The sequence below is a fragment of the Haemaphysalis longicornis genome, unplaced genomic scaffold (assembly GCF_048455015.1).
Source record: "Haemaphysalis longicornis isolate Haplotype H1 unplaced genomic scaffold, Haemaphysalis longicornis Haplotype H1 scaffold_4, whole genome shotgun sequence".
NCBI classification, from domain to species: domain Eukaryota; kingdom Metazoa; phylum Arthropoda; class Arachnida; order Ixodida; family Ixodidae; genus Haemaphysalis; species Haemaphysalis longicornis.
The window spans coordinates 33,871,893-34,016,071 of NW_027526361.1; the positions used below are offsets into that span (position 1 = coordinate 33,871,893).

A 144,179-nucleotide genomic window follows, 5' to 3' on the forward strand; every position below is an offset into this window, starting at 1 on the left:
AGAGCAAACATTGATGGCGCTAAGCTAACACAGACGAAGTAGTTAAACTCAAGACCACTGAACTGCGCTTCAATCATTTGGTGTTTAACTTCTTCGTCCGGGTAAGCTTAGTGTCGTCAATGTTTAAGTTAAAAACCAACTAATCCTATTCCGCCGTTTGGTGATCTACAAAATCAGCGTAACGAACAGGAGGTGGCGCCAACAACGCTTGTCGCAGTACAGCACTCTACGGTGGTGGCTAAATTCTTTTCTCCTCAAAACCATATCCAGGATCAAGACCACTTTTAATTATACGCCGACAGTTCTGACGGTGATGCGTTCAAAGGACGTGCGCAGCGATGTTTTTTTTTTTTTTCACATCGTAGCTTGAACGAGCTTGTGTGGCTTTAGGTAAGCCACTGCGAAATGCTGCTCAACTAAACGAAGTGCCCTTAACAATAAAACCGGGTCCAGGCCAGGTTCCAGGCAAATACACCTGCCGAGAATGTATATGCAGGTGGTTGCAAGACATGTGGGAAGTGTTATGGGGTGTCAATGCCATCTGGCGTGAAACAAATAGAGATTATTCTTGCCAACGCACCCACACCGACGCGGTCGTTTATTATTGTATGTCATCTACACTGGCGCGCGTAGAAAGGAGGCGCTGATGTGGCCATGCCTCTCCTCCATCCCCCCATACCTAGCAATGGTCTGCTTCGTCGTGTAGGAGAATTGTACATGTCGTAACACTGCCTACCATCGAATTTACAACTACCGAGAAACATTTCTTTGTCCCGAGCAACCCATAAAGCTGGTGGCGCTTGGGAATCAGCCCTCATAAGGACGATCAGCAGTATTTATGCTCCTACAAAAATACAGGCGGAAAGCCATGTAAAGTATGCCCACAGCAACCCTAAATTGCTCATTTTCATTTTGTTTGGCTTTTTAGTGTTATTTTGCTGCTTTTATTTACATTTCCCCTTCTTTCAATGTTCGCTCTGCCCGTGTTCTCGGGCTCCGTTCGCTCCTCCTCTTTCGAAAAAAATGAAATCCCGGGACACCACTGCGATCTACACCTAAGGGTGCCATGGCAACCTCTTCTCACGGAACACGCCAAACTTGCGTGCCTTCACGCCCGCTCATATCATGTTGCATCCTGTTGCTTTTTATACTCCTACTCGCCGCCCTGCAAAGCCCTCAGGCAAGGAAACGAGAAGCGAGACGTATCGATCAGAAGGCTGATTTAATTAGCGTGCCAGCAGGTCGCGGCCCGTGTCATGAGGCTCAAAAGCGCGAGAGCACCGAAAGAGGGTCCCGTAAACAATGTTTCTGGCAGCGCACAGTTGTTGCCAGCTGGGCTTCCTCTCCAGAAAAACGCAGTCCGAGGAGGGAGAGTTTATTGGTAGTGGACGGCGAGCGTAGATGTGAAAGGGGCCACCAGAGGTGAACAGTTCAGGGCGAGAGTTCAGCCGTACAGATAAACAGAACCGACGAAATAATGAAGCTCACCGGCTAAGATATATAGGGGAAAACTTGTCACTGGTGGGTACGTTTTCAAGAGAATGTCAAGTGCCGTTTGTGCCGAAAATGCCGTTCATAAACGCAGGTCTCTTCGGGGAATGAATGAGTAAATTGGCTTCGTTAGCAAGGATGCAAAGAGCCTGAAGACAAGGTAGCAAGGGGAAGTAAGGAGATACGACTAAGGTTCATTATAGAATATTAATGGAAGACGACGTCAGGCCCGCTCTATACTATACTTAATGGAAACCACGCTGTCGTTGCTATTGGCCTAGTGATCCTGTTAATGTTGGGTTACTATAAAGTAACACTAGGTGAGCGTGCATGTCTGATGAACGCCGCCATTTATCAAGCATGGCGGCTCGGCCTTTTTCAAGGGTCGGGCAGAGCATGATTGGAGGAAGTTAGCTTGCCCACAAAGGGTGCTCGTTGGTGGCGAGGGGAGTGAGGTGTCATCCTTCTACCACATGCGATGACATCGGTGTATATGGCGCGTCGGCGTAGGTCTTATAATTGGCAACTTCTTGTGGTAATGGGGGTTATTCAACAGCTACGAAGCCCTTGAAGGTAATCTATTTTAGTGGTTTTCGGCTTTCTTGCTTTAAGCGTTGACGATACCAATAACAACAGGCCTGTGGAGTAGGCGTAGCCCGAGAAGTGGAAATCAGGGAAGTGAAGTGACGAGACACTTCCTCGCGGTGTCGGGCCCTCACTGAATTCCATCTTCTCGACTGTGATCGAGGCGAAAAGCAATAAAAGCCCGTGTGTTCGAAATTTTGGTGCACGCTGTAGATCTCCAGGTAGTCAAAAATAATCCGGAGCCCTCAACTACGGCGCTCCTCATCGCCTGTGTAGCGTCGCTGCGTTAAACCACATAGTCAATCAATCGCTTGTGATCACGGTGTTTAGAGCGATTTTTTCGTTTCCCGCATGGGGGTAGAGCGAACAAAGTTGCCAGTATGGAGAAACATGGGCGGCGTCAGTGACGGTTCAAGTACACTTGCCTTATCGGCTCTTTACCTGCTGTCTATCCAATTAAGCCGAAAAGCTGCTGCCATATGGATGCAGCGCTGACTCACGGTTGACGCCACGGATCTTGTGATAGTATCATGGCGTTTCCGCTACCGAAATTGCAACTGGACACACAGGCTATGTTCGGACTACCAACGCAAAAGCCATATTGTGATCTATGGAAACGGCATCTCATGCAGTTCGGTTGCCTGAGACGTGAAATGACGTCATTCTCTAACGTTATTACGACAGTTGCGGCAACAGTCTGAACCCAGCCTTAGCTGGCAAACGCGCTTATTACTCCCTTTAACGTTGCGTTACTGCCGCCGCCATTGCCACCGTGTTCCTGCATTGCTCGGGGTTGTATATGCTTTTGTTGAACTCAGTGCTACTGTATGCTTCGGAAGCCCGCGCCACGGCAAACACATGCCAGTCCTGCGATTATCCCCTGCCGAATGCCGGACGGGTTCTGAAGCGCAGCGAATGTGAGTCCTGTTGCCATTTTGATAGTTCTTCTGGCTGGTCGGAGTCAACATTTAAGACTAAAGGGGACAGCGGCCGTAGGGCACGGCGATGGGTAGCCTGTCGTCCACTTAAACCTAAAGGTGGGGACAGAACGAACATGGACTCCGAGCTAACTGTTTGTCTGCCAGGAATAACTAGGAGGCATGATGCTTTAGCTGGGCTGCCTGCTCAGGTAGGGGAGATTAAGGAGTCCTCTCAGATTTCAGAGAAATGTGACGAAATCTTAAATTAGCAAGTAAAGAGGAAGAAACGCTTGTGTTCCTCAAATAAGCGTATAGGCTGCCTGCGCTTCTGATGAGATTCCGCAATCGAGAGCCACTGTGAACGACCTGGAGTTTCCTAGCAGGAAGCTGGCATCCCAGCTACGCCAAACGACCACTTGCTGAGTAAGCTAAACTATGTGGCCAAGTCTGTTAACCTTCCACGGCTGACCGTTAATGACATCGAAGCAATTCATAGGCTTCTATCAAAGCCAAACAAGACACCTAGAAATATTGCCCGATTTAAGTGTCTGGAAAAGGCAGAAAGCATTCATAAATGATTCATCGACTGTCTCTATCACTGAAAACATGACCGAACAAAAGTTAAAGCTGCTTCAACGTGCAAAGAATGGCCAGAAAACGACCACCGTTTTTTTTTCTGTCATTGTAACCGCAATATGTTATTAGGAAGGGAGAGCGCGAAAACGCAATGGTCATTTGTTGAGCGGCTGAACTTGACAGGGTGAATATGGCTTAACTTCGCAGTATCCCTAACACTTCTTTTTGCTTTCATTTTGCCATGCTTTCTGAAAATGCGCAGATAGACGTTACAACCCTTGAAAACATCTATGATACTGGTGGCGGGAGAAGTTTTTGTGTGTTCATTTTAACCGTATATCAGGTAGAAATAAGGGAGGGAAACTCGATTACTTTAGTCAGGCACAAGTACGGTTTGATGTTGGGATGTTTTCAGAGTGTGGTTTGGCTCGCGAGAGGATGTGTTCATTTCCGGTGTACAACTCGTACTACATGAGTCCCACGGACACAAGAGGTGGTCGCGTAGAAATATTAATTTCAAACTCAACGGATTCTGAACTTATATCTGAGTAATACTGTATCACTTCTTTCAATGAAACGCTTAGTGTTAATGCGCGACCTATGTTTTCTGTGTTTCTTACCGCCCTCCTTCAAACAATGTCCGTATGTTTTTTTTTCCTTCTTAGACTCTCCTTTAGAGTATGTTTGTAAATGGAATTCCAAAATAATACTTGGTCGTGACTTCAACATCAATATGTCAGCGGAAAGAACTGCTAAATTGGACCTAAAATCGTTAAACTCTGTTTCATTCCTGTCAATCATTTATAACGTTCCCCGCGCGACTCACTGCCAATAACAGCTTTAGACCGGCTTATAACAAATCTTGACCCTGTCTTGTAACCGCTTGCATGTATTTGTGAGCCGATTCAACACACCTATACCGCGTTCCCAGTTTTTATTTAGAGTCGTTACTCCTCGAACACTCCCCGCTTTTAGAGGCCGCCTAAGCAGAGCAACTTGGGACGATGTATTCGCAGAGAGCCATCCTAACTTACCATATGACTCACTCGTCAAAAAAATTCCCTAAACCGCACTTGGTGTGTTTTCCCTCCAAGACTTCGGGTAAATAAAGAATGTCATACGTTTATCAGTAAATGGAACCAATTATTCAAGGCCTTTATAGTGAGTTAATGCCCTGAAGCCCTCCAATTTTTAGGGAGTATAGAAATTTTGTCACTAAATACCTTCGGGATGTAACAGAAGAATATTATTCTAATTAATTGAGCTCACCACAAGGACGCACACAAAAAATTTGGAAGGTATTTAAAATTGTATTCAGCAATGCTTCAGAGGCTGTAACCAAAAACGTTAATAATGGTGTGGAACTTTTTTTTTAATTACAATATTATGCCCGTTGGCAATAAGTCCAAAGGTAGAAGTTGGCAAACGTTTCCCTGAGAAAGTCCAGAAGACAGCGGTGGTGGGGCCCCCACGGCCATCGCTGGAGTTCGGGTGGTCTCCTAGGATGCAGGCCTGTGCCGCGAAGGTGTCGGGATCTCGCTTCACTTCAGAGCCATTAATTAGCTAAGGCACTGAACGACTTCTTTTTAGCAGTTGGTGAGGATACCGCCAGCCGCTGTGACGTAAGATATATGACCGATCGAATTAACCCAACCATATTTTTAGAGCCAGTCTCTAAGAGCGAGCTTGTAGCTACCTTTCAGGCCATCAGCAATAGTGGAGCTGTGGACGCTGGCGATATCCAAATGCAACCTCTGAAATTCCTCACTGATATGCTGGCACCCTGCCTGTCTTAAATTTTGATTGCGTGTTTACTACATGTAGAATTTTCCCGCGAAGCATGAAAAAAGCCAAATTAACAGTTGTGTATGAAAGGGGTAACAGAAATAAGGTGTCTAACTGCCATCCGGTATCCGTTCGGTCAGTATTTTCCAGAGGCTTGGAGAAAATCATTTTGACATGCCTAACCTCTTTCACTGATCGCTTCAACTTGATAAATTCTACGCAGTATGGTTTTCGTAGGAATAAGTCTACAGAACTCGCGATTCTGAAATGACCTTAACCGCTCCAAAATGACCTTAACCGTGTACAGCAATGGTGCGACCTGTGGTTAATGGAGCTTAATCCCACTAAATGCAAACTCGTTTCTTTTCAACGCCAGCGTAATCCCTTGTATTTTTCTTACGTTATAGCTAACTCGACTCTTGAACAAGTTCAATCCTATAAATACCTAGGCGTCACCTTAACCAGTGATCTTTCATGGCGCACGCATATCACGAACGTCATATCATCAGCAAACCGATCTTTGGGTTTCTTAAAGCGCCATCTGCGTCATGCCCCACTGGACGTCAAACTTCTCGCCTATAAATCTTTAATCCGAACTAAACTAGAATATGCGGCTCCCATATGGAGTCCGCACCAGGTATACTTGATCAATGAATTAGAATCTGTGCAAAACCGCGCCACTAGGTTCATTCATTCCTCATATTCATATGACATAAGCATATCATCCCTTAAACGCGAAACTGGTCTTTCAAATCTTTCAGTGCGCCGCCGCATCACCAGCCTTTGTTTGCTACACAAGTTTTTCTACAGCCCTCTTAATCAAGCACCCTACATCGTACCACCGACGCGCATATCTCACCGCACTGCCCACCCGTATCAAATTGCGCGTCCACATGCTCGCACTACTACTTTTTCTGCCTCTTTTTTCCCCCGTGTAGCAGTGGACTGGAATGGCCTTCCCTGTGACGTTCCGGCCATCACGTGTTCATCAACATTTAAAGAGAAGGTCACCACGCACATTTCCATTTGACGACCTGTGAACATTTATCTGTTACCCACCCCTTATGTAATACCCCCTACAGGGGGTCTTTAAGGTATTAAAGTGATGTGATGTGATGATGTGATTCTGACCCAGAAGGTTATCATTCTAGACAATTTAGAACGTTAGACTAAGGTATGTGAGTTGTTTCGTACTTTCCAAAATCTTTTGACCTCATTATTATGTAATTCTGCTTGAAAACGGGATCATTATGGCATAGGCTGTTTTGCGCAAACGTTGATTTTATCCTAGTACTATACTGCGCCCAATTTGTAGTCATCAAACGGATGCATTCTACAATCAAATCTATTAAATCAGGTGTCCCACAGGGAAGCATCCTGGAACCATTTTTATTTGTGCTTTGAATCAATGAAGTAGTCCGAACTGATGAAACAGTACATTATATAATCTACGCTTATGGTACCAGTTTACTCTTTTCTGTCAAATCGTGCGTTGATTTAGGTAATAGAGGGAATAGTCTTCTGACTGAAATTAATGCGTAGGCTCAGATTTACTGCCTATAACGATACATTAATAAAACGAAGGCTGTTTTATTTCACCCATGCCACACACATGTCAAGTTGCCACCATTCTGTTAAATAACTCTGACATTGAAATGGCAAAAAGCTTCAAAGCAAAGCTTCAAAGCAAAATGCGGCTTAGGGTTATCACGTGAGCTATGCTATTAGTAAACTATTTACGACAATTGGTGCCATGCGTCGCCACTGCTACGACTTACCTAGCTCTGTTGACATACTCATATATATCTCCTTATTTTCTTCTACGTTATATCATGATTTTTCGTATGGTCATCAACGGTAAACATTAGCAGGCTTACAGTCTTTTAAAAAAAGAGCTTTAAGCTTAGCTTGTGGAGTCCCATATCGCAGCCGCTCTGCAGGCTTATTCAAGAAGCATCACAAAGTTCAGGTTCTGTGAATGTATGCCTATGAACTATGGCATTCATATACACTAGGTTTGTTGAAAAATTATGATCACTTAACAAGCATAGCAGGACCAGAGATAGACATTCCGCCTTACAATGTACGTTACCTTGCAATGTGGTATGTTGCTAACTGCAAGATCGCGATCACAAATTATGGAAATCAAATGTTGAAATTTCAATCGCCCACAGTTCTAAACCGCATAATAATTGCAACCAACATGAACATATCCTGTATATCATCAAAAGAACTCTGCGCAATATTTGTATAGTAATGTGATACGGACACTTCGTTTTTATGTGCTTGTCTATGTTCAAGCGGCAATGTATAGCCTCAATGTCTACCCCTGAGTAGGTTTTTTGACGCATGCTTCTATGGCGCCCCGTGTTCGAGTTAGTCAGGGCTCCTCAAGCTGTTTCGACAGTTTTCACCTGTCCTCCGAGTAAAATTTTAGTCTGCTCAATATATTTCAATTGCAAGACGAGTAAAATTACAGGTGGCGTCTGGCAAATTTTATGAAGTGGTGGGAATAATGCGGGGCTTTGCTAAGACAGAAAGAGCGTGACTGGAATTTTTGGAAGGCCTTCCTCTGGGTCTGAAATCTGGTGGTTGGTGTGGGACATATCAATCTCAGAACAAACAAACAAACAAACAAATAAACAAACAAACAAACAAACAAACAAACAAACAAACAAACAAACAAACAAACAAACAAACAAACAAACAAACAAACAAACAAACAAACAAACAAACAAACAAACAAACAAAGAAACAAAGAAACAAGCAAACAAGCAAGCAAACCAACAATCAAGGAAATAAACAAACAAGCAAACAAACAAGCAAGCAAACAAACAAACGAGCAAGCATACAAGCAAAGAAGCAAACAAGCAAGCAAACAAGCAAGAAAACAAGCAAACAAACAAGCAATCAAGCAATCAAGCAGGCAAACAAGCAAACAAGCAAACAAACAAATAAAGAAATGCGCTATGCAGGGCTCCTGGAAAGTTAGGGTTGTTAGTCACGGATATCGGCCATACAGGTTTAGAGCCTAATTGTCTGCGCAGTGCAACCACAGCGGAGAAGCGATTTGCTGGTGCGATGTCCGGAGTATGCCGTCTCTATTTCTGTGGGGTGAACGCTGGTCGTGTGATATTGAATAAAGAAGACGATAGGTAACCGCTGAAAGGCAGGTCTGTCGGTCTGTGCGTCTTTTGGTCTCTCACGCAAACCGGCAGGCAAAATTAGTGGCAGGTGTGCTCACTAGTGGGCTGACTCACTCTCAGTCGGTGGCCACCAATTAATCACTTATGGACTACCACCTGTGATCTTTGCATGGCGCTACTGGGTTGTCCCCCACGGCAACTGTCGATTTTGAGTGCTTAACGCCTCCGAGCTACATATGAGCCATGAGGCACATTGTAGAAGAAGGGTACAGGGTAATTCAGACCACCTGGGGATCTTCAACAGGCGCCAAAATCTCGACACTCAGTAATTTAAAGGCCGCTTGCCAGATCGGAAATCAGGTGTAACTAAGAAAAGCAAGACAAAGCGGCTGGCGGGGCAACTAAAATATATATTAAGGAGCTCACTCGAAAAGAAAATGGCATAAATTTTGGTCTCGATGAAAACCGGGTGCCGCAGAAAGCATAGACCAGCAGGCGTCCGCAACGGAACTGCACGGTTCAATGGCTCCAGCGGAATAAAGGTAACGCCGTGGAGGCAGAGTGGCCTTCGAGATAGGCAATTGAGCTACAAGGGTGGAAGAATGCCAACCTTGTGTTTTTTAAGCACACTTATTTCAGAGCGCCTTGTTCGGAAGCTGTGAATAGGACGTACACCACTCACACGTCAGGAGAAGCTATATACGTACTGCTGAGGCGTAAATAAGTAGTTTAAACACACTGTTTCCAGAAGTAGCAATTAAGTGAACAGCAGGGTACGTTGCCCTTGACACTAAACGTTCATTTTTCTTCGCTATGCCACTGTGGCATTGTGCTTACCTGACGTTACTAACTCTATCCTGCGGAATTTACCCGCATTTACCACGATGACTGCGTCATTTACTGAATCCTGCGTACGGTCCTGCCTCATCGGATTGCGCGCGAACAGGGGGGACGCGGGCGTGTGCCGTTCTGACCTTAGGCCTAGTATAATTTCAGTTCTAAAAATTTCAACCAGTACTCTCAGCTTCGCGTACAGTGAGTTTGTCGTGGCTCGGTACATGAAGGCTCCGATTTACGTCTGCGTAAGGTTAAGCTAGATATAGGCCTAACAGGGTCCATGGGCCGATAATCTCAGTCATACTACCGAAGAAAATAAAAAAAAATGTAACGAAAGAAAGTGATCATGATGATAAGAGGACACGTTGTGCAAAAAGGCACAAAACATTTCGCATTCCTTACATCTTAAAAGTGCTTAGTTGTCATTGTAACTTTCAATTGCTGTTCATTCATAACACAATAAAATTAACACTCTTATGTACATTCGAGAGCGAAACATAAGATCGTTGGCACGGAAGTGTCTATTTATAAAGCACGCACCGGGACATCGTAGAGATCAGCATCGAAAAGCTGATGTCATCGCTTTTTTTTATTCCAGGTGAAGGCCTGCAGTCATTCTCAAGACGTATGAAAATATATTCATTCACAGGATACCTTCAAGGTTTATTAACTGGCTCTATTCTGGCATGTTTCCCCAAACATGGGAAATGCCTCGTGCATGTCTTCGCAAGGCGGACACAAAGTCTGCACTCGCTAACCACAGTGTATTCTCCATGCTTTGTTCCGCATCTAAAATCTGTGAAACAGAGGCCTTGTCTTGCTCAGTTATCCAAATCCCCATTCGCAATCAACGTGGCTGTGTTGGTGGTCGTTCAACTTCAATGCTAGGTATGTTTCATTGCTTATTCTTGTGTGCGTTTTTTCTGCAATGTTGTCTTGATCATGGAACTTTAACGAACCATTCCTTTTATTACGCAAGCTGTCCCTGCAATCGTTGGCAGAAAACAGGTAGATGATGTGTTGGGGCGTGGTCGAGGCCTTTGAGGTCTCAACATTTCGTTAATGCTTGCCCACCTTCTTCTATCACATGTTGACACTTCCACTGTGGCTTCTAAACGTAGCGACCTTCAGGGCAACAATTTCTAAGTCAGGTCAGGGTTAACGGATACACATTCTTTAGGCCCAAGGTGAGCGGTGGTGTGCTCCAAGGAGCTGTTCTGCAACCCCATCTTTTTTCTGCTTCCATCGATAATCTTCCTGACGCCATTCAAACTTCTTCGTTATCCCTTTATGAATATGCTATTGAAACATATATGGAAGTTCGCAAAACTTGTGGCTGTAACTCTTCCCATGCTGACATGTCATTCTATTACTGGTGCACCAAGAACAATCTAATTTTGAATACCTCGAAGAAGAAAGTTGTCTCCTATAGCCGAAACACGCAACAGGAAAAAAACACGCAAAACACAACAGAGCACAGGACAGCGCTCGTCCTGAGCGTTTCTGTTTCTATATACAAAAAAAAAGAAGAAACACCCACGAAGAGTGCTGTCCTGAGTTCTGTTTTGTGTTCAAAGCTACGCTGTTTTGCCCCCATGTATTCCAACAAGACTTGAAGAGTAGGACTAGTGGAGTGGCCGAAATTCAATACATGGGAGTACTCTTCGATTTATCTCTGCGTTTTGCGTTCCGCGTTACAAATATTACCCCGCAGTTGTTCAATGCCTTCGTGCTGTTTGCCGACATTCTATGGGGTTCTGAGGCACATTTCATTTTCCAAAGTTGTACTCAGCTCTCTATCTATACCTCTTCTCGAGTACGGATCAATTGTATTTTATGAAGACTGCAAGTCTAACAGCGTCGTTGTCGAAACAGTTCGAAACTTGTTCACTTCGATCATGAAGCACAGTTTGCGTCTTGCACCATCCGACGCAAGTTGCAGCTTCTGCTTTCTTCGAAGTTTTAGAATACTTCGATGCCAACGAATGCGAGCAGGTGTCTTTCTTCTTTGTAGATTCACCCATGGTGATATTTTGTGTGGCCACCTGGTTGCAATTGCAATGCCAACGGAACGAACAGGAACATGCCGTTCTTTCAAAACAGATGCCTTACGAAGTGGACGCTCGCCCACTAACAGAATACAGTCTTCAGAAGAGGCCTGCTTCAAAGGTCTAGATATCTTCAAAGCTATTTTTTTGTTCTCTAATGATTTGTAACTATGATGCTTTAATCGCCTTTACGTACCCATTGAAACTCTGCCTACGGTCTTATACAGCCTTTCTTATATGTGCACAATATGTTTTTGTTCGCTTGTTTTTCGGTTTTTTGTGTCTCGATCTTTCTCGACTTGAGTGTTCTTGCTAAATGGTGCTTTTTTTGCCCTACATTGACACTTTGCTTAATTATTTTTGTTCCAATATATTTTTTTTTTCTGATATGTGGTATCCCTTAATTTTGCATCGTCTTGTTTTGTTTTGTTTATTCCCAGAAGCTTATTTTATAGACGGTGTACCGGTAGAAAGCCCATAGGATGGTTCCTAGGCTCATCAAATAGATTTAACATATATTATTGCTATTATTTATTAGTGCCAATACGTGTGGTCTATACTGTTTCAACACATTAGCGCATATAGAGCTCTGCGCAGATCTCTTGGTTTCAAATGCACGTCAGAGCACTGCTGTCGCAAACAAAAACGTGTAATTCACTCAAACCTGTGACGCGCTTCTTCCAGCACCTTGTCGGGGATAACCAATGGTAGCTCAAGAATGGTTTTAGAGCGACAGCTCTACTACGCTACTTTCTCAAAGGCATTCATGGCGTCGAAAGTGCCCTGCAGCCGCCACCGCGCCAACTGCCCCTTTATTGCCACTTCGCTCGTTCGGATGCTCTCCAACGTCAATACCACATGATTAGGTGAGGTTCAAACGGCTGCTTCGCCTGCGCTTGATCACTCAGGGCCGGAGATGCCTCCTGTTCGAGCGCTTCAGCTCAAGCGAACAACGTGACTCGGCGATGATTTTACAGCTCCTTCTCCGACGCTTGGTGCCTCAGTCGCGCCATTGATGGCGCGCCCACAGGGTTATCGTGCTTGATCTTGCGAGCAAGTTAAAGGATGAATATAATCATCAAGTACGTATAACTAGACCGTAAGCTGCGAAATCTCGAACAAAAGCAAATTTTCACGAAACATGGTGGGCATAGTCTTTGCTTCGGGTCATGATAACTACATTGCAATGTCTTATTCTGACCCATTTTCTTGAGAAGCGTAAGGTGTGCCCAACATTCCAGAAGGTACAGGAAATTCCTTTAAAAATTGGCTGCTAGAAGCGTTTATTCATTATTGATGTTGCTGACCATCGTTATTTCCTGCCTGGCAAATACAAACGCTGTTCAATGTTGGACCAATGAACCCATGATAGGTTAAGTAACAACAACAAAAAAGCACTCGCTACCACCCTAAACCTTATCCACCCGTCTATTCTGAACGAACATATATTCTATTCGTTGAAAGATGATAGGGATACCAAAATTAATTAAGCTTTGCGCGTTCATAAAGACCATTGCTACTTCATTTTCAATACGCCAACGAGCAGGGGGAATATTTTTTCCACGTTCAATTGAGAGCAATAGCCATCAAGCTTCGGAGCCTAACGAAATATCCTTGTCTTTTACTTTCGATACGTCGTTGATGGTGCGATCGTCATCAGGGCTGCGATCCTTACTGCCAATGCGGTGGTAATTAAACCACGCGCGCACAATTGTGAAATTTTCGCCGCGCTCATTACAAAGTTCATTAGACGAAACAAAATTTCCTTCCTTCCGCTTTTGCGCGCGTCTTATTCTTCCCCGCCCAGACAGACCATCACGGCACGGGGCGCCGGTAAAGGCAGACTCGTTGGCGCCTTCAGCTAGTCGCCTTCATTTTCCCCTGGAAGAGCGCTCCGCTGCCTCGCGCCAAATGAATATTCGTCTAAAATTGGAGCCAGCCCGCTAAAACGCCGAGGCCGAAAATCAGTAGAGGATGGTGCAGTCACGATTATGTAAATACTTCCTGCGGAGCGAAATCTCGGTCGGCGGATAAGTTGAAAACAAGCAGATGGTTCGGCCGTCGGCGCGTCGCCATCTTAACGCTATACGTATTCGGGATAAAACGGCGAAAGCTCCGCTAATGCACCCCCGCTTGCCTCCCCTCTCTCTCCCCCATCTTCTTCGTTTCCCCAATGCCCTCTCCTTCTCTCTCGGCCACAACTTTTATCCTTTACTAGTGCCTCCGCTCTCTTCCTTCCGCCACATCACCATTCTGCTCTTTCTACCGCTTCCGGCCGGCCGGCCGGAGTATTCTTAATTCGAGAACCACCCATTCCTCCTCGGAACCGCCGCAGCGCGATCATTTTCACTTGATAATCAATTCATACGACCCTTATTAAGAACTTCTCTGCCATCTGTCGTTTCCCTGCATCTCTGCGAGAACTAATGACCGTAACCTCCACTGTCGCACACAAACACGGCCGGGAGCGCGTGCGAGCGCACTGCCGGCCCTGCCTTACTTTGTGCCGGAATTCTCAAATTCCTTCTTCCCCCCTTCCCGCGTCAGCGCTCTCGCCCGTCCGACGCACACACAGACAGGCACCCCATGGTCGCGCACAATTGCTCCAATGGGCCTCTGGCGGCTGCCAGCAGCGCTCGGCCTCGCCGCACCACGAGCGACAGTGGTAGCAGCAGCAGCAGTGGCAGATTGCGTGCACGATCCTTCCCGAAAACTGGCAACTGATCGCCGGATACTTACGCAGATCGCCCGACTCCTTCGTTCCGCAGGTCGCTCTCGCAGTTGTGCGCGCGGCCGCCGCCCGGTTTTCACTTGCGACCACGTTGCGATTAGCTCATGAGGACATAAGCATCTCGCTTTTTCCCTCACTCTCCTCCTTCGTTTTTCTCTCTCACTCTCTTATTCGCTTTCGCTTCTCCATTCCTCGGTTCCACGGACCAGAAAAGGAGGCAGAGAACTGGGAATCGGTCAGCCAGCACAGCCAGGGAGAGTTGCAGGTTTTCTGCCGGCGCCTGCATCGCATGTCATTGTTTAGCTATTTCAGCAGAGAGAGACTCTTCGCACTCGTTCGCCTACCGTCGCCTGCCTGTACCGAAGCCCTCTCCGCCGCAGTAGCCCAGTTTCCCCATTGCTCTATTTCCCTCGGCATTTATTTTTCGTCTGCCTCCCCTCTTTCTGCGTCCGTCGTTGTCCTCTCATTTACGTGCCGACGTCGTCGCCGACGAGGTGGTGGTGCCTGCGGTTCGCTTGGTGGTGGTCCACTTGAGTGCCGTCGCCGGTCGAGTGCGGAGCGCAGCGCGTCCCGTCTCGTCGCAGCAGCCAGACTGTCGCACGGCGTCTTCGGCCAGCGCCGATGCTGCTACGCTACCGAACCTTCTGGCTGCTTCTCTGGCGTCTCGGCTTTCACGGCGTCAGCTCGTTCTCCTCGTCGGCCTCTTCCTCGTGCTGCGCTCTCGGACACAGCCCACTCGAGGTCCAAATGGGTGAGCAAACACTCCCTTATCCAAACCTCCTTTCTTTGTCTGCCCCTTTCTCCCACTCTTCCCCTCACCCATCCCCGCCGCCTGTTTTACACTTACTCGGAGAGTCGCCCAATAAGTGGAACCTATGCGCCTGCCGGAAGAGCTGCCTAACGCGAGCTTAATGCCCTTTGGCTTCGGGAATAGATCCCGGCTCGGCGCCACATCAGTCTAGTGCTGACGAGCTCGTTTAGACCGCTTTTGTGCGCAGTTCCGCCGCCGGCGCGCATTTCGCTTGCGCACATGTGTACGCCGCGCGAGGCATAAGGCTTTTAGCTTATTGACGGAGTGCTCTGTGTCAACTTGTGCAGCCGCCGCCGTCTCGACCTCGCGGCGAGGCTTAACGAACGGGACTTTGCGCTCTTTGCTGAAAGACGCGTATTGAAATTGGGGGTCGCCGTTGCGTCTCGTTGACCACAAATGCTGGGCCGTCGCTTCTGCGTTCCGCCACGGCAAGCGTAGGTGGTTTAAGCGAGGGCACGTGGCTGTCGACGCATGCATGGGTGAACTCCTGTAGTGCGTTAACCCGTAGTCGTTTTGCTGACTTCTCGAAGCACCTTGTTTGTTTTTTACAAACAAAATCCCCGACTGGCATGCGAAAAAACGGGCATGTTATTCGTTCTGTTTAATGTTACGGTGTCAGGCTAACATCAAAAGAAATGGGAATTGGATTGTTAGGGCTGAAGAACGGCTCAAAACTCAGGTACAGAGGACCCCTTGTAAAAGACGTTCCGCGCTTCGTTCGTGACGATAGTAGATGAACTGAAACATTAGGCTGCAGGAAGAAAGAATAAATAAACTTCTTCCTACTCTTCGCTCGAAGTATTAGATTAGTATAAAGAATTAATTAAGAAGCAGCATCCTCTAAATAATTTTTTGTGTCATCCCGAGAAATTACACACCATGCATAAAGGCAAAATTTGCTGTGCTGCGCTGAAATTTTCATAATCTTGGGACGTAATAGTTAATTGAAGACAGCTCTTTGCAGCTCCAATATCTGCCCCAGAACGAAGAAGGGGCCATATAAAACCATCCAGTTAAATGCTTCGCAATCGAGTTAACCGTGGCTCACTCCATAGAGTGTCCGTCTTGGCGAATGTCAGTAGTATCTTGAGATTTTACATGTGATGCAGTGCTATCGCGTAATTCTCGCCACCAAAAGCCCCAGATAAATTGGAAAATTCCACGGGCTCTAAACATAGCTAGACGTTTCTGATCTGCGTTTTTGCAGTTTTTGGCAATTTTGGGAAGAACAATTCAGATGAGCTTATTTTATTTTATCGCCACATCATAAGAAGAGAAATTCATACTTACATTTTTGACTCATTGTCGTCAGCAGATGTAAAGGCAACCTCTCTTGTGTGACGTGAAAAGACCTTAAGAAGAATGAGAACACAACCGGAAGAACGTTTCTTACGATCCACATTTAAATATTCTGTGTGTTCTTCGGCTCTGCAACGGAAGCAAAATGCTCGTGTTGTGAGGTTGGTTCCCCGTTGCTTAATTCACACTAGGCGTAGGAAACTCAAAAGAACTGAGCAGCGCTTCTATAACAGAATAAAACAGTCCCGGAGGGTTAACTGCTGCGCATACGTAGAGCCGCGTATGCAAAGCAACTTTGCTTTTCTACATTCTTTACAACTTTCGTAATAACTTCCTCCGAATAATTTTCAGGTTCAACACAGCGTGCAGACGTCGTTTTGTGTAATAATATTTTGAAAATTAACAAGGAAACAGCCATGCAAACGCGCTTCTTTCGAACCGGAATGGTGACGCTCAATTCACGAACAAAGCAAGTTCCAAATTAAGGTAGTCTGGGAGGCCCGTGCAAGCGCATAATTCTGTCTCATAGTAAAAGGCGGGCCCACTGAAGCTTGCAGATTTTTGCTGACATGTTTGTTACGTGAAACTTGGTGAAAGAAACCGTAGTAGCTCCGTTTTTCAAATGCTGCTTTGGTTTTTGTCTTCGTTTTTGTTATATAATCCTGAAGGGTAACAAATGGAACGTAGATAAATCATCAAGCACAGGACTGAATAGGACTAGAATATTTCACAACCTCGTCACTAGAGCGGAAGAAAGCGTTAAAATTGAGAAATCGACGTAAAGAAAGTAAGATATTCTAGTCCGCATTTATTTGTTGTGTTGCGAACTGTGTACTGAGTTGTTCAAGAAGGAGAAAAGTATCATTGGGAAGCCTTTAATTTTGTTTTTGTCGAAATCTGTTTCGAGGCCGCTTTTCTTGCGCGTGTTTTGCTGGGTGTGGCATATGTTAACGCAAAATTATATCCGCGGGTATGCAGCAGAACCAATGCAAAAAGAATAAGAGCTATACAAGACAGCTTTATCTTTGGTTGTTTTTGCGTGATCTATTTTATTCGGGTTGCATTTTAGAGCTCCGGACACTCAGATAAAATTAACTATCGTACAAGACATGTTTAAATCGCGCTTTTGCTATGTGAAAGTGAAAAGACGTGGAGAACGCCGTACGTATTTCCAGAACACGCTGCCATTAAATAAATGCCTAACGAAGCCATGAAGACGAAATACAAGTTGGTTTTAAGAAAAAAGAGTGCGTTGTCTCGATGGCGATGGAAATATTTTTATCGCAAACGTCAAAGAAATAATCGAGATATAAAATAAGCTTATGTATCAGTAGCGACTTCCTTGCCACATTCTGGTGGTTTGTCCGTGACGTCACTGAAGAAGGGCGATTGACGCCCACCAACCCAGGTATTCTCCCACGAACAATGACTGAGTGGATGTAGTGGGGCTGCACTTCCGTTTGATCTTACCCCTTCAATGCTAAGGGACAGTTAACACAGTAAATATAATTTTAGTGATGGCACATATAACGACACCAAAGCGCGAAATTTCAAAGATGAACATTTTTTGCGTTTTAACAGCGGAGGTGTCTTAGCTGGCCGTAATGTGTGGCGCGCGACGTGTAACACGTTAAAAATACCAGGAAAATGCCGAGCGCTCGCTCTTGAGCGCGTGTTACGTGGTGACCCTCCAGCGTCCCTGGCACGCGCAGTGACTTTAATTGATTGATTCAAGCCTTTATTGGAGGAAAGGGGAGGCCCGGAGGCCGTGCATGGGGGAATGGGAAGTGAAGGGAAGGGGGTAGCAAAAGGTCTTCTTCGCAATATTGAACGTCCCTTCTTTGAGCACTCATTTTGCGTCCATGATATTAAGGCTCTTCGCAGGATGGGAAGTCACCCCCAGGCTACACTAATCTCGCAAGGCCACTCTGTATGCCATAATTGCCTAGTGCTTGCAGAAAACCGATTTCGTGATTTGGAGGGTGCAGAGTGTCCGTGTCTGGAGGGACGTGAAGGAGCAAGTCCTGTCTTTGGAGTGCGAAATGGCTGCACACCCACGTGAGGTGGTGAAGGTCAGATGATACGTTCTCTTGGCAATAAGGGCAATACGGGGGTGGTTGCCCATTTGGATGGTACAATTTCCTCGTAACAGAGGGCGTGTAGGCACTGTTGGCGATGCTTTTATTGATGAATATCTCGGCAACCCTGGGTATTTGAAGGCTCTGCCTCGCGGCGACCGCCCAGCGTCCCCAGCTCGCACAGTGGCTTTAGAAAAACAACAACAAATATAGAAGCTCACACTAATGCGTAAAAGCTGAAAATAGCGAAGGTGTGTACGCTACCTTTACGACCATCACGACGGTTGTGGCTCACTATTGCAGCCGATCGATTTGCTTCTTCTTCGCTGCCGCAACGACTTTTACTTCATCATTGTTACTATAAATGTGCGCTTCTATCATTTTTTGGGAAGTGATAATTATTAGCCACCCCCTTGAGGGGTTGGGGGGTGGGAGGGGGGGGGGGGGTGGCGTACGCTATCACGTGTCTTTCGCGTTCCAAGCGAGTGTTTCCATGATTAGGGTAGCACGGCAGCGCTGTCGTCCAGCACTACCACGCATGCAATGCTTGGCATGAGTAACACACGAAATCGATGCATATGACGATTACTACTACTAGCACAGTGCAAAGCGACGACGGAAAAACGTGAATAAACAATTTCAGATGTGTAAGAATGCGCAGAGGTATGTCCTTCAGTGCTCAAAATAAAACCTGCTGCATCGCTATGCTTCAAGCCTTGGGCGACTTAGCGCAAGCTTCGCAATTTTTTTTTTTTGGGTTAAAGGAGCGCCTTTCGTGGCTGAAATAGAACTTGACCGAGTGGAAAGAGTCTAGTTCTTTCAATGTGAAAAATGTTGTATTTTGTACTCATAGCCTTTTAAGCCGCTGGAATTTACCTGTTTAATTCACTGTTACGCGCAATTACATTGCTTAAAAGACATCGTAAGACGTAATCTAAGCAGGCTGATATCAATTTAGGTAAACACTAGGTCTCTTAAGAAATACATCCGTAAGAACCCATGCACCCCAATAAAACGCTATATACTAATCTCGTTAAAAGTCGCTTCACGACTGCACATGCTTGCATTGCTCAGAAGGCAATTTCCAACGGCAAAGAAGGAGCACGAAGGCCCTGGAGACTTTTATAAGTAGCCTTTCGTATGCACATGAATTACAGCACTTAAAGTGTTACAGAAGGATACGCGGGTTTTCCTGTCTAGTTCAAATATAAATACTTAAGAATTTGTAGAACCATGCCAGCCTGTTTCGGTAGCGCATCGTAAGTGACGGTGGTCCGCCATCTCGTGGTTCAACTGTAGCTCCCTTTGTTTATACGTAGAGGAAACCCGTCGCGTTAACCACGTCGGCACATGTTACACGCCCCTTCCATTGGCTTTTAAAAATATGTTTCGATTTTGACACTCGTACGCGTGGACGTCGTTTGTAGTGAGCTTTTGCGTTACTTTCTGGAAACCCGTCGTGGATCCTGTTGGTGAGCCGCTTTATGGCCCCGTGGAAACTCGTGGCGGGGTCAGTCTCAAAGCCAAGCCCAAACGGTTCCGTGGACTTCAGGGCATCAATAATGGGAACCAGCAGGCAAGCGCACTAGCCCGAGACTGCAATACGCCGGGCATTCTCAATGAGCGACCAGAGGACTATGGCCTCCTGGTGACGATTGCTTCATACAACAAAGGGGGACAAGGACGCCTTCGATCAATAAAGTCTAACGACCGACAATTCCCATACCATCATAAATGCTCCCAAATAATGCACCCAAGATATTCATGTACACACAACACACTCACATTCGTGCTCCCCATACGGGCACCCAATACACCAGTTGCCAGGCAGACCCAAGGGCCAAGTTTGTGTAGAGCATTTCACAGTTCAACACACCTACTGGGAATTCCTTAGGGCACAGAGCTCTGGATATCAAGACCTGCATTCCTCCAACCCTCTTCCTTCTTAGAAAACGTTTGCAATTAGCTGTGAGGTTTCAATTACATGTTTTAAAGGAAGACATTAGGTGTACATTCGGCGAAAAAGTGTCGTTGTCGCCGTCGGCGTTGGTGTCGTTGTCCACTCGAGAATATGACCGACGTTGTAATGAGTAAATAAAAAAACACCTGTGATCTGATGGGAATATAACTGTTGTCTGCACAGCAGCAGCGCAATTCTCTACTAGCTGTGGAATTCCCGCACTTTTTTTTATTGCCAGTCTTCAACACAAAGCAAGTTATGTGCATGAACAAATCAAGAAAAATCCACCAAACCGTTGTGGGCTGGTGTTGTCTGTAAAATTCCCGAAGTGGTGTGATGGATTATATCTTGGAAAGCCACTCAGGAACACATGCCTTCGTATTATGCTCTTCAGAATACTGGGATATGGATTCGTGGAAACATTGTCGCGTTTGGCACGCGTCCACATCACCACAGGGCCAGGCCTTGCGCGACCACCATCTGCAATGTAGGACAACAGCTTAACAAAGTCGAACAGTGCTACCTTCTCGTTGCCTACAAAAACAGAGCGTATGCCGTGAAGGCCCAGCGGCAGCTTTTTATGAAAGATACTCTGCAGAGCAACCAACAGAAATACCCCAGGCCAGCAATGCAGAAAACCGTGCTAAATCATTTCTGGCTGCTTGGAAATGGGACAGCGAGTTCCCCATGGCACACACAATTCATCTATCCTGCCTCCAGCTTCCAGATGAAAATGTGCCTGCGTGTAACTTCAAGAAGAACGACTTCATTTCACGGTAAACTTCTATTCTTTTGACGCACAGCATTGGGCTCCATTGAGTTCCAATGTTTTGCGTGTTGCAAAGACCTGGTACTCGCCAGAAAAACCGCGAATAGGAAACGGGCCTACATGACCATTTCCCTAAAATAGCCGTACTCGTTACCTGGCATACCCCATGTAGATACGACAAATTCGATCCTAGAACGCGCAAGCCATACAGGCATAACATTCCGCGAGTACGGGTCGTGAGCATCGCGCAAAAAAAAAGAAAAAAAAAACGGTTCACCAGCTTTCGCTCACACAAGCGCACCAGCCCCGAGTCGCCATACATACAGATCTGTGCTATATGACATGTTACCAGCACGTTTAATTAAATCAAGAGTTTTTGAAAACCTAAGTTAATTAGAGATTTCTAGAAAGCAAACTTTTTAATTGCGGTATTACGTGATGAAATAAAAATGTAAGCAAACATTCATCAAATGTAAGCAAACATTCATGTCTGCTATCATATGTGGATGCCTTCAATAATATGGGAGGTCGGCAGCTGTGTCATTTATAGTGAATAAAGTGTTTTAGAGAATTCCAGTAGTTTCTTATTTTTAACATTATGCATCACTTAAACAAGTCGAGAGGATGAGCGATTCGAATAGAGCAGCACTGAAGACACATAACCAAGAGTGCATACTGAATCCAGCAGAGTTTGTCAGTGTTGCTATTGTGTTATTGCAAGGGATCGCTGATCCGGGACTTTTTATCACACGATAATTCTGTTTCTAACTTATCACTTTTATGGACCGAACCTTGTTCTCGTGGAAACTGATCAAGGGCAACCATTTGGGCTATTTGCGATGCACATTTGCGATGTATGTGTGTACATACATACATACATACATACATACATACATACATACATACATACATACATACATACATACATACATACATACATACATACATACATACATACATACATACATACATACATACATACATACATACATACATACATACATACAATATGAGATGTGCTGCCTTCGGTTGCATCAAGAAGGGAAAAAAGGGCGTAAGCCTGCACCAAAACCGTTTATTCCTCGACATTTTTCTTGGTTTTCTTAGTGGCCCCGCAGAGGACGCGTATCACGAACCGAGGCCAGCTGTTCGAGGGCGAGTCCGTGGAGCTGGAGTGCATCAGCTCCGGGTCGAGGCCCCCGGCCGAGATCAGCTGGCGGCTAGACGGCTCGCTCCTCCTGGACGCCTACCTGTTCGTGTCGCCGGACGAAAACTCGACCACGTCGGCCGTCAGCTTCACGCCTCGCCGGGAGCACGACGGAAAGTTGTTGACGTGCGAAGCGTCCAACCCGCTCCTCGAGAACAGCTCGCAGTTCGACGAATGGAGGCTGCTCGTCTATTGTAAGGATATTTTCATTCCTCGAGTGCTGCTGAATAGGAAAAGCCGGCCTGGGGTGTCCTTGGGTCGTTGTGCAAACCCCTTGCTCTGTGGCCCACACGAGATGCTTTCTAGAAAAGCTTTTTTCTTAGTGCAACAAAACTCCCTTTCTCTGCTGCTCGTGTGGATTGGATTGGATGCGAGTCATCTAGAAAGTTCTCCTGCATCACGAATGGGGAATGAAATGAGACGGCCTTGCAAAGGTCTCGTGGGCGGACGCTACTTCTGAAAAATAGGGTTTCAAATCGAAACCCAAGGCAAGGCTTACGTCGTACGCATGCTAAGGGGAGACTAAGTAAGACATTTTCGTTTGCAGAGTGTTTTATTTCCCTAACGTAGAACTGTCTTGAAGCTCTTTGTCATCTAACTACCGTGTTGCGAAACGTTTCTGCCTAGAGAGTGGAATAGATTAGGGTCTGAGTAACTGGCCAGAAAATATCTACAGCATTCACGACGCAGTGTTTCAGATAAAACGGAGAAAATATTACCACTGTCCTCATTTTTCTAGTCTTCTCGCGAGGCCTAACGTCCCGGGGCTGGATTTTACACCCGGTAATAATTTCGACTCGCTGGCCTCTTTCACCGCTTCTTCGAATAACGCATGTGATGAGGCGGACAGAATTTATTAAATTATCGATGTTTAAACTGCAAACAAATTTTCCTACCACTGTTTATTGACGAAATGCTTCAATATTCGTAGGCGAAGCAAATCTTTTACCTGGCTGCGTGTGCGAGCTCAGAATTGGAACGAGAATTGTAACTTTTTCCGCGCTAATCCTGATCTGATTATTTCTGTAGAGGCGTCTTATTGGTGCTTGGGTAAAATTGTACATTTTTTAAACTTAGATACTAAATTTAAAATCTGGAGTAGGACTCGACGTCATGGGTCGGCACATTAACGGCGGATGTTGGAAGCGTGGGGAGAATAATTTTGCCTATATTAAATCCGCAGTGCTAGACCAAGCTCATATAATGCATGTAGTAACAGGAGGGGAACTCCTCATTATCATCATCAACAGCCTATTTGGGTCCACTGCAGGACGAAGGCCTCCCCCATTGACCTCCACCCATTTCTGTCCTGTGCTGCCCGCATCCATTCCTTGCCTCCGAATTTTCTTATTTCATCTCTCCATCGAGTTAATGGCCTTCCTCTTCTTCTAGTCCAGTCTCGTGGTGTCCATTCTGTTGTCCTTGCGGTCCACCTGTGGTCCGTTCGTCGTACCACATGGCCATCCCAAGTCCATTTCTTTGTCTTAACCTGGACCATGATATCATTTATCTTAATTTGCTCCCTAATCCAGGTAGCTCGTTTTCTGTCTCGAAGCGTTACTCCTAACATTATTCTCTCCATGGCACGTTGAGTGGACCTAAGCTTGCTTTCTAACTGTTTAGTAAGTCGCCAAGTTTTTGCTCCATATGTCATCACCGGCAGGACGCACTGGTTGAACACTTGTATTTTTAGAGATAGAGGCATCTTACTTTTCATTATTGGCGAGTGCTTGCCGAATGCACCCCACCCCAGTCCTATTCTGCGCCTGATTTCTTTCTCGTTGTTTGAGTCCGCACTGACCATCTGGCCAAGGTAGATTTATTCTTGTACTTGTTCAAGTGTTTCATCTCCTAGTCTAAAAAAGGTGCGTTCAGCAAGTTTATTTATCATCACTGTAGTTTTATTCATGTTTGTCTTTAGCCCCACAACGAAAGTCTGTGATTTTAGTTCCTCAATCATGCTTTGGAGTTACTCTGCAGATTCACTGATCAAGGCTATGTCATCTGGAAACCTTAAATGGCTCAAGCATTCGCCGTTTATCCGTAAGCCTAAGATTTCCCAGTCAAGCCTCCTGAATACACTCACCAGACATGCTGTGAACAATTTTGGTGAGATGGTATCTCCTTGTCGCACTCCCCTTCGGAACGGTAATTTATCACTTTGCTTGTGAAGTGTATTTCTGCCGGTGCATTCCTCATATATGTCGTCTAGGAGTTATAGGCAGGTCTTCTCTATTCCTTGGTCCTTTAAAGCGTCCATCACTGCGACGGTGCTTACTGAATCGAACACTTATTCATAGTCTATAAATATCATATAAAGTGGTTTATTGTACTCTGCGCATTTTTCTATTACTTGGTTGATGACATGGATGTGATCCATTGTATAAGATGCTTTTATGAACCCAGCTTGTTCCCTGGGCAGTTGGGAGTCTAGGCTGGCGGTTATGCGGCTAAGTATTATCTTGATAAATAGCTTGTATACAACCGACAGAAGGCTGATGGGTCTGTAGTTCTTAAGATCTTATCTCAATTCCTGTGAATTAAAACTGTGGTAACGTTTTTCTATGCTTTGAAAGTCCTTAAACATACTTAAAGACCTTAAACCTTAAGCTTTCCCTTTTTTCATACCCTTAAGTGCCTTTTCTACTTCCTCGTTCATTACTGGTGGAACATCGCAAGCAACGCTTGTAGGCTGGGTAATTTGTCTCGCTCCAGCGTCGCTGCCGTATTGCCTGGTGTAGAACCGTTCTGCGATCTTTATTATCTCTTTTATATTGTGCGTAACGTTGCCCTGTTCATCCCTAAGTGCGTACATTCTGTCTCTGTCAATAGCCTGCTTCCTTCTTGTTGCCTTCAAGCTTTCTCCTCTTTTTAAAGTTTCCTCGATGGCTGCAATGTTGTACGCACGAATGTCATTTGTTTTACTTTTGTTTAATAATTTTGACATCTTCGCTCGTTCAGTTTGATCCACCGTACTTGACAATATCATCTTCTGGCGCTGCGAAGTAAGTTCTTTTGTTTTCCTAGTCAATTTTCCAGCTTGCTTCCTACATGCTGCTTTTCCAGTGCCCGTTGTTGACTCCATGATTTCTATTGTTAGGTTAACATTTAGAGTCTCCACACTGTCCTCGTTCTGACCGTCTAGAAGTGCGAACCTGTTCTGAAGGGTTGTTTTAAACTGTCTCTTACTGACCGGACGTTGGGCTTCTTACTTTTTACGAGCTTCCTTCTTTTTTTTTTGAGATTTAGCCTTATTTTGCATCTAACCATCCTATGATCACTGCACCGAATCTTGCTTGGTACCTCCACATCTTGCACAATACCTGGGTTGTCACTCAGAACGAAGTCAATTTCGTTTTTTGTAAACCTGCCAGAACTTTTCCAAGTCCGAGAACTGGGCCAGTTGGTATACATTCATTCTGAGGGGAGCAGCGCAAACTAGACAGGACAAAGGGAAGGACACAACACGAGCGCTAGTTTGCGCTGCTCCCCTCAGAATTTTCCAAGTCCATTTCCTACTCTAGCGTTTCCGGAAGAATGTGTTCAGTAGTTTAAGGTTATTTCTCTCTGCAAATCCAACCAGTGTGTCACCTGGACAGTTGCTAGTGCCTATTCCAAACTTTCCACTCATTTTTCTCCTACTCTCCTTGCACCTAATTTTGCGTTAAAGTCTCCCATTACAATTGGGTACTGCGCGGTTCCCTTATTCATTGCTGACTCGACCTCTTCGTAGAAGCTATCTACGGCCTCGTCCTCGTAGGTAGCTGTTGGCGCATACGCTTGTATTATCTTTAACCTGTACCGCTTGGTCAGCTTGATCACAACTACTCCGACCCTTTCGTTAACACTGAAAAATTCTTCCACATTTCCTGCTATTGCCCTGTTGATCAAAAATCCTCTCCCATGCTCTTTCTTTTCGTGAGAACCGGTAGCACAGAATATGCCCGCTAGTCAGTTCTATGCAGCTTTCTCCTGTTCTTCTAACCTCACTTAGCCCAATAATATCCCACTTAACGTCTTTGAGCTCCTCTAGTAGTACGTACAGCTAAGCTACCCTCGCTAGAGAGGGCCCATGGGTTGAACGTTGCCAAGTTGAAGTTCCATAGGCGGCCGGTCCGGATCCAGGGATTCTTAGCACCCTCCCTTTTATCACTTGCCTGACCGCCGCCATGGCCAGGTGTTCTGCAGCTGCTAGGGGCTGAGGGCCGAGATTTGGGTTGGTCATTCATGAGGGGGTTGGGCCCACTACTACGCCAGGGTGGCCAGATTCTTCTCTGGTGAGGGAGTGCTGTTTGTCTCCCCAAGAGCCTTCCTAGCATGGTTGAACCTTTAAAGTGTAGCTTCCCAGGTATCCGGGATGGCGTTTTACTTCCGGACGAGGCAGCACTCCATACCTGGGATATTCTGGCATAAAACAGAAAACAAAGAAAAAAAAACCGTCGTGCGCGTGTTTTCAAATAAGTGTGCTCCTAAGCGACACGTTAAATTCTCAAACGGTGCTACGGAAAACATTCTGCGTCTATCTAGAAAAGTCGCAGGTGTTGTTTGGTCGTTGTAGCTTTTAGGGTCTTACATGGTGTCGGGCGATTCTTAGTAAAGTTGAGCGAGTGTGCAAATAAGAAGCGGCAGGAGCTATTGTCCGCAGAAAAAACAGCCATGCGTGTCACGCTTTGATAAGGTAATCAGTGAATGGTACTTTGGTTTAGTGTATTCTGGATACAAACGTCTTCAAGGCTTAAGGAAAAAGAAAGGATGAGTTGCTGGGAGCTTTCACATCCATACGGAATTCTAAAAAAACAAAAAAAAACTATTGGTGGTTGTACTTGGATTACTTCACATATATACGGAATTCCAAAAAAAAAACAAAAAAAACTATTTGTGGTTGTACTTAACTTGTACTTACTCCTAAGGAACTGCGTTTGGTAGCAGCCGCAGTTTCTACCAGTTTCAGGGTATGCCGTCGGTACCCTTAACATTATATGTTAGAAACACAACTACTGAGAGGCCAGCGGACGCCATAGTGGCAAACTGAACGCGGGGGCATACACTGCTCGCATCGCAAACCCGGAAAAAAAATAGAGAGGAAGGCCCCAACATACAGGTAGTAAGCTGGTTACAATTCTGTAAGCAATGATAACCTCGCATAGACACCAACAAAGCTGAATATTGTACGCAGGGCCATCTGCTACTGAGGAGAGGTCTTTTGTGCCTCGGAACGCGAAATACGGTAGCGTCGTATTTATGCAGGAGGGGGCCTCATACATGTGAGCGGCTAAATATGCAAAAATTTGACAAATACCTCTAAAACAGCGCATATGACCCAAAGTTTGTTTACGTAGGGTGGAATGGAGGCTGAGTTTAAGCCGGCGTACCCCCATCTGTATATTCTTTGAAATTTGATGACCCAGCGCGTTATAAGGTCGTTGCTTTTTGGGGCGGTAACAGACTTCAAACAAGGGGTTCACGTGGGCACATGCGGAGCTTAAGAATAATAAAGCCACCGTCTGCACTTTGGTGAAGCACGTTTGCTTGTCCCCTTAAACCCATAAACACGCAAACAACGGAGCTCAGTTGTCGTCTTTGTTATGGGAACTGTACGATCCAAGTGGCTCAAGTTCGACGAGGAGCTTGCTTGTATTCTGTTTTGATGTCCAGGTATGCTACCAGGTCAATCTGTGGACAGCCGAGCACTCCCAAAGATTGTCGTAGGTGAGCTCGGCTGTAATCTGAGCTGGAACAATAGCCCACATGCACTCCTTGCGCTGTTGTCCCAGATCAGATTCTATTCATCTTGATGTTCAAAGAGCTCTTAATACAGGGACGACGAAACAGAGAGATGACATGGTGCTACGCTATTTTATTTTTACCCCAATTCTATTCTAACTCTATTCTTTTTTAAGGCAGAATCTATTATTTACTCTAATCGCATGCTGGTCCTCGTAATTCCCCGATTTCGCACATTGGATCTCCTTGATTTGTCGCTCCGGGGCGTTGAGATGAAGCCAATCTGCGGTGATTTCCATGAGTGAAGGTCAGCTTCATTGCCTAGAACTTGACTTGGCATTAGGCTTTGCGACCTCTACACCCTCAGGGAAGTCTGAACGGCCGAGCACTACGTAAGCGAAAACTGGGCAGAATATAATCTGGCCAGACGGTGGGATCGACGCTCTGTCTCTTGAGCGAAATACCGCTCAAAAATTTGAAAAAGTGGCCACCAGACGGATTTTTCTTAAATCGAAACATTGCTCGAATTCTTACGGACGGTGCTGCTGAGTGGTGTGTCTCTCATGCCGTTGATCTTCCAATTGACTGCACACGGGAGGTGGCTGCGGAGCTACACGTTCTAAGCTTCCTGTAGGACGTGTAGCGCCCTTTCTGTAAAATCGCCCACTACATAATTTGAAGAGAGGAAAACGGGGACATTTCTGTTCTATTTATTACCACATTTAAATCAAGAGTGCGGGACGCTGTTTCAACTTTGTTTTTCCCTGACGTGTGGGATGAATAGCTGAAGTTGCTTTCCAAATTACCTTTTTATGCACTAGAGAAAGTTATAACCTGAATAAAGTTGTGTATCTTTGCAAACAAGGCAAAAGTACGAAGCTCCACCCTCGCCACCCATATGTAAAAGCGACACCAATCGCCAGGGTGACATCGCACAAGCTTGTAACATAATTACACCCTGCTTAGTGTTCCTAGTTGTTATGTTAACCTACAGCATGGGTAATGTGAAATTTCATTGTGCTAAGGTGGTTAACCTATATTATATTTGCTCGACATATGTTTAATGTCACTGTGCAGGCTCACAAAGCTGTCACAGCCGGCATCCGCACATGACGAGACAATGACGAATACAAAATAGACATATAGACACAAACTCTCTATATAAAAAGATGCGAAAATTGGCCTTAACCATTGCAGAACATGGGCTATATACTACGCATTTCTACTCGGTGATTTGATAAGTTACTGCTCGTAACTGTTTCTAGGTGTTTCTCTCGAGCAAATACCTAACAAATAAGTTGGAACGAATTATTATCTTTAAACTGGTTGTATTTTTTTTTGCACTTTGAGGGAAAGGTCAGCGGAGATGGATTCACAGAGTCGCACCAGAAAGTCGCTTTTCTGCAATTCAGGTAAACAGCAGCATTAATACTAAAACTTAGTGTTAACACACAAGGTCGTTCCTGAAGCGCCAGAGACAAATCAGCGAGCGTGGGCATCTCTCCTAAACTAAAAAGCAATCGACAAACATATTCCAGAAGTAACACCGGCACCAGAGCACCTTGGACACTAAGGAGATGGGAATGATTTAGTATAGAAACTATTAGTTTCTACTTAGTTTCCTTGAGATGGCTTGTTGCACTTCTCTTATCCTCACTTTTGTTTCCGTCTTAGTTCAACGAAGAAGAAAGCTTGCTTTGTAGTAGTTTTTTTTAATCCACCTGGAGTCGCTCATTCCTTCCCCTCTAGATTGCTCTTCCGCCCTGATCCCAGCGGTTCTTTTCATATACGTTCATTATAGGACTTAACTAGAGTCATGCTTCCAAATGTAATTGGTACAGGAAACGTGTCGCATGTGGAGCCAAGACTGCACCTTTAGTGTACGTAAGGTCGTTGATAGGATGACAAATTTTTTCACAAAGAGCAAACTATTGAAAGAAATGTTGTTACCGTAAACAACACTCCTGCTAATACTTTTGAGTGCTCGTTTGAGTGATTCCGTTGAGGTGTTCTTGCGGGTAGTTTCACTTAAAACTCAATTGAAACTGAGCCCATGTTTGAATTATTCTCTTGTTCGTTTTGAAATCACCCTGCGCTCTTAGGAACCACCACATAGCTTTAAAAATGAGTGCGAAGAAATGGAAGTGCTCGGTGTACACCTTTCAAGTTGCTTCAGAGTTCTTGCGTGACTTCTAGCAGAGCGTGGTAAGTGATAAAATGAAAGCCCAGTGGAGTGCTTTGGTCCTCACGGCTTTGCGATACAAATGAAGCACTAAATGACGGACGAAAAAAAAAGTAATCGTATTTTTCACCAATTTTTATGGCATTTTCTACCTTTACCATAAATAAAGTTCTACTCGAAATATCATGGTAGGACAAAAATTGATTTAATTTCTGTTGCGAAGGAAGCCAAATGTCAAAGGCAATTCTGGCCGCTGTAACGAAAGTCCACGTCAGTGTCACTGGGAAGGACTAATATCCAGGGAGACTTCAATGCTTGAACGCCTATGCAGACGGTAAGAAAAAGGGCCTCACGCTTCCGGGAAATCACTGTACTAGCACTTGGAACCTGTTTGTATAACAGTTGAAACCTATTCGTTTAACTTCCGCATGGTTCAGACAGTTGTCACAGCTGCCGCAACATTTTAACACAATTCCCGTATGCGAAGCTTCTGCCAACCAAATTACGTGAAGCGCAGTTTTATACGCTTATAGCTATATACGCCTGTTTTGTCAGTAGTACGAATACGACATTCCACTACAGCCGAGTCTGACCATCCAGGGTTCTTGTAACCAAAGAATTGAAATACTTCTGCTGACCCTTTTTGCGACCTGTTTTCGGGAGAGTTTTTTGAAAGCAGTTGCGGATAGTTTTTTTTAAATATAATCAATTGCTACCGGAATTCTTTGTATGTGCGGCTACCCCCGTTCGTATCTGCCGTTGTTCCCAGGTGCTCTTAAATGCACTATGGCTGTCATGCACAGAAGTACAGAATTATGATGAACTGGCGCTTTTGGGCAGAGGGAGAGTATAAGGGTCGAGCCCTGCCCTCCGCTGCTTCGAATGTTTAACACAGAATGTGTTTATACCCCCCTTCTTCTCCGTAAATTGCCCACCAGAAAGTCACGTTCGAGCGAAACACAAGAGGCACTTATCCAACAACATTGCCAACAACTATGCCTAGTGGCACAATTAGTACATGTTTATATTGTCTAGCACACACACGCACAAAAAAAGAACCCTGACAACAGTGGCGGCTACATTTAGGTGCATAACCCCTAAGTATGTAACTATCGGCCCGAAACCTGCGGGCAACCAGGTCTGATGCTTAGGGAGGACGTACGGTGCATCTTTTAAAAGAAGGCGTTGCCCCTAGTTGTCGTAAAGATGCAATGCGGCCGCAGCTCCCGTGTTCTCCCCGCATGTGTGTACGCCTGTACATAAGTCGCCGGCTCGTTGGCGCATGCCCGTACTTAGGCATGGCGTATGTTGCACATCTGGTGAAGCATTAGTGGGTGATCAGTTGTCACTAGCCGGTCATCACTGGTTACCTGTGACTGAAGATCCATCGGGGATTCAATTAATGAGTGAAAACTAGCGATACCGGAGCGACACAAACCACGTCCATGTAATGAGGGGGCGACTGTTGAACCCCTAGTAATTTGCATGTGAAGGGCCACTAGTTGGTGCCCGACAACTGATACAACTTCGAATTCGTAGTAATTGTGAAAATGTACGAATCAACTCATGAAAAGGTGAAAATAAGCTATTTGTAATCTTACACCACCATAGCACCTCTGCCCTGTTTCTTGAGACTTATCTTTTATGCAAATTTAGCAGAAAAGGGTAACGTGATGTGTGATTCTCCAGCATTTCCTGTCTCTGGAGGGAAAATACCAATGTGCAGAACTTTACGGCGATTTTTCAAAAAACTGCCAATAATATTTTTTGTGCTACTCACAGGCGTAATTTTAATACCTGCATTACCATGAACTCGAGTATCAATATTTTTAAGGCAGAAACGTACATATAATATTTTAGGTCGCAGCCCTTTGTCGCCCGTTCGTGGGCTGAGCAGCGTCGCCGACGTCGTGACCGAGCGAACGATGGTTTGACCGACAAGTAAAAAAAGCGAACGATGAAAGAAAGCAAAGGAGGAAGGTGTCGTAAAATTGGGAGGGGAGCGCGGTTCGCCATGGCGGCTCGAGCCAGCGCGCTCCGAAAGTGTGGGGTGGGGGAGGGGAGGGGGCAGTATCAACGCTATCTAGAGAGCCAGTCTAGGTGGCGTTGGCAGTATGCTGTGTCCGCACGAGGCGCTCAACGGCGCTACATTTGGCGAAAACGTGAGGGGGGCGTGCGCATGACTATGATATGCGTTCGCTTAAGATGCAGTTCGCGGTCCCTTCTTGAGACGCACCTCGCACCGCCGACGCAGAGGCTCATGATCGCAGCCGTCAAAAGAACCCAAGAGTGAGTGCTGCCTCAGCGCACTGCTGCAGCGCCGAAATATCTCATTAGGGAGTATCGTAATCACCAGCCAATTTTTTCTTGTAGTGAATCACATTTTTAGAACATCAAGAGTCTTAGTAAGTCAAATATACAGACTTTTTTAGTGTTTTACGCACGTTAGCATCTGAAGAGTCATGCAAAAAATACAAGGTCAATCTTCTTTACATTGCTAAAATGTCAGCGTATGAGGAAAAACTCACAATATACTGTGTTCCTGGCCACTTTGGGGTCACCGGGAATGAGGTGGCAGATGAACGGGCGGCCGCTGCTGCTCTGAGGAACACAGTATACATTACATAAGTACATGACGCCGACCACAAGCCGCACACAAGACAACATATCCGTAAGAGACGGCAAGCAGACGTGAGTCAACAGACAGACAAGCTACATATAATAAAACCACTTTTGCGGCGATGATACAGTAGCGAAATAAATGCGAAGTTTTTTTGGTCACGTCTAATTTCAATGACACCTATTCTTGTCATAACGAAACCAATACCTCGAGAGCAGTGCGGTATCGGTATAACGAAGATATATTTGGTTCCCGCGGGGCTCAAAACTGGACAGCTGTCATATGAAAACCAAGTTTTAAAAAAGTGGGAAGAAGCAACCGTTTTTAAGTAGCTTAAGCCCCTTAATTGCGTTGACACTGTGAAAAACTTCATTCCACTCAGACTGTGAAACGCCACCAGGTGAAGGCCAGAGATCTTCCTGCAAGTAAATAAGGAAGCCGGCTGGTTTTGCAGAACGAACTTTATTCTGTTGTAATTTCACGTTCTCACGTTCCGGTCTGCTTAGATTGAAATACCACAAGAATGCAGATAAGGCCTACCTTGTTTGCAGTGGGTTCAAAGCCTAGAACAATGCCTTTTTTATGTAGAATTGTTGCGCGAGCCAGATTGCCGATTTATTAGTGCCGATTTTTACATCTACGGTTATAACGAATATCGGATCTAACGAACTAATTGAGTGCCCCGATGCTACTTCGTTATAACGAGGTTCGACTGTACTACATTTACACACTCAAGTCGTTTAGCCAGAATGCGGACAGGCCCCACTCATGCAACACACTCGCATCTGCGCACAGGCTCTTCAAGACTCCTGGGCAGCAGGTGTGAAAAGGGCCTATCCATAATCGGGGTACTAATTTATTGCAAAGTACCCGACGCAACATGACACAAACTTCCCACAACTTGCACAGACCCCTCCACTCAGCATTCTTTTTTGTTATGGCCCCATGGTTTCCATTAAGCACGTTTTTATTTCCTATTAGTTGCAACGTTTTTACACATAATTGGTTATTACTCATAGTTGAACCTGACCCTCTACACCAGCCATCTTCATTGTCTTATGTTTCATTTCCTATTTATTTTTACTTACGGATTGTAGTGTGGACGTGTAAACCACTTTCATTAATCATTTAGCCGTCAACCCCGAGCTGTACTCGACAGACGAGTTTGTACCAATATCACCAATGACGAGTGACACTCGTCCGCCAGGATTTTCTGCTACTTCCGCTGCCAAAGACGTATGACGGTCGTCAACTGCTTTGCTTGTAATTTTCCACCCTAGAGGGTGATGGGGTTCTATGAAAAACCGCATTTTGTGCCTTTCGCACATGCTTTAAGCCTGGCAGCAGTCATTTCATAATGACGCTTCGCAATGAGAAGGCCGGTGGCGGCGGTGCTCCAAGAAAAAGAGGTGCTTCTTGGAGCAGTACAGAAAGCAGCGTTAGCGTGTTACCATGTACTGCATCAAATACTTCGACTTTCAGTACGTCCTGACTCATTATCACGGCATGCACTCAGGGAAAGCAGCCCTCAACAGCAGTTTTTGTTTAGTTTCCGTGCTAATTCCTAACAGAAATCAATGATGTAATGCACTTTCAGAATCAGAATTGCATTAAAAAATTCAGACTACTTATAAAAAATGCGTGATTTTTGTACGTTTTCCGGAAGTTAACAATGGCGGTTAAACGGTTAAAAAAACTCTTGTTTGGCGCTCTTTGCCCTCATTCACCTTACGAGACACCAATCACCATCATCAGCACCCGGAAAGGATTATAAAAAGACGCTGGATCTAGATATAAATAATTTGAGGTAATTGATGGGCTGATTCATAGTTGTTGGCGGCCTAGCAACGGCAGCATCTGGGGCAAAGGCGCCGCGGGAAGATAAGCCCCCACACTTTGCAATATAAATAATGTGTGCCTCTGTGCCGCATTGGGATTGACGCCAGCTTCGTAACGCGAGGGACCAGGTTCGATTCCGACAAGGGAAAGCGGTGATCTTTTCAAAGCTTCGGTTTGGGTGCGTGACACCGCGTGACTTCGGTGGCTAAATATCGTAACCCCGGATGAGCTACGTCGACAAGCTGGGCCCCTAAAGTGATCCGCACTTAAAAATTCGAAACAAAAAGGTAGTAAAAGGAGGTCGTCATTGAACCTGCTAAAACAAAAACAAAGAAAATGGTGACAGAGGGCACTGCATTCATGTAGGACTGCGCTTTTTATAGTCAAAACACACAGAGCACAGTATAAGGTGGTACACAATGCTCTAGTAGTGATCTAGAGTTTTTCTTCAACTATCGGCTGTTCCGCCACAGAAAAATATATCACGGTTGCTAACAAAGCTGGCCGAAAGAAGCTCGCTCTCTAACTGCCAGATCTATACTTAGGCACACGTCCTCTTGTAGACCTACCAAAGCTGTGTATTTCTGCCCTGAATATTAGAGAGTCGCGTACTGACTGTTAGAACACGGCTTAAAGCAGCCAACAATCTATCTAAAATACCATCCGTCTAACTTACCCGGATCGCTACAAGAGGTCGTTAAAAATTGACCACGTATCTGCTCCTTTCCTTGCAAATGTCGACGCAAGACGATAGTCGACCGGCGCCCCTGGCAAGTAAATGCATCCCTTCTCTTTCCCGCTCACCTCTCATGCTGTTCCTCTCTCGTCCCGTTCCTTCCAAGATAACACTCTAGAGGTTTGCTCAAGTCAATTTAAATTTACCGCGTTTCACTGCTCCAAGTCAGGTGCCTCGATTCCAGGGCTGCCGTACGGCGGGGACGTGCGTGTATCGAGGCATCCTGCTACAACGCTTATAGAACCACGTTGCCCTACTCCACGAGCGTTCCAAGCAGAACGCAGAACCTATCTAGTGAAACCTTTCGTTGCCGCTGCCGTTTCATTTTTTTATATTCCGTCAGGTAGCGCGAGCGACAGCAGGCGACGGTTTGTGCAATTGATGTAGTATTTTATTTGCTATCGCAAAAATCAAGCATTTGTTAATTTTTTATTAAAGGAACACTGCAAATATCACTCATGTATTGATTGTCTGCCTTATATTTGCGTAATGTGTTGTTCTTGTTCAACAATGTTCACAAGTAGAAGCATAAACACCGGACTTAGAAGTTCAGATTTAGCTGTGAATATATATTTAAGACTATTGAGCCGAATTGGTTTAACTTTGGGCGGGTGGCTGAATCGAGTCACAGACAGACAGACAGACAGACAGACAGACAGACAGACAGACAGACAGACAGACAGAACAAAATTTCTGCGTTTAAGTAGCCCAAGAAAGACTGACTATCGTCTTTGAAAGGACTGAGGTCGCCCGGCCGCTGGTGTGGGCGCTGTGTTGCGACCCCGATTTGTTTATGCAGCCGAGTTTCAGTGCCTCACTGCGTCGAGACATGACATACCAGAAACCATAACTCTCTGATTTTCACTCTTAATAAAAAAGGTCGTAAAGTGGTAGAAACGGCCGTATTTGCTGAGTCCTTCCGAACTTTCCTACCCCGCAGAACGGTACGCTCTACCACTAGCAACTGCATGGTTACGACATTAACTGGGTGTAGGATGTAGAGTACACTACAGATTAAGGTTGTGCTTATGACTAGGTCATGCATGACCAGTTAGTAAAGGCATGTAGCTCAGAAGGGTGTTATCGCTAGGACTTTACTAGTGAAGGTTGTGGTGCTTACTACCTTCTTCAGTTAGTAACCCTGACTAGTGCTGCAATTACTACCTCCAGTCACTAAGTACTTAGGGAATACTGTGGGAAGTAACTTTTAGTGTTTCGTTAATGTATGTCACAACCTTTTTGTAAGGCTGTTTTGGAGATTTAGGGCTAAGACGTAACAAAAATTGTTCCACTACAAGCCTGAAGATGTGAGCAAAAAAAGATAAGGGTGTTGGCGGATGAAAGACAGGCAGGATAATATAACTTAGAACGGCAACAATATATTACGAACAGGGTTTAATTTCTTATGATTGCGGCTGATTTCTGCACTTCAGTTAGTAAAGTAATCTTTATTTGAAATGCATTGAAACATAAGCTGACATGGAATATTTTATCACAGAGATAGGAAGCATATGCGGAAATTAATTAGTCAATGTTCGGAAACAAGCACACCGTGTCGATCAATAATTGTAAAGCTGGAAGTTTGTTTTGAACAGCTGTTGTACTTTTCATTGATGTTATCGTACGATCCTGAATTTAGGATAGTGAAGCCCAACGACCAGAGATCACGCATAAAGTAATGGTTCCTCCCGGATAAATTGTCGTCGCTGTTGTTGCACTTCAGTGAGCCTGTGAGGACTATAAAAATGACTGCGTGGGTGAGATCCACATCTGCGAGTGGGTTTTCATCGATTCAACAATGGGGGCATGTCATTGGAATACAAGCGTACTCTTAAACAAGCCGAACTAATAAAACAAACTTCACCAACGTTCTTTCGAAAGAAATAACCCAGCGGAAATAAATTGATGAAACCTTAGAGGAGATACATTTATCAAGGGGTACCTTAAACCAAGATTCGAAAATGTCACCTGTGGCGACGAAATTTGTGCTTCGAGGGCTCCTCGAAAATTAGAAAGACGCATTGTCGTGGCCACAGGGAACTGCATGACGACAATGCCCCCCCGCACACTGCATTGTCCCTTCGTCGGTTCTTTGCAAAAATAGATGGCAGTCACTTACCGTATTCTCCAGACCTCGTGACGTCATATTTTTTTTTTGTTCTCCACACGAAAAAGAATGCTGGAAGAAAAGTGTTTTTCTCATATCTTTGAGCTTGTTCGAACGAAAATATCCGTTAACGATTTTCTGTGCGAAAAGCGTATACCTCCTAAACACTTTCTGAAAGACTTCCAGTACTGCATCAAGTGGTGACAGAACGCTGGCGCAATGCCTTTACTCGTATGAAAAGTACTGTGAAGGAAATAACTGTGCAGTACTTTCTACGGGGAACTGCTCCCCATGAACCGGTGAAAAGTTGCGCTGTGTAATTTAGTCCCAAAGCCGCATGCAACCTCCACCTCCCGAAGAAAGGCTATTGTAAACATCGAAGCTCTCACCTGGCAACTCAAAACGTTGGCGAAACTCGCCTCGGTGGAGGAATTTTCCCGAGCTCGGCTTTAAGTAACCATGGAGCTTGCATATGTTCCTTCAAAAAAGAACAAGGAAACGCAGGCACTGCGTCATTATGCTGCGCCGTTTCCCCTGGAAAGCAGGAGTACAGCAGATGCGCTGGTTTTTATGCGAAGCGCATTCAGTAGAATACTTCTGAGTCATTTCTAAGGACGGCATTCTACGAAGGGAAAGAAAGCCCGCTTTATTGCTGCCAAGGTACAGACGTCTTCCAGAGCGTCTGAACGATTGGGGTGGTAGTGAAGGGAAATCAAAAACAATGGCCGCCATTGTTGTCCAAGTTGCGAATGTTGAATCACCAGGGGTCAATGCAAAAAGGGGGGAGAACCCCCAGCAAAGGAGCTGGAGATCAGCTGCAACGCAAAGACCACTATGTACGCATGATTCGTGTATATACCTATCAGAAACAACGCTGACGTAGGCCGTTAACTGGCTGAAGGTACGAAACGAGAACGGAACCGTTATAAGTGGCAGTGCAACATTCATCGCTATCTCGTGTTGCGTAATCGCTACGAATTCAGAAAGAAACATGAGAATGTTTTTTTTTTCTTTTCTTTGTCGGCCTTTTGTGAATGGGATTTTTTGATTGAACTGTAAGGCAAGGAGGCATTTGTTAATCAGTACGAAGCTTACCTAAAAAAAGAGCTTGTGTTGCCAAGAAAGTCTTCGCATGAGTGGAATCTCAAACAAAAATATCACTAAACCACAGTCTAAGTAACTTTTCTTTCCATCCCCAACAAAACTAGCTCGATAGCAACATTTCGGTCCCCAGAATAAGGAGCAAGTAAGCGTGGTGTAAAAAAGACCTTCAGTGATGAAGTATGTTGTGTATTTTTTTGGCAACTGTAGTGTTGCCTTGAACCTTTTCTGTATTCTCACTGCTTTAGCATGCTGCGCAGTAAATAGATATTAGGTTTTACATAAGGACTGTTTAATCAGTGCGTATATAATTAAACGTTACTTTCGTCGTCTTGTAACACTATAAAAAAGTATTACATTACGGAAAAAACAAACGAAGTCCCACCACAAGGCACAGAAGGTTGTAAACGATAGCCCGAAATTTTACAGGGCACCACTAATACAACATAAAATATTTTATTCTTTTTCAGCGTCTTGCGTGAAGGAGTTTTCACTGAACATGTATGCAGAGACGCTACTAGCGATTCGTCATTTGACTATTTGTTACCACGTGCCAAACGTCTCCAAGAAATAGTGGTTATGTCTTGTGAAGAGAATCTGCGAACAAAAGATAAACTTTCTAATGCGGCTTCCAAAACATTTTATGTTTATGCCTCCGAACTTAACTTGCGAACACTCTTGCCTACAGGAATATCTTAAAATGAGTACTCTGTACGAAGAAAGAAGTAAGCCAAGGAGTACGTTATGAAATTATGTGTTCTGAATTTAACGTGTTTAAACTGAATGGTGCGTATACAGGCACGAATTTCATGCTGAAGTATTGGTTCGCGGCATCATTTATCCCCATCGCACCCTCCCTATCATCTGCATCCACCCAGTGTTTCTTGTCTTCCATCTCTTCGTCTAAACGTGATAGGGGCATGTCGGCAAAAACGCCCGGACCAACAAATCGATTACGGGAATCCCTGCCAGGCAAAATGGTCCGCATCTTGGTTTCAATGCCCAAGTTCTGGGAATAAAGAAAAGTGATGTGAAAGCATGAGAAGGCTGCGTTCCTTCGTCCACGCCCAGTTGCGTTTCTTCTTTTTATTCTGTCTCACTCGCATAGTTTCTCGTTATACCAACGTTCTGGTGGAATTCGTCGAACAGGAGGCCCAAGCTCATTTGTAATCCGAGAACCTGTAGTCCCGCGCACTGTCGAAGAGCTCCTGCTCCGTGGACAATAGCGCGCTACATATTCTAGGTCACACAGAAAGAATCACAGAACACATTCCGAGAAAACAAAATATGTTCATTGCAGTTCAGGGCTTCGTAGGACTCAAATCGGCAGTGAGAGAATTCATAGAGGCACGTAAACATCGAAGTGTGGACTTGGAGTTGGTGAGAGTAGGTAACATCGTCGTTATGATGAAGCGACAAGTCATTCGTACTCGCTTACATTAGCTTTTATTACGGTCAGTCACTATATAAACCTCGAATTGTTAGGTTTTCTTCAATTATGGCAGAGTGTTGAGAGGGTTGTTTCAATTAGCGATCAGATCGCACATAGTTGAACCAGACGAACACACTCCAGACTTTGCAAAAAAAAAAATGAACCCGGCCTTTTACATTATTACTGCATGAAAACCAATATTGTCAGTAAACAATAAAGCTTTTCAAATAACGGGGCGTATAATCATTATTACTTTCATCCCCTTGTAACTCTGCGCAATAAACACTGTTATTGAGGGAAAAAGGAAAGACCTCACAACAGGCTGCACGAAAAACCTTTAGGCGATGCCACCGTTTTTGGAGAGCATTGCGAATGGGAGGTGCAGACATATAAAACGTAATATCTGTACACATTTACCCGCAACTGGAACTAACATGCCCATGGCACGACTTGGTATTCCGAGAATTCCGCGTGAAACCCGCGTGGAACTGCAAGGCAATAAACCGCGTCACAGAAATAGCCACACCGCCGTGCTCTGGCGCCCTGCTAGGAGCCATTGTACGTCGTACTTCCGAGCCTGTGCGCGCCTGTATCTTTAACAGTTTTTTTTTATGCCCGAGCTACTCATGCGTTGAAGCCACAGAGCGGACATTCTTCGCGCCAGGGAAGTTTCGTTGATTCATTAATTTATTCTTGTGAAGCACAGTTTTTCTTTGGTGAGCAATCGAACTACTCAAGCAGAACACGTTGTTCGTCAAAGCGTACCTGCAGTTGTAGGTTTCTCGCCGACAGTATGGTGAATAGACAGGCAGGTGAAGGTCTTATGATGGGCGGCTCCAAATTTGTGGCACCGGCGAGAATTTGTTTAATGGCCTTCTCTTTTTAATACCGTGGCAACGTTTTCTCTATGTAAAAGAATAAAACGATGCGTATAATTAAGTCTCTTGTGGAGCACTTGCTGCCCTTTTAGCAACCAATGTTCCGTTGAAGTCCACCGTAGAGTGCTTGCTTTTCAATTTATTTCTCCTATTCAGGCTTCTGACAAACTTTTTTTCGCGCGAATGATGGCCTTGAAGATTAGGCAAACTTGAATTTACGGACTATTTTGGGGGATATTCTGGAATACCTCTTACAGCCTTTTGACTTATTGTCGCGGCGGGTGATTTCAAATAATACCCAGTTATGTTATCTGACCAGATGGTATGACGTCAGACCACCGACTGCACTAATAAGCTTGTTACGCAAGATAGTACATCGACAAAAGAGCATTTACTCTGGCGTGAACATAACTACGAAATAACTACTTTGCTTGATTATGCATCACGGGATGTTGCAGTTAGCGTATCAACTTCGCTCACAAGTGACATTGATGTTTAAATGTTTGGTGCAAATTAGTTAACGATAAGTACTGGAGTTACCAAAGAGGATAGTTTCTTGCGTTGCTACTTAAACACAAAAATATTGATCTGTCTTCACCCGTATGTCTCTCTGTCCCTCAATGAGCTTTCCAGTTAAAAGTTCAATGTTCTTTTAGTTAAAAATGCGTGTCGGATTGGTTTTTATGATAGCAAGTGAAAAAGAAGGTGGACCGGTGGACCAAAAGAAATTTGCGTGTGTATTCTAAATCCTCCACAGGAGCGAGGGAAGGCGAGAATACGAACAATAATACAGCGCGAGCGCCTAACAATGATAAACGAACGATAACGCAGCGAAGAAGGAAAAAAAACAGAGATTCTTGCATTCACGCGCAAGTCTTGAATGGCAAAGATATTGTGGATCAGCATTGCCGGACACATAGTTAAGGTTCAGTATCATAGTTAATTTCCGTAGTTGCGGGGCTAGTACTAGTCACCATATGCATCGAACAGGTCGTCCTATTCTTCGCGGCGAGTGGTGGACGCAAAGTCATCATCAGCATTCTAAACTTCCACCATCTCAACTGGTGAAGCCCGCAATAAATCGTGGAAGGGTTGAATAATGGCAAAGCTCCGGGATTTCTTTATGCGTCAGCACTGAAGGACACATCACTACGAATATGTACAAATTTGAAATTGTTATTTACATGTTCCGTCGTTCAATCGACCATGCTAGTAGTAGTCATCGTCATATGCATCGATATAGTCGTGTTCTTCAAGGAAAGCATTGATTCCGTGGTAGCGCTTAAAGACAGCGCTTGTTTTTTTTTTGTTTTTTTTTTTTTTTTTGTGAAGCCACTGAGCTAGCCGGCCATTCGACGGTCGCCCCGAGGCACGCCTTCCCCAGCGCTCAGCATTTTCTCACTCCTCATGGTTTTTGCCAGTTTTGTTTTGCTAAGTCACCGCTCGTTCGGGAAACGCTCCGCGGTCACAGCGATACACGTGCTCACGAGCGTGCCGCATTTTCTTTTTTTTTTTTGCAACGGTGACCTTACAGCTTGCGCAACAGCCCCGCTGTTAAAAGTACGCGTGACGTAAGAACAGGCCGCGCCTGTACAGTGGTCAGCACGGTGGACGGGCGGTGCGTGGCTCAGGCCGCGGGTGTTTGTGTGTATTCACGTACACGCCCTCCGCGATCAGCAACGGTGCAAGGAAGAGGCGCCGGGCCAATTGGTACAGAAAAATATATATAGTCCGGTGCACACATGTTACATTGAATTTTAAGGTTTCGTTTGGGCCCTCTGAGAAAAATGAAAAACTTGAGGCCCATGTGTACGAGATTTCGGCGCACGTTAAAGATACCCAGGTGGTTAAAATTAATCCGGAGCCCTCCACTACGGCGAGCCTCATCGCCTGCGTTGCGTCGGCGCGTTAAACCCCAACAATCAACAATCAAAACTTGAGGCGTACTTGCGTACTTATACCAAAGCTGCACCAAAGAGCACCATACTTTTTTTAGCCCAATATCGGTTTTTTGTGTGTTCACCAACTGAAAAAAAGTGGCAGTGAGAGAAAAAAAATAATCGGGCCATCTCCACTAACGTGAAACTTGGGGAGGGGCGAAGCATGCGGTGTATAAATTTATTCTTGGCGCCTTGGCGTTTTTGCCAACGGAAATGAAACCGTTGCGGGGTAGAGGTATACAGCTTTGCTGTAAAAGTTTCTTGTCTTTGAAACACGAAGCTCTCTAGTGCAAGGCGTAAACGAGTGTCCCGGTGTGTCTTTTGTACGTGTTACGAATCGCTCCAGCGCGAGGCGTAAACGAGGGTCCTGGTGATTTTTTTAGCGCGCATTAAGTTCTAGCGCGAGGCGTAAACGAATTTCCCGGTGTTTTGTTACCGTTGCCACACTGTTTTCTCTGGCTTTTTGTCTGTGCCCCTGGTATCTGTGTTGTTGTTGTTGTTGATACCAAATAAAGGTGACTTGACATAAGACGATGCCCAAGACGACGACAGGAGACGCCAACAGCCCTAGCCCCGAAGGGGATTCGTTCCTAAAAGAGCCTTGGGGCCAGAGAAGAGTTCACAGCGCAGGCAGCGGCTTGACAAGGCTACCTATCTGCCACCTGGTGTTGCAAAACTGTTTTAAAAAACGTTTCAAGAAGCAGTCCGTACCCCGCGATTTACAATGAATGTATTGAGTCACCCTTGCACTGTTGGGCTGCCCCAGGCCCATTAAATTAGTACATATATTGAGATGTCATTCTTGTTCCTTTCTCCCCAGACAAACCGGAGGTGAGCCTACGTGTGGTGTCGTCGTGCCAACAAGGCGGCTCGTACGCCGTGCACCTGAGCTGCGAGGCAAAGGCCAACCCGCGGGTGAGCCGCTTCACGTGGAAGCTGAACGGGACGACGGTGGACTTCCAGAGGCCCGCACGCGAAGGGGACCCAGCCAAGCGGTTGTCGCGAGCCTCGCTCAAGACCAACCTGACCGGCTCGTTCCTGTGCAGCGCCGAGAACAGCGAGGGAATTACCAACAGCGACACGCTTCTCCTACCACACTGTGAGCTCGAAAGTTCAAATTCCCATTTTGAGCATTTGCTTTAATTCTCGCTGAAAGAGGCGTCTCCCAGTAGCAAGCTTCGGATTAATTCAAGCCTCGTAGGCCTCTTCAGCGTGGATGAAATAGTGTACAAATGCGAATTTTTTTTATTTGTTCTTCGCCTCCATCGAAGCAACAGCTGTCCTCAATCGGTACTTGAACCTACAGCGTCCGGCTCGGCAAGTAACACAACCGTTTCACCTAAGGCTAATATGATGGGTATCACATTGGAAGTTAGTGAATACCCTGGAACCGAAGACTAACAGGCCCTCAATGTTTTAATGGAATTGGTGGCGTGGAGGTGCCGTAAAAATTGGAACATGGTATTCTAAATTTACAGGAATTTCTTCTTCTACAAACTGTGTAGCTGCATTTGTGTGGGTTTAAAGAAGTCCTCCCTAATAAAACAAGCTTCCTGTAAAGCAGTAATGGTTGTAATAAAGCCAGTAAGACAAATATTTTGTGTAATGCGCAAATCCTTGTGCCAATTACTGATGATGGCACCCGTACATACGATTGCATGCGTATGTTCACGAAATGGGACTGTACTTCCATGTCAAATTTTCGCGGTTTGAAAATACATCTGTGGTGATTACGCAACGTGATGAGAAATGAAAATGCCGCTACGGCGTTATTTAGGTGAATAGTTGTCAAAACTGCTGGCGCCCGCTCGGGCATACTCCCAAGCCAACCAATTTCGGTAGGCGCATATAAACTCGCTCTACGCCACTCGTCTTATATTAGCGCTCTGCTTTGGTTTGGGAGGAACAGGTCGGTTGGGCCGGTCAATTCTGGGTGAATTAGGAACCAGCTCCTGGCGTGCATTATTGTACCCCATTAAAAGACATACTCTATAGGCCCAGCTACGTTCGGCAAAAAGGTAAAGAAAACTGAATGGGCTAATAATGTTTTGTTTGCTTCGTAGAATAGTTTTTGACAGATTATTTCATTGGCCAATACATTGCGGGTAAGAAAAATGAGTGTGGCCATTTCCAGGTGCGTTTAAAAATAGTGCGTGTTTTCTCTCCACTAGGGGCGCTTTTCAACTGTGTATGGAAGGCAACCCCCCAAAAAAAGCAAGACAGACAGGAAATAGTGATTAGAGAAAGAAGAATGAAATTGAAGACGTTGTCAGAAACGTACTGGGCAGAGAAATTTGATATTATAATGGAGAATTTCTATAACTCCAAAGAAAGCGCGTTCCGTTTTTAGTCTAGAACAGGATGCTCGAGGACGAAGGGCTTTGTGGGCAAGTATATGCAAAATGATGGGACATGCGCAGTCGGCGGAGAGGAAACCGAACTAATTCGGCACACACTTTTGGAATGTTATTCTTTCAATCCAAGTCCGTGTGAGGGAAATTCCGGCTATCCGGTGTCCCAGGATTTAAAAATAGCACAGAGTTAGTAAACTACGAGGCTGTAGGGGTGACAAAAATGAGATTAGAATGCTGGCGGAAAAAGAGCAGACAAAATAATGTAGGCTATGGCAGGTTCCACCTGTAACAGCCGAATTCTAATCGGAGACTGCGGCTATTAGCGACGATAAAAGAAAACTGGTAGGGCAACAATAGTCATTTGGTAAGATGACACAGTGTCACCGTGCTACAAAGGTGATACAATCAATCAATCAATCAATCAATCAATCAATCAATCAATCAATCAATCAATCAATCAATCAATCAATCAATCAATCAATCAATCAATCAATCAATCAATCAATCAATCAATCAATCAATCAATCAATCAATCAATCACTTAATCAATCAATCAATCAATCAATCAATCAATCAATCAATCAATTATTTAAATCAATCAATCAATAGAAGAACGGGTGTATTCTTGAAACTTGGCAGTTCATCGACCTCAAGAAAAGTTCTAGTTTATGTAAAATCTAAGCATCAACCGATGTTTAAAGCTTCGTGTAATGCAGCATTCGTAATAATTTTTTTTCTTTACTTCCAACGTTGTTTCTCTTAAAACAAAAGTTATCCCATTGAATGCGCTCACACCACTGCGATTTCTTTTAAAGAAGAATGCTTACTTGTCAAGCAATGCACTTTCTCTGTACTTGAGAGCATGGCGGAGCTCAAACTGTATGCACACAAGTGGCAGAAATAAAGAGTAGGTGCATAGAAATTACCCGGGAAGTTTATTTAATTCCCAGCTCCATCCTATTTAATTTTTGCACACATGAACTAAAATCAATCAAAACTTCATTCGCCTATCATAAAGCTAAATGGGAGGATGCAGTTTGACTGCACAGAATGCATCGACGTGCAATAAAATGCTGTGGCAAATGGATTCCAGACAAGTGTCTTTTCTGGTGATGTATCTTGTTAAATTTGGAGCGCGAGCATATATAAAAAAAAAAAAACAAAGACGAGCGGAAGAGCGACACACAGTCGCTCTCCTCTTTCTGGTGTTTGTGTTTTGCTCTGTAAATTCAACAATATAGAATCTCATCTCGCCCAAGCATCAACGCTCCTGATTAATCACAGCTCGGCTGAAGTGATCGAGTAGGATGGGTGTGACGGCTTGGATGACGGAATAAGATAGTTTACCGTGGTCTCAGGCGGTAACTTTACACCATTAGAGAAGCTGTGAAACTGATCACGGGGTTGCGGGTTTCATGACGGCCGCAGCGGCTGTTTTCCTGATCCAGGGGAAAAAAAAAGGGAGGTGTACGAGTACAAGTTTTGAAGGCATGTAAAATCTCCGCAGGGCGTTTAGCTTAATCCGTAGCCATTCTGTACGGCGCACTTTATCGCACAGGTGTAGCTTCGGCGCATAAAATACAACTTTCATTTTCTTTCTGTGAACTATAAAAAACTGTTCTAAATGGAGGGGTAATTTAAATTGCGTGAATTTCACTAACGTGCACGGAAAAGTTGCAGGCAAGAGCCTTTTGTTTCTTCTCGCAAACGAGAAGTGCGGTTACCGCGGCTGTGAATTTAACTCCTGACTTCGAGGTTAGCAGTAAGGGGTCAGTTGTCATCCACCGTAAATTTAGAGTAGCCTTTCTACGGTATTGGGCATGTAAAGTTATGGGGTGTATGAAAAATTTAAAAATCACGAACAACATTCGGGGCAGTTGATCTGGTCCAGTGATGCCTGCTCGAGCTCTTGAGTGACTTCATAATAGGTAGGTAGGTATTAAAAATATTTGTTTGTCTTGACGATAAAGTTACTGCCCAATTCGTCGCCAGACAAGCGAGATTCGCTGCGAAAAATCCGGCCTCTTTATCTCATGACGCAAGAGAGAGACCGTCAATAACACATGAGCAATATTTAGTTACGGCGATTGTCTCGATGTTGTCTACGTTGCGTTATTCCTGGTACCCAAAGGAAATATTTCCCCTTGGCGCAGTGAATGATAACCACGAACTCCGTATGGTATGCATAGCATAGGCAATGTGAAGCCTCGTAACGATGCCTTCTGTTCATTTTGCCTGACCTTCACAAATCACGCAGCTCTGCCTTGCCTACGACGTGGCCCGGCGATGTCACTGCAAAACGGAGTCACGAAACTGGTGCGAAATATACAGCTTGGAAGCTCGAGTTTTAGTGCGCAGCAGTGAAGCGCCCACTACCGCGGTTTGGCGGCCTCGCCGGCGTCGTTACCGAGCGAACGAAAAAAGAACCGTAGAAAGAAAGAAAAGGGCGCAGGAAAGTGTGTCAAAATTGTGAGGGAGAGGGTGGTATTCCGAAGCGGTGTGAGACGCTCCTTGGCGGCGACGCATGGCGAAGGTGTGAGGAGGAGGCAGTGACACATGGTGGGTTGATGTTGATGCGCTGCAAGATGACGCCATAGTAGCTCGTGTCGTCGTGCGCTCGACAAGGACGCGTTCACTTCCCGAGACACAGATTGCAATCACTTTCTGAGACGCAGTTCGGGCCGCCGACACAGAGTTTTGCCGTCACTGAACTTGGGCGGAACTAAAACAGGATTTACAACAAAACGCTCTCGGGCGGCGACACGCTGATAACGGCAGAGTAGCGTGCGCCGCCGTGCGTTCGCTTATCATGCGACCACTTCCTTAAACCCTGCAGCTATGCGCCGTGACAGAGAAGACTGCAGCTCGCGCGGCGTACAAATTTTGCGCTAGAGAGTACAGCAATCATCAGCCATTTTAAAGACGATAGTCTTTCTTGGGCTACTTAAACCCAGAAATTTTGGTCTGTCTGTATGTCTGTATGTCTGTCCGTCTGTCTGTCTGTGACTCGATTCAGCCAACCAGCCAAAGCAAGCCAATGCCTGCGCATTAGTCTTATATAGTCACAGCTAAATCTACCCGTCTATGTCCGGTGTAATGTTCATACTTGTCAACATTGTTGAAGAAGAACAAGACATTACGCAAATATGAGACAACAAATCAATACAGAAGGGATATTTGCAGTGTTCCTTTATAAAAAAGTCAAACATGCTTGGCTTTTGCGAAATTAAATACTTTATCAACTGCAGAAAAAGAATTCACTCCGCCGTCGCCTGCTGTCGCCCGCGCCACTATAGCTTCTGGCGCCATTTTAAGAAATCAACCGGCAACAGTTACGCAAGGTTCCACTAGATAGGTTCCACGTTCTGCTTGCAACGCACGTGGAGTAGGGAAACGCGGTTCTATAAACGTTGAAGTAGGGCGCCTCGACTAACGCGCGTCTTCGCCGTACGGCAGAGTTCGCATCGAGACACCCGGTTTGGAGCAGTGGAACGCGGGAAATTTAAAGTGATTTAAGCAAACCTTTGAAGTCTTTACCTTGGGAGGAGCGCGACGCAAGAGGAACAACATGGGAGGTAAACAGGAAAGCGAAGGGAGGCATTTACTTCGCAAAAGCCGATAAAGACTATCGTCTTTTGACGGAATTTGCAACGAAAGGAGCAGATACGCGGCCAATTTTTTATGCCTATTATCTATTACTGTTGCATTTCTATTTACTGTAACATTTTGCGTATCCATTTTTTTTTGTTTTTGAAGTCATTGAGAGCTGACTTGTGTCTCGGCGTGCTCTGTCTTGGTATCCAGAAACATCTGGTTCATAACGGTGATTATTGGCGGGTTGTCTTCTACTGGAGTAGGCTCTGTGCTTTTACTTGAGCTCGGTACTTGAACCGCTTTAGCTTTTTTATCGGGATGCTTAGCTGGAGCCTGACTATCGATGCTTAGCTGAAGCTTGACTGTCATATTTTCCTTCGCATCCGAAGCAGACGAGTAGAGGGACTCGGACCTAGCACCGGGATCTCCTCATACACGTTTAAACTTTAAAAGAACCTTTTCGCAACGAAAGCATGGAGGACATTTTGGTTTACGTGCATTTTCAAAATGGTGCTGTAACGTGTGCACCATACAAAACCTAGAGGAGAAGAAAAGAGAACCCCGCAGGAGGTACCCAACAAAGTAAAACCTCCGGAATTGTTCGACAGGGGTTTCCCCATTTGACCACCAAGGAGGAGATCTTATCCTCCCAGTTTTCTGGTATGTTTTTAAAATAAATTCGCACGCAACAAGCATCCTTGAGAGCCGTTCGCAGCACAGATACAACGAAGTAAGGAATTCGTGCTTTGTAGTGCCCGATCGCCAGTCCAATGTCCGGGATAGAAGAGCTGGCGACTTGCCAAAGCAAGCTTCCCCTTCCCAGAGCGTTGTGCTTTGCGATTTGTTCTATCTGATTGCCGCGCGTGTCACTGCGTTGTGTCCATCCTTTGTGATTCTTCTTATTCGCTCATTTATTCATTCTAGTTTTGCCTCCTCCTAGACCTGTTTACATTGTTGTCCCACGTCGAACCTCCAGCGCCTTCTCAGTTACTTAGGCGTTGTGTGCCCGAGAATGAGGTCGCGTCTTTGATTTCCGGACGCAGAGAACAGATTTTGACACTTGCGAGAAAAACGTTCCCGAAAGCGAATTCCACGTGTGCTATGTTGTGATCTTGATAATTCATGCTGCGTACAGACAAGGGCGTGGGAGAGAACAGCCAGAACACAGCGCAAACGTCTGTTCTTTTTTTTCTTCCTAGGGAAACTTGCGTATCGACCAGTTTTGGGGGATTCCTTCAGGGTGGAGTAAGCTAAGGGAGAATTTGGCATCCACATAAAACGAACCCACACTGCTACAAAAAAGCTGTGCGGCTTTGCTTTCTTTTTCCGGTGGGTGACAAATTATTCTCTTTGCAGGCACGTGCATGTATTTACTCACACCAATATCGCACTCTCCCTGCCGAAGCCCACGTTTTGAAGAAGCGCGGAGTAATGTGTACTCGTTATATGACAGACTGAGCGATTTCCCGCTCACGAGAAGGTAAGGGGACATAGACTAAACGTTAGCAGTAGGCACACTGTACCGGACATGTAGGGGCCGCCGTGAGCGCAGCACGTTTTCTAAAAAAACTGCCTGTAGAGCCCGCAAGGGCATCGATAAAGACGTGGCGATTTCTCGACGAGTTGTCACCCACTTCCTGCAGCGTGCCTGCGTGGCGGCGGTCTGAGGGGCTTTCATTAAGACACGGCGTAAGAGAAGACTTCCGTGCTGAATGCATCGGTTCCTTCGTTCCTTTTGTATTATCTACAATCTGATTTGTCGTCTTCAATATGAGCGGCTAACGTGTTTTCATCTGCGCCACTTTGAGTACTCGCTGGTCTCGGCCTTTGTTATCATGACGTTATCCTAGATGCCTTCTTTGTGTGAACGACCGTACTCGACTTATGATAATCCCGGCTGTTGTGGTATCTCGGACAGGGCACCGACACTTGCGTAAATTGAATGCTATAACCAGAGGCCGTGATGAGCGTGGCGTCTTTCACAATATAAATGCCCCGAAGCCCGAGGATATAGAAAACGGCACTTATGATTTTGTGGCAAACATCAGAGCAATGTGCCTATACGGATTTTCATTTTCTTCTCACTGCTCAGACAAGCGGCAGCGTGGCATTGGTCGACACGCGCGTTTTTAGAGCGAGGCATATGGACCAGATTGTGAGGGAAATGATTGAGGCTTATCTGATTTTAAGATCATAATGGTCGTCTTGCGCGACTATTCCATCGCTTAGTCTGTCCGATAAGGCGCCCGCCGTTATTCGTGCGGCTTCAATACGACGGCATTGGAGGTGTGAGGGCAATAATTGTTAATTGATTGACTGATTGTGAGGTTTAACGCGCCGACGCAACGCAGGCGATGAGGTGCACCGTAGTGGAGGTCTCCGGATTAAGTTTGACAACCCGCTGATATTTAAAGTGCGCCGAAATCTCGAACACACGGGCGTTTTTGCTTTTCGAACCCAGGAACCGAACCCGCCTAATTGGGCTCAGCAGCACAACGCCTCAGGTACTGGGCCACCGCGGTGGGTCGTGCCATAATTGTACGAAAGCTTATATGCATTGGTCTTTGCATACAGTTTCATACTAAAACTACTGGGCACACTGGCGCTGCAATCGTTCAACCACCATGGAGCTGCTTGTGTGACGTAGACCTGAGACCTCTTCTCGACGCACTATGTTCACCATGAACTGGGAATTTGCCGGAAGTCCCTTCTGATTGGCTTTCAATTTTGGTCACCTGCTTCCTGTCGGCAAATCGGTTGTGTGTGTTTTTGTCATTTTGACGTTTCATGACGTTTACTGGCAACATAGCGTTTTTCTCATATCACCTAGAGTGGAAAGTGTCGCTGCGATCGTGTGCCGCCATGGGATTTTGAGTATCCAGAGAATCGGATTGGCAGCAAGTGTCTATTGCAAAGTGCTATGGATTAGACTTGTCGGCTCTGAAATGTTTGTTAGTTCTGTTTTCGCCATGCTTTTCCGTTTTCGGCATGCTACTTTCTGGCATCCAATAACTATCACAGATATGTCTAAATAACAGCATAATTAGCACTTAACGCATGTGCTCGCTTTAGCGGGGAATTTCTTTAAGAGGAAGTGGTGACCACATGCGGGGACTGCGACAAGCGACGTGGACAACCTAACTCAATAGGTACAACAAACAGATAGTGTTGGCGATAGCGGCAAGAGAAAAAAATTAATACACTGCCGCCAATGTCCACCGTCCTCATTGCTCGTCGCTACAGTTCACTGTGTCGTCGCTGCCGCTCACTTGTGGGCTGCTTCTGGCCGAAAAAAACCGGCCAGGACCCCGGCAGCCTGTGTACAAATTGCACAGCCTGGATATAATAAAGCTGTAACCCATAGCCCCTAAATCAGCTACGCTATCCCACACTATCCGTTTTCTGCACCGATTCAGTTGCGATTTTCGCGTCGCTCGCCGCCATCGCTGCGTGTGCTTACCCCTTGAAGCATGCACTGCCTTAGACAGACGCAATGAGGCAACTACATAGCGACTCGACAAGCCGGTATTTATTTGCTATTTAAAGCATTAATTCAGTTACATAATGCTTTGCGCGCGTGCTTGAAGACGTACTTGCGGTAAAAAGCCCCTCCCGAGAGTACAAGCCCCGAAAGACAACACGCAGCCCCCCCCACACACGCACACACGCACGCACGCACACACACGCACGCACGCACGCACACGCACACGCACACGCACACGCACGCACGTACGTACGTACGCACGCGCGCACGCACGCACGCACGCACGCACGCACGCACACACGCACGCACACACACACACACACACACACACACGCACGCACGCACGCACGCGCGCGCGCACACACACACACACACACACACACGCACGCGCGCGCGCGCACGCACGCACGCACGAACACACGCACACACACACACACACACACACACGCACGCACACGCACGCACGCACACACACGCGCGCACGCACACGCACACGCACGCACGCACGCACGTACGTACGTACGTACGTACGCCCGCACGCACGAACGCACACACACACACACGCACTCACACACACTCACACACACACTCCAGTCATCCTTATTAAATGTAAATAATGGGAACAGAAAACATCCCTCAGTGGAACTGCAGAGGCCTCCTTAAAAATCTTGCCGATGTGTACGAGATGCTGCATGCTAATCAGCCAAGCGCCATGTGTCTCCAAGAAACGCACCTCCATTGCAAAGAAACAAATTTCTTAAATAGGTACATGGTATTCAGAATGGACTGGGTTGGCTGCACACACTCTTCGGGTGATGTGGCCATTGTAGCCCGGAAATCATTAGCACGCCATCCTCTCCCTTTGAACACTGTCCTTGAGTCTGTAGCCACCCGCACAATAATATTTAATAGGCTGATTACGGTATGCTCCATTTACATTCCTCGTGATCTTGCACTTTCTAGCTCGGAGTTCGAGGCGCTGGTTGACCAGCTGCCTGAACCATACATCCTAGCAGGCGACCTGAATGCGCACAATCATCTTTGGGGCTCTTCTCGCACGGATGCCCGAGGCCCCTTGATGGAGAAGTTGCAAACATCCTCTGGAGCATGCCTTTTCAACGAGAAACAGCTTGCATACCATTACATAGAACACAACACATACTCATTTCTTGACTTGGTTATTGGTTCCGCAGTTCTCTAACCTTGTCTTTAGTGGGGCGTGGGCACGGATCCATATGGTAGTGACCACTCCCCCACATCAGTAACATATTGTCGCGAACACAAGGACGATGCAGTTGTCTTGAATGAGAAACACGTTTATTGGAGCGAACTTGTGCTCCCCTAACAACTCAAAATAATACAGAGGCGGCGAAGCAGCGGTCAACAAAGTGACTTGCACAGGCGAGTGTCGTCGAATCGAATGCTCCGGCGTCCGCACTGCAGGCTTTTTATCTTTCGGCGCGCGTGGTTCTCGAAACGTCGATTCGCATCGAGAACATAGTAGATCCAAGAAGATTATTCTGGGCTGTTCACGTTAGATCGGAATGCTCTCCCTATCACGACAGATAACACATGCGGCACAGAAAGAAAGAATGGAACACGGGCTTCCCTTGGCGCAGAGATAACACAGACCGGCGCAGCTGGGCGGTAAAAGCAAAATACAAATAAACAAACCCAATGTATGGTTCGCGGCATTACCCCCCCTCTAAGAGTACATCGACCCGATGCTAACATAAGCGAAAGTCCGAAAATAAAAATAAAATTCGTTATCGACCGTAGAAAGGTTTTAAGCGAACCACGTGGACGACTTCGGGCCGCGTGCGTCGTCGTGATGTTCCGGAATCACCATCGGGGATCACCTCGTAGGTAAGTTGGCCGACACGTCGTAGAATCTGGTAGGGTCCGAAATACCGTCGCAGGAGCTTCTCACTGAGTCCGCGTCGTCGGATGGGAGTCCAAACCCACACACGATCCCCTGGTTGGTACTCGGCGTCTCGGCGTCGGAGGTTGTAGCGGCCCGCATCCACCAGCTGCTGGTCCGTTATACGAACTCGAGCGAGCTGGCGGGCTTCTTCCGCACGTTGAAGATATCCGTGGACGTCGGCGTTGAGGTCGTCGTCTTCTACATGCGGAAGCATGGCGTCGAGCATCGTAGTCGGCCTTCTACCGTAGACAAGCTCGAACGGCGTCAGCTGCGTCGTCTCCTGGATAGCCGTGTTGTACGCAAACGTGACATACGGGAGCACTTCGTCCCAAATCTTATGTTCAACGTCAGCGTACATTGACAGCATATCTGCGATTGTCTTGTTCAGACGTTCTGTTAGTCCGTTCGTTTGGGGGTGGTACGCCGTCGTTCTTCGGTGATCCGTGTTGCTGTAGCGTAATACTCCTTGCATCAGCTCCGCAGTAAATGCCGTTCCGTGGTCGGTGATTAGGACTTCCGGAGCTCCATGTCGCAGCACAACTTGGCTTATAAAGAACTTTGCCACTTCTTGTGCAGTCCCCCTCGGAAGAGCGGCGGTCTCTGCGTAGCGCGTCATGTAGTCTGTCGCTACGACAATCCACTTGTTCTGTGATCGTGACGTAGGGAACGGGCCTAAAAGGTCCATTCCAATCTGTTGAAATGGTCTCGAAGGGACGGCGATCGGTTGCAGAAGTCCGGCGGGTCTTGTCGGCGGCGTTTTTCGTCGCTGGCAGTCACGGCAGCTCCGGACGTAGTGGGTGACGTCAGAGGTAAGGCCGGGCCAGTAGTACCTCGCCTTGATTTTTCCAATAGTGCGGGCTGTGCCGAGATGTCCGAAAGACGGGTCGTCGTGGCACGTTTCCAAAATTTCGTCACGAAGGTCCGCGGGGATGACGAGAAGGAAATTCGCTCTTGTTCCGGGGCTGAAATTCTTCTTCACAAGGACGGAGTTTCTGAGGCTGAATGCTGGTAAGCTGCGTTTGAAGGTCCTAGGAACGGCAACGTTGCATCCCTCGAGGTACTCGATTATGACGCGTAAGTCGGGGTCGGCACGCTGCTGGGCGGCTAGGTCGCTCTCCGTCACGATCCCGAAGAACGCGCTGTCTTCATCAGCGTCTTGTGGTGGTGGGTCGACGGGGGCGCGGGACAGGCAGTCGGCGTCGGAGTGTTTCCTGCCGGATTTATAAACGACTGTAACGTCGAACTCCTGCAGGCGCAAGCTCCACCGCCCAAGACGGCCAGAGGGGTCCTTCAAATTGGCGAGCCAACACAGCGCATGGTGGTCTGTTACAACCTTGAATGGCCTTCCATACACGTATGGGCGAAATTTTGAAATCGCCCATATAATAGCCAGGCACTCTTTCTCAGAGGCAGAATAGTTTTTCTCCTCCTTCGACAGACCACGGCTGGCATAGGCGATTACCCTTTCGCAGCCGCTTTGCTTTTGGACAAGGACGGCACCCAAGCCTATATCACTGGCGTCCGTGTTCATTTCCGTTTCGGCATTTTCGTCTAAATGAGCGAGCACGGGCGGGCTTTGCAGGCGTTTTTGCAGCTCGCAGAATGCTTTTTCTTGGTCGTTTTCCCAGCTGAAAGGGGTGCTATCTTTCGTCAAGCGCGTGAGTGGCTCTGCAATGCGTGCGAAGTTTGCGACGAAGCGCCGGTAGTATGCGCACAGCCCGAGAAATCTTCGCACGCCCTTCTTGTCTTTCGGCCTTGGGAAGTTCGCAATGGCTGAAGTTTTTGCCGGGTCAGGTAGGACTCCCGCGGCGTTGACGACGTGGCCCAAGAACTTGAGTTCCCCGTATGCGAAACGGCACTTTTCAGGCTTCAGCGTCAACCCCGACGTACGAATGGCCTCGAGTACAGACTCCAACCTTGCAAGGTGTTCGTCGAAAGTCCGGGCGAATACCACTACGTCGTCGAGGTATACGAGGCAGGTGTGCCACTTAAGGCCAGCTAGCACAGTGTCCATGACTCTTTGAAGCGTCGCTGGTGCTGTGCACAGCCCAAACGGCATCACCTTGAACTCGTATAGGCCGTCTGCGGTTATAAATGCAGTCTTCTCTCGGTCTCTCTCGTCCACTTCAATTTTCCAGTAGCCGGTCTTCAGGTCCATCGATGAGAAGTACTTCGCGTGGCAGAGGTGGTCGAGGGCGTCGTCGATTCGGGGGAGGGGGTACTCGTTCTTTTTCGTGATTTTGTTCAGTCGCCGGTAGTCAACACAAAACCTTAATGTGCAGTCTTTTTTCTTTACGAGTACGACGGGCGCAGCCCAGGGGCTTTTCGATGGCTGTATAATGTCGTCGCTGAGCATGTCGTCGACTTGAGTCCGGATGGCTTCCCGTTTGTGTGAAGAGACGCGGTACGGTGACTGTCGGGTAGGTCGGGCTCCATCTTCGGTGCATCGCTAAAGGGGTCTGACGTAGTTTTGCGCTCGACGAAAAACATTCGCTATAGCGACGCAGCAAAGCGAATAATTTGTTCCGTTGTTCTTGCGGTAGCGCCGGATTCACGTCGAAGGGCTGCGGGAGCTTGAAGGTTTCTACGGGTGTGCGTTCAAAGTCGGCGACCGCGATCACGTCACTTGCTTCTTGCGCTTCTTCGAGGAATGCAATTGCCGCGCCCTTGTTTAAATGCTGGTACTCCTCGGTGAAATTAGTAACCAGAATGTGGGATTGGTGTTCCTTGAAGCGCGCAATGCCTCTTGCGACGGACACACCACGGTCGAGAAGCACCCTTTGATCAGTGTCTACGATAGCGTCGACGTCAGGAGCAGCATCTTCACAGTAGACTGCGACCATCAAGCTTGCGCGGGGTGGCAGGGTGACATGATCATCGGCAATCCTTACAGTCGGGGGCTTTCTCTGGTTGGACTGGCTTGGCGGTTTCGAGATGTCGTAGAGGGCATAAAGGCTTAGTACCCAGCACCTCCACCAGATGTCGCGAACACAAGGACGATGCAGTTGTCTTGAATGAGAAACACGTTTATTGGAGCGAACTTGTGCTCCCCTAACAATTCAAAATAATACAGAGGCGGCGAAGCAGCGGTCAACAAAGTGACTTGCACAGGCGAGTGTCGTCGAATCGAATGCTCCGGCGTCCGCACTGCAGGCTTTTTATCTTTCGGCGCGCGTGGTTCTCGAAACGTCGATTCGCATCGAGAACATAGTAGATCCAAGAAGATTATTCTGTTCTGTTCACGTTAGATCGGAATGCTCTCCCTATCACGACAGATAACACATGCGGCACAGAAAGAAAGAATGGAACACGGGATTCCCTTGGCGCAGAGATAACACAGACCGGCGCAGCCGGGCGGTAAAAGCAAAACACAAATAAACAAACCCAATGTATGGTTCGCGGCAATATATAGGTAACGGCCCCAGTAATCCATGTTCCCATAACGATCCCAAAATAGGCTTGACTTCCTTTTTATTAGCTTTAAAACAGCGTGTTTTTTTTTTCTACATATATAACAATGAGCACTCCTCTTGGCGTTTTTGTGGCACTCAGTTCGAATTCACGGCCACTCAAACGTTTTAATCTAAGCCAACTATGAAAGCAAGGCGAGCGTACGGTTCACTGGTGGCCGACGACGACACAGATGGCCTTGATGTGAGCCGCATAGACGCCTGCGACACATTCCTCTCTAGTGTATATTTCAATGAACTCTATGCATTCGGCGGCTCACATAGACACTATAGCACCGGTGTGCCCTCTAAGGTATATTAGTATGAAACTGTATAGGACTTTGGAACAAAACAAGTTGGAAGTTAGCGCTGTCTGGTGTACCTTCTCTTCTTCATCCGTGTTTTTACGCGCTTTGAATCTTTAGAGCGACAGAAAGTACGATTTTTTGCCCAAGATAACAGCCCACGTTAATGGCGCCAGGTATAGGCTGATTTGACCCACATCCTTAACCAGAGTGTGTATACTCTGTCCCTACCCCATAGCTTTTGTGCGGGACACTTCAGCTTAGACGTGTTTTGTTATTATATCAAATCCATTTTTCGGAGCTCCGTTCTTGTTTGATTCCTTGTTGATTACCGTCTCTCGCCTTGGAGCTTTTACTTTTCTTCGTTTTAATACCAGGATGGCACCTAACCTCCCCATTTGTTGCCTTTGGTTCGCTTATATGTTTCCTAACTGACGATGAATTTGTTGCACCATGATGCATTACTTGCGCGTCCTCATGTTGCGCGTAAGTTAAGTCTCTATATGACACACGCTGTTATGGCCGTCTCTGCTACTCATAACGACCGATGAAACGCTAATAAGACATCACCTATAGCTTGCTTGTTTGCCTCTTACAAAAGCTATGTATCATTTGCTAGAAACGTTTTAAAAACACTGGCGTATTTCAAACTACTAGTGTCAAAATTCATCTCACCAATACAGGTCCGTTATACCTTACCGAACTTTTATGAATGATTAGTTGTAATCTGCTAAATGATTGCCTTTTCTACGCCTCATTTGACGGCATTGCGTCCTTTGCTGAAACTGCAAGGGCGCTGTTTACTATGCATGTTTCTTTGCCAACGAATAGATGTTTGGTCGTATTTACAGCCAGAAACACTGAAACAAAAAAAGAACCACAGTGCAACCACAGCAAAACATTGTTGTAGGCGTGTCCAACGAAGGTTCCTACACACACTGCAAAAGCGTGCGCCAAGTCTGCCCTCGGTCGTTGTTTATGAAGCGCTTGTTTTCATTTTAATGTTGCAAGGCAAGAGCCTGTCTAGTCAGATTTTTTACGCCCCGTTGTATACAACGCAGAGCGCCGACCGTTTTTGTACCGTTCTCGGAACAGCGATTTGCCAAACATGCAAATCTTTTCCCACACACGCCTGCTTCATAGTTAACCGGCGTCTTGAGCTACGGGCTGTCGCCGATACGGTGTAGCGTTTTCCCTCTCGACGTAGTTGCATAAATTACGTCGAACATGCGGTGGAACTGCAGCAGTCTTGCACCTAAGGCAAACCGCATTTCCATAAAGTATTGAAGCAGCTGCTACGTTCTGCGAGCATCGAATGAGAATTTGTTTGAATGGTGGGCCAAACACGCCCTAGGTGGCCAAAAACACTTGTTCAGTGCGTACTACCCGTGATCCGTGCTTTCAAATTTCCTCTTACAGAAAATGAGTCTGTGGCTGTAATGGCGTCAGTCGCAATAGGGTCGAGTTGGGGCAGTAGAGCCACTTTTTTTATTTCTTCGTTTTCATCTTAATTTTGTGGATGTCGAGTGCGACTTGCAAATTCTAGGAAATTTATTCTCCTGGGCGCCACAGCCGCGGCTCTGTGTTTGCGGATCACTGCGTGATAAATTAACCGATTCTTTTCGGTGAGGTTAGGTTTGTGTTATGGTGTTGCGAAATTCTCTCACGGAAGTTGGCGTAACCGAGGACGAATAAACAACGGTGTCAGGTGGACCGTACGGCACAGCAGGCCAGGGGTGAGAACCGGGTAGCGAGAGGGAGTGTTTCCCTTTGACAGCTCGCCCTGTCGGGCTGACAAACGACCTTCGGCAAAAAGGAAATAGCATTGGCGAAATGGAACTTTCCTTGCCTCCAAGACTTCCAGCTGTGCTTCCCGTTCTCGGTATGGCGAAATCAATCTTGGGCTAATTTCCATTCCGAAGGATCCCTTCCCGCGCCCGCATTGGTTGCTTGCGAAGTTTTCTTGGTATTACTACGCGTGTTCTGCGACGAAGAAAGGTAGTCGGAAAATGTCACCGAGTGAAGGAAACACTGATGATTTACTGCCAAGGTCGAACACTGCTATATAAGGACTGTCACTCGTTCTGTACCATTCCACGGGAAAGCGCGGTGCACCGCCAGTTCTCCGGAATCACAGCGAATGCCCGTTAAACACCGCCGCCACTGTATTAGAAATTCTGTACTTCTAAAACCACAATTTTTTTTCAAATTTGTGAGTTTGAGCAGTCAGAACACAGAAACCTCATGCGATACCCTGAAAAAAGAGCTGGAATTCTGCCGAGAAAGTCGACGTTTTTCCTCAGGCTTTGACGTGACTATATACGCAAATCACAACTTTAGGGTTGGGGGGGTGGGGGAGAGAGAGAGGAAAGGTAACATGAATATCAGGCAATGATGGTCTACGTGCAAACAACCCATGATGTATTTTGCCAGGAAATGGAGGCGGAGGAAGAGGAACGGCGAGTGGCAGGGAGTCTACTTTCTTGTTCTTTACTTGCATGTTTCATATCTACATCCTGTCTGGTTTGCTTTTTTATCGGTTCGTTTTGTTGCTTTTTTCTCTGTTACTTTTTTTCTGTTTTGCATTCTCCTCGCACTTACTTCCAATCCCATTTCCCTCACTTTTCGTATTCGTGTGTAGTACTCATATGGCTGTGCCTTTTGTGATGCTCTTCCTTAAAGGGACACTGCAGTTAAAATGCAAGTTGCTATAGAACGATCGATTAGCTCACCGAGAACACAAATATACCACTCTTACGCGTAGCTTTTTAAATGAGGTAGAAAATAGCAAAAACGTGTGGACAAGTGCCCCCGCCACTGGCTGTACCGCCCAACCTGAACCGAAAGTGGTTAAAACATTGGCGAGCGAAACGTCTTTCCCGGCTGCTGCTAGATGGCGCTAGTCGTCATACAGGAGGCGGCGGTACCACTTTTCGAGGAAGCGTGCGAGCTACGCACGAGTGGTTGGTTGTACGCCAACAATCGCTGGATTCAAAAGGCCAATATGTTTTTTTTTAACAAAGCGTCAGTACTGATAACACGTCCCGTAAAGGAACATTTTCTTTAGTGGCCCGGAGCTAAAAAGCACGTGGGAGTTCGGGAAGACCGACGGATTTGAGAAAACTGGTGAAACCGCTCGGTACGTAGTAGAGTTGTATCTGCTGGCGTCTATATCGCTATACAACAAAGCTGCCGCCCTTGCTACCAGTTTATTGTGACGTAACAGCTGCTACAGTCGCTGCTTAGGTCACTTTTGATCAGCCTTAGATTTACAAGTTTTCAGCGGTTCAGGCACCTTTCGACCTCGGAAGAACGCTAAAATGGCTGTTGGAAGGTCACTCTTTCGTTCGAAACCAACTTGCTCGTTCCCTTCAGTGCTCCTTTAATAAGAGTGTTCACAAACGTAATCGTGATTTATTTTATACAATTTTCCCTACGGACAGCCGCACAAGGAATCCTAATTTTTCTCAACACCCACAATACAATTTTGGATTTCGAAATAAAATGGAAAGCTAAATTGTTCGCCCTTCTTATTTCACTAGAGAAGTGGCATGCACAAGGAGTAAAATTTGAAAAAAGCGTTCTAATTCTATTTCATGTTTTGTGGAAGCCCACCTGCCCGGCTATTATTTCGCCCTAGCAATTGATATAGTTTCCCCGTAGATTTTCAAATGAAGACACACCATTTAAAGCATTCAAGAAGCGGATGTATGGTTAGTTGTTTCGTAACGCAAGAAGGGCGACATTTTTATTTGGATCACCTGTATATGTAATGCCCCCCTTATGTAATGCCTTCGGGCCCTTAAGGTTAAAAAAATGAAATGAAAGGAAATATGTGTTATTCAGAACAGCACAGGCTCATACGCACAAAAAACGAGAATCTCCTTTGAACGTGAACCAAAGTCATCGTCCCGTCCTTTTTCTTTTCTATGCTTTTCTAGAAACCACGACCCTTTACGAACTTCCCCAGCTTTTCGTTCCAAGCTCCTTTAAAAATCGCGCTTCTAACTGGCGCAAGTATCTTCCTTCACCGTGCCTCGAGAAACTTCACGCCATCTCGCATAGGCATCGAGAGGCTCCTTCTCGCGGCAGCTATTAGAAACCTGGGCGCAAGCTATCCATCGCACCACTTTTGCCTCAAGGCAGTAGATGGCGCCAGAGAAGCGTTGCGCCGATATTTGTTTCGTACGCCAGCTAAGCCCCACAGCCTACAAGGCTTCAGGTTGGTGTTCTCGCGTCTGTTCTCTTCGGTCGACCTTTCGCAAAGCCCCATTACGAGTTCGGCGTGCCAAATGAATACTAGCCACCCCGGTCGCCGGCTTTGGGGAGGCGTACAGGCGTGCTGTCCCCAGCTCCCGCAATATTTCCTGGCGCGCGAGTGCCGCCGCCGCATCACAATGCACGTCGGCGCCACTCGCGGCCGTAAGTGAGGCCCGGCTAAATTGGCTGTGCTGGGCGGCCGCCGGCTGCAGCCCCCTGTTCGCCCCGAAGATTATCGCCCAGCCACCCCTAAATAAGTTTTCCGCCCGGCCACCACTTCTCTTCCCTGCTTTCCGGCCCCTCTCCCTCCTCACTACTCATTACTCTAGATGGATCCTTCGCTTCCCTTTACTCTCGCAAGCAAGTTGTTGGCGGGAGAGTACTGTAAAAAGTCATTTCTCCGCTCCCCTATGCTATGGTCTGCCCTGAGAGCCGCTCGAAACAAGTTCGGGGCATAAGTGACGCCATTGCGGAATAAATGGGAGGCCTCTCTTGCGTTAGCCTTCGACGTTTACGCAGAGTTAGCTTAAGCTGGATGGCATTAACCCGCGCGGCCGAGGCTGAGGCGTGAAAGCGGGGTTTTATTAATTGCGATAAAGGGGCGTAGCTTACACGAGTGCTCTGGCACTACTTCATCCGAGACGCCCTGATGAAGCAAGGGATGCGTTATTGCAAAGTGCCAGGTCCTCTCTCGGAACACCGTGCTGGCAAAAAGAATATTTTAAATATCACAAATCACACCAGCCGGGTTGAATCATCTTACCTTGCGACAATTACGAGCATGGGTTGGCTTAATGGTGAACTAAATTTTGTAGTCGGAGATTTAGGGTACGAACACCAAGGTAAGAGGCGGGGAAAACATTTACTGGTGTTATAAATGGTAGTGGGTGTTGCTGCATTATTCTCATTCCTTTCTGCTAAAAGAAAAGGAAAAAGAGAGGTTATTGCTAGGTTCGGGAACGCGATGTCTGTGGAAACACGTAAGTGATCATGAAGGTACAATAAAGATCTAGTACACTGGAAGAAGTATCATGTCAGATAGGCGATCATCGCAGTTTGTCGCGAAACTTCAAACAATTAGGCTAGCTTCTTATAGTTTGTACGATCAGCATATGCCGGGAGAGCGGAAGTAGTAGCAGTAGAAGTAGAAGTATTAAAGTAGAAAAGAATAGTCGGTGAAGTATTAAAGTAGAAAAGAATAGTCGGTGGAGTTTCTTAGTTTAAGAGCCCTTGTGACGAATTGGCGGTCTCTACTCTGGAGACCAGTAACGGTTGGGCGTTAACACCTGCACTGGTCGTTTAGTTTACTGAAAGCAGAGTTTAGTTTACAGGGCAGAGTTGTAAGCACACCCTATTATGCTAAGTATAATGGTGCCTGGTTGAGAACAAAATTTGCACTTTGCGGGGTATTCACTTGGATGTAAGCGGTGTACCCAAGTGGGGCGAGTGAAAGTGTTTGGGTGGATCCTACGGAAGGTAGCTTCCTCATGCTTGAGCAGTTTTGAGATGAGTAGGCGGCCGGGATTATCGACGGGCATGGTAATGCTGGCTGATAATTTGGAAGATGACCAGGGGCTGAGTGTCTAAGGCGTCCTCATTATATTTTAAAGAAACGGCCAGGCTTGCTGGTGAGCGCAGTTGTTGCATCAGTGAGCAGTCAGTTGGAGTCCAAGCAAAATCAATTATCCTAGTGGGGTGAAGATGGCTGAGTGCTTGCAGGGGGTTTTTGTCCCCTTACACTACAATACGCTGCGACAGGCAGCCTGATATTCCGTGAGTGTGACGGGGGTATGACGGTTTATGACGGAGTATGACGGGGGTTTTGTGAGTATGTCGCTTAAGTGATAGCGACACTACGTCGAATTGTTCTGCCGCCTAGATTGAGGGGTTACTCAGGGAAGCACAAGTGATGATCTAAGCTTGGGTAGGCACCATTGTCAAATGGCGAGAGGTGGTAGGGTAAAGGGTTGGTGGACCTATGAGTTAGACGTTGGTTCTTTGGTGGACCTATGAGTAAGCCAGAGGTGGTAGGGTAAGCCCTCCACTACGGTGCGTCTCATCGTGTGTTTAGCTGCGGCGCGTTTATCCACATAATCAATAAAACAATCAATCAACCTAGTTTAGGCGGTATATTCATGTACGAGTTACAGCGAACCTTTCCTCGTTATATAAATTGTACGTTTATTTTTTCTTTCGAGAGTGAGCTTGCAAGGAGGAAGTTTTAAAAGGTACAACATCGCACCCGTTTCACGCAAAAACGCCAGAAGAGACCTGTGTGCTGGGCCCCAATATAGAACCCTTAAGATCTGGTGGTCTCTCAGCATAGAGCCCTGCACCTCAGATGTCTTGAATTCGTGCGTCTTTATGAGCTCGGCAAGTCCACAGCAGATTTCAGAGACAGCTTCAGACGCAGAAAGCACACAGAAGGGCAAGTGTCCGCTAACAGCGCGTGAGTGCGATCAGTCCAGGCGTGGGTAACTGCTGGGCATAACGCCACTCCAACTCGAAGCCTCTACTGCAGGACCTTTTTTCCAGAAAGCGAGCCCACTTGGAAGGTCATTTATGCACAACGGTTACGTTCAGCTTTGCTTTCCGGAACGGTTATATTTGGATTGGTTTTCTTCCGGATGAGCTTTTTATAAAAACCGCAGTTGTTAAAGGGAAGCGACCCTGGAATACGATTTTCACCTATTCGAAAAATCTTAAATGCTTTCAAAACAAAGCGAGCAGGCCCAACGAGAATTTGGAATAGAGGGTCACAGAACCCCTCAGCCAATAATTACGGCATCAATCCTATCAATTAAGTTAAATACTTACCAAAATAATTTCGTGTTTCGTGTCTTGGCGTTGTTTGCGTGCTGGGTGTCGAGATTTTGGCGCACCTTAGGTATTTCCAGGTTGTCAAAATAATGTGACGCCCTCCAGTACAGCGGGCCGCATTGCCCAAGTTTACTTTCGGCGCGGTAAACCTCCCAATCAATCAATCAATCAATCAATCAATCAATCAATCAATCAATCAATCAATCAATCAATCAATCAATCAATCAATCAATCAATCAATCAATCAATCAATCAATCAATCAATCAATCAATCAATCAATCAATCAATCAATCAATCGATCGATCAATCAATCAATCAATCAATCAATCAATCAATCAATCAATCAATCAATCAATCAATCAATCAATCAATCAATCAATCAATCAATCAATCAATCAATCAATCAATCAATCAATCAATCAATCAATCAATCAATCAATCAATCAATCAATCAATGTGCGTGCTGGAATGACGTCATTCGAGGGACGTCAAGTCTATTGGCCGGCTTTCTTTCAGTTGCAGCAACAAGCGCATTCAATAGCCACTTTGAAGACGAGAACAACGAGAGCAAAGCCGAAACTGCTAGGCGTATCTGCTGCGACCAGCAAAGCACGCAGTGCCATTCTGTGCTGCGATGACTGCAGCGCTTGCAGTGCTTCCCGGCACGATCGAAGGGAAGATTTACATCGTTTATCGCAAGTGTTGCAGAGTTCCTTAACGTTCAAAACTAACTTTAGCTTCGTCGCGCAAAAAAGTTTTGTTTGATAAGTTGAATCTAGTACGCCCACAAACTCACTTTGGTGGCACAAACGGCAAGGGCTGTAAAGCATGTTGGGCGGTGCACGTTCCAAGCTTCGAAAAGTGGCGCAATAAAGCGAGTGTTGCAAAACTGGTCTCTTTATACCATTTCTGCCGGGCCACGTGTGGCGATAACTCAACCAACCTAGCAGCGAAAAAGTATTTGCTAGAATACCTGTGCTTAGTTAATGATCTTGTTTATGCCACGTTGTTGTATTTTTATTTTTTACCTCCTAAGCTCTGCGCGTATGATTGATCTACTCGCACCTGGATGTCGGGCTCAACTAACGAGCACGCGCTGAACCAGTGGGAATTCAAAAGTGCCGGCTCCCTGATACTCTCATATGCATGTTGATAAAAACAAAAAAACAATGTGAACATTTGAATATGAGCAAAACGTCGTTTATACACAGCACCACATTATTCACGCTTATATCTCGCGAGATGTGTGCATTCGATTTACTTTTTCTGCGTGGAAAAACCCGTTGGAAGGAGGGCTGAAATTTTTAGTCAGTGCAAAAAAAAAAAAAAAGATCAATTACGACGAAGCGCGGTCCTTCATATCGACCTAGTCTGGAGGAGGAGCTTCTACCTGGCCTCTCCGATGAACTAGGCTTTTTGCCTCGATATTTGTTGTCGAGTTCAAACTAACACAGTGTGGAATCGGGAGAGATCAGCAATGCTTTCACGACGGGTGCTAAAAAAATGAGGCGCAAACTTACTCCTATGGCATTTCTACAAGCCCTGATTATCGCGATGTCCAGGCAACACATTACGCGCAAAACTTTATGCGATTCAGCGGTGGATTGAAGTATTATAGTTGCATAAGCAGAAAGGGTTAAAACGAAAGATAAATGTGTGTTAAAAACATATGACATAGCGTGACATAGTTCGAGTGCAGGACGATTTTTATTGAGTAGTTATTAGACTAAGGAAAATATTTTAGTTGAAATGTTGGGTACCGGGGGTTTTAATATAGCTGATGAGTGTCCTGTGCTAATAAAACCGGCATGTTTCCCAACTGACAACCTTCCATTTTTATTCTTCATTACAGGTTCCCGGGCGTTGAAGTGGACGTTCTCCCTGTGGCCACATCTCGTGTTATTCCAACTAATGCGAACCTCAGTATAGTAGACAACTCATCGTTTGTTAGACGCGTGTCGTGCAAGCTAAAATTATTTAAATGAATCATGGGTACAAACTAAAAGATTTTCGCGCTGTGTTATTTCAGCTTTCCCATTTCGACTGTCGTTTTTTAGATTCGGCGTATTCCATGAAATGGTAAAGGGGATCGGTCACCGTCAAAAATAAATCGGATTTTTTAGCGCTAACCTCACTCAAATTTCGTTTTTATAAATTTTTGTGTAATTCAGTATTTATTAAAAATACGGATACATTAATGGAAAATAATGGCGTAGTATAAACAGCTACCATCCTAGTGCCTGCGTTTTATGCTAAGCATAGCAGCTCGGCGTCTTGTAGGAATAATGTTAGTATCTGGGATTTTATTCACGCCTGCTAGCTTCGTACGTTCATCGGTTTTGGTCATGACCAGAAAAAGGGATATAAGAGCTGCATTTACTTTTTTTTTTCAAAAGGGTTGGTAGTCTAAAGGCTGTGCTTCTAGACTCTTTGTATGATCGATAATGTGCGATGAACAAATGCAACTTGTGGAGCACCAGAGGTGTTGCTCGGATGAAAATAAAGTGACAAAACCACAGTAGCTTCGGGTGCTTTGAATTGCCTAAGCGGAGTAGTATAATTAGTTTGAAAACTATAAATCACTCATTGCTAAGTAGTTTTAAGAATTGGATATTTTTTGGACTGACTCAATAATGTAACTTCCCCTGCTTTAAAATACCCAAAGTTAGCAGAATAACATTGCCCGAAGTAAACGTGTTGCGAATTAGTTTTGTTTGAATATTTGCCTAAAAGTTAATGAAAGTACGTTTAATGCACACTTTAATGCAATTCAATGTCCTTGCCTGTGTGTGTTTGCGTGCGTGTGCATGCGTGTGTGTGTGCGTGCGTACGTGTGTTTGTGTGTGTGTGTGTTTGTGCGTGCGTGTGTGTGTGTAAACAGATACAGATGTCTAAACAGAGAGGGTGTGTAAACAGATAACGAAAGCGCAAGAGTGCTGCGTTAAATCCTACAGAAACAAAATCAAAACTTTAAACAAACAAGAAACATGATTGAAGCTCGAAGCTTTGTGCGAAATTAAGTGGAAGGTAGTGATTGGTTTGTTTAAATTTGATATGTGTAAAAGGTCGACGAGATTATTTTTATAATTTATATATAAATTACGTGCTACGTGAGTCAAAACCAAAGTCAAAAATCAAAACTGCATTGATGATGTCGGAATGGCGAAATCGCATATACGTGGGCTTTGTAACGCGAAGGACCCAGGTTCGATTCCGACAGCGGTAAGCTTTTTTTTTCTTTTTTGTCCTTTATTCCTCCTTTGCGAAAACCCGTCTCCATCAAGTGCCCTCCACAGGTGTCAAGTTGGCTTCTCTGCTGTGCGTTTTCGCTTACGGCCGCTATCAGTGAGAAGAAGCAAGCTTCGCTTTAAAGGAACACCACGGAAGGAAGCGGCACGCGCTTTTGTGGTCTTTTCTTTGTTTTGTTTTTCATTTAGCGCAATTTCTTTTTTTCTAGTTTCTAAGGTCATATTAAATGGCGCAAGTTCGTATTATTCCATTCTCGTCATGGCGCATGATGGCAGTTTTAATGATTACCCCCGTGTTTATAGCACGAGATACTCACCAGTTCCGTGTGAAGATGTGTTTGAACCGGATATTGTGGCAACACCGAATGCGCGATTAACACTCATTTCACAATTTTATTAGGAAAATATACAAATGCACACGACAGCATCCAATGACTCGTCAGTATTGACACTGAGTGATGGATGAGTGGACATGATAAGTCTGGTCAACATTTCGAAACTGCGACTGGTGTCATTAAACTTTGTAAGCTGTACTGACAGCCTAACATACGCAGACGTAGATATTGTGTCTAAAAACAGGAAGTTTTTTTATCGAGTTATTGTGGAGAACTACGTCAAGCTTTTAAATGCTTTTAAAACACACTAAAAGTTTTCCTAATTTTCAACACTGCGGCCTAAATACATCACAGTTGTTCCACTCTGAAGCCGTACGCATTTTTATGAGAGCTATTTTGTCATAAGAGGGCTACGAAAATACGTTAGGTCATAGTAAAGCGTTCTTTCATTATGTCTCATCGCCAGTGAACTTTTCATGCCAGTCATACTATGCTAAAGCTGGAATGAAGTCCTTACACGTCTTGATGACTCGTGGCCGCGTTTGTTATGTAGGGGAATCTCTTGAGCGAGAAGTCTCTTCACGCGGATACTTACCGCGCCGAAGTATGCGTGGCCGGAAAAGTAACACTGGGGCTAATTATGAGATCGCTAATGCGGTGTGCCGAGAGGGCTTCCAGTAGTAAATGGAAAAGGATGCTCCTATTTTTCAACCATAACAAAAAAACGAACTCAGCAAAAATATAAACTACCTGACTTACAAGCGTCGGTGCAAAAAAGCACGTTATATCCGACCTAGGTGCGGAATTTTTCGAGTGTTGCTAACGTATCGGTAAGGTCGGTTGAGCTGGGGGTTATTTTGACGTGGTGGGCACCTACGTATCCGGACATACAATATATGGCAGGGCGCAGGCTTGCGTACGAAATACCCCCTTCCACAAGTTGTCTTCCCTTTTGCCGATGCATATGCGCCGTCTGGTTGAATACCGCTCACACCCAAAATGCAATATCTTACGTAAAAAGCTTATGAGAGGGTAAATTTTTGGTAAAGCAAGTACAACACGTTCTTCTACAGAGAAAAGTTGTTGCAGGGTTGTTCGCTGCCGCCCAGATACTAGCTACCACAATTATGGTTCTTCTGGAATATCAGCACATCCCGTGTTTCATAACTGGGTTACGTGAAATACCTTTAGCCGGAATTTGTATTGCCAATCAATCTATTTGGGGTCAAGAGAATAATGCATAACCTGTTTTTATTGGTTCTAATAACCCGTTGCTATATGCTGTGAGTTGTAGGCAGCTCACTAGGCGGAAAAAATTGTTGTTTTGAGCATATTCTGGTCACGTTACGTTACATTCTTCCATTTAAGAATAAATAGCACCTGAAGTTTGTCAGAGAAGCAATTACATAAAGAAAGATAGAGGGATTATTGGCGACCTGTTAATGTTTGGTCCAAGATTTCTTTACAAGGTAGGCGATAAAAATTTGTCCTCTAACAGGTAAGTTCCGGTACTCTGGGCTTCAGTAAAACGCACTGTTGGGCCGATTGGTACATGCTTGTTTTAGAAAATTAGAGTGTGATTTTCGGAAGCAAGTACTACATGCTTTTTGTTACCTAATTTTAAGGAAACACCTTCAAAAGCACCTTTTTGTTTATCTATGTTTTCTCCCACTGAGAAATGCAATCAGTTAATAGAAATTGGCGGCGTCCGGTTTGAATGTTGGCTACTCAGACTTATCCTAAATATTATATTTAGCGTCGTTATTAGCGCTTTCCAAAAATGCCGATGCGTTTCATAAGAATACCGCACTTTGTGATCGGGATGCTCTTCGGCCGTTTCTTCTACTTGTTAGCGTTGTCACCATATAAGGGCTGCGGAAAATTTTCTATAAGGCCCAAAAATGGCCGAAAAATGTTTCTCAAATAAACTATAGCCCATAAAAACAAACCTACCCTTTTAATATATATGAAGGACTGTTTATAGAATTTTGCGTTTATAGCCCCTCGTGGTATTGCCATAATAGAAACGACCCCATTTTTATGAGTGGTGGTTGTACCGCTCTAGGCTTTGCGCAATGTTGATGCAGTTAGTCATGAATTACGTCGATGCACACAGATATGCATGGGACCCATTTTACGAGAATAGACTTTAGTTAACGTAGCCACTTTAGAGATTCTCTTTTTCAAGCTGCCTTTGCAGTCTACAAAAAACCTTACGGTATACGAGCAGCCCGGCTTCCGACCATAAACCTCTCATTGTGACCCGCTCTATACCGAACTCGTTTCGTTAACTATAATCTCTATTGGTCAAGTTAACGAGTTCTGCTACTAGCGGGGAAAGGTGGGGTAGGTTCATCACATACAGCCTCCGCGCCCAATAGGTGGAGCGGCTATTCGGTGAAGCACATAAAGTACGGCCAGTAGATGGCGTTGAAGACGAGGAAAATGGCCGGAAAGGCGACGCGGCAGACTTGGTCAATTGTTTTCGCCCGGACAGTGCACTGTAGCAGCACCTGGTTTTCAGCCACGGCGTTGACGACGGCAACTCCGTGCTTGGTAGTGACCAGGTTTGATTCCTGCAAAACAAAAGAAGAAATACTGGTGAGAACTATAGTTGCTTCTGGTGGGTAACCGTAGTCAACAAGAAAATTCACTGCCTGCAAAAAAAAGCACGAGAACTCCGAGGAGGCCTAATAACGTTTTATGGCTTGGGAATGTGAAAGCAAGAAGGTGCAGCTGAGTGCCTGAGACGTCTCTTTTTGCATCGCGTCGTCGAAGGACTTTGCATTGTTGCCGCTTCAGGTGCCTCAATTTTCGATATGCCTCAACTCTTTCTAATGGTTTCGATGTGTCTCCCACGCGTTGTGCTGCTACTCATTAATGTCGTCGTGTAATGGGAAAGAGCACGACCATAATGAATTTCGCTACCTTTTCTTCCCCTACCTTCATCTTGGGAATACTGGCGGGGACGACTCCATATATAACGGGTTCAAGCTCGCACTGAGCAACGACCTCGTGAGGGTGTCGCTTTTCGTTTAGGGTGATGGACGCCAGCCTTTTCACTCCAGCTCGTGCCGTGGAACGCCCCGTGATGCAGAAGACCTCGCCCAAAGGAACGCCTCCAAAGGAGCCGTTTTTCTGTTACGGACACCTAACGGCGCTTTTGTCGCTCCGTAGGCCATTTAAGGCTTTCGCTTATAAACAAACACATGCGAGTTTTCTAATGCGAAGGTACCAATTAGAGAGTTCTTCTATTTCACATAACGCAACACAAAACAAGTGTTTGGTGAAACCTGAGCAACAAAGCGGGAAATAAGAGTGCCGGAAAGATCTTTCAATATAGGTCCCTGGTTAAGAATGCATGCGTTTATTAAAGCTTCACGAACTACGCAACGGTAGAGCATCTGTGGGCTCAGTTCGAAACGTTTTGTGAGTATACATTCTAGAATATGTTGGCATATTGCTTGGAAGAGACATCAGATGGGTAAAGGGAGCAAAGACAGGGGCTGGCATGCTGCCGATGCGACGGATTCCGAATGCGGTGAAACTGAACCACAAGATTGCCTTAGGGTATATGAGCGTGTAACTTAGCCGCAGTGTATGTAAATGAACCGCAGGACTGTGCCAGATATCCCAAAGTAGCATCTAATATACAGATGCCTTTGAAACAAAAGTAGAATGCGCTATTGGTACTTCAATATATTGCCATCAATTCCACAGGAATTGCACTGGATAACACAATAAATTTCGTATTTGTGACTAACAAATTTGTGACGCACGTTCGTTGTGCTAACTTTGCACAAGTTCACTTGCTAAGGACTAATTCATACATTTATACATTATATACATTTTTTATAAAGAAATAAGGAAATTCGGGTGCAGGGAATTAACTCGAGAAACACAGGACAGGAGCGGTTGGAGGTCAGTGGGAGAGGCCTTCGTCCTGCAGTGTACCTGAGCAAGCAGATGATGATATAAAAAAATTACTAACTTTTTCCTCTGGAAAGAGGGGTGGACGCCAAGTTTGAGCTCAATGAACACAAAAACTACCAAAATGGAAACGCAATGACCGCAAAAAAAAAGTACATCTGCCAACATCCAAAACGCTATAACCGAAAATCAGAGCGAAAAAGCCTCAAGCCACGAAAGCAAAAACCTTTTCATTTTGCTGAGCTGTATTCGAACGAAAATGTTTGGTATAACTTATTGTAGATCAATCATCTGCGATTATTGGGAACGTTTACATTCTTTAATGGCTTCCCGCTCTTCGCCGGAGCGAACCATGCGTGGCCCACCCATCCCGCGCTTGAAGGTGAACTGCCCGACAAGAGCAAGCGACTGCCCCTGCGCTGGGCCGTGATTGGAGCGACGGCGCTGATTGGCTCCCGTTGTGTCGTGATATAGCGCGACACTTGTGCTTGCGCCCGCACTGGCTTCAAGATGGGAACACTCAACACGTTATCAGTGGCCAATATCCCCTAGGTGATAAGAGACAAACACCCCAAGGTCATGATCATCATCATCATCTCCAATGTCAAAATTGTCATCATCATCGCCATAAAAGCACGTAGATGAAATTTCCTTTGGCGCTAAGCATGTGATCGTACACCAGCAACGAAGGCTCATGTCAACCAATACAAGGATCGCTTGAATGCTTTTGTTTACTTTTGAAATTTGTATATACAAACACTTTACAAAAATTTATACTTTATATATACTTCTAGTATGTGTACTTTAGCAGCTGACACTGCAGTTTTAAAATTTTTGGTTTATTGACACGAAGAAAGAACTTTTTTGGACAAAGGAAGCTTATTTCCCTATGGAGACGAAAGAGATACACGATGATGTGGCGGCAAAGTCACGGTATTCGTGCAAGGCCTGACGTGGGTACAACCGGTTGTAGAATGTGTTCGATATGATAATGAGCAGAACCAAGAGGAGGCCAGCCGGCAACGCTGACGAAGACATATTGCCTGATAACACTTCTGTTTTTAGGCATCTCCTGAGCTGTTTCGCAGCTGTATACAACGTGGACTGAACGCAAAGACTTGCTTAATAATGTCAATGTGAGGCTGCAGGGTCGGGACCTAGTCAAGTGGCGGCTGGGAAGATCCGCCTGTATCTAGTTATGAATCTGTCGAGCAGCCATGTTTTACAGTAGCCGCCCCCCTTCATTGATATAAGATTCTTTTTGGCTTTAAAACGCCGATCCCCTTCTTCCTCAGCACGAGTTTCCGCCGCTAAAAAGTACATGCTTCCGCTTTGTTGCAAGACGAAATAAAGGTTTTTTACCTACGCTCTAAGTGTTCGTGTTTCCAAGTGGTCACATTCAACACTTATTCGAATATATTATCAAAGTGATATTCAACACGATATTCAACGCTTCTTCCACGGCTTGGCCGCCAGTGTAATCATGCATCATATGAGCTAAGCGCCGAAGGCATAGCAATGAAAAATAACGTAAGGTCTTTTGAGCATAAAAATAGTAAACGGAGGTTTTAGGAGTTACTATGTGGCGGAAACATACGTGTCTGCATCAGGCATAGCAGGCCAACGCCTCAACAAAATGTGTCACAAATGTTTAATTTGCACTATGATTTGCTTAACGATGACTTTTTCAGTACTGGTTGTGCTAGAACGTATTTCCTGCTGGAAGGAGAATATACATCCTAGTACAGACGATTAGTTCTGGTTAAGCGCGGAGCTCTGTGAGAATCCTGAGACATATTGAAACGGTCCAAACCGATCAAAATTATTTGTGCGACATGTAGCGCCATATTTTTGTCAAAAAAATTTTTAGCGACGGCTCTCATATTTCCGTGCTGGCAAAACAAAGATGTCGGAAATGTACATGACGCTATACCAAACAAGAGCAAACTTTGTGGAAAGGGCAAAGAAACATCCAGCAAAAGTGTCGCATATTCTGAAGCAGTACTTAGAACAATAGCGGAGAATTTAATAAGCGTAGCTGCTGTCACACAGGCAGAGGTTTCAGAATGACAATTGTGGCGCGTTCCAGGAAATCATAAATATTTGGCTCCATTCTTGTTTCTGGAGCGCTGGCATTCGCGACACAGCTCAAACTACGTAAGACACGTCAGGGTGACCACGCCTTAACCACTGGTGGTTCTTACGTAGCGTGCCCCCGAGGTTGGCTTTCTCGGTTATGGTGATGGAAAAGCGCGCTGGGTCGTAATTATATACGGAGCATACCAAACACGGTCTGGTGCGCCGCTCGCAGTTATGCATGTCTGTCAGATGAGTGTCGCGTCGCCAGGCTCATCCGTGGCTCTTGAAGCGTGAACGTTTTTGTGTCTCGCTATGCTTCGTATACTAGCCTCAAAGCTGGAAAATTAAGTCCTGGTGAATGTAGTGAAAGCGATTTAAAAGGACTCGGCAAACAATTTTGGGCCTAGTAGAACAAAAAACCCTCGCTTTTGTCGGAGCACGTTTAGAGGGCCGTGCTGACAGCATGTGCGAGAAAAAATGCGGCTTCCGCGTTATTAAATAAGGACAGTTCCGTCGTGAGGGTATAAAAGAATGGTTTTAGCGCGGCTAATTATACCAAAAAATTTGTTGAGGCTCAATAAAAAGAAGGCTAGGGCACTTAAAGAAAAAATCCAATTTGTCTCGTGGTTTCAGATATGTGCCATCAAATCTCGTCCTCGATTTAATTAGCGTTGCGGCTAGTATCGCGCAACCAGCCCCAAGCTGAGCTGTAAAGGGTGAAATATAAACACGTACCAGGGCTAACTTTGGTGGCTAATGCATCTAACCACTTCGAGTTGAGGCAGTGCATAGGAAACTGAAATAACTGATTTCAATTCCCAATACTGACGCGTGCCTTGAAATTTGAAACCTGAATGCTAATTAGTTACATCTTGATACTATATCTCCGATAATAGTTCGCTTTCTATTACAAAAATCTTCATATCAAAATGCTAAAGAGGTTAAATATGAGGTATCAATAAAATTGCTTCTTCGCGTGAGTCGGTCAAAGTGTACTTTCTGTCTTGTAAGTACGCTAAGCGCTGGTAGAAAGGAATGGCCTCGTGCATTATATTTGACGCTCCACGGCGCGGTATACGGTAATAAAATCCAAACACCACTCCACAGGACACATTAGAGCACCAGATGTTGCATCCGCATGTTAAAACAAAAATTATAATGCGTCAACCATTATTAGTTGTAGAAACCAGTTCCGCTTACGAATGTCTCTTTCCACGAAAATAAACAAAATTCGCGGATGTATATACATATGGGAAACAGGAAAACTTGTGATTAAAACAAAAAGTAATGAACCTAGTAGCGCTAAAAACACGTCGCATTCGATCTAATATTATCTCAGAGTAATTCAACACTAAATCAGACACTGGCGTGAAAAAATGAGGGTCACCTTGTCTCGAGCCTGAATCCTTGCCAGGCAGCTGACGACGGTAAACTCGAGCAAAGCCGAGAATACGAATCCCGTGCAGGCGCCCATCCACACGTCAATCGCCTTTACGTATGACACGGGAGGCAAGTTGGACTGTATGCCCGAGCCCTTGGACGATATGGTAAGTAGCGTGGTCACGCCGAGAGTGGTGCGCGCCGGAATAGATTCGACGTCGAGCCAGAAGGACACCCACGAGATGACCACAATGAGCACCGTCGGAAGGTACGACTGCACCATGTGGTAGCCCAGCGACCGCTGGAGGTGAAAGTCGGCCTTCAGGCAGCTGTATTCCCCTGCGAGAGAATAATTTGGCGCGGTCAAACACAGAAGCATTTTTTAGCAGGTCCCGCAAGTAAGCGAGTGGATAGGGTACACCATTGGCCATTATTGCTGTTACAAACTGTTACACGCATAAATGTTAAGACATCTCGCCGCATGCTTTTAGTTGCTGGAATTGAAATCTCGTATCGTATGGTCAGATGATCCTTAAGCACAAATTGTTAAAGCTGGAAAAAATGTAACTTCATATTGAATACTGTAAATCAACAAGCAAACAATTGAGACATCAGAATCGTCCTGCAGTTTTCATTTAATGGCTGTACTTGAGGGCTGCAGGACGCTGGAAGTATGCGAAAGGCCGTGCTGTAGTCAAGTGTGACTTCTGCCAGGCTGGTTGTCTAAAAGTTGCTCCGTGGACAGTATATGACATAAGACACCTACGAGGATGGTACCATGAAGTGGCATATGACAGCTGCAAGATGAGACAGGGTCTATGTTAACAGGACCGGTCAAGAAGAGAATTTAAATTGCCTACAAAAGTGTGTTTTAGCCAAATGTTTTGCAACGCACCGTATCCGTTCTAGCCCCACCATTCATGCAGTCTCGGAAAAAAATCGGGTGTGTCTATATTTCCGAATATAGACTTGTGTCTATATTTCCGAATATAGGCTTTGTGTCTATATTTCCGAAAAATTTCATCTCAGGTCATTGAGAATCAGAACACCCCAAAAGGCCTCTTCATTCAGCATTACGACGATGGCAGATGAGGACAATTCACGGCTAGCTAGAATTCAATACGATGTTAATTTTGTTCCAGGTCACTCGATTAGATTTGAGATGTCCAATTACCTTTATGTTGTCCGCTCAAGTGTAAACTGACACCAGTGCGACCGTTTGTCCCGTGTGATGTAAGGTTAAGGAAAAAGCCAGCATCTCGTTTCATTTCATATGTGGTCCAAGCAAGGTCCCCGCCCCCGCTCATTCGTTAATATGCGCGTTACGCCGGTGTTTTCGTTGTGTCCCTTCGGGTCACAAAGGGCTGGCGAGATGCAAGTGTTCTCACCTTCGGCGACAGCCCAAGATTAGCTGATAGAAGAATTGTTAACTTTCTGCTTAACTGTAACAGAGCCTCATAGAGGAGACCGCAGCCCTCGTTGCGACAGTTCGTTACAATACATGACAAATTATTACACGGAAGCTGTGAATAATCTTGGTTTTCCACCACCCTAATTGGCATAGCGGAGAAGGTTACAGCTGCCACTCGTTCAGGGCCTGGACATGGGGAATTTTCTAAGCGCCGCTACTAACAACTACGTTGCCCGAATGGCATATAGTTTCCATGGGGAGCGTTAGGCGCAGAGACAAAGCTCCATCAGCGGCCCTTTTGTCTCCGCTTAGGATTCGGCAATTTAATTCAGGGGATGAAGCTTTTCAGCTCAGAATTTCATAGAAACTGGAGCTTCTCACTTCTTTCTGTTTTTCTGTCTTTTAGCCCCCACAGAGCTGAATAGCGAGAATAAAAAAGAAAAAAAGTCCGACAACGAAAGTTTTTTTTTACGTAGACATGATGAGCGATTCCAAGCCCGCCTTAAGAAAAACTTGTAAAATACGGAAGGGAGAAATATAATACTAAAAGTCTCTACTAAAGTTTTTTTTTTTTACTAGGGTCGTACAAGGAGACATAAAAGGAGCCTAATAAGTTGGGTGGGCACTTATCGTAATGAATGCAGAAAGCTGCAAGAAACATAGAGCCTGTTTTGGTTTCATAACCGCGTTATTCAATGTGTGTTTTTTTTTCTCCTACAAACTCAATAGTCTACGTGAACGCCGGGCCCTTCTTCAGTGCACCCTCTGGAAGATCTGCAACTTGTTGCCCAGTGTCTGCAGATTCACTGTACTGCCCTTCAATGTGTTTTTTTTTTCTACTCAAGAGCACTACACAACAACTGAATACTATCACCTCCAATATTATGTAAGCCCTCTCCCCACCCAAACCCCTTATTTCCTTATCCCCGCCAGGGCTTCTTGCCTCTTTCTCATTAAAGCCTATCATCAATCAATCAATCAGTCTTCCCAAGCGCGAAAGCCTTAACTTTTTGAGCACGAAGAACGAGCTTTCAAGCGTAATCTAATCAACATAAATTATTTGGAAAGTATGTAACAGGGAGTCTCCAGGATACAGTGCAGCAAATTTTCTTGCGGCGCATATATACTACTAAACTAAGGGGGACGTGCATAAATTTGGCTCTCCGCATAGTATGCCAAACTGCAGCGCTTGAACACGTTAGAGCAAGTTTCGTGAAAACTTTTGGTTCTCCTTTGGCTGAGCTGCACCAATAAAAATTGATTTTGAGGATTTTATGGCAGAAATGTCTAACAGGAAAAGATTTGGAACGGCTAATAAAAGGGTACTCCGTAGTGGAAAACGTTGCCGCACAAACGTAAAAAAACTTCAAATTATTGTTTGCGTGTATACCAGCGACATAGAAATAAGTCAGAATTTTGGTGGACCACGATTATATTAACAGCACAAGGGTGAAGGGAATGCTTTCCTTCTAAAGTTGAGGCTTCCAATCTTCAAGTTCAGGGCTAGGCATAAAATGCTGTTATTAAGACCCCATGATGCTTGACAAATCATAAACAAGCACAGAGCGACACAGTGAGGCATCATAGCGCTGGAGCAGAATTCTTGAATATGAGACGTGCACTTTGCCCTTTCGGACAACAAAAAATGACTGTTCCGGTGCTAAATAGACTCGAAAACGTGCGGGACAGCGTAATCATTTTACCATGTTATTGGCTTGGTGGCGATTTCGGTCTCTCTTGACTCAACAAGAGAGACCGACCTCGAGTATTTCTTCAATGATAGGTGCATCGTTAAGGGATATGAAGGTTGCGGAGTGGGTCAGGGAACAAACGCGTGTTAAGGACATATTAGTAGAAATTAAGAAGAAATGGGCGTGGGCAGCGCCTGTAATGCGAAGGGAAGATAAGCGTTGGCCATTAAGGGTAACGGAGTGGATCCCTAGAGAAGGCAAGCGTGGCAGGGGCCGGCAGAAAGTTAGTAGGGCAGAGGAGATCAAGAAGTTTGCGGGGATAAATTGGTCGCAGTTAGCACAGGACCGCGATAGTTGGAGATCTATGGGACAGGCCTGTGCCCTGCCGTTGGCGTAGACAGGCTGATGATAATGATGACGACGACGACGACGATGATGATGACTCAACAAAATTAACGTCCATTCTGGCTCGGCTACCTGTTTAAAGGATTATGAGGGCCGTTGGGGCAACGACCAACAGAATTTCAGTGCGTGTGAACAGCAGGATTTGCTGTTAATCCCCCTTTACCCTTTTGTAGAAAATGTACTCATCCAGGTGTCTAAAGACATCCACTCAACCGTAAGGATCATCATCCAATACAGTTTGTTATTGTTGGTATTCCGCGCTTAATGATAAGTGTTAATGGTTCGCTGTGGTATGAAAAGACTGTTCTACATATTCCTCTTCTTTAGGCGGTAGACCTATAGACCTTCAGAATGTGAGTTTTTGATCTGTGCCGCGTTAACAATTCATAGTGCAGCAAATACTTGAGTTTTTTACCGGCTTTCAACCCACCCAAACTGCGTAGCGCACTTTAATAGTGTTTCTTATCGCACTTGGTTGGGTTTGTCAATTTAAAAGCGCATGCTACCTCGGTAGTATAAATCAGACAAAAAACTAAATATTTGGGGCACTTTAATTACGAGTAAATACGGGGCTACTTTGTAAACTAGCTGGGAAGAAACTGTCGGGTCAGGTGCGAAAAACTACAAAAAAAAAAGTGGCCAAACCACACTCCAAAAAATACGAGACGGCTAACGTTCGGGTCGAGTACGTAAAGGACAAATAAGTGACCGCATCGAAACATGAGCAGATGATTCGTGCTTATGTTGTTCACTCATCGTCGCTGAAGGCATCGAACGATGACTCGCGGTCAGTCAAACACGAGCCGCAGCCCTTAGTTCACCCTGCTCTCCCTAGCTTCTGGTGCCCTCTCCGTATCCGTGCATGCCGAGGCCAGGCGCTGGTTGAACTCACCGTCTTCAGAGCCGTCAAGGCTTGTCGAGAGTCCGCACCGCTTAAACGATGTCGACACGGTAACTCCCCGCTCTACTCTTCTTTACGTCTGCTACCCCTCCCTCCTCCTCTTGCCAGTCAAGTCGGACATGTTGTGTCTCTTTTGTTCAAAATCGAGACATCCGCGGTGTTCGCAGCCACGAAACGTTTTCGCGGAGGGTGCTCTCCTAGCCTTTTAAGGCGTCAAAGCTAGCCGGATTTTATGGGGTGAGCGATGTTTCAATATTTCACCCCTAACGGTTTGTGGACTATGTTCCGAGAGAGGGCATTCTCTCGGAACTTTGTGGTATGTTTTTGCTGCCATTTTTTAAAATGTGGTTTTGCGTACCTAAACAAGTAAACATAGTTAAGCAGCGTTATTGTAGAGTAGGAACCCAGAAAAACTGCTGGCCTAAAAAGAGGTTTTTGAAATCGAACATTCACGCCACAGGTCCTCGGCAAGGAGAGAACTTTGTTATATTCCTATTGAGAGCCACTTTATTTTGTTGTCCCTCCAAGTTTATTCGTGTATTTTTTACATCATTCCCAAATAAGTTTCAGTTACGTCCTGTGAGCCTCTGCCGTCATAATAACAAGTTAGGGGCCATCTTGAACTGAACAGAATGCCTTGTATGTTGTCGCGAGCCAATCACACCCAACGAAAGACATGGCGCAAGCACTTTCATACGCATTCGGCCTGTTCTACCGAGCAGCCATCATGTACGTTCGAACACTGCGCAAGGTAAGATGAATAGTATTTACAGAATTTTCTACTGTACTCAAAGGATCGTATGCAAAAATCTGTTTTTGTGCAGCCGCTAATTTTTTAGGCGAAATATCCGTGTGGTTATCGGTGAGGTGTGTGAACGTGAGCATTGAATTGTGGCTGCAATTGCATATGATCTTAGAGTTCTACAAGCCATGAGGAATTATTCTTGCCTCTCCTGAACCTTATGTCAGGTTCTGAAGTTTGCACTGGTAACCCCGCAGTTATGGGTCATGTCAGAAAAAATTTCGCCCGATTTGCCTTGAAGAAATAACTAAAACTTCAGGTTTTATCACCTTTGTTCAGGTTCTAGGTCGCAGCCGCGCTAAGCGGGCTTTCGCAGATGCCGTAACGAGCTGGCTGTGCAACGCAATTTGCTTACACCAACCAGCAATTACGAGACGACGGCTCGGGAGGGCATAGAGAGAGAAATACTGTGAACCAATGCCGTACCACGGGCAGCATGGCTGGATGCCCATAACAAGGTATGCACCGCTTCATTTATATGCTTCCTTTATTAATGTGTATACAAGCAGCAGCGTCGGTACATCTATGTCTACAATGGAGGAATTTCTTTTCTATCTGATGACTTGACACACCGGCATAAATACGAAGGAAAGTTTGGAGAAACTCTTGTGAGTCAATAAGAAAATTTCTGACGAGGAAGAATAGGTGTTTAGATTATTTTCGTTGTACTTCGTGTATGTGTTAGAGTCGCAAAGCATAAGTGGGATGTACGATATCGTGCCAGATTGTTTGCATGCTACTTCAAATCAACTTCTGGTTTTTAGGCGAAACCCTTAGGAGCCCCATTCTGCAAAAAAATTAAAGCCGTTTCACGCAATGTGACACCATTCGGAAGTGCACAGCAGTGACTGGCCATAATGGGCTGTAGCGCAGTTATCCACTCACTCTTACCACCCCTCACGCTCTTCGCCGCCCTGTGCCATTCCTCGCCTGATGAATTCAACGCAGGTTAGTCCAACGCATTTAAAATTTCCCGCCTTCCCAGTGCTCAAGCGCCCCCTGCCTCAAACTGCGCCAGCGGGAGGGGAGCACCCCTTTGTCGCCCGTCTCTGAGCTGAGCCACGCCGTTGTCGTCGTGACCGAGCGAACGGTGGGAAGACCAACTAGTGAAAGAAAAAGGCAACGATTGGAAAACCGACGTGTGAAGGAAAGCAAAGGAAGAAAGTGTCACGAAATTGGGTGGGGAGGGCTGTTCGCCGTCGCGGCGCGAGCCAGCGCTCTCCAAAAGTGTGCGGTGGAGGAGGGCAGGGGGCAGTATGCTGTGCCCGCACGAGGCGCTCAACGGCGCGAAGCTTGGCTAAAACGTGAGGGGCGTGCGCGTGTCAATGATGTGCGTTCGCTTAAGACGCCGTTCGCGGTCCCTTCTTAAGACACACCTCGCGCCGCAGACGCAGAGGCTCATCATCGTTGCCGTCGAGAGAACCCACGAGCGAGTGCTCCTCAGTGCACTGCTGCTGCTCCCAAATATCGCATTAGGGATCATCGTAATCACCAGCCAATTTTTGTGCTTGCTTTTCCCCCACACGTGCCGGCGTTGCATTGCGACTTTTTTCGCTTACTATCGTAAAATCCAACACAACCAGCGCTCCCAACTATATGAACGCAGATACTGCCGGTTGATTACGTATATTTTGCCTCAAATGTACCTGCGGTTTCCTTTGCGCTAAACAACGAGGAGATGTATTGCAAGCGCCAGCAGTTCACGAATTTCGAACGCTTATGACTATATAAACCACTTGGCTTTCGAAGCCTCTGTGGGGCGCCGCGGCGACAGCCGCAACGACGGAACGCCGTGGGGCTCTACTTGAGTCCAGCGAGCGAGCTACGAAAGCAAGGTGAGCCCCTAAAGTTATCTGCCCTTAAAAACGCATAAGTAATCCGATAGCATTTCAAAGTGGGTTTCCACAGTAGCAGCCTGAAGCACCAGCATTGTGCTACCTCCGCGAGCAAACAGCAGTAGAACAGCTGTTGCTGCTGTTCCGTTCTTCGTGGCAAGTACCCACTTGGGGCATTGACCAGGAATCGGGAGCGTTGACTGACTAATGTGCCCACTCCACAAAATTCCCAAAGACTGTTAACTAAAAACCTAGAAGCTGTAGAAGAGTGTGTGTAGCCTGACACCTGAACGTGATGGCACATGAGTAGATCAGGTGCGCACCAGCTGCACAGAACCTCTGTTCTAGGGGGCTGTGGCGTGTGCTAATTTATCTTCTGACGCAATTCGCGCCGTCAGACGGTGAAACGAAAGCGGAGAGAGAGAGAGTGTGTGTGTGTGTGAGAGAGAGAGAGAGAGGGAGGGAGAGAGAGAGAGAGAGAGAGAGAGAGAGAGAGAGAGAGAGAGAGAGAGAGAGAGAGAGAGAGAGAGAGAGAGAGAGAGAGAGAGAGAGAGAGAGAGAGAGAGAGAGAGAGAGGCGTAAACAGGGTGTAGCAGAAAAGAAGTCGGTGGAAGTAATTTACTGCTTTGCAGTGAAGAACTGTGATTTAGAAGCCGCTTATTACAATATTACCGCACTAGCAAGAAGGAGAGTGGTCGTCTGTTTTCTAAGCTGGGAACTTTGGGCATGCGTTTAGTAGCTGGCCTGTAGCTAACGGAGGCACGCCGTCTTGGGTTCTTTGTTCACTGTCTTGTTCTCTCCTCTTTCGCGTGTATTCTTCGACTGTTTTTATGTGCTGCTGGTTGCTCTCTCACTACCACCGCATTCCCCGGTTGAACGGGCCTCAATTTTTGAGATCAAATGTTTGGGTGTACATACTTATCGCTAATGTTTGAAGATGAGTCGGGAACTTTTGAAATCGTTCCAGGCCCTGAAGTTTAAAGCATCAATAATGTACCAACGAGCGGCATCATGATTCTCGCAGGAAGGTGTAAGACTTCAAATTTCAACCTTGGAAATAATTTTTCGCTCCCCTAGACGCAGCTATACGGGTGAAAGATAATTCTACAAAAGGTTTCTCAGAAACACGCAGTTGCAATTGCAAAAAAAAAATGCATCCCTTCCATAAGCTTTGTATCTAGCTTTCCTTTGCATTCCTGTCGATGAATGAGGGTGTATGATAGCTTTTGAAAAATTTTGGCCACCCGAGGGGCCCTGATTAAGTCATTCAATGCAAAACAATTTCAAAAAAGACCGTGGTGTGTGCAACACTTCGAGCCTAATACCGATCAATAACAGACAGGAGAGCTTTCCTTTTGTTAAAATATTCTTTATTGTGTTTATTTTGCTATTCACAAAAAGAAAATATTCACTGTGAAACATTCGCACAAAAAACGTGCATGACAATTGCGGGCATGATTTTGTGTAGTGAGTGTCTTTTTACGTAACTCAGCAGGGGTTTCTTTTTTACTTTGTACTATCCTAGCGGTATTTCGGAACTGAATAAAATCAATCTTATTGTATTCTCTATTTTTACCTGTTAATTACTGTGTCGGTTCAGAATTTCAAAATTTACTTCTGTGAGTGCAGTGATTGATGTGGAAGCTAGCATTGATTCCACGCTTGCTGTGATTGATTTGGAAATTGCAAGATATCTGCGGTTTCAGTACCAGCTCATCGGTCATAAAGTGACGAACATGATACTGATCGCTTTTATGCTGAGATAAACGCCCACTACATCGGCAGATTTCTTTAGGTCCCCAAACTGTTGCTATGGAGCAACAAACTTCGATAAAATATGTATAATATAAAAATGGTAGTTTATGTATTAGGTGTTACGTCCCGATCAACCGACTTATTCATCATCATGTCATTGAAGTTGCACAAATCTGTGTGATAGGTTAGTTTAAGCGGCAGATCAGTGGCCGCTGGGTTCTGAAGCACACATATACACATACTTTTGCTGCAGACACTGTCTCACCGTACTCTCAAAATTTTTACTTCAACAATTTTGTATCAACGGCTTATGTTGATGCAGTAAAATGTATAGTGAGTAATATTTTTTTAGATTTCTTTGTTCGACCCCAACTTGCTTTAAATAGTGATTAAGAGTTAATTATTGCTCCAAATTTGTTGTTTTGTATTTCGGAAATGGGGCATAAATTTTAATAGTTGCGGAAATTGGTAACCTGGTGGTTCGAGACCAGAACAGGTTCCATTTGAACACAATTACGTTCGCTTTGAAATCCACTGTTTTTCCTTCAATTGCATTGTCACGGAATCTAAGCTGAAATGACGTAAAGGCACCTTAGGTTAGGGCCACATTGCATTGGGAAATATTTGACTTACCTACGTTAAACAACCTATCGTGCAGGGGGTACTTTAATTTTACCGTGTGTTTTCTGTGGTGTATCTTCTGGGGTCACGTAAAAAATTAGGCTTCATATGAGGCAAAATGTATGTCAATATTTGCATTGCAATTGACGACGTTGCAAGACATTACTGTTTATTTTGGGCCATGTATGCGCGTATATTTTTGCTCGGTTTTTACAAGTGGGGACTATCAAACACTAAAGCGTTGAAAGTGAGCTGCGTTTACGTCGCAGGTTTCTCGGACACATTTTTTTTTCGCGCCAACTTACAATTTTCTGAAACTCCCCCGATGTAACACTGATTACTCTATTTCGTCTTTATTTTGCCTAGGGCATTAAATATATAAATTAGAAATGAGCACCCAGGTGTGTTTTATTAGGAAGAAAAGTTTTAAAGTAAAAGGTAAGGAGCCGGTGCTGACAAGATGATGTAATCAATATCAGCGTGCTCTTTGTTTCGCGGTATGGAAACGCCTGAATTTCTAAGGAGTAACGCAAAAAATTTTCAGCATGAACGATGAAAAAAAGATTGTATTTTAGGTTCGCTATCCCAATTTAATGAAAGTAGCATCACTAAATAGTTAATTCGAGGCACCTTTGAACACAATTCGGCTTACAAGGCTTGCCACTCAGTTAAGATGCACGACAAGGTCCCATCTGACGCCTTCATACGGCTTGAAAGCGGGATTACTATAGGTATGCGAGTATAGCACGCAACAAGATTTATAGCGTCCAGGTGGCACGCGAAGCAGAAATTTCTGGCAGCGACAAATGCAGCGGGCGATAAAAACAACAAAAAAACAAGAGAACGTCTAGATCAGGGGTCGGCCCTTAGAGGCGGAGGGGCGAGTTGCATGAAGCCGACACGGTGAGTGCAGGGCGGTAAATAGCGGTGTGCGTGTGTGTGTGTGTGTGTGTGTGTGTGTGTGTGTGTGTGTGTGTGTGTGTGTGTGTGTGTGTGTGTGTGTGTGTGTGTGTGTGTGTGTGTGTGTGTGTGTGTGTGTGTGTGTGTGTGTGTGTGTGTGTGTGTGTGTGTGTGTGTGTGTGTGTGTGTGTGTGTGTGTGTGTGTGTGTGTGTGTGATGAGGGTGGGGGGTAAGCTTTATAGGCAAAGAGAGGAAAAACGGAAAATCTCAAATAGTGCCCAAAACTAGAACAGAAATAATAATCATGTTTATTTTCAGCACGAATGTCACGAGCTTTGACCCCACTCGAGGTCAAAAGTGATATGTCGGCCTTGAGATAAGAAGTGGCAAGGGGAGGAGAAGGGAGTTAACGTAGTGCCGGGCCGCATAATGCTGCCCCACAGGCCGCATGAAGCCCGAGGGCCTCAGGTTGCTGACCCCTGGTTTAGATGATTGCTTCGTTCAAGCGAATAATTCAATCTTACTTCTTATAGCTGAGTTCATTCGTACATGACCCTTTTTGTGATTTGTAAATAAAGGATAAGGAAGGGCCTATAAACATGCTACACCACCTCCATCCAATCCAATACTCTGCAGAATGTAAATTACGTTACCAAACAGGCACCCTAGCCAACATCGTAACCGGCAGTACTACAATCCAGTCCTCCCACCTCTTTCCTCTCCTTTCCCCTTCTCGAGCTGTGGGGGAACCTAATGGCCAGCATTAACCTGGACTTGCAGAAACTATTGGTATCCGGAGTAGAGACCGCAGATCGTCGCTTGGGTTCATGAAACCACGAACCACCCGTATTTATAGGCGAGGTAAAGTTATCTGCTACTATAAAAGAGAAAAGGAAACAAAGGCTCTAACAGCAGGGTGTCTCCTGTGGGTGCAGAGACGTTTGCGGGGAATGGAATCAATGTCAAACGTGCTGGATATACAGTGCTTCTTCGCATGCCTTCGGCGAAAATGTTCTCGTCTGCTGATCGCATTCGCATTCGATTTTAGTGCTACGTTTCACATAACTTAACCCAAGAAGAACACCACGTGGCGCTATGCTTAAACTCTAAAGTGTATTCCATAGCTTGGGTGCAGGTGAAACAGAAACAATATTTATTTAAGTTTTTGCAGCGAAAAACAGCATTTTAACAGTAAAAAAATGTAGTGGTATTCCCTCTACTTGTGTTGTCAAATTGCGTCAGCATACTTACCTATGTGAAACTTTTCCATACAGTTTGAGGTGTTTATGCTCTGAATCTCGAACTGAGGAAGCTTCAGCCCCTCGAAGAGTATGATTGGGTTAGTCTCAGACCATTCCAGGTGCAGCTCTTCTGTCGTCTTAGAAACTGAAAAGGAAAATTATTCAACGATTTCACAACTGGTAACCAGAGTTTAACCGACAGGCAATATCGTCGTCGCAATACACCCGGTACTGTTAACTTCTTTCCCAATGTAGTCCTCGCAATACTGTCATTGCAATAAGGTTCACTAAATGAAACTCTGGCAGCTTATCCACGCCCGAAAGCAAATATTTTGCGTACCGGTCTGGCAATATTATGCCAGCGGTACCGTGCGAAGCTAGAACGTGAACCAGGTTAGGCTGTTTTGGCGAAAATAAAAAAGAAAAAGCAGCCGAAATAGGCAAGGACAGGTATACAAGAATGCTATTAGACGAGAGCTGTCGTTATTGGATTTAGCGATCTGTTTTGTTAAACATTGCTGGAAAAAAAGGAGAGCGTTTACAAAGACCGGCGGTTAGCTTTATAAACAGCAAAGCAGGGTATCGTTCCCTGCACTGCTGCAAATTCGTCTTTTGTTGGCCCCGGAAGCAGCGCGGACAAAACGGATGGAGCAAGGCGCAATGCTTCGAACAAATACATCATTCTCCAGAATTCACAGCTTTGTCGCATGAGACGTCCACATCGTCAGGAAAAGGCTTCTCCCATCTCTATTTTCTTTTTTCTGCTAGGTATTTTCACACAATCTTGTGTTTGCAGATGGATTCTAACGTGAGGAGATTATTAATTGTCGGCTTTGAAGCTGCAATGAATGGCTCAAGAGCATGTGACATTGGCTCGCCTAACAAAAAAAGAAAACGTATGAAAACCGCACCTTCTTTTCAGGAAATGACCGTACAGAAAGATTTCTATCTGACTTCATCGCAAGAGGTTGAAAGCCGGCGCTGAAGGAAGGCAGCATGGCAGGAAGCCTGTTTCCAGATGGTAACAAAAGGCCATAACTGAAGCAATATCCTGGATCCTAGCAAAAGAAGCCACCGTTGCCTTGTCGAAAAGCTGTTGGCTCGAAGACTCCGTAAAGGTGTTGGACAAAATTTTAATCTGGGAAGGTCCTAGAGTTATTCCCCGTGAAGAGCCCCATCACAAGGAATAAAATGGGGCCTTGGTAGGAAAAAAAACTACAGCACAGCCCTCAAACAATGGAAGGAGTTGAATGGTGAAATTGAATTTGAAAGGCTGCCACAAACGTCATTGTTATAATCGATAAGAAGTTCTGCGAAAAGATTGCGTGGATTTTTAGCGCATATCAAGCTAGAGAGGAGCACCGCCTCGGCAATATTTTTGGCTGCGAACGTTGGAAGAATCCGGGAAACTTCTGACTTGCATTGAAACATTGTTACTATGCGTGTTTCTACTTTATTAAAGATGATAGTCTTTCTTGAACTAGTTAAGCCGGAAAATTTTGGTTTGTCTCGATGCCTGTCGGTCCCTTGATTCGGTCACTCGGCTGAAACGTGAAGCTATTCGTCAAACAGAAGTTTATATAGGCAAAACCGTCCAAAAATAGTAAAGCTGCTGGCAGAAGTAATACATATTCCCGCCATTTAGAACAAAAGATACCTCACTCACATTTGAGGCAAAATGTTAGTATTTAACAGCGGACCCGCCGTTCTTTTATTCAAATTGCTTTTGTTTTCGCCGTAGCAAGTAAAAAAAACAAGTAAACATAGCGCCGAAAGGCTCCAGCTCATGTAAGGTGAAAGCGAGCACATAAAGAATCGACCCTCTGCTGGTGTTGTTCCAGGCAGAGCAAGTAAGAAAAGATAAAAAAAAGGATGCACGCTGTCCCTGGAAAAGGCTTGCGAGCAGTGCGAAGGCGGGAACACTGAATCGTATTGAAAAAATCTCTTTTGAACTCAGCTCGAGAGGCGCGAGACAGGTTAAAAAAAAGCGGAGAATGGGTTTTAAGTGGAAGAGGCGGCAGACGACCCTTAACTTTTGACGAGATTTGCATTGGAGCAAGCAGATACACTCCCATTTTTTCGCAAGCTTTTCACAGTAAAAAAGAACCACGGAAATACAGAAAGAACAATAGGCGTTATGACAAATTTTCGCCCCTCTCACGGCCACCGCTTGCGCGGCCGCCATTTTCAAGGATCGAACCGGAAAGCGGGGCAGCTAGCTGCAGAGAGTGTTGGGCGACCTGGAGTGGTCTCTTGCCACGAGCAAAATAAGAACTCTGGAAATCAAAGTGTTACTGTTTATTGTGTCCTCGGAGGTACCTCAACGACCGTTGACGTTGCTACTTTCTCTTCCACGTAAGCGTGCCACCTGCGCTGCGATTCATATCTGTTTTAACTTCGTTCATGTAACAATGGCAAAAATAAATTATATCCAAGTGATACGAAAGGTGTTACCAAAGACCTGTCTGCGTATCTCAAATAAGCCAATTAAGTTGCGCTAATGCAGCGGTGATTGTGGGTTCATAATGCAGTGATCGGCGCGAACGATATTGAGGCTCGAAAACGATTTAAAGGAAATACCCAATAGGATGGACACGTAACGTGTGTCTCATGCTGACAGGTTAGTGTTCGTTTTCGCTTGTACGGTGTTTTAAAGTATTTCATCCTTCGGGACGAAAAAATGTCAACGTACGTTTTAACGGAGAGGTTGCGGCTGCTGAGTTGACATACATGCTTTGTGAGCTCAAGGCAAACTTAGCTGCTACAATTCGCGGCATGATGTTCTTTACCCACTGTCTGCAAGAGTCAGTTTTGTCACGTGTCCAAGACGAAGAGAAGTACTTGCAGAAGGTACTGCACGCGATGTAAGTACTACCTGTTCGTACCAAATCGCATGCGTAATAGGCTCGAGCGATAGCGTGAATGAACTCTACGCTGAACCAAAACAATTGCTTGATCTATGATTGTTCTTGCGATTACTGATAGTTATCTGGCGGCCGAAATTAAACTAAAAGGGGGGATAAAATGCACCGACCACATAAAAAAACGTCCCGCAAGGATGTCCTAAAGAGAAAATGAGAACATGACAAAGGCTCAGCTTGGGTACATTTAAATGCAGGGAAGCTTGGGTTCACGATTAGCTCAGTAGATGATTTTTGAATAACGTTTTCTGTGCAGGATTGAGGAGGTAGCTCAAACAGGACGCAGAGGGGGAGGTGGGAGGGGAAGTGTTTATTCAACTATGTTGTTCTCTGTGGTGACCACCGCCATACTACATTTTCTTTTACAAAAAAAAAATTCATCTTCACAAGCGTCAACGTATGAACCTGTCATATCATATTTGTGGTTACAAGCTAGCACATATTTTTAGTGAGCGAAACCGGATAAAGAGACTACTTTTAATTGTTTTGCCCCTCATACCAATCATCAGGCCCCTTAATTTTTGCAGGAGTCATTCCACTGCGTTCCTGACGATGAACAAGCAAGTAAGGCATTTCTGATTGCCATGCCTTACGTGAACAAACAACCAGATTTAGATCACACTACTTCACCGAAGAAAATTTCTTGGATTCGGTGGCAAACTTGCAACTTCGCAACTGGTGCCGCTCCGATTGCGTTTTCGGCGCATCATATGTCCCCGCGAAGCCGTAGGCAACGAGTCAGCAAGACGCGAATTAACGTGCGTGTAGCATGCGTATCAGAGAGTCGCGCCCTTTAACATGACGTCGAAAGGAGGGTTCACTTGTGCTCCGACAGAGAGCAGCACTTTTGCATAATGCCTATTAAGTCTCATAAATAATGAGTTTGTTCTTGTGATTGCTTTCTGCCTCTGTTTGGCATCTGCAAGTTCTGATATGCTAAGCACACTTGGCTGGCAGATGTCTTTTTTTGTAGTGGATTTTAAGCCTACTTCAGGTCGCAGCAGTCGTACCGTATCAAAAACACTCATAAAAAAGTATGCGTAGGCAAATTTTCAGAACTACGAGCACAAGTGGAACGGCTTGTACATGCCAACGTTTGTCAGGGCAAAATTAACTTTGGGTGCAGCTAAGGCAAAACAAAGAACTATGACGGAAGGTAACAGCATTAATAAATAAGTTTCTCTGGTTTGTTTTTTACGACTAAAGCCCACAGCCTGGATTGTGAAAAAGAGCGTGAATTAGAGGTGTCGAAACGGAATAAAAACACGAGAACAGTTGGTGGCACAGATCCCCAGAAAGGGCCGACACAAGAACCGCCCAAGCCCAACGCAGTTTGACTCTGGTTCGACGGCGAAAAAAAAAAAGAGAGAGACCGTTGCACTCCTTTGCGGAAGCCGCGCTCTTGGTGTCCGGCTTTCTGTACCATCTGGGCCACAGTACAGCCGCCGATAGCTGTGGCACACTCTTTGGTGGTGACAGTAACCCATTCCCACTCGAATCTACCCGGTTGCTGCTTCCTCCTGGCACGGGGTTCTCATTCACTTGGTCTCGGGATGCGTAGACGCAAGTTGAGGCTCGTAGAAGTACTCCCGCACTAGTAAGATCACGCAGACCAACGCTACCAAGCGGGAGAAGAAACCACTCGAGGTGAGACAAACTACAGGTTGGAATAAATGCATGCCTCGCCTACCCTGCGCTACTCTCGCAGGGCGCTCTTACCATTTTAAAGTCAGCGTTCACTATTTGGAAGGAAATTCTTGATCTTTCATCGATGTGGACAAAAATCATTTTAGATTTATCGTAACATATGTATTGTAAATCAGAGTTACCCACGACCATAACGCTTGCTTTATATGGTTCTTAAAGATATTCTATGAAAGAAGTCTCCCTCTTCTTAATGATTAATTGCTCAATCATAATTAGTGATAATTGAGTCAGATAACCAATTAACAATCTAGACTTTTGGAAAGATGACCAAAGGTGAGCAGCGAACCGACAAGTGAATCGTGAGTGATCCCTGGAAGTATTGTTGTCTGGATAGTTGATGTTATAATCTTTATCTATAGTGCCTTATTGGGTCTCATTCATCAAAAATGACTGTTACGTTATAGAAACATATGTGATAATTTGGTGTTTTGATTGGAACAGGCCAGACAGCTATCGAATTCGTAAGCCCATGTCAGAAAAACATTTTTTTGGAAATGGTAAATCAACTGGACCTAGTACATTTTTATAGTTACCGGTGCGGTGGTATGCGACACTTACATTGGGTGTCAGAAGAGCCACTTTGTTCATTCGTTTAAATGTGAGGTTTCGAAAACAGGTAGTATTACGTTTAAACACTAAAACAAAAACTGAAGCAATTTCGTGCTGAAAGTAAATCACCAAGTGCTGAACAATGAAAGCAGCGGGTCTTTAAAAAGTATATATAAAAACGTGGTGATGGAGGAAGCAGCATGTGCTAAAAAACGAAGCCGTCTGCATGGAGTAGACCTGTTTTATAAGATTTCCGGAAACCGTATACATTCGAATATAACAGCCAATGTTTGACTACGTCTACGTCTAGAAAGTCTGTTTTGAAGCAGTCCTGTCCGTAATAGACAGTCGCTCGAGCAGGAAAAAGAGTCGAGATAAAATTTGGAGTAGTAATATTTGCTCTATTCCTAATTTAGATTTTTGAAATAATTTACTTGGGACAAGAAAAGCAATATCGCCTTTCACACTGTCAACGTTATTGCTCGTAATCGGGACACAAATCGTAAATGGTAACAGTTTTTTTTGGAAAATGTTTTGTTTGTTCTCTTGGTGCCTGTATTTGTAATAAATCTGGTGTTGACATATTTGGAAGAAAATTGAATCGCATTCTGTCAACCATGATTAATAAAGAGGATGAGCTGTCTCGTTCATTTTTTCGAGCTATGAATTTTTTTATTTTGTTTAGGACGGTGATCAGCTTAGAAAAAACAATGATAACTCCAACAGGCTACCCTCTGAACCAGCTTAAAACACGACAGGACTGAATGGGCATTATATCGGAAAACTTTAGTTTACACGAGGCAATAAAGCCCGCACGGACAATCAACGGGTATTGGACACAGGCTCATTACAACTGTAGTTTTGAGACCACCCACATGAAAAAGTCCCAAAAAAATTGCCTTGCTCTAAAACGGCCGCAGTTATAGCTTAAGAGGCAGACCTCCGCGAAATAGCAAAAATAAAGTTTTTGAGTATGGCATAGCCGAAACGTTTTTATGGGCTATGGGTCTCGTCTTACCGCTGTCTTTATTTTTATAGCCTGTTTCTTCAACCTAAAACGACGGATTTCAGAAACCACGCATATATTTTTAAGAAAAAAACAGTCAGGCCTTTTATAACGAAAGTTGACGCCACAAACAAAAGCACGACTTTCGTTTGAGAAAAACCCACAGCGTATACCTATTTCAGAACAAAATTGTTATCAAGCATTCCACTGTGCTTGTTCAAGTAAGTTCTTTAAATATTTAAATATACAAGAAGTAAAGCTCGTACTACATCACCTCAACTGAAAGATGTCTTGAGCGAGGTGGCGTGGATGTCTTTAACACCGTTGCTTATAAAAATAACTAGATTGATATTTCTATTCTTATGTCTTATTACATTCCTGCATGCGAAAAAAATACCGGCTGAAAAGGTCGGTGCATGTTACTGAGCACAGAAGAGATTTTCATGTTTGCACAGCGACTTGTCAAGAAGTCATGGATGTACTTACATGAAGCTAGTTCTATACTGCACACTTGGGAGTCCATCGGAAACCGGTACAGATCCATCATACAGGCGAAGCGCAGCTTCAATCTGGAAAGGCAAGCAGCGGCATCGGTAACGTAAAATAACTGCGGTGTAGGAGTGCCGGTCATCTGTTTAAATATTTACACACAAGTGGTCGCGATTTTTCTGGAGGGGAAATAACGGAAGCGCAGCTTGTACTGAGTGAAGGAACGTCGCATCAATGAAATCTTCGACTGCAAGAAGGGCTTCGAAGTAGACGGGCCTCATGAGCAGGTCGCCTCCGCGCACATACTTTCTAGAGAATTACACGGCTGACAAGCCAAGATTTCTATCATTAATAGAGTTTAAAATGTTCAATGTAACCTTTGCTTAGCCTTTACGCAACATCTGACATTGTAAATATTTTTATGAGAGCTTATGAGTTAACATTGTTACTAGGTGTGGTTATGCTATTTGGGGAAAGAATAATCTTAAGCTCTGCCGTACAAGGCCACAGTGTACAATGTGGTGCGATCTATCGCGATCATCATCAACTTCATCCCCAATCATTATAATCACCTCGTCTCGCGTGCTTGGTTGTGCTAGTCTTGAACGGTCCCTGAAATCCCGATGTACAAGCATTCTACATACGCTCTTTCCTCGAAACAATATAAAGGGTAATTCCTCTTAAATGTTCAACGTAAAGAATACGTAAAGAATACGTAAATCTGCATACGTAAAGAAAAAAATGCGCCCATGCACTCATCACAGGTGGTTAATCAGCGACGCAGTAACATGCGGCCGGGGTTTGTCATGCCACGTTGACGCCGTTCCACCCGCACCGCAACGAAGCGCAACGCCGAGAACAACCGAGATGAACCGACGTCTTATGCGATCTATACCGTAGATTAGTAGAATGCCTTTAAAAATGCCAGGCTGGAAACACCAAATTCAACACGTTTAAGCATAATCGCACGTCCGTGTCGCGGCTACTTAAAAATGAGCCCAATATTAAAATCTCTTTCATTCCATGTCACCAAAACATCCCTGGCAATAGAAGGCGACACGAGACGTCGCAAGAAAAGGTTGTCACGAAATAAACGCCTTACCCATCCCTTTCTTCAGCCGTGGCGTGAGACTATCTAAATATCAACGATACTTCCACGAGCCTTCTGGAGATGGATTCTGCAGAGGTTCGCGCGAGGGACAAACTTTGTAGAATGTCCTCCTTTGAATTCTCCAATACGCCGGACGGAATGTATTGAAACCAGCCTCATGTATTCACCCACAGGGAACAAGTAAGCATACGCCATGCGTATGCAGGCGTATTAAAAACTCCGTACCTACACCAGGAAATTGTTCCGGAAGAACCTCAGCCAAGAAAACCGCCCCAAACGCCGCCAATCACTCACAGCCGAACATATGTTTACGTGCCCGTTTTATTGAAATTTTCGAGACGAAATTCAACTTTGACTGGGACCACTCAGCCGTCGACATTACCGCCTGCGATTTGATCCCCGTAGTCACATCAGTAGTCAGATGGAGGATGCACTTCATGCATTTGTCGTTCATGTTTATACAACTTCCAGACCCCATTTCTGGGCCCCACCTTTTCCCTTCCCTGTTCACTGACCCGCCACCCTTCCCAATGTCTTTCCACCGCGTGGCATTAGCCGAGAACTACGTAGAAATAAACGACACCAAAACGAACTAACTAAATTTTGTTTCCTTATTTAAAAATGTTGATTCAAAATAAATTGTATTAGATAATATTTTTCACGTTTACACTGCCTATGTGATAGTGGTAGCAAAGAAATGTTTTTTTTTTCATTTGAAATGTGTTTAAGATATTTCTGGTGGCGATATTGATGTGTACACACCATATTAGGCGATTTACTGTTATAAATCTTCATTCTAGTAAGAAAGTTTACGCATACCACGACTAATCAAACCATTTATTGTTTAGCACCAACAACAGGTCTCAGACGAAGAGACCTCATAAATTGCGTATTGTGTATACTTTTTTCCTGTTATGCGCAATGACGACGACATGCTCGTAAAGTGGAACCCCTAACAGGGCAGTCTCGCAGAATGAAGCGGCGTCACTAACTTTATTGTCAGTATTGATTTAGCACTAAAGGACCACGACAACAACACTCATTCTTGTTATTTTAGGGCAGCGTAATTTTTGCGCTTTTTGTGGCATTTCTAAATGTGTACGATTACCCTTCAAAGGTCCGAATTTGGAAGACGTACAAGAGGAAAAAGAGATGCTAGTTGCAAATATTCATTTACCTGAGCATGTAGAGAATTTTCCCATTCGGGTTAACTCGAACCAGAACATTAGGTACAGTGACGTATTGGAACTCTGCGTGTTTGGCGTTTGCAAAAAAGACTTCCGGCTTCCATATCCTTTGAACGAGCTTCGGGTCATTGAGGTCCAAGGGCCTGGAAACGTTCTGGCTCGTCAGCCGGTCATCTTGCCACGTCTGTCGCAGGTACAGGTCCACTTCGTAGTCCTAGCAATGACCAAATGAAACGTAGTAAGTTTGTAGACACAACATAAAGGAAAATCTCTGAGGACAAATAAAAAAATGGCGGCAGATGTTTACTGCCTTTATGTGTGGGAGGGTACGCCTGTTGTCTTCTTCACAAAATATTACCGAAAGAGAAGGAAACATTTTAAAGCACAGAAGACCTGACTGAACTAACAACTTGCAAACATCTATGTTTATGTCCTGCCCCTGAGTTATTCCATCGCGCCATATTGGTGGACTGGCTTGGCATATTTTCGCGTGTAACGAACAATGTCCAAAGTACCAAAGTTATGGCGCCGGATAATTAATTTTGTTTTTGTTGCGAGCACTGTTCCTAAAGGAATAAATTCTGGAGTGAATTTATGCCTGGTTTTAGGGCGGTGAAAATGCATATAACAAAGAAAACAATGTAAGTCAGCAAGTAGCCAAACTGAATGAAGCCGAAAGTGAAAAAAGGGCATAGAATTGCAATAAAACAAAACGAAAATAACACAAGGCAAAATTAATTATCGAGAAAGCAATAATACGCAAAAACTGGGAAGGAGAAAGGCGGACTAAATAATTAAGAAAAAAAGAAACGGTGCAATTTGCGATATAATACACGTCACTGCTCAGCATGTAGCTCGGTGCGGTGTTGCGAAGACGCGTTATCGCCACTTAGCAAGAAGGGGTGGACTTTTGGCGACAATTTTTTTCTATTACCTGCTTTTGTGAACAAAGCGACGATTATTCATAGGCTTCTACTGCAGGAACCAAGTATCTATCTTTGGATGTTAGACAATGGCTGGTGGGTACTTTTTCGTAACACATAAAAAACCCCAGGCACTCGTTTCTGGTATCAACCTGATCTCGGAAGCCCAGTGGGAAAGGAGGAGGAGGAGGAGTAATAAACTTTATTTTTTTATATTAGTTCTGGAGTCATGGCGATGGGGGGTCGGCTCATTCCAGAAGTGCCTGGGTGGTCGCTGCCAGGCGGGCCGCCGAAGCTGATCGGCCGCGCGCAAAGGAGGTGAAAAATTATTTTCTCGAGAAAAGTCTTCATTCCCTGTCATAAAGGAATCAGAATTACGCGGCTCTGGTTGGATGCATGTTTTTGACAATTCACTTCTCCTTACTTTCGGTAAACGTGCTCTAAAAGCGCGATTTTAACTTCCGGTAGAGCAAATGTTTAGCATTCGCGGTATTAAAACGTACAAAAGTGACCGGGAGAAATACGTACCATTGTAGCGGGATTAATAGACCCAAAACTTCGTATGTATATTTCACAAGCAACCTTTGTTGGAGTCCCTGAAATAAAACAGCCTATAGTTACCGAAACCATTCCTTAGTAGTTTGTACTCCGCACGAATAGGAAAATAAATGTAGGGGAAAACTAATAAAAGAATAAGAAATTATCCTTTCCGGCGTTGTTAAGTAAAGGAAAAAAAGATACCATTGACACAGTCGTTAAACCAGACCTCGGATCGCGAATTGTTAATCGTCTCGTTTCCGATAAAGCCACTGTTTGAAGTAACCTTCGATGTCATATTTACTACAAGCCACCAACGCACCCCTGATCTGCTTGGGTTTTCTATTTCTTTTAACTTTGTGCATCTTCTCCCAGTGCGTGATGGGGTGTTAGAGATAGCAGAATAGTTTCCACAAAAACAAAAACTAAAGTAATAGCAGATTATAACTATAAAAAAATCTAACAAAATTTTTAATCAGTAGAATTTAAATTAGCTGTGTCAGGGATCGTGGCGACGTAGGTGGGAGTGTGGGTCTCTTCAGACCTGGTTCTAAGGGCGCAAGTGAAAATGCTTGCGTTTGTCTTGCAGTTAGTTACTCCAACTTGTTGATGGTTGTTGGGGGATGACAGCAATGACGAGGGTGAAAAAAGTGAAATTATCATTCATTTTTTGCATCAGTAAAATGGGTTGTGGGAAAGACGAAAACGAAAGATGGCTTGCCTTCGAGAAGGAATAAGGAAGGTTTGGTGTCTGTTAGAGTAATTCCAGAGGTTCAAACAAGCCGCACAGTTTCGAATGGATCCAAGGGAATCGATAGGGCTTTTATGTCCATCTCAAATTACAGAATCGTGGTCCCCGTTTTTCTCTTCCCGGCTGAGAATAACAAAGTAAAAGTTACCACAACAAATACGATGTATGGTCAGAACTTCATAAGAATGTGATGGCGAACGGCTGGTAGAACCTTTCGTTGATTTTCTCTTAAACATTCTTTTGACTATGCGGCCACACGCGTCACCGTTCGGTGAGCCTCCTGGATAACAGCCTCCGAAGCTCCTTTAGCTCACTAGACACCGCAACGAACATTTTGCACCGACAGAAGTGATTTTGTTGGTACCATCAGCTCTCAGGTGACTCGTATTGGTTTCGCGGCGGCTGCCTATCCTCCGTTGGTGTGGCGGCTTGAGCCACTTCCTCGCACTACAGTTTTTTTCTATCTCTCTGTCGTGGCTGTTTCTCTTTAGCGGCGCGTGCTGCATATCCTTTTTCAAAGCCCTCCTACGACCATCTTCCTGCACTGCGGTTTCCTTTGTATACGGCGTGATCCCTGGCTTCAGCTTACCGGATCACCCCCTCTCCTGGCGCGGGATACCCGGCTAGCGCAAGTTCAAGTTTTGTTTTCGACCATCAAGCTTTTCTGTACCTCCCAATGCGTGTGCTTGTAACATAAACGTATTGCTTTAGCCTTAAAATGTGGTGCAAGGGTAAAGTTTTAAAGTAAGAAGCTAAACATGTTGTCTTTTTTAGTAACTTGCCCAGCATAAATGCGTCATATTTTCCACCACAATTAGTGCAACCGGTATTTATAATTCACAGGCATTCAATCCCCTGCAAAGCTCTTCCTGTTTCACCTAAAATGTCGCCGATGTTTATTTTGTGATGGGGTGCCCACATCGAAATCCACCATTGAACACTGCGTGCATGGTAGTTTGTTAACGACGAGATATTTTTGAGCTTCTAGGAACCATGGATTTTGCATTCAATCCACAACCATTTCATCACCATGCGGTAAACTAGGTACCCAAAATGGGTTGCTAGAAAACAAATGACAAAGAAACACACTTGCATGAGGTAGCCTGTATATTCTTTTCTTATTATAGGTTTTGTGTACACAGATAGCAAACGCAATTACAGTGATGCGAAGACAGCGGCACTGCCAGTGTCGTACTGACATTGTTCTGCCCCAGGCAGTTTTATAATGCCGGCGCAGTTTGCTACCTTGATTCTTAGACACAGGGAGTGACAGCTTGGCGAGGAAGTGCTTTACTTATGAGGAGAAAAGTTCCATATTCGTCAGGTTCGTGCAGTTTGGGTATAGACAACGTTTACTGCTAAAATATTGTTTCAATGTTAAACGGGGAAATATATTTGGGCTTAGTTTACATAGAATGGTACTTAGGCTTAGTTGACATCAAAAAGAACAAAAGATGAGCTTATCTGGCCTGGTGAACCCGACAGCTGTACAAAGAGTAGGTGGTCAGGTGTCTTAATATCGTTATGTGCACTCCTCGGTCTCCGTACACAACCCGCTTCTCCTTACTCGTCGCGTGTTTGTTGCTTTTTCATACCATATCAGCGATTACTCGTTCGTCCTTCAAAACAGAAATAAAAAACGAGCATATCTATGTGTTATTACTTTCAGACTGTTTATATTTTGCCTACCATGCACGCAGTGTTCAGTGGTGGATTTCGAAGTGGCAAGTCATCCCAAAAGAAACAAATATGAACACTGAGTTTGGCTTGTCTTTTCATCTGCGCTAAAGTAATCTACCCTTATCACTGTTTGTTACACTAAATAGTTAAATGCCTATTGTTTGCGGAGCCCCTTTCCCACAGGAGCATTTCTTGTTTGCCTGGTAGCACAAGAAACTAAACTGTATGGCCCGCCGTTGGGGGAACGTGTTTCAATACGGTTGTGGAGATACTGCTTGCCAAGCAGAAATGTGCTGCGGGAGAGCCAGCACACCACGAATGCGGCAGATACAGTGAAAGCAACGCGTTCTGTCATGTCTCACGCGGATTTTTGCATGTCAAGTATTCAAATAAAAACATGAGTTTTACTAGAGGAATGCAAGCATTCATTCATTCACTGCGGCGCCTTCGAGATCAAGGAAGGAATATCGGTAAACAGGGGCTTGTTTACGATGCAACCTCAACTCTGTCTGTGCGCGTAACACACATAAAATTGCGTAGTTTAAATATGTAACAAAAAAAATTGAATGACAGTCGTCACAAGTCGCCAAGAATCTGCCGTACATACTTCAAAACAAGTAAAATCATCGACCTATCCCAAATATACGTTATTTCTCAGAACTATTTTCTTCGCTCCCCAATCAAGGCAGTCGATGAGGTTACCTTCCGCTAGCACATGCGGGTCGCCATCTTTGTATTTCTTGGGAATTGTTGCTGTGTTTTTGCACGTTTGAAAATTTCCAATTTTCCGAGCTAATAGTCCTGGATTTTGCCGTAAGTATGGGGCTCTCAATTTTCGCCGTTTCTCATGGTATGCCTCGCACAGCAGACATTTTTATTGATTCACTGGAAAGTATTAAAGGGGCGCTAAACAAACACAAAGAACACATACAGGCGCCATGTGTGTTCTTTGTGTTTACTTTGTCGTCGTCTGTTTAGCGCCCCCTTTATACTTTCCAGTAAGCATGAAACAACTAGCTCAAAAAGTTTTTGTTAGTGATTCAACTGTCGTTTCATTCGCGACTGCCCGAAAAGTTTTTAGAGTTGCACAATACCATGATGCGGGTAATTGCGTCTTTGATATGAGGGCAGGCTTCCACTGCCAGTGATTACAGACGAAAGGAGCGTCCAATCAGAGCTCTCTTTCAGTGCCGTGCGTAACTGGCCACAGTTTCTGTGCCGCGAGCTTATTGAAATGGGGGACAAATACAGCGCTGTGCACCCACGTTAAATACGCCATCCCCATAGAGCCTCTCATTCAGTTCAATTCTCCATTGGCGAAGCGTGGTTTTATGGAAGAAATGTACGATTTTTCAAAAGGGCGTTTTTAAGATCAGTCCGGCCTCTGGCGTTTCTAGTGGTTACTAGTGCTAAATTTCAATTGGTAGCAATTATTACTAAGGAACAACAGTCGGTAAAAGCTATGGCACGGACTACAAAAGCCTTGTCCGGCTGTCATTAGGATCTGTGTCTGGGCTAGACTACGTTAATACTTCGCGCATACCCTTGCTTGTGTAGGTGCCCGTTTAGGTAAGTGTTTGTCTGTCTATGTGCGCGTGTGTGTATGCATTCTCGTTCGTACGTTTATGCGCTCGTGCCATTTTCGTAGCCGCCGTGTTAGCTCAGTGGCCAGGGCGGTGTTCTGCTGAATCAAAGGCCGCGGGTTATAGCCCAGCCATGCTGACCGTTTTTCTGATCTGAGAAGAAAACAAAAGCGCCTGTTTATCGTGGTTTTATCGCATGTTAAATATTACCAGGTGGACAAAAGTAATCCAGTCCCAGCACTAAGGTGTGCCTCATATTCCAGGTGTACCTTCGGTGCGCAGACTGACAGTATGAATGTTTTTCGTAACTTTTCATACCAATTTGGTGCAACGACTCAGCTTACCACCAAGCTGCACAGTTCGCATATTTCCTCACTCACTCACTCACTCACTCACTCACTCACTCACTCACTCACTCACTCACTCACTCACTCACTCACTCACTCACTCACTCACTCACTCACTCACTCACTCACTCACTCACTCACTCACTCACTCACTCACTCACTCACTCACTCACTCACTCACTCACTCACTCACTCACTCACTCACTCACTCACTCACTCACTCACTCACTCACTCACTCACTCACTCACTCACTCACTCACTCACTCACTCACTCACTCACTCACTCACTCACTCACTCACTCACTGAAATGATCCGCAAGTCTTGGGTTGTGGAGCTAAGTAGAATACCCTTGGCAAAATCTCTACGCGGATGAGCTGTCTTGGTGTTGCGGGTACTTTCGCAAGACGTACGTACGTTACCATGCGGCTACAGCACTGATATATCCCATAAATCAGGATATCGAGAATGTCAACAGGAATGTCAAGGCCATTGATATGTTGATTAGATTATGGTGTACATAAATCTGATGTTCCGGCAGTAATTTTGGTGTTTTGTTTAAAAAATCTTTCAAGAAGACAATGCCTTGAAATGCCTAAGCTGCATTTTCTAAGCATACAAAATAAATTTCCACGCCACGTACCCATCTTCGTTCGTGTCACGATCTACAACGAGAGTGTTTTCTTCCGTCACGCATGAGCGACGAAATCTCTATTCCACTATTTTTTTTCCTTTGCTTCCGTATTCACGTGCGAGATGGAACTGTATTGTTTATCCCACCAAGAAGCGCGTATTCCGCTGTCGCCAGCAAGGCTTTCTGCATTTTCTTGCAACTTCGCTGAAAACAAAGAATAGATCTGCACAGGTACAGGCAGCTGTCGTGATTACAGCAGCTGGTATGATTGAATTTTAAATTAAAGAGTGCGAAGTTTTCTGTAATTTAGAGTGCCGACAACTACAGGTAGAATTAGAACTGAGAAAATTAATTACGCTATATTTAGAAATATATTTTGTTTGTATTTTAAAACACAAAAACTACAAAAACTGTTTTACATTCTCTCATATATTGCTCATCTTAGATTTTATTCCCTTCAGCTGCTTGTTCTATATATTTTCGGGCGCCGCTTGGCCCACTGCAATATTATTAGCTTTCCGAGAAAACCTCTGCCGTTTGTCCTGTCGTTTGAAGAACAATGAACTTAATGAAATTACTATCAACTGATGAACTTTTTATGACTTATGAACTTAAAACGTTCCTTTTACTCAACATATTTGGCTTCCGGAACCTCATTTTGTTGATGTAACGACATTTCTTTTGATGGTTTGATAAACGTATACCACCTTCATCTCGCATGCGAAACTGTGGCCTAGAGTTTTTCATCATGCATCCTAATTAGTCTAATCAACAAAACACAACTATCTCTTGTCACAGTTAAAATATAACGTTCAGTCTATTTTTACGTACAATTTTCTGAATTTCGGAATCTGATGCGCCGCTTCCCAGCATTGAGCAGTTTTATGGTTTTAAGAACTCTTTCCCGAAATTTTATGCAACGTGATTTTATTTCCAGTACTTGTACGCGTTGTCGGAAGAAATAGTATGCGACAAGGCGAGATGTAAAAGTAAGTGGTGACAAGTAACTACGAATAGCAAGGTCCATCACACGTCAGTATGAGGTAGCAGAAATTAATTTACGCGGTTGCGCAAGCGCGACGTAATTAGCAAGTATTTTACTTACAGAAGCATGCGCCCTTAGAAGCACCAAGGTATTTGTAACAGCCCCCTTTCTTCGGTTGCACTGAGCCTTACTACCTGATCTTTAAAACGTACCCAGATGCGTTGTGGGAAGGGCTCGCCGGTCATAGGTTCTCAAAAGGTCGTCGAGCTTCTCCAGGTCATCCAGAGCACCGTTTGACCGCCTGAGAACAAATTTACAACATTTTGTAGAAATAGCGAAGGCATATCCTAATAAGTACATTGAAGTGGGTGGTTTTGGTGAGTACGCAGTAACATTTGTTAAGAAGACATTAACTACGCTATCAGGAAAATAATCTTTCTGTTAGGAAACAGCATCACTTCCCGGCAATTATGACCGATTCGCTGTCAATTATACTAATCAAAACCATCATTTAAACGAAAGACGTACAGGACGGCCTTAAAAAGGAAATAAGAAACGCGCAATCTACAGTCATAGAACGAGAACAGCTCACAAATTTTATCGACTTAGCGCATCAAATGATATTGTTTTCGGCCACAAATTTGTGACTTGTTCTGTCCACCTGAATGGTAACGGTCAAACGAAAACCAGTATTGTACTTTTATGTCACGGCCGCTGAGCTTTCTTTCTTATTTTTTGCGTTTATGGCTTTTTGGTACACAGCTTTGCTGAAGTTTTGTTTATATACACAGAAACCTAATCCTGGAGTAGTGCTTAGCTTTTGAAACAGACAGAGCCATAAGAAACGTCTATTTACAAGCTTACTTGGCCATCATATCTAAACGCTTATAGTGAAACGTTTGTGGTCAGAAAGAAGTAGCACGGCCCTTCGAATAAAACTTCCGTAATGTTCTAACCAACCAACCAAACAGGCAAATTCATTTTCACGCCACTGTATACGAAGAAGAGATCAGCTGAAACCTATTATTCTACATTGGGCCATTAAAAACGCACCATTTAGTGGGTAAAATCTTCATTTAGTTAGCTCTCCTCCGTCTTTCTTCTGCCTGTCTGAAAAGCTCAATGCAACATCATATTTCGAGTCAGTTTCTTAGAAATAAACTTGAAAAGTTAGGCTTCGGAAAAGCAGTATACTCTGCGAGGGACACAGTACTGTGCTGTCTTGATGAAATTGGTCCTAATTAGTGGACAACGCACCTCAACCGTTTGTGGATACATACGCCGCTTGTCACCTGACGCCACGCAAAACCACTCCAATCAACTGTTGACGCAGCCAAGAGATCTCGATAGACCAATATATTACAGTGCAACACTACGAAGTCAGATCTGAGATAAAAACAACGTAACCTTTCTCCAATTTTTTTTTTTTTTTGCAAGCACTGGCTGCAAGCACGTCGAACACGTTTCCGGCCGTAGGTTGAAAATCTCCAGCTTAGTCCAAGTACCACACCTACTAAAAACATACAGGCATCAGAGAAAGGATGCGAGTGCGCTCACCCGTTGTGCGCGATCGCTGCATCCCAGAGTGATAACGTGGCGCAGATGCACCAGACGCCGAACACAGGCGCTGGTAGCGGGCGCATCGCTGGCGCTGGCCGTGAGAGCAGCGACTGCGCGTCTGGGGCTCGACGGCGGCCGAGCGCCGTAGGTCCTCTCCCTTCCAGTCGTGCTCGGGCTCGGGTCTGAACGGAGCGCAGGCGCGCGCTCTCCAGGAGAAGCGGAACGAAAGAGGAAGATGGGAAGAGGAGGAGGCTGTCAAGTCCCACCCTCTCCCCTTCGCTCCGCTTAACGCGCCAGACCGGGGGAAAGTCCGCAGGCTGCCAAAAGTGGAATCCGGCGCTTTCTCGGATGCAGGCAGCCGCGCAGTGGTTTTCGACACTCGTGTAGGGTGCAGCCAATTTGCTGACCCAAAAAATATTATCCTTATATTGCAAAAATCTAAGAAAGAATAAAATAGACTGATTGTTCGGAAAAAACTGGACGGAAGTGCTTTGGGCATGGTCCTCACCACCCCTAGGTGAGAGTGGCCGACACATCTCTTTAAAATACGCACGCTTCATTCACCTCAGTGGTTAGGCGTACGTTAGGCTCTCAGTTAGTGATCGTTTGAATGGCAGATGTTGTTTCGTTCTGGTGCGTACAAAAGTTTCACGTGATGGTCTGAAAAAATACCGAAATGTAAACGAAAGAAACGAAAGACTTTATTATAGAAAAGATGCCAAAATTCCTGTTGTTGGAAAAGGTAGCAAGGGTATAGGAGAAGATGATTCAAGTTCGTCTATGACACTAGGGGTGTTCATTTGTGCCCTTGAGAGCGGTTTACATCTATGTACCGTACCACGCATAGACCGTTCGTGGAAGTTATGACGATAGTCTAGAGATGATGAGCAGTCATATGGCACAAAGGGTGGGCTCTAGGTGGTCGTTTTTGGTGGTAAGGGAGCGACGATCCGTCATAGTACTACATTACAGAGACCTGTTCTCAAATATGTTTATGATTTTATTAGAGTTCAGGGCTGTCATTGAGACACTCAACATGTTGTTGAGACGTTGCGTGTATTGGGGTTGTAAACAGCTGGTCACGGCCAGTTGATAACTATCCACGATACTGATAAATGAGAAAAAAGTGATATTTTGCCCTGTGTGCCTTCCGCTAACCACCGCGCCGCTACCGGCTGCTGATCACTCACTGAAGTAATTATAAGATTCAAGCTTTTCATACAACCAAATACGTTTTGTGTGTTCGCCTGCTTTCGTGTTCTGATATAACGGCATATACGTTTTCTACAGTGAATATGGGAGAATTGGTCATTCACGAAAAATGAACTACAGTGAACACAGAAGTTGTCACAAGAAAAAAACTAGGATAAGCACCCTCAATTTTTACAAAAAATAAACTCTGAAAACAAGGAATCCTAGCCTTAAGTCAAATAGAGACCCACGTTTGTACGAGAATCGATAACTCTTTAAACCTCTCCTAACAGCGCTTGGGATCCCCTGAAGACGACTTCAAGGCACTCTTTTTTGTCTTTCGTGCCTCTTTCAAAGGCCATGTCGATTCGTGTTCCTTGACGCGTACTGTGCAAATTCGGCGGAAGGGCTCCGTGCCACGTGCTGAGCGACACCATTAAATTTGTCGGTGTTTTTTCGCATTGAAAAAATGCAGGTGGGGAAGGGTGGTTTCAATGGAGTCGAGTCCTTGAGCCTGATTTAATGAATGGTACCAACTTTACGGCCGCCAGGGTTTCAGCAAACACGGAGAAGTTAAAGGCTAGGAAGCGTCATTTATGCGTATTCGGCTATGAAAATCCGTCATCCAAAAGTATTCAGACATAACCTTGTTAAGGGCTGAGTAGTGGGCACTACCAAAGCTGCTTTACAGAGACAGTTAAGGAGGCGTTCGTGGCGAATGCAATTGAAAGGGTTAGCTACCTAGTGCTGTCACTTCGCTTCAAGTAGTATGAACCCATGCGCTGTCATTATCTTTCCCATCAATTCATATTTAACAGGAGCGGAATGGTTTTTATGTGCTAAAAATTCGTGCAGTTTGCACTACTGGTACAAGGCTAGACAAAGAACAGAGCTGGGGTCGACCTAGCTACTTCCCACACTGACAGCGGATTCTAGGAGAGAGGCAGCAACCAGACCCGAGCAGTGCGAAGCCGCTTTGGTCGGCATTGTAAAGGAAAGACCATTAAGTATGTTCAGTGTTTTATTCAGTATCAAATGTCGTCATCCCTTTCGTCGTCGTGTTTTCGGACGGCACATCCGTGTATCGCTAATAGTCTTGTAACACGTCCTCGCAATAGTAGACCTTCACTTGTTCATCAGCTGGTTCGGTGGCCGTCTCCACATGTGGATTGTCGAGGGATGGCTTGGCGATTTGTCACCATCGTCTTCGACGCAGCGTACCCCTGGCGTGCCAATCGGCACACGACGACGACAATGAAGGCTGCAGCTCCACATGTCGCGTAAGCCCACGCGCAAGCCTGGAAGACGCCGGACGGTTACCCCGAGGCACGCGCTCACCCGCATTCGGGGTTTTCTATCTACGCCGGACACATTCGTGATGGCTTAAGCACCTGTACTGTTAAAACAAGAAATCTTTAAATCAATATAAACATGTAATAGTAGATATCTTTACGGAGGTAAATTTGCCAAGCGTTTCTTTTACAGTGGTTCAAAACGTAAAGCGCGATGCCTGTAAAGCGTGCTTTGTCTGTAGGGCACTAATGTATTGCAAAAAGCAGCTTGAATGAGATTTTGCGCTGCTTCGGAGACAACGATGCTACAATTTAGCGGTAGTGTACTGCTATGGAATTATTTTAAGTGCGAATGCACTTCTTAAGCGCGCCTGAAGCGTCCGCCGCTGTCCGCATTCCGCCGCCGTCCGCATAGCAACAGCTGCGGGTGCGCGCGCTCCTCGTCTTCCTTGGCAACGGGGGGGGGGGGGGGGGGGGGGGGAGATGGGCGCGCGCTGCCTGGCCGCTGACATGGCACATACCCACGTGGGGGATTGGCCAGGAATCTCCTCGTCTTCCTTGGCAACGGGGGGAAATGGGCGCGCGCTGCCTGGCCGCTGACATGGCACATACCCACGTGGGGGATTGGCCAGGAATCGGGCGTGAGAAGGGCTAATGCACCCGCTTAAAGGAGTATTGACACGAAATTTCAAAGCTGAGATCCGCTCTAGCAATCAAGTACAACGACAACACAAATAGGTGTCTGTGCATGGCTCATACCCACGTGGGGGATTTGCCAGGAATCGGGCGTGAGAAGGGCTAACACCCGCTTAAAGGAGTACTGACACGAAATTTCAAAGCTGAGATCCGCTCTAGCAATCAAGTACAACGACAACACAAATAGGTGTCTGTGAATAAATTCATCTTTCTTTCTTTGTAGTTGTGTGTGTGTGTGTGATCTCTTTCGCGAACATTACCGAACCGCGCAAATTCAACTCCTGCATTCGCACTTTCACATTCTTCCCCTCGGGGAAATGCGGGAAATTTTTTTTATTAGCTGGTTTTGCCACCGCTAGCCAAAATATTGTACAGATGGTCGGTTTTTTGTTTTTTGCCTTTTATAAAAGAACTACTGCCATTTCAAAGAAGCAAGAACCAACGAGACAGCCTCTACGAGAGGCAAGGTTTTGCTACATTTTCATGTGTCTTCCATGGCTCCGACAATTATTTCTGCTGGGAATGGTGCTCATTTGTTCACACTGGGTGCAGGTATGACGGATGTGTTTCAAAAGTAGTGTAATAATTGATCGGTACCGTCAGTTCTGATTTCTATGACCACTACGTTTTTTGCTATGAATCACAGGTCGCCATGTGAAGTAACCAAAACTTGCGAAGTCGTGGAGTACATTCAGCACCACCTGATGGCACGAGCCGTCCCTACCCAGCTATTTTTCGGACCGCTGGCTCCCGGATTCACCGGCTGTGTGGGCGGGTCGTTATCTTTTTACTTGTCGGAGTATCCGCGGCCGACGAATATAGAAGCGCTAAAAGAGCTCTTCTAGCGATGCGTCTCGTAAATGTAAAGGGCTATTCTCATTCGGGGATAGATCGCTTGCTTGGTATGCGCGCATGGATACATAACAGAATGCATTTCTGGGGCCACGTTTTACTATTTAATGTTGATCACTCTCTCTCAACTCGTTTTTTTTATCGGAGCTCAGTGTATGTGCTACGTAAAGCCCTGGCATGAAGCAACAAAAACATTTATAGTTCAACAGTACATGTCTCGGTTTTCCAATATAGAGTGGGCCGGCAAATCGGATTAGAGCGGAATTTTTTCATTTTCACTGGTAGTGTTTCGTGTTCCATTCCTGAAAGGCTCCTGGACTGACTTTTTGGGCAGTGTTATTTTTTAGCACATTTTTTCTTCGGTCTGCCTGCTCTATTGAATTTTTTTACAGCTTAACTTTGCCATGAATTTATTAATGTCCTGGAGGAGTACGGTGCGGATTCCCCTCTTCCGTAAAGCCATGTGCATCATGCTTCTACCTTGCGTTGAAAACCAGTGCATTTGCGTATGTCTACCCAGCGGAAAAAGCCATTATTCGGACGGAAATGGAAGTTCAGCAAAGTGCAGATAGCCGCAAGCTAGGAAAAGCTTTTACCAACTCTTGGGCTTGAACGGAGCGGGGTCGCCTTCTTGCGCTGCAATTGTTGCCCGGACAATGGACTCATCCTGTCCAACGTTATGTTTCGAAGAAGACATTTCCATCGGTTTCTGGCATGCCACAATAGACTGACATCCAATAAAGCCTATTTTTCTTCATCAGTGGCCGCTTGGAGGCGAAGATGAGGAGTCAGGCTGCCCTCATAGAGGAAATGACATCGAAGGGGAACATACAGGATTACCACCCGCCTAACCGTATGTAGCAGTAAATCTTCATGTATTGTGAAACGCAATAACCTGAGTAGGTGCTTTCTGTCGAAGCCTTTAATCGGGCATATTTTGAAAACGCTTTCGACATATCTTCGTTGTTTTGTTTAAATGGCCCTCTCACCTGTTAGAACATACACTTTATGTTAAAACGTATGGTCTGGTGTAGCTGGCCGCAATGTGGGGCGCGTAACGTGGAACGCGTTAAAAATACTCAGAGAATGCCAAACGCTCGTGAGCGCGTGCCTCGCGCCGACCGCCGACCGTCCTCTGCACGCGCAGTGGTTATAGCAAAAAAAAAAAAAAAATGGTGAAAACACAGAGGAGCGAGAAAATTCCGAGCGCTCGTGAGAGCATGGCTCGCGGCGAACACCGAGCATCCCAGGCTAGCCCAGTGGCTTTAGCAAATTAAAAAAATGCTGGCGAAAACACCGAGGAGTGAATCGCGTTGCCCAGCAAGCAACAACGCCAAAGGTGCCGTAATACCTGCTCCACGGAACCTCGACGCGACTCCAGGGAAACCGCTCATGCATCGTGCACGTACGCGTCGCCGCAACGCCTTAGCTGTCGTCAAGGGCTACCGCGCATGTAATGCTTGACATGAGAAACACGATGATATCGATGCTTACGACGATGACTACTACTAGCACAGTGCAAACCGACGACGAAACATGTAAATATACAATTTTAAGTTTTTGGTTTAGCACAGCGTCCTTTCGCAGCCAAGTAAGCCCTCGATTATTAACTGTAGAAACTTGCCAATAGTTAAAGTATTGCATAATCTAGGTTTCTAACGTTTCGTTACGTCGGTCCAGTAACTTTCTTCTGTTTAGGAATGCACCATACCTTTTCCTTTTTTGGAGGGGTTAGTTTAATGCCGAAGCTTCACCTGGGTTATGAGCCACGCCGTAATGGAGGGCTCCGGATTAATCTAAACCACCTGGGGATATTTAACGCGCCCTCAAATCTCGTCACACGGGAGTTATCACTTTTTGTCTTCATCTGAAAAGTGGCCCGGATACAGCCCGCGTTCTTTGGCTCAGCAGCCCAACGCCTTAGCCAGTGAGCGACCTACGACGGCTACACGTTACCTTTAAACAGTGGTATTGGTACGCACAGACCGACGTCTGCATTCAATTGTGCTGCTAAGTACGAGGACGCGTGTTTGATTGCCGGCTGCGGCAGTCACTTTTCTGATGGAGGTGAAAAGCAAAAACGCGCGTGTGTACAAGATTTCGGTGCGCGTTAAAGATCGCTAGGGGGTCAAAATTAATCCGGAGCCCTCCAGTACGCCGCGCCTCATTGCCTGCGTTGCGTTCCGCGTCAAACCCTAAAATCAATCAATTAATCAACGTCTGTATTCAATCGAAGTGGAGTGCGTCTTGTTGACCATTTGGGAGTTAATCTTGCACAACTTCTGCTTGTACCGCGTTGTACCACGCGGGGGAAGAGGCCCACAGCCTTGGTCAATGCTTATTCTGGTGTTGGTCTTGTCATTTTTGTTGTTATATTACCACGTTCGCTTGCAACTAAACCACTTGATCTTCAACAGGCCCACTCAAGCACTAAGCGAAGCGCTAGTCAATGCAGAAAAGATAGCGATGTCAGCCGACGAAGGAAATTTTGTACACTTGTATTCAACTATCATAAGCAGTACGAGGAAAGAACTACCAAACAAGCGGAGACGTAAAGTCACTTGCTGTATGCCATAGTTCTATGCGATTTTGTTTGTTTTCTTTCTTATAATTCACTTCATTTTTGGCTGATCTTCTTCAGCAATGCAACATTTCTCAAGGTCATCGTGGCTGTTTATCGTGGCCAAGATCGTCGTGGCTTTTCGGCTTCAGCGGAAGTTGGGATTTTTTATGTATTTACAATGGTTGTCAGGGAATGTTTACAAGAACAGAATCTTTTACGAGAGTCGTTGCAAAGTACACAGGTTCAAAATCACTAAGTCTATCTCTCATCCCATAAAATGCTTTTGAAGTAGTTACGCTCTGTACAGACGTCAGAAATATGTCGAGGCTGATTATTTATCACGGTCAGCAGCGCACACACACACACACAAAAACAGACAATATTAAATGGAGGGATAAATACCAAATCATTAATGAACCTAGATCAACGTGGATACCCGGGTAGAACCTTTAGAAGGAGAAAGAAACTAGTATTGAGAGCAAGGAAGTGAGAAATTTTTTGGTCTGCCTCCCAACTTCGGAAGGCCGCGATGCTACGCTGACAGGCACATCTCTCAACAAGTATGTTGTGTCTATTCCAAGGAGCTGGTCTACGCATACTTCCATGATCTACAGAGATACGTTTCTTTCGCATATGCCTCAAATTCATTAGCATATGCTACAAACAAAGAGAATACCTCAACATAAGGCGCCACAAGTACAGCAATGGCTATCTGAATAAATTGAAATGCTCATTTAAATCTATATTGTTACATTTGACTCCAGTTTCTTTTCTTGTTTATTTATATGGTTTTAGTGGACGTGAACCAAATCAAACTTTCAATTAATTGTTGCTTTCATGCAATGTCTTTTTAAGCATGCGGTACTTCAATAAATTATATTTAACCACGGGAAGCGCAGGTAGAGAATTTTTTTGTGATCTATTTTTTGGTGGCTGGCAACGAAAGCTTGAAAAACTACGAGATTAGTGTGAATTTATTGACCTTTTAAACAGAACAATGTTCTTTTTTGGCCTTCACCGCTGCGCTTTCTATGCGGCGCGGATTAACTCCGGGTATATTACTTTTCCCTTAAGGGCTGAAAGAACAACAGATGCAGACATTCCGCTAGAGATTCAAACATTTTTAATATTTGGAGATTATGAGCGCGTAAGAATGAACTGATAAAGCTTACAGAACAGGTTCGGAGGGCTTCGTTACGTTTACAAAAGGAGTTGCGCTAAAAGGGAACACTTCTATTAATCTTTCGAACCACTCTCGTGGAATTGTAGATAGTATTTTTAATTTCTTTTTTTTTACAGATAAAGTGCGTGAGGAAATTTTTCGCGAATGAAATTCATTAAACATCCCTTTGTTTGAACAGTAAGCGGTTAACTATCGTCAGAGGGCTGAACTACAGCATTTAGAACGGGGCTCTTGTTCTCAAGCCATATTAAAACGTGATTGGTGGGAGCACCCAGAAAAGTAATCGCTTATGCTCAGTCTCCACTCAAAGAAACCTTCCAATACTTGTCGCACTTTATTGGGTCCCCTGACTGGCTTCGCATAGAGTTCGAAATTGCAGGTTTTTGTATTGATAGTTTACTTCGTGATTGTGGTGAGACAAAACACTGTTTTGTTTCATGAACGCGAAGAGGGGTTCAAACGAAACCGTCGCTCTAATTAGAAACCCCGAAGGTATCAAGAGGAACAAAACTGCGTTGGAAGAACATATAAACTGCGACCAAACAGCTGGGAAATTTTGCTTTGAAAAAAAAAAACGAAAGAACACTTAAGCTTTTTTTTCTAAACTGGGAATGTTTGCATATCCCTCCTCGCCGAGTTATTTAGCCGAGTTTACAATTGCAGAGTCTGGTGCGGATCGCGTGTAATGTCGCTGAGTGGACGTTATTGTGAAATGCATAATAACTTCAATTATGTGTATGATATGTATTAAATGAAACCACCATGTGGAAAAACAAGCACTAAGAAAACAAGTGTTTTTGTTAAGCTGATTAAGAAAACCACTAAAGTTCGATAGAGATGTACAGAGAGAGAGGGAACTCTTTAATGTGGGCTGGAGAGGTCAGCTCTGCTAGCGGCAGTGCTTGCTACGCCAGATGGGGATGATTACAATGCAGGGAAGTGAATGTGGGAGATCGGGAAAGCAACAATAGAGAGAAAACAAAAGTTAAATGTACCGGGTAGATAAGCTTCGTGGAATGGGAAAAGCAATATAGCTTCAAACACTTCCCGGGAACTTCAAGGGCAGTGCTGCACTTTCTGAAACATGAGTAGAAAGAAGAGCTTTGCGGTGAAGTATATCCAAATCATAGGGCACGCGTGGTCTGCGGAAAGGAAACGAAACGATACGGCACATCGTTTTGGAATGTGGCTATATACATCCAAATGCGAATGGCGGAAATATCTGCTTTCCCGAATCCTTAGGGCGTGATGGTGGCACAATAAATGTAAACTAAAACGCTGTAAGGATGACTAAAAAAGAAGATTGAAATGCTGGAGGAGAAAAAGCAGGGAGGAAAATAAAGGGTAGGCAAGCTGCCACCTGTAACCGAGAAAATCAAAACATCCCCCTCGCGAGGGGCCCGATCAAATGCAGAGCATTTCCGCGGGGGGCATGCCTGCAAGTCTTATGGATTACGTATTGGTTGTTGTTGTTGTAATTGTTGTCTTCCAGCGTAGACATTGTCGATGAAGTCGATGGTGAAACGTGAAACGTGCCGTGAACCCCCTGCCGCGGCTATTACGCAACGTGGAGAGGCTACGACGCAACGTGGCGCGGCTATGACGCAACGCAATCCAACACAATCCACTTTAATCCAACCCAATCCAAAGCCAAGCCAAGCCAAGCCAATTCAATCCAATCGAATCCAATCCAATGCCCTTCGCGAGAGAGTGTTATAGCGCCGAAATCGCGCCACCACATGAACGCGAACCGAACGCGGCGAGAGAGGGTGCTGCGAGCGGAGAGAAGGCGAGGAGGACGCGGGGGAGAGGGCGCACCTGTGGCCGACGGTTGAATGAGTCAAGGATATAGGGCGCGTGCGTAACCTTCCATTGTGTGTCGGCTCCGTGGAGCAGTCGGTAAAGTGCCGTGTACCTTGCGTTCCGCCCGCAGAGTCGTGGGATCGAAACCTGGCGCCGGGAGGTATTATTTCTTTATATAGTGTAGGGTGCGGACTACGTAGTGATGCGGACTACGGACGCCAACGCGGGTGACATCGTGAGTTACTAAAATGCTCTGCATTTAAAATATATTGATTGGCTGATTGATTGATTGATTGATTGATTTGCGGCACCGACGCTACACAAACGACAAGGCGCGCTGCAGAGGAGGGCAACGGATTGATTTATACCGCATGGGTATCTTTAACGGGCGCCAAACACCGAGGCGTTTTCACTTTTCGCCTGCATCAGAAAAGTGGCTGCAGCAGCCGGAAAGCAAACCCGTGTCTTTGGGCTCGGCAGCAACAAACTTTTATTGGAGCTGTCCGTTCGAAGCAGTGCTTAGTTATGTGTACGTATTTGAAGAGAATGCTCACGTTTTCCTCTTGAATGAATTAAATAATAAATAATTATTAAACACGATAGCCTTTCTTCGGCTACTTAAACGGACAAATTTTGGCCTGTCTGTCGGTGTGTCTGTCTCTGACTCGATTCCGCCACGCGGCCTAAGTAAAACTGAATCTGCGCAACAACCAAACCTAAGCGTCCAAGTCTGGTGTCAATATTCATACTAGTCAACATTGTTGAACAAGAACAACACATTCTGCAAACATCAGGCAGAAAATCAACACATAAGTGATATTTGCAGTGTTCTTTTATAAAAAAATTCATGGATGCTTGGTTTTCACGATGGCAAATGAAATACTACGCCAACTGGGGAAAACCGTCGCCTGCTGTAACCCGCTCTCCTGGCGGCATTTAAGAAATGATACGCAAAAGCAACGAAAGGTTCCACTATGTAAGATTCACGTTCCGCTTAGAACACTCGTGGAGTAAAGCAACATGGTTCTATAAACGTTGTAGTTCGGCGCCTCAATTCACGCGTGTCTCCGCCGTACGGCAGCGCTGGCATCAAGGCACCCGACTTGGAGCAGTGGAATGCGGTAAATTTTAATTGACTTGGGCAAACCTCTAGCGTCTTACCTTAGGAGAAACTAGACGGAGGAGGAACAGCATGAGAGATGAGCGGGAAACAGAAGGGAGTCATTTACTTGGCAGGGGGCCAGTCGACTATCGTCTTTCGTTGACATTTCAAACGAAAGGAGCGGATACGCGGCCATTTTTTGATTGGTTAAAATCAAATATTCACGTACTGACTCCACCAGTCAACTATTCAATCAATTCATCTATCAATTTTTCGATACATCAAGACATTATCTATTTTTTCTTTTCTTTGTCTTTTTTTATTTTGTGCCCCACCGTATATGGGCAGGAGTTGTTTGTGGGCACGTGCACGCAAAGATGCGTGAATCAATCAATCAATCAATCAATCAATCAATCAATCAATCAATCAATCGATCAATCAATCAATCAATCAATCAATCAATCAATCAATCAATCAATCAATCAATCAATCAATCAATCAATCAATCAATCAATCAATCAATCAATCAATCAATCAAGCCTGGTTTTTAGTTTCTTCAGTAGAACTCCATAAGTTGTGATCCTTCACTAAGGAGACATAGTAGGGCCCAATTACCTTTTTTTTGCTTCGCTTTTAAGGCAGACTTCTGCTGATATATTCGAACAAATGTTTTTGCTTATATCTTCCGGCTGCCCTAACGAGGTTCAATAATATTTTTTACCAACCTTACGGGGCAATGCGCTCACGTATTAAACAGAATGATCTATTTATTGTTAAAGCACTACATTCGTTCGAGCAATTTCTCGGAAACACGGACTTCTGTCTGCTTCTGATATAGCCGATAATAATTCCTTGCAGGAGATTTTTGTCCTGATCGTTGATATCCCGGTATATTATCGACGAGAAAGAAAAGCTGTTGTTCTTAATTTCTGCTCACTGGAGGTCAAGCACAACATGCCGGCTATTTATATTCAGCGAAGCTGTCTATGGCTAAGATCTAGCAGATTATCTCTGCCAACAAAGGGATGTAGACAAGAATCGCATGCAAGCGAAGCGCCACCTTTCTTCGCCTACTCAAATCACCGGTATCTTAAAACTGTACGCCACGCCTTCAGCGCAAGGGAAAAAAAAATCAGGGAAGCTTGCACTGCCGCGCAACTTGAATGGCGAAGCTGGTGCAGCTGAGCACTGCCGGACACATAGTTGTTTCAGTATCACTGTTTATTTCCATAGTTGCGGTGCTAGTAATCGTCGTCATATGCATCGAAGTCGTCGTCGTTTTCTTCGTGGTGAATCATGAATGCAAAGTCGTCATCAGCATTGTAGACTTTCACCGGCTCTTCGTCATCGACCCGGGGCAGTGGTGGCGGGATCTGCAAGTGGTCTCGGGGAGGAGTGGTGCACTCGCAGCCATGTTTCCAATTATCCATAACGGCCTCTAGATAACGCAGCGGCCGCGGCGACCTCTCCCAAGCAGGGTGTCTCTTTATCTTTAGCATTAGATGTTTAGCTTTAGCGCTGGGGTTTTGTTATGACAAGCGCCGGAGTTTTTTTTTCGTTTTAGGCCTAATCAGGCTAGCTACTAGGCAGGCTAGTCACTGCGCTAGCCGGGGACTCGGCGATCGCAGAGAGGCACGCGCTCACCGGCGGTCGACATTTTTTTCGCTGTTCCGGGTTTTTGCCAATTCTTTTTTTAAATCCCCTACGCGTGCTGGAGGCACTCGGTGGTGCCCGCGATACACATGCTCGTGAGCGGTCGGCATGCTTTTAGTATTTTTAAAGCGGAGCTTGTTACGTGTCAAAAGAAAACTCCCGCAAACAAATAAACGGAGTTATTGGCACCGCCAGGATTTGGAACCTGGGACGAATAGAGAAACGGAGCGAGAACCCGTTGTCTTACCGATTGAGCTAGAAGCTCATGTGGAGACTGGGGAGACAGACGTTGCATTTACAAAGCACATCTGCGTGTTTACCGCCTGCGTTCTCTCTTAATGCCACGTGTAGCGTCACGCGACCTCTTGCACCGCTGTGTGCTCCACCCACGGCACGCGTGGCGGCCGTGTGCGCGCCTTGCGCGTACGCTCGGTGCTATGAAACTTGAAAGAAGTTCACACCAATGCATGGTATCTCACTTCTCCCGTGTCTCTGCCGCCGATCTCGTTGCCTCCATCGGGGGCGGCAGAGACGGGGAAGAAGTGTGATCTTATAACACCGGTTTTGAACTTTCTTTATTTTATGAAAAAGAGTTTCCACTTATGTGCTTCGCCAACACAAGTCAACCAAAGAAATCTCATGAATCATGCATTGATTTAACCTTAGCAAAGAATATCTTTTTGAAGTAATAAAGGGTGTGGTTGAATTCCTTTCATTGTCTGTAGTTTCCCTCTTTGTGAGCCACATGTGTCAATTGAAATGACGTCGCATGAGTATTCATTGTGGGTGTAGTGTACAGCTTCGCTTTCCAACCACCCTCACAAAATGGATCTGCGCGCATTTTTTGTTGCAACGACGAAATCATGGCAATTAACAATAGCTCCACTGTTAAAAATTCGTAAAAAAAATTCCTCCATCTCCACGAAGTGAATGATGATGAGAGGGGCGAAGAAAAAATGCTTATCGGTAAAACCGTGAAACATTCGCCCGCACATCATATAAAGACTCCACACGTCAAGCTTTCCACCACTCCGTTGACAAGCCCGTCGATGACGTCGATGTTTGTGGTGATTATGTAGGGCTTGTTTGGGACGATGAGAATCTCCATGGGGAAATTAGCGAATTCGGAGTGTGACATTTTAGCCACCTTGGCCGTCGCCTTCTGCAGAGCGTCTTGTGTCGCGTACCCCGGTACGTGTCCTGAGTTCGCCGGCGACGAACGACAACCTCTTCTTCTTCCTCTCCTCCTTGTTGGGTAGCAACGAACACGTTGAACGCTTTGACCTCTTCGGCCAATTTTTGATTGGCCAATCCCTAGGGGGATCTTGCCACAATCATCATCATTCCACCGTGTATCGTAGAACCGAGGGATGGGACAGGACCCGAGCAAGAGTCTTGAGCTCGCAGGCGACGAACAACAACCTCTTCTTCCTCTCCTCGTTGTTGGATAGTAACGAACGCGTTGAATGTTTTGACCTCTTCGGCCAATCTTTGGTTGGCCAATCCCTAGGGGAATCCTGCCAAATCATCATCAATCTGCCATGCACGGCCGGGACAGGACCCGAGCAAGAGGAGCTTCGCCCCTAAGAAACAGGTCACACGGCCTTTTCAATTTTCTGTAACGGCTTATTGCCCTCCAAAATTACGTCCCAGCAGTGCACTTGTGCTACGACGGAAGCATGGAAAAAGTATGGTTTTCTCCATGGGTATAATCTTGGATTTTGTAAGCTGGCTTCTCCCCAGTGTATGTTGCAGAGTGAAGCATGGCCATTAACAGAGGGATAATGATTTCAATAAACCGCTCCAACTCTTGTGTTATCGAAAGTATACAGAAAATAATATAGGACAATTAGTCGCTAAGACAACTCTGCCAGTACGCCGAGTTTCATTTGCTTGTTGCAAGCAGTTAGTTCACAGTCAAGTTGTAGACGTTACAGAAGTAGCCTGCTTTCAATCTATGGCGATCTACGTAGAGAGTAGGGTTACAGAAAACGGCTGTAACTGTTATGTTACCGGAACTATCAGGAGACAAATCAACTGAAAATTAGCCAACAGGACGATTCTGACATTACGTACCATAGCTTTGCTGGTCACCTTTCGTCACAGCGTGGGAGGGAACGGATGTTTTTTTTAACAGGGAAAATAAAATATACTAATCATTAGTTGTGCCAATTGGAGACAAATTTGTACTGCGGATAGGAGAGATTCGTTAGATGCTTTACTAAAAGCCTGCATTCGATTTCACGCAACAAACAAATACTCATGATAAACGGACGTTGCTAGTTTTTTGTCTCAAAGAAACTTTCACATCCAAAAGAATTTACGAAATACGTTTAGCTTTAGAAGTACCTTTCAAAGTGCGCTTTTTACACCCTAACTAAAATATTAGGAGATGATTTTGACATCCGCACAATACGCGGCCGCATGGCAGCCCGGGAAAGCTACAAGACCTTCTGAGACATTTCGCAGAAGCAAAATTGATTCTGGCCTCAGTATTGAAACCCGTAACCACTACCGAATTCAAACATAGTGAAAAAATATCAGTAAAAGCAAACAAAACATGAAGAGGTGGGTATCTGAAAAGCCATTGAAAACAGTTTAGGCGCACGTGCATTCACGACAAAAACTCCCAGCGTAAGTTATACACAAGTGCTCAGTAAACACACCGAAATTCGATTGTTCCGGATGGAGGCGGCACGCTCCGCAGTTTCCAGATGGGAAAGAACAATTGGAGTGTAGCGTGTGCCGGCTGATGGGGGCCAAGCAGCCTCTCCTGCGAGAGATCCCGGAGGTATTTAGGCGTCGTCGCGACGCCTTCGAGCTGCCTGCAGAGAGCGTTGCGAGATGTGCTGTCAGACGCTTCTATTCTCGTTCGGCCCGCTCGCGCCAACTCGGACGAGCTGCATCCAAACTTTTTTTCGTACACATAGTGTGTTTCCACTTACTAGATTTTGTCTAGCGACGGCTGGGTTTAGTTCAGGCAGAGTGCAGGCCCGAAGCTGTGATGGCAGTTCATGCCCACCCAAAAATGTTGCTCCCTCCGCCGAAGAGGCAGCACGAATGCACTCGTCCTGAACGAAGATTACGAAGAAGCGAAAAGAATGACAGTGGGGGTATCAGGAAAAAAACAAAACTACAGGAGCACCAAAGCCTCCTCTTATGGTGGAGGAAGTCGGGAGCATCGATTCTCGCTGAGTTTTGTCGCCAAGTTTTTTCACTGATACTAGTGTTACCGAGTTTTGCGCTACTGAGTTTACGGTTGCTGTATATGATGTCGCCAAAAACAGGCTCGACAAAAAATTGGCCATCTTTTGATTTTTTATCGTCCACATTTTTGTTCCACCCTTTTCCTTTGGGTCTTTTAGGGGCGCAGCACCGTAGGGGTTCGGGCTGTCGCCTTCTCCTGTCATCGTCTCGTGTAGACACAGTACTAAAACACCGGGACACTCGTTTTCTAACGCCTCGCGCTATAACGTAAGCGTACTGAAAGAAAAGTGCATAATGGATAAAACCGGATCAAATTAAACTGACGGGATTCAAAGATTTTTAGGACGCTCGCTGTTCCCTTCAGCAATCGTCAAGCACAAGCTGCTTGTAGACAGGCTATAGTTTGTGTTACACCCAAATACCCAGCGGCTCTTGACGCTATCTATGCCTGATGGGGTCGGGTGGTCGGTCGAATCAAGAAAAGGCATACTTACCTGGTGCAGCGACCTCGTTGATTAGCGACAACGAGCACCCAGGGCGGTGCGCGGGCATTCCATTGCGCTCGCGTTTAACCCAGCCACTACCCCCAAATGGGGCAGAGGGGGCATGTAAATTGCTTAAATCCGGTTCAGTGAAAGAGAGGGAGCCACCGCCTCAGCAAGTACGCGCTTGCTCCTCCCACCGGCGCTTCTCCGTCGCCCAGTCAGCGCGTACCACGTAACAAAAGAGAGACTTACAATCATTGATAACACCTAGACACTGCGTGCTTCGCCCCTCCCGCGGTTTCACGTAGTGTAGGTGGCCGGGTTTTTATTTTGTCGCACTCTCCGTTACTATTGACAGCCTTGGCCAATCATTCGTTTCAAGTCTGTATTTATTTTTTTTTTATTTTGAATACTCTCAAGGCAATTGCGTTGAAGAGGGGAGTGGGTAAATACAATACAACAAATGAGGAAACTGCAGCACATACAGCAGAATACAAGTAGTTATAGCCTCCACAAAGCAAAGTTACACAGATAAATAAGGTTGCAATCTTCCTGTGGCGACGTGAAAAGTGCGGGTGAGGTTTGCATGTGTGACAATTTTTGGCATTCATTGCCTATATGATCCAAACAAAACAAAAATATACATTGAAAAAGTGGGATTCACCGAAAGCAATGCATTGTTATACACAATCAAAAGACCTAAAATGTAATATTAGACACAGCGGTACTGAACAAATCCGGGTCGCTAATTGTTGCAATATCAGAAGGAATGCGGTTCCAGCTAGAGGGACGTGGTAGGAAGGAATGATAAAAGGCCTTAGTGTTGCAAGAAGGAACGCCAACTTTGTGAACATGATCTAATCGCGAAGATATGTATGAAGGTGGAGTAAGCAAAGCGAGGCGAAGCCTGCTGTGTGAGAACACTTTATGGAATAGGCACAAGCGTGCAATTTTGCTACGCGACGTCAGAGATTCATTCCGGATACGCTGGCTGCTCGCTGATGGAAAAAATAAAACGTGCGGTATTGTTTTGAATGATTTCGAGTTGATGACTAAGAATTTCACTACATGAATCCTATACCGATGATGCATAGTCAAGTTGTGAACGCACAAGTGATTTGAAAAGGAGCAGTTTCATCCCAGAAGAGGCGGAACGAAAATTTCGTCTTATGTAGCCAAGCATGCGGTTGGTTTTGTTGGTGATGCTTCCAATGTGAAGATTCCAAGATAGCTCAGTAGTGATATGAATGCCCAAGTATTTATAAGAAGTAACGGTTTCAAGGATGTCACCATCAAATAAAAAAATTAGGCTTAACATGAATAACCCTAATGATAATTTTCCGGACGTGCTATGAAATGCGAAAAAGCTTGTCGACGCGCACAATAGCACTGTTAGATTTACAGGCCCTAATTAGCTATTAAGCTTAATGGCCTCATATGGTCGATTTTATGGGGTGAGTAATTCCGGTCACTAAATATTCATTTCAAACACTTCCGTTCAAGTAACTCCGTTAGGTGGATGTGTAAGGATGTATTTGAGGCGAGGAAAGCTGTAAAAGAGAGAAGTTGAATAACTTTTCTTTGAGCATTCAAGCCCAATGGCCCGTGCGAAAAGCAAGTGATTCCTTCTTCGGGAGGTACCACAAACTGCCTGGCCACCTGATCCCTGGTGTACAACAGAAACTTAACATGCAGGGCAGGTCTGGTCAGTAAGATCGCCCATCGCTCTACAGAAAAAAAAAAGTGGTAGGTGCTTTTGATTGCATGTGCACTCACCTACTACGTGACGCAAACTTCCTATCTCTCGTACACTGGACAGTTCCCACCGCATTGAGTGGGGAACATGCGGCTGAGCAAAAGAGGAGGGCAAAAAACCTGACTGAATTTTCTTGTAGAGTACCTGTTGCTACCGCGTTAAGTGAAGAGGCGGGCATGGCAGTTTATGCATTTTACGGTAAAACTTTACTGTTTTTTAGATGTGCCCAAGGATTGATTCTACACCTGATCAATGGAGGTGGCTCGGTACGTCAGCGCATAAGGCTGCTGGCAAAACAAAGTTCGTATGCGTAGCACGGATTGGGCGGGCACCCATACTTGTTCTGCAGGCTCATTGGGGGAAGACGACGACGCAGTGCTTCTTAGCGGATCGTTGCTTTGACAGTATTTAAAATTGCTGGCTTTTTTCAGTTTTTTTAGTGTATTTTTTGTCGGGGCACCACTCCCTTCTAATGGTGATGGAACTAGAACCTTCGGACACTTCGCCGGATATCTAGTCGTCGGCTTCGGCCATGCCAAGGAAGCGAATCTACCTCCTGAGCGACGCAGACTTTGAGAACACCCAGCTGTATCCTGCCCTTACCGATGGCACCACTGATGACTGCTTCGAGTATGTTCTTGGGAAGAATGCGAAAAGAATGCTGCGGGCAGCGGCTTTTCGGTCGACTGTAGCGTACTCAACTTCGATTGTAAGGTATTTCCCGACAAGGCCCCCGACCATCTTGTTCGTGCCGGTGTGCCAGTACGACCACCTCGGGGTGATCAATCGGCAAGCAATTGCTGTTTTCTTTGGAGCTATTCTTCCGGTGAAAATTAAGGAGGTCAGTGTCAACACTCGAAAGAATATTTTGGCTATAGATTTTCAGCATTCAGCGCTGTGGAAACATTACATCAACTGACGATGTTGGAAGAAATAAAGATTTGTGCCTATTTATCTCCAGAGCACGGCGCTTTCGTGGGCGTCGTCTATAATTATGTCTCCATTCCAGATGCTGACGTACCCGTTCCCATTAAATCGGCGAGGGAAGGCACCACCATTACACAGGTCACCCGTTTGGCGAAATCACGCTGTGTTAAGCTTTTGTTTCAAGGTGACTGCGTCCCCACACACGTGAAGCTTGGTCAGTTTCAGCAGCTGTTTGACCTTTGGTGCGGTACCCATTAGTGCATCAAATATCCGAATACCGGCCATGTCGGTAGCGTTTGTGAACACGCCACTGTGTGCTCCAAATGTTCTCGGCCCCACGTTTCCAAAGCTTGCACTGAAAGTGTCTTTAAATGTGCCGACTTTCACGGAGGACACGACGCCTCTTAGAAGACCTGCCCCCACCTAAAAGAGGAACTGAAGGTCGCATAAAGGTGCATCTGCAAAACGGAAACGAAACCTACGATGGCGACGACGTAGGTCATCGAGAGCTGTCGTGACGAAGGACGGCTGCTACATTTTACGGGTGGATCCCTCAGCATCACATGCATTCCCTACGCCACCACCCCAGTCACTACCCCCCCCCCCTGCATCACCACCACCATTTCCACCAGCGGAGTCAACAAGTTGCATGGCCACCACTTCAGTTGGGAAAGTCAGCAAAACTGGGAACTCGTCCCCACCGGCGGATGATTGGCCCAGGCGGCTATCTCTGTCAACTGCGAAGCCGCGACGGAAGGATTCTAAGCCTCAACGCACTTCGAAGAAGTCCTCTTCGAAGAAAGAATATATGCCGGTATCGCAGTGCTGAGGGTGCTCATCAACGACACTCGCAAGCTTCTGATTACTCTGAAAACGCCAATCGCCACGTGAGCTCTGGAAGTTCTGGACGCCTTGGATCTCCTCCTTGATAGCTTCGAGTGACATTATGGTCCATGTGGCTTCACCATTTGGTCAAGAAATACCTAGAGCTTGCATTTTTTAGTATAATGCCCGAAGTCTCAAATCTCGAATCTGTGATTTTCGCCAGTTAGGGCTTACAAAGCTCTTCGCGATTATGGCGATATGTCAAAAAACTTACCCCCTCCAATTAGACTTTCTGGCTATCAGAACATCGAATCCTCTACCTGTGGTAAACGCAACAAAGTTATGGTATTCGTCCACCGAGAGCTCATCTAAATAATGCATTCCTTACGGCCGCATGACACCAACCGTTATCTGTGCCTAACTGTAAAGAAACGCAAGCTCTTCGTAAGGCCTCTCTCTGTGTTAGTTTCCCCATCAGCCTACACTGACCCCCAGAGATTGAAGTATACCTTCAGAACAGCACCTAACCCTTCGATCATCCCCCGACTTTTCAATGCCTGCCATCCACTCTGGGGAAGCTTCTATATGAGTCACAAGGGCGGAATACTCGAATCGTTGGCGTTTGACTATAGCCTTCGCGTACTAAATGATGGCAGCCCTACATTTCTTCGTGGCCCATCATACGGGAGCTCCATGAATCTTCGCTTGGCTTCAACGCGTCTGGCTAGCCGTGTACGCTGGTTTACTGATATTGAAACTCACAGCAGCGACCTTATTCCGAAATTCATCAAGGTTATGGGATTCCATCAGTATTGATCCACCACTGTGACCGCAATTATTAACTGTCCGAAATTCGAATCCCTGATCGTGGGCGCCTAATGAGATGAGCGTTTAAAAAGCCTAGAGCTTACTGTATGCAGTGAAAGCCAGTCATCCTGGAGCTCCGACTCACTCACAAAACAGCGCTAGAAACAGGACTACAGAAAGGGCACACAGACAGGGCGCTGTTTTTAGCGCTGTTTTATAAGTCAGTTATGTACCAACTGGCCCGCCTTCAATCTGTGTAGCTCTAACTCGTCACCTGCAAGAGTCACGGTTTATGACTTAGATTTTGAATGCTTCCGCGCTATTTGACTGCACGCCGCGCGACGGTAGAGGCGCAAAAATCCGTGCACGACTTAAGGGCTGCCAGAAGCCTGCAGAAGAAAATACAGCGACGGATAGCCCAGATCTAGGCACACAGGAGGAAGCCATTTTTCGATTCTACCGACCCTCCGAAGCCTGTGTCCTCTATATGGCGAAACCTGCGTGGACTGGCAACGCATGTGCAGCAGCGATTCGCGTTCAGTGCATTGGCACTCCATGAAAACGGCCAGGATTCGGAAGTTGCGGAGGATTTTTGCGCGAAGGTTGCTGCTAGGACCGATAACGTTGGATCTGCGAGGAACACCGAAGCCCCTCCTTCCCGCGGTGAAGGTATGGACCTTCACTATTAAATAGAAGGGTTAGTGCCGTTCTAGCTTCCTGCACGTGTAACTCTTCACCGAGTCATGCTGGGGTGTCGTACTCCGCCTTATTCGACCTTGGCCCTGGAGCTCGACAAACGCTTATGGACCTATTTAATCAGACATGGACAGATAGTGTCGTATCCCCCCCCCCCCAGTGGAGAACAAGTCGCCTCGTGCTATTGATAAAGTCTGGAAAATGTCCCCTTGCCCTGGCATCGTGCCACTCTATCACTGTGGCAAGCTGCATTGGCAAGGTCGTGGAAAGGATGACACTCACGCGCCTGCAGTGGTACTTTGAATACCAGAATGCATATCCGGAGGCTATGGCAAGTTTTCGAAGAGGGCGTTCTTCTATCGACTATGTGGTAAATTTAGTAACGTTTGTGCAGCATTAAAAAATGTGCAAACGCCGCACAGCAGCCCTCTTTCTTGACGCCGAGGGGGCCTACTGCTACACGACAATGGGCTTCACGAGCGTGTTCTCGACGCCCTTCAGCACTTACGACTGGGTGGCCGAACATACAAATGAATAGGCAGCTTCTTGTCCGGAAGGCGATCTTTTGTAATGACAGAACACGGGCCGACATCGCACCACATCATTCAACATCGTGTTCCTTAAGGTTGGGTGCTAAGTCCAACCCTTTTCATCGTTATGATTGTCATCATCAGCCGGTCTACACCCACTACAGGGCCAGGCCTATCCCATAGATCTCCAATTATTCGGGTCCTGTGCTACTGTAACCAATTTATATCCGCAAATGTCTTGATATCATCTGCCCATAAACTTTCTCTGCCCCCTGCCAGGCTTGCCTACTCTGGGGATCCACTCTGTAACCTATAATAACCAACGGTTACCTTGCCTTCTCGTCACTTGCCCTGCCCACGCCCATTTCTTTTTAATTTTCACTAATATGTCCTTAACAGGCGTTTGTTCCCTGCCCAACACCACTCTCCTCTTGTCCCTTAACGTTACACCTATCATCTTCCGTTGCATTGATCGCTGAGTCATCCTCAATTTAAGTTGAACCCCTTTAGCAAGCCCCCAAGTTTCTGCCCGGTAGGTGAGTACGGGTGAGATGCAGGTGTTATGCACTTTCGTCTTCAGGGCAATGGTAGGCTGCCATTCATTATCTGAGAATGCATGACGACTGCACTCATACCTATTCTTATCTTTTAATTATCTCTTCCTCCTGTTTGGGATCCGGGGTCACTACTTAGCCTAAGTAGATATATTCGCTTACCACTTCCACTGCCTCACCACCTATCTCAAACCGCTGGGCTCTCCCGAGGCTATTGAGCATTACTTTTGTTTTCTGCATATTAATTTTCACACTCAAAATTATATTCTGCTTTTCCAGTGCGGTAATAATGCTCTGCAATACGTCCCCCGAGTTTGTTAGCAAGGCAACGCCATCAGCAAAGATGATGTTACTGAGGTATTCTCCATTTTTCAAACAAGCTGTACTCGTGCTTGTACGCGCTCTGCCGACAAATGTCGGTTTCTCCATTCACGCCGATGACATCTGTCTCTGGGATTTGGGTGTCAAGCGAGCTCAGCTGCGAGCAAGACTTCAAAAAACGGGCAATGGGACGAGGGCATACCTCTGAAAGCAACGACTGAGCATTTCTAGTGACAAGTGGGTAGTGGTTGCACTTACGCGCGAACCCAGATCCCGACATCCCATAACCATCAATGGAAAGTCGGTACCTTAATCCAGAATACACAAATTCCTTGGCGGGGTCATCGACTGGGACGTGTCATGGAGTGCACATGGGACTTTCTTAAAGACGAAACTCACCGCCATCGCCAACATTTTAATATTACTCGCTGGAAATACGTGAAAAACGTCGGTCAGAGGAGTGCTACCGCTGTACGAGGCACTTTTTCTGGGAGGTTTGCGTCACAGCCTGCCAGCGATATTCAGTATATGCTACACTAACTTTCGGGCAATCTAGAGCATCCAAGCGCATGTTCTCCGCACCTCTCTTGGTTTGTCGCGGTGTGCATAAACAGTGAGAAAGATCTGCATTCGCCAAGATCACCCTATAGCAACTTATGTGAACACTGAAATGTGGCTACTCACTCTCTCACTGAGACGCTACGGCTACACATCAGGCTCCTCATGAGGCTGCCATATCAATAACTTGCGCAGCTCTGTACAAAGTCGACTACATTCTTTATTCACAACCATTGTGGCAGCGCACAGGGCTAAAGTACCGTCGAGCTACACACCTACGGTCACACCATTCTCCCCGTTCTGTTGTTGGCAACCCACGAGATTTGTATCCATTTCCCGGCCATTGGAAAAAAAAAGCCGACTTGCCGCCACTGGCCATCTCCCTGCAGTTATTGCACGAGCAACCCCATAAGCTTATATACACTTATGGTTCTGTTACCTCCTCGAGTTCGGCAGGGCAGGTGGTAATGCCATCAAAATCACCCAAAAATCGATTCCGTGTTGCACATGCAAGGAGCTCGAGGGCTACTGAACTCGCAGCCATCCGTGGGGCTCTCCCCAGATGTGGTCTGCTCCAAAGGCACCCTGCAAAGTTTTCTCTACAGTCCTTTCTATCAAATGGTGACAGTGATCCGAGAATTATTTCACCAGGCCGTCATAAAGGGCCATAATCGTTAATTTCAATGAATGCCAAGTCACTGTGGAATAAGCGGCAATGATTTGGCCGATACAGCTGCCCGGGGCGGGTCTAGGAGATTTCGGTGCACGGACACTTCGGTGCACGGACACTTCGGTGCACGGACAATTGGGTGCACGGACATCTGGGTGCACGGACATTTAGGTGCACGGACATTCCGGTGCGTAAACTTTTCGGTCACCGGTTTATCGGTGCTTGCTTGTTTGAAACAGCCGTTATATTTTTATTTCCGCATAACGTGAGTGATGAACCATAATCTAGCGCAGTGATTGCATCTTTACATTGATGCCGTGTTTGATTCTTACCAGTTATTGCTGGCAATTAAAAATTCGTATATATTTGTTTACTACCTTGTTCAGAGAACACCTGTTATGCAGCCAAGTGATTGAATTCTTTCGCAAGTCTTTTTGAATTCATGGCAAGGCGTTTATTTATATTCTCTCCCGCTCCTTTTTGCAGCACGCAAATCACTTCAGACAATTACCCAGTGTTTACGATGGTGTAATGCATTTTTATTTAGTTTTCTCAAAATGAAAGGCACACATTCACTATCCAAAGAAAGCAGTTTTACAAATGTTCGGTTGCCCCCGGAAATGAAGAAAATCTCATGAATGTAGGCTGCGCTTTCACGCTAAAATTAACTCGCAAACACTGTTGTCGCTAGCTTTCTTAAAGACAAGTCTATAGTATATTATCGTGGAGGAAGAACATGCCTTTCGAAAACAGCTGATAAAGCTTTTACCGGTTGTGCGTACAAATACCACTCATTTCCGTATTAGGGCTTTATGTTTGCACGCGTGCTTTCATCTCATTTCATTTTTTGTCCCAACCCCCTCCACACCCTTGTCTTTAGGTATCAATCTCCCCCAGATTTTTTTTTATTTATGTTATTTTAGGTTGCCCCTGAAAACCTTACAGACATCCGAAGTGTCACCGCATTGATACAAGAAAAAACTATACGTTCACCATGAGCTCACACAACCTCCCTAATGTGCAACAAAAAGCCACCCGAACTTCAACCCTCTGACCCTCTGAGGACACAATGACCAGTATCGTTGGCGCCTGTCAAGCTCATCGAAGAACAGACTTGCGGGCTACACCCTTTCGCGTGTCGCTGTCATACCTACGGCGCACTCTCTCCAGGAATCGCTCTTCATTCGCCTTCGGTCGCCCCATCGGCAATTAACTCAAGTCGCGCGTATCATGGACACCGTGGATATACCTCGCTTTCTTTCATTATAAGTAAAAAAAATTGAATAGGCTGGTTTCACGAGAGCTGCAGCAGTCGTCTTCAAGTTTTCAACATCCAGTTTACACACTGGAGAAGCACAAGTGACCCCACCCTCCTCTACCAAGGGGGTGGTAGCCGACGGTGCTCAGACCTCCCTCCCCCTCTTTGCCCACCTTCAGTAACGCCACTGTAAGTGCGATCGTTGGTTAGTTTTTAAGTAGAACCGACACTGAATGCAACGAAGACGTGATTGATAAAATAATTTAAAGGTAATACACACTCGCTTAAGCAAGCTCATTTCCTTTCTTTTTTTCGCGGTGGTTTGGCGGGGAGGGGGTGGGGAGTGATCGGAATGGACTAAAAGCAGCTGCGCCTTGCAGCGTTGGGTGAAGTGAAATCAAAGTGCTTCAGTAGCACTTGAAGTATTACGGTTGTTCACATGAATGCTAAAATAAAGCAAAAGGTTAAACGGAAGTAAATTGACAGCGTTAATGTTTATCATCTACTACCGAAATTGGGTTTTACACGCTGATGCTCCGCCTCGGTTTAGCGTTGGTTCCCGCACATGGTGACGCAAACACAACTATCGAACGTGAAATCATATTAAATGACGAAATTACAATATTAAAGGTAAACTGTTTTTCAAAGGATGCTTGGGACATCCTGTACACCAAAATGTCCGCGCCGAGACGCCCTACAGCGAAATGTCCGTGCACCGAAAAGTCTATGCACCCAAATTCCCGTGCACCAAAAAGTCCGTGCACCGAAAGTCCGTGCAGCGAAAAGTCCGTGCACCGAAATGTCCGCACCGAAAAGTAAAAGCACCGTTTTGCTTCCGCATTCACGGACCGATTCTGCTAGTGTGTTTCGTCAGTTCACGGGTAAGACCCCCATTAGTCACTGCAATAGACTGGACGTTGCGCATCCGCGCTCAACAACCAGGAGCCTCTACTCCAGTGCCGTCTTCGGCGTGGGCTGTCTGGATCACGTTCTACTTTTGTTTATAAACTGTGCTTGAAAGTAGCCTTCACGAAAGCCTACTCCTTCCTCATCGGCATGGCCTGTAGCGCCTACGTCGATGCCTGCGAAGTTGAAAACACAATCGAGCATGTGCTTTGTCGTTGCCCCCAGTATTCATCTGAAAGACGCATGTTGGCCGCCGAGCTCAGCCGATTGGACAATCAGCCGTTCACAGTAAAGACCATCTTAGGACATCGATTTCGCAGAAGGCAACAAAAGCCCTTCTACGTTTCATGAAGGACACAGGCTTAGATGATATACTGCTGTGTCTACAAAGGGACTAAAGTGTTTCCACGTCCCCGCTCATATCCTGTCCTTTTCGCCCGCTCACTTTTTCATCCCCTGCACACCCCTTCCCAAGTGCCGAGTAGCAATCCGGGCTCGAAGTCTGCATAACCTCCCGGCCTTTCCGTTTGTTTTACTCTTCCTTCCATTGGCGGTCTCTTCTTTTTGAGCAACCGCAGTTCCCAGAATAACCGAAGCTTCCTTCTGCTTGCTGTCAATTGGTATTACCTTGTTTATACAAGCAGGGCGAGTACCAGCGTGAGCGTGACCTTCTCTGGCTGTTCCGCATTTTTCACTTAAACCAATACACTCATCACCGCGGAAATACATTCGTCACCACCTATACCTTAATAATTCTTTGGTTTTTGCATTTATTGGAGAAGACGAGATACTTCTCATTCTCCAGCTGTTTGTTAGAGCCGGGGTATTGGCTTCTCTTCGGCCACCATGGGCAGTTGGATTCATTTTCTCTCGGATAAGGCTGGTCTTTATCTTCTCCTGCCAGCTGTCCTCTCTCTCCCAATGATGTCCCAGCCTGTCCCATCTTACGTAGGACCCGTCTTCCTGCTCCCGTCTCGACCAGTCCTTGCTTTTGGTGGGTACGGGTCCCGCAATCGATTCCTTTACAGTGCTATACTTCCATTTTCAGAAGTTTACTCGTCGACGCATCGCGGACGTCGAATGGCCGGCTTAGCAGCTTTCAGGATGATTATTTCCTTTTTGCTATATATGAAGTACAAAGTTGCGTACACGAGTCTCTATATTAGGAAAGCTTGCAGAAAGCTAAGTGCGTCCGCTTCCTTCATCTCTGCACCTGGTTGCGACCCGACGTATGTACGCTTGAGTCTACGCGGGGATGTCATCGCGACGTTTTTCGCTAGATAGATGACCCTGATAATCGTGATGCTGGGACCAAGGTGATATCCTTGCCTAGGAGTACCACCTCCACATCATCCTGGTGTTTCTTGGGTGCTCTGCGCTCGACAACCACCAGCTGTGATTTCTGAGAAAGCACTTAAGCCTTTATAACTCTCATAATTGTCTTGCGCGTCTGCGTTTTCTTCCAGCATTGTGTCGCTTCACACCGGGCAACCTGCCTCCGCCATACAGAGCTGTATTCCGCCGTTGGAGAGTATACGATTCAAGTGTTTCATTGCTCCAAGCGCTTAGAGCAGGTGCAGGTGTCCCTCGTTAAACAGGATAAGCGGCAGGACCTATCCTTGTGAGATCTCCTGCTTCCTAGTCATATGCAGAACGCCCGCTTCTACACATTGATTCTAAATAGTTGATGCTTCAGGAAGTCCCGAACATAGTTGTACATTCGATTCGCTGTCCAGAACCTGTGCTAACAGGTTAGTTAGGGTAGTGGCGTGGGAATCATCAAATGCTCTGTTAAGGTTGAGATCGAAAATAGCTCTTGGTGAATGCCTCGTACCGTTCTTTACCACCTCCTCCGGGAGTGGCAATATTACACGCTGGGTACCTGTATCGCCTAAATTCGAACATGGTGTCCCGTTCGGTTCAGTGTTCTCCAGATGCGTTTGGAATTTGTTCTACGCCATTCTTTCCATGAAGGTGTCTACCCCCAATAACAGAAAAACCTGTGTTTCCGAGGCACGCACAATGAAGCCAGGCACGTCGCTGTCAATGAGAATTTAAACGCAATTTCGCTTTAACTGACGCCGCCTGGCTGATACAGAGAACGCCGGCGCCAATGCCAACCTTTTCGCCCAGTGAGTTACCGCCAGATGGTTTCGAGTTAATAACACTTTTAAGTGCCAGCATATTTGACGTGGTCATCAGCAAATCCCCTTTTTCGAAAGAGCCCGCAGCCTATACCCTCGTTTCCTCACCCGCATCAGAACATGGCGCAATTTTGACAAGCACGCGTGAGCGGTCGAATACTATGCCTATTAAATGTCACGGGATTGATTCAAAGACGTGCGCGATAGCGGTGTCTTTCAAGACATTGGCGCACACATGCGAGAACGAGTCGAGGAATAAGGGGAGACAGCCCGCACATTATGTAAAGAAGCCAGCACAACAAGCATGCCAGCCTGTGCTTGCTCTCAACTAGCTGGGCCTACCGGACGCAAATCAGGGCTTCGGGATAGGGGCTTTCATTCTGATTACGAAGGTTCAGTTCAGTTTATTCCCAGAAGCATCTGGACGACTTCCTGGCTAAAAGCTGCTCGAGCAGCTTGACAAAGGCGCAGGAAGCCGTTACAAGGCATGGAGGACGGACCACGTAACACAGATGTAATCATAAGTAACAGAAAAACAAAAATAAAACACGAGGAGGAGGAGGAGGAAAACTTTTATTCATATAAAATAAGAGCGCTGTGAGTGTTGGCGGTGGTTTTGGGAGCGTGATTTGTTTAGTTATCTTGCTTTTCTCTATCTCGGGAACGAGGCTGTCTGCTACTCCATCTCCGGTCAGTTTCTTGGCCCTCTTCTTCGTATATTTACTGACGACGTCGATCCAATCTTCTTGGGTGTCCGCTGCGCTTGAGTTTTCAGCCTCATCTTCGATATCCATGCCGTTGTCTCGTGTCAGGCGTGCCGCGTCACCGTTTGAAGGCGTCTCCTCTACCACCGCTGGCGGCGACATCGCGTAGTCGCGCCGGTGTCAATCTTGTTCCAAGTAGGCTTAGCGTGCGACCGCCGCTTCGGAACTTCCAATGGCGATAAAATCGTAAAATATTGACTCACGGTGGCAAATGTGGTATCCCCGTGTTCCTTGTAAGTTCCGCGATCTGGTCCTGAGCTTCTTTCGTCGAAGAAATGGTTATTTTCCTTTCGTTGGAACGAAACCTGCGGAGCCCATGCTGAGATTGACTGCTTGCGTTGGCCGTCGTCGTCTTCCTCATTAGCAGGAACAATAAAACACGATTTCAATTTAACAAATCAAATCAGTTCTACAAATTTTATCAAAGATAATCAAAATTAGATGAAGGAAACACAGATTAGAGAAACAGGCCACGAACAGAATGAATAGTTTACATTATCAATAGGAGATTCAAGCACACTGTAAATAAAAATTAAAAATAATACGCTAGAAATATGTAGGAAAAAAACATGATTCAGAACACAGTGCATAATCGATTCCAAACACACAGTAAACATACAATAGGACAGAAATACAGAAGTAAAAACCAGTTAGGTTCAGTTACAATAGGCCAGGAATACAGAAGTAAAAACAAGCTAGGTTCAGTTACGATTGCAGGATGTATGTTCGAAGTTGTTTTCTACTGTACCCAGAAGTATGTTGGTGTCTATTTAGTGTCAAGGGAACATTATGGGATAATGACTGAAACTTGTAATTTGTACGAAAATGTGGTATAGCCCATATATCGGTGCAGCGTGTTTTAACAGTCGATGAGTAATGTTGTAATGATGCAAGAGAGGACAGGTAATTAACGATTTGAGGTGAGGAGCAATTAAAGATCTCTAATAATCGAAACTCATACATTTTATCGGCGCGAAGTACATTATTCACTAGAAATGCCTCTTTTGTCGTGTCGGTGCGTTTAAGATTTGATATTTGTCGCATAATTTTTTTTGTATAGTGATAATCCTATTCATATTTCTTTTAGTTGTGGTAGCCCAAACTAGGTTGCAGTAATTTATGTGTGAGTAAAATAAAGCATAGTAAATTTGAAGCTTTGCTTGCTGCGGAAGAATACTACAGCAGCGCGACAGTACCCCTGTCACTGCAGATAACTTTTTACTAAGAGAATCAATGTGAGTGTCCCAATTCAAGTTTGAAGAAAAATATACCCCTAGAATTTTGTGGTCACTGACAATTTCCACAGGCTGATGTTCATAACTAAGGTGGTAAGACGAGGAAACTTGTTTGTTTTTAGCACGGAATATGATGGCCTTGGTTTTATTGGGATTAATTTTGAGTTTATTTATTTTGGACCACAATGATATCTTATTAAGAAGTTCATTGCATTTTAAAATTCTCCGATCTAAATTAGAACCAGAGACTATAAAAGTGGTATCTTCGGCGTAGATCATAAATTTAACTTCGGGATCAATCAGGACAATGTCATGAATATAGGTATTGAATAACAGTGGACCCAGTATGCTACCCTGAGGTACACCGTGAGTAACAGGTAAAAGAGACGATTTGTGGTTGTTAATAAAAACACATTGCTGTCGGCCGCGCAGGTAAGACTCTAGCAAGGCTAAAGGGCTCCCGCGAATCCCGTATTGTTTAAGCTTTATCGTGAGAATGTCATGGTCTATTAAGTCAAAGGCCTTACTAAAATCTAAAAAAAGACCTACTGTATATAAATTTTGTTCAATGTTTCCAAGGATGTTTTCTTTTAAAGTTAATAAAGCCAAATCTGTGGATTTTCCCGCTCGGAAGCCAAATTAAGACTCAGCACATTTTTTGCGTCGAAGAAATTTGTTAATCGTGAACATATAATTTTTTCTAACCCTTTAGAAAAAACAGGTAGAACAGAAATCGGTCTATAGTTCGATGGATTGTTCTTGTCTCCCCCTTTGTAAATCACTGATACCCTTGCTTTTTTCATGGCGTCGGGAAAAATTCCGTGCTCAATCGCCAAGTTAAAAATGTGAGCAAGTGGGGAGGCGATGAAAGGCAAAACATACTTAACCGGTTCAATTTGAATGTTGTCAATATCCAGTGCCTTACTGTTTCGCAATAGCATAAATGTATTGTTTATTTCAATTTCATCTGTTCTTTGAATAAAAATACTGTCGGTAGAATTGCTAAACTGAGTGGTGATATCGGGTTGGTTATTATCAGCCACTTTTACATTAACAAAGTGAGTATTAAAGTAGTCTGCAAGTTCTTCGCCTGTAAGTTCACGGTTGCCTACGGTTAACTTTTGCACACCAGATCTATTGGTGTTACGACCAAGAACATCATTTATCGTCTTCCAAGCAACATCAGGGCGTTGTCGAGTGATATGCCCAAAGATGTTTTGATAATAGTTTATTTTGGAACGTCGCAATTCTGTGTTCAGGTTATTTCTAAATCTTTTAAACTGCTTTAGCGTTGTTTCCGAGCGTGTCCGCAAAAACGAGTGATAGAGGAAAGTTTTGTTTTTTATCATTTTTATGTGCTCTTGAGTCACCCAAGGCTTCCGTATCTTTTTCGATGGCTTCACCACAGTGAACGGAAAATGTCGCATATAAATGCGCACAAAAGCCTGCATAAACTCCGTGTACGCATCGTTTACATTACCTATATTAAGCACAAATGACCAGTCATGGTTCATGACGTCTTGATTAAATGATAGTAGCCTGTCTTGGGTGACTCGCTGAACAATCAAAGGCTCAGATCGAGCATCGTTTTCCACGCATTGGGAGTGGTAAATGAGAAAAACTGGACAATGATAGCTTAAACCCGATGTTACTGTCCCAGCACTATGGACGGTAGTTTCAATATCGGTAATAAGCAGGTCAAGTGCAGAAGAGGTAGATTGTGTGACTCTGGTTGCAGTTGAAATTAGGTTGGCAAAACCATAGGAAGAAAGCAGAGTGTTGAACTCTCGAATAGACCAATCTTGGTCCAGGATATTTAAGTTAAAATCTCCGCCACAAACAAGGTAATAGTTATTCTTGCTTATGTAATCTAATAGCCCTTCGAAGAAATCGAAAAATTTCAGTACATTCCCAGTCGGAGGGCGATCCCTACTGAAAAGTTCCGTACATACGGAATTATGGGGATACGGAGTTCATACGGAGTGTTACGCCCCCAAGCCTAATGAATGTAGATATTATCCTACAAACACGGGAATTATATGAGTTCGCACAATATGAACGTTTGGCACTGTTTTCGTGTTTTTATCTTCAATAATAAGCAAAATCGCTCTCCGTATGATTTCCGTATGTTCCGTATATACGGAATTCATACGGACAATGATTTCGCGGTTCTATTGATCACAGAGACTTAAAACCGGTGTCAAATGTTTCAATAGGCATGCACTGTTTCATTTTCATGTGCTTCTGAAAAATATTTCTCGATTTGTGGCGGCTTTGTCTCATGCTAGGAATGTACTCCGCATTCCCATAATTCCGTATATACGGAACGTTTCAGGAGGGATAGATAACGCAAATTGCTTGCTTTTGGCACATCACAGTGAGCACTTCATAATCATCGGTGACACTAGTATATTCTGATACAATTTCACAGTGTTTCCGATCTGTAACATAGGCGGCAACTCCACCACCCCGTTTATTATTCCTATTTATGTAAAAGCATTATAACCCGGCAAATTTAATATTTTGGAATCGTTTTGATACCAGGTCTCCCAAAACATGATTATGCTAAAATTGAAAGAGAACTGGTCGAGAAGGACAGCAAAAGAATCCTCTTTGTTGCTGATAGAACGTATATTAATATGAAGGACCGATTCACAGGATGAATCATAAAGCTTAACTGTGTGTGGCAAACAAAACTCGTGGTAAGTCATGGCGTACATTGCGGTTTTATGTAGAAGCGTTAGCTTCTTCACTGCTCTACGCACTCTGCAGGCGCTTCTGCACACGCTTCATTTGTTACTGGCAGCCTGCTTAGCAGAGATCTTACCGATATCATTTTCATTTGTTATCGACACAATAGGCGAGTCATCAGTTTGCTTCGCGAAAATTTTTCCGTTGTGCGACCAAACGCTTTGCCAGTGGTATTCATGTTTCCTTTTGACGGCCATGGCGAGTAGTTTTTTCAGGGCGGGGCAGAGATGTTCGTTTACGTAAACTGGTGCCGTGTTCGCAAGGCCGAGGTCATTGTTCGTGAGTCGAGTTTTTTTTGCTTTCTTGAGCACAGCGTCACGTTTTGTGCGCGACTTAAACTGGACAATGATATGAGACCTATCAGCGTTGCGCGTAGGCACACCGTGGCAAGCCTCAATGTCACTGTCGGCGATTGGCTTGTTTATTGCAGAGCCAACTTTCGAAAGGATTTCAGAGACGGATTCATCGTCTTTCCTGATTACGCCCTGTATCTCTAGATTAGCCTTCCGAGAGTATTGCTCCAAGTGAACAAGGCGCCCTTCCAAGTCTTGCAGCGTTCTTTCCAGCGCTGCGTTCTCAGATGCAAGCCCTGCATTTTTTGCAGTTTCGGCATCCAGTTTTTTTGTTAGGTCTTCAATGGTTTCGTGAGCAAACTCGAGGCTCTGAGTCAAAGATTGTTGCTCAGCTTTCAGTTCACGAAGCTCGCTCCGAAATTGGCGTTCGAGTGCTTCGCGATGTTCTTTCAGTTCAGCCTTCATTTCCTCTTTTAGTTTCAAAAATTCGGCCTTCATCTCCTCCTTCATTTTAGCTATTTCTTTAGACATTTTGAAGAAATCATCCACTACGTAAGCAACTCAAAGGTAGGCGAGTATCCCCCTTCCAAGAAAAAGGAAAAAAAAACACTTGGCAGGAGTGACGAGCGGGAAGAATAAAACCTTTTTGATTTGAGCGTTATTGGGACTAACCAACAACGCACAAATTGGCACTCATCAACTAACAGCGCGCAAATTGGCACTAACACACCAAATGCGGGCCTGTTCTAACGGCCGCACGTGGACCGCTGCAGAGGTGCGAGAAGACGACCGCGCAGGAAGCGCGCACAGACAAGCGCGCACACAGACACACGCTCGGGGGGCGCCGCGACGGTGAAATTCAAATGCGGGCCTGTTCCAACGGCCGAGTATAAACAGGGACCGCTGCAGAGGTGCGAGGCGACGACCGCGCAGGAGCGCGCACCGACAAGTGTCATAAGTCTCACAATAAGTCGGTTCTGCGTTCCATTCTAGATGATCTGTTAAAAAAAGAAATAAAACGTATTTGTGCTCGCAAACCAATGGGTCAGATTATTTTATCAGGAGATGTACCTCTGAACTACAAAGCTTATCAAGACCAATTATTCATTTCGCATTCGTTAATAGATGCATGAATGCTTCGGAAAACTTTGAGCAGATGCTGATGTTTCCCACAATACACCTGTACTACTAACCTTGATGCATGCCTCTGTGACAAAAAAATATAAATGAATTTCTCGTAATTTTTATGACGAGGCACTGAATTAAAAATTCCCGTTTTTTATCGGCGGCTCTGTTTTAAGAAACACTTTTGACGTGTAAAATGCTTAGAAAGCTTGTTTACTAATTTCACCCAGTCTTGTGCTGATGATTATATGTCATAAGTTCTAAAAAAAATTATCATTCCTCTCGGTATCTTGAGACACCGGAGAAAGTGTATAATCGCGAAAAATACCACGGAAAGTGGATGCACGGCTTTTATAGCTTATATTGCAACCTCACGGGCGAAGCTTCTGATAAAAGCTAGCACAGTAATTCGCACCGCTCTACAGTTCTTTAACGCTTATGCAAAACTTGGGGACTTCAAAAAACAATCATTTAATAAGCAACTAATACGTAATGTCGCTTCTACTTCACAACAAAGAATTAAAAATACATTACAGATATATTGCGCGCTGAAGGTTATAATCAGAGATAGACATTAAGTTATTGGTAATCAATTTTGGCTCCATAATATTGAATTAAAAATGGTAAACTTGTTTTCTCGTCATCAGTGATAAACCGCAAAACATGTTCGATAAAGAACAATGAACAGCAACGCACATAGCGCAAGAAACGCCGAATACCATGTGTACTCTATTGTTTATTTTTATTTACAGATGATAGGGTTTAACGCGGCCACGCAACGCAGGCGATGAGCCGGCCGTAATGGAGGGCTCTGGATTAGCCTTGACCACCTGGGGATTTTTACGTGCGCCGAAATCTCGTACACACGGGCGTTTCTGCTTTTCGCCTCCACCAGAAAAGCGGCCGCCTCGGCCAGGAATCGAACCAGCGTCCTCGTGCTCATAATATTATTTGGAGATACTGCAGGTCAAAATTTCGGTTCAAGCATCAGAGGCTATAGAAAACGTAGGAAGGAGACGAGTACTAAAAGGGGGATAGGCTATAAATATATCAGAAAAAATTCATGGTACCCTGCATCTCATACACATATTTTACAAGACCCACACGACAAAACTTATTAACGAGAAAAAAACATCACACTGTAACGCTTCTTCGAAATCTTATACTTTTAAAACATATAGAGGTAAGGAATTCCAGTCTGTAACAGTCCTCTGGAAAAAGCTGTTTTTGAGGGCAATTGTTCTAGCCAACGTAGGTGTCCATGAGAATTCATGCGTGTGCCTAGTAGCCCTAGTTACGCGTGGATTAACGCAGCCGGGCAGAGCTATTTTTATTTTGCCTGACAAGCAATCATGCAGAAATATCAGCCGACCGACACCCCCTGTCACCATCTAAAGTTTGACTATTATTATCTTTCATCAGAAGAGCTGGTGAGTCATGCCTACTGCATTTCCCGTAAATAAATCGGACGGCTTTTTTCCCCATCTTCTCTAACTGAGAAACGTCTTTTTTAGTAAACGAGCCCCAAACCACTGAAGCATATTCTAATTTCGCTCGAACACATAAATTGTATGTCATTAATTTAGTGTTTTCTGGAGAATTTTTGAGCTTTTTCTTGAGATACCAGACCTTACTAAGAGCCGATATACAGATATCTGATACATGCTTGGACCAACTAAATTTAGAAGATAGGGAAACCCCTACGTACTTGTATTTTAGAACTTCTGGGGTGACATTGTGTCGAAGAGTATAAGAAACTGCACTTGGATGCATCTTTCGGGTTACTCACAGGAGTACTGTTTTTTTTTCCTTGTTGAGCAACATGCCCCATCGATCAGACCAATTATTGATTGCCAAAAGGTGATTTTGTAGTACAATATGATCTTCCTTGGAGAATATTTCTCTAAGACTACACAATCGTCAGCAAAAAAATTCATTGAAACATCACTCACAACTTCTGCTAAATCCTTGACATAAATAGAAATAGGAGGGAACTTAACACACCACCACGGGGCACCCCCGAGCTTACAAGAAGCATATCAGAGGCACAATTGTTAATTCCACGAACTGTTTTCTGTTTTTTGAGGTATGAATCCACCCTACGAACAATAATGAGAGGTGACCCTAGTTGTTTTAGCTTATACAACAATTTTGCATTAGGTACTTTATCAAAAGCCTTGTATAGGTCTAGAAAGAGCACATTCAACTGCCCTGACGGATCCAGAAATTCGGAAACCTCATGCTCTGTTTAGTGGTGGACACGCCCCTCCGGAACATATTCGTGCACGATTTTAAATACAGATATAAGGTGCGTATTTATCTTTCAGGGCCCTGTAAAATCGGTGTATCAAAACCAGCGAACAGATGCAAACCTACGCACCAGATGTAACGGTGGAAACGGGGTGCAAATAACGGAGACAATGTAAAGAAAAACGAAATGGATACACCGTGTTAAAGACATATAGATAAAAACATTCAGTGAAGCTTCCACTCACCAGCAAGACTTAAATGGTGTACGTCATCAGTGACGGACACAAAGTTGAGTTTTAGTATTGTTGTGTTATGGTGGTTCAAGTCGGCAGCATACATTTCAATTGCCTTATGTTGAGCAAGGCCAGAGTGAGCTCCTCGCTTTGGTCGATGTTTTCGTAGGCCAGTCTGCAAGCGCGACTTTTCGTCTCTAGCGGATGTCTTGCACGCCGAGCCCCTTGAAGAGCGGCTTCGTCGGTCGTGCAAACTATCCGCGGCCAGGTGATGTGGCGTCAATGATCGCCTACACCAGCTTCAACATTCAAGTCTCGGCTCTTCTACGGCGCAAGCGCATGCTCACAACGAAACGAAGATGAACGAACGAGGGGCACACGCTATGACACCTCTCTGTTGTTCCGAGCAAGTGTTGCCATGATACGGCAAACGTTGGAGCTTCTTTTGTAGCCAATGTTGGCCAATCTTCCTGAAAGGGTAGGCTTGGCTTGACGAACGTGCGCTCGAGGTACGCGAGCACGAGCGCTCGGCGTTTTCTTGGTATTTTTAACTACTTACACCATACACAAACGATTTGCTCAAGAGCTTCGCTGTAAGAAAAGTAGCGCAATCAATGGAGGGACTCAAAAGGCTTCAAAATCGCGTACAATTTTCCAGTAAAGGAGAGCGTAAAGAGTAAGTTGGCCACAAAACGACGCGCGGCTCTCAGGTTGCCAGTTAAACCCTTTCGAGGCCCTCGAACTTTATATTGTTACTGATCGTTTCTGAGCGGGAAATAGGGAAAAAAAGAAAATATGAAACCTTACGAATTGTTCCATCGAGATGAATTTATAAAAAGTGTGAATCTTCCACGTGGATAATATTTGAATTCGGCATCAATGTTTCATTCTGGTGTGATACGAAAACAATGGTCGAAGTACAAAAACCTTCCCGATTCAAAACGTGATTTCATATTCTTCAACCAACTGCGTTGGTTGTACCACGAGCAGTTTTTGGGGAGCTGACTGCAATACATCTTTTTCGAAGCCTTCCGTAGAAGCTGGAAGCTCATAGTAAATCGAGAGTTAACGTTTTGTTGACAACTAGTACTAGTCAGACGAAAAAGAAGCACTATTTTCAGAGGTTTGCTTCCATAAAAACAAAGTGAACACCATGGCCCAACTGAGATTGAAATCCAAAAAATTCCATCAGTAAGGGGTTTAAGAAGGATTTCACCAAGAAATAGCATAGATGGCGCATGAAGGTCTCACTCCCTTTACTGTAAACATTTTTTGCGTGTTTGAAAGTGCGAGCTAGTGAAAACCATCGTGCGCCGGAGACTTTCGAAAAGGCTCTTACTGTTTTTGTGTAGCTTACATTGATTTTGCGTTTCCAAAAGGGTAAACTAGTCTAGATTACTTCATATTTGCGTAATAACCATGATTAGAAGGAGACCCTCCTGAAGTCTCTTTTTACGAAATTGTTCTTGAACTGCTTCGGAGTATAACAGGGTGCCCTTCTAATCATGGTTATTTGGAGAATGTAGAGGTCCTATGCGCTATTCTTCGGTAGACTCATCGCAAGCAGCCGCAAAAACGTCCTCTTCTTTTTACCTGAACAGCAGCGAATATCATTACAACGGATGAAGTTCGCTTCATTCTCTTTTTCTGCCACAGCAAATGAGGAACACGCGCAACGCGTGGGCAGCGCGTTAAGAAAGTTGGGAAGCAAAATCGAACAGGTGGGGTTCTTTAAAGGCGTCTTTAAAGACCCCGTTCTTTACCACACCTGCGGTTTGCACCGGTTTACTTAATTATTAAGTTCGTGGAGAAATATTTTGAAAGAAAGGTGTGAATTCTTAGTTTTAGAACACTATATTTGTTCGGAAAAGCTAAATGTGTTGGCCTGGTTGCTCGGAAAGCCAGCAAAAAGGCACACTTTGTGTGACTTTTTTCTATGACACAAAAACTGCGAAGACAGTTGGTAGAGTTGTAGACACCGAGCGCCCTTCGTTTTGAATAATTTATTCCGCATCAGAAAAATGACATCGGTAACAAAAAATAAAGTTAATAT

The 144,179-nt window shown here is 45.2% G+C and overlaps 2 protein-coding genes across 2 annotated transcripts; one reads left to right on the forward strand and one right to left on the reverse strand.

The window, feature by feature from the left end:
- Positions 1-14,046: 14,046 nt before the first annotated feature.
- On the forward strand, positions 14,047-67,686 carry LOC144180308 (cell adhesion molecule 4-like). Its single transcript, XM_077708678.1, has 4 exons — positions 14,047-14,870; positions 22,144-22,437; positions 43,623-43,901; positions 66,846-67,686. The coding sequence occupies exons 1-4, from the start codon at positions 14,741-14,743 to the stop codon at positions 66,920-66,922; spliced, it is 780 nt and encodes a 259-aa protein (XP_077564804.1). The 5' UTR covers positions 14,047-14,740; the 3' UTR covers positions 66,923-67,686.
- A 920-nt stretch (positions 67,687-68,606) lies between these two features.
- On the reverse strand, positions 68,607-105,688 carry LOC144178488 (glycine receptor subunit alpha-2-like). Its single transcript, XM_077706387.1, has 8 exons — positions 105,494-105,688; positions 104,149-104,237; positions 97,949-98,016; positions 96,488-96,711; positions 94,197-94,279; positions 87,538-87,672; positions 75,973-76,304; positions 68,607-71,152 (listed from the first exon to the last, which is right to left on the reverse strand). The coding sequence occupies exons 1-8, from the start codon at positions 105,577-105,579 to the stop codon at positions 70,967-70,969; spliced, it is 1,203 nt and encodes a 400-aa protein (XP_077562513.1). The 5' UTR covers positions 105,580-105,688; the 3' UTR covers positions 68,607-70,966.
- Positions 105,689-144,179: the final 38,491 nt, after the last annotated feature.

Excerpts from the sequence above, each read along its gene's own strand:
- LOC144178488 (XM_077706387.1), bottom strand. The coding sequence starts at position 105,579 with ATGCGCCCGCTACCAGCGCCTGTGTTCGGCGTCTGGTGCATCTGCGCC. Across the intron at positions 104,238-105,493 it reads GCAGCGATCGCGCACAACGG|GCGGTCAAACGGTGCTCTGG; the intron begins GTGAGCGCACTC and ends ATTTGTTCTCAG. Across the intron at positions 76,305-87,537 it reads TATGGAAAAGTTTCACATAG|GGGAATACAGCTGCCTGAAG; the intron begins GTAAGTATGCTG and ends ATTCTCTCGCAG.
- LOC144180308 (XM_077708678.1), top strand. The coding sequence starts at position 14,741 with ATGCTGCTACGCTACCGAACCTTCTGGCTGCTTCTCTGGCGTCTCGGC. Across the intron at positions 14,871-22,143 it reads CCCACTCGAGGTCCAAATGG|TGGCCCCGCAGAGGACGCGT; the intron begins GTGAGCAAACAC and ends TGGTTTTCTTAG. Across the intron at positions 43,902-66,845 it reads CACGCTTCTCCTACCACACT|GTTCCCGGGCGTTGAAGTGG; the intron begins GTGAGCTCGAAA and ends TCTTCATTACAG.